The 121,896-nt window shown below is 41.9% G+C and overlaps 5 protein-coding genes across 6 annotated transcripts in view; 3 read left to right on the top strand and 2 right to left on the bottom strand.

Moving 5' to 3' along the window:
- LOC140562389 (delta-type opioid receptor-like) overlaps positions 1–12,512 on the top strand; it is a 17,944-nt gene extending 5,432 nt beyond the window's left edge. The window contains exons 3-4 of the mRNA XM_072688003.1: positions 1,309–1,661; positions 4,992–12,512. Of these exons, the coding sequence (XP_072544104.1) occupies positions 1,309–1,661; positions 4,992–5,524 (886 nt within the window). The 3' untranslated portion in view covers positions 5,525–12,512. The remainder of the gene's footprint in view (positions 1–1,308; positions 1,662–4,991) is intronic.
- Positions 12,513–66,512: 54,000 nt separating this feature from the next.
- On the top strand, positions 66,513–71,509 carry chmp5b (charged multivesicular body protein 5b). The gene is made up of 8 exons (XM_072688015.1): positions 66,513–66,657; positions 67,827–67,931; positions 68,175–68,221; positions 68,438–68,531; positions 68,877–68,948; positions 69,160–69,268; positions 69,460–69,575; positions 69,731–71,509. The coding sequence occupies exons 1-8, from the start codon at positions 66,589–66,591 to the stop codon at positions 69,779–69,781; spliced, it is 663 nt and encodes a 220-aa protein (XP_072544116.1). The 5' UTR covers positions 66,513–66,588; the 3' UTR covers positions 69,782–71,509.
- A 1,851-nt stretch (positions 71,510–73,360) lies between these two features.
- Positions 73,361–79,415, bottom strand: fastkd3 (FAST kinase domains 3). 2 transcript variants are annotated; one of them, XM_072688014.1, is made up of 7 exons: positions 79,321–79,415; positions 76,471–77,900; positions 75,699–75,784; positions 75,424–75,598; positions 74,585–74,651; positions 74,364–74,430; positions 73,361–74,088 (listed from the first exon to the last, which is right to left on the bottom strand). In XM_072688014.1, exons 2-7 carry the CDS (start codon positions 77,873–77,875, stop codon positions 73,933–73,935), a joined length of 1,956 nt encoding a protein of 651 aa, XP_072544115.1. In that variant the 5' UTR covers positions 77,876–77,900; positions 79,321–79,415; the 3' UTR covers positions 73,361–73,932. The 2 variants fall into 2 exon arrangements, with proteins under 2 accessions (XP_072544115.1, XP_072544114.1); XM_072688013.1 differs by having other exon boundaries at positions 74,364–74,478.
- Positions 79,416–81,047: 1,632 nt separating this feature from the next.
- On the bottom strand, positions 81,048–84,962 carry myl12.1 (myosin, light chain 12, genome duplicate 1). The gene is made up of 4 exons (XM_072688016.1): positions 84,879–84,962; positions 82,822–83,027; positions 82,292–82,453; positions 81,048–81,901 (listed from the first exon to the last, which is right to left on the bottom strand). Exons 2-4 carry the CDS (start codon positions 83,003–83,005, stop codon positions 81,729–81,731), a joined length of 519 nt encoding a protein of 172 aa, XP_072544117.1. The 5' UTR covers positions 83,006–83,027; positions 84,879–84,962; the 3' UTR covers positions 81,048–81,728.
- Positions 84,963–89,212: 4,250 nt separating this feature from the next.
- myom1b (myomesin 1b) lies at positions 89,213–121,694 on the top strand. Its single transcript, XM_072686901.1, has 36 exons — positions 89,213–89,391; positions 93,364–93,498; positions 94,334–94,508; positions 95,506–95,663; positions 96,604–96,696; positions 98,133–98,221; positions 99,188–99,232; positions 99,917–100,075; positions 100,654–100,815; positions 102,349–102,490; positions 104,794–104,990; positions 105,179–105,232; positions 106,602–106,726; positions 106,881–107,064; positions 107,198–107,372; positions 107,755–107,876; positions 111,862–112,058; positions 112,905–113,031; positions 113,234–113,418; positions 113,516–113,638; positions 114,464–114,612; positions 114,783–114,889; positions 115,150–115,194; positions 115,517–115,653; positions 116,103–116,247; positions 116,424–116,483; positions 116,587–116,654; positions 117,200–117,313; positions 118,741–118,828; positions 118,926–118,964; positions 119,630–119,735; positions 119,833–119,996; positions 120,089–120,125; positions 120,984–121,006; positions 121,100–121,155; positions 121,434–121,694. The coding sequence occupies exons 1-36, from the start codon at positions 89,243–89,245 to the stop codon at positions 121,692–121,694; spliced, it is 4,395 nt and encodes a 1,464-aa protein (XP_072543002.1). The 5' UTR covers positions 89,213–89,242.
- Positions 121,695–121,896: the final 202 nt, after the last annotated feature.

Here is a 121,896-nt window from a genome sequence, read left to right on the forward strand (position 1 = left end):
AAAAAACATATGGGGGACAATATGAACTATAGGCTGTGCCCCAGAGCTTTACATGCTTGGCCTGTGCCCCTGTAACACTGACCATTTCTCCTTGTAATCAATGCTGCTGAAAGCTACATGGGGGATTGATTTCTGAACTTTTTCACTGGTCATGTGTCATGCCTGATTTATTATGCTGTCCACCAAAACTACAGAACTAAATAAGCATTAGCCCTGGAGTAATATTCTGCCGATTCCAGATTGGGGCTTTAATAGTATGGCCATGATTAGTGATAGGTGATTTGTCTCAGTTAATTAGTCTGTTAGGTATGATTGGTGTTATTTCCTGACCACTTTCAATACGTATGTTTTATGCTTCCATGTTTTTTGTATCGGATGCTGAAGATATTCATTCATTTTATTTTGCTGCTATATTCATTTAAAATATAATAAAAAATATTCAAATCAATCCGAGAATCTAATCTAACTATTAGCGTCTGATATTCGTCAGTTGCAGAAACGAAGTGGTTTTGTTTATCTGCTCATTTAATAACATCAATTTTGTCTAGTCTGCCTTGTTCTCTCCTACGCAATGCTTTCCATTTGCTAGTCTGTCTATTATGTTTACAGTATTTGTTGTCCTGCCTTATCATTACATGTCCATCTACCCATATTAAGTATAAACCCTGTCTGCTTTCCCCCCACAGTTCACTTTTACTTATCACGCATCATTTCAGAACTTAAAGCCATTCTCCGCCTTTGGCAGCAATCTTGAGAGAGTGAGAGGAGGGAGAGAGAAAAAAACGCATGAACAGATGCATCTGTCACTCTGACTTCACTCGAAAAGATCTAATCAAGACCTCTGTCTCTCCCTTTCTTTCCTCTAATCGCTGTGATATATTTATTCACTAGGAGACTTCAAATGAACTGCTGTCATGTTCTGCCACTGGCTCTCTTTTCACAAGGGAATAAACTAAATCATCTGTATGTGAAGACGGTGATGTAGAAATAGATGAAATAAAGGAATATGAAGGCCTGATCTGTTTTTAATGCCACAATGAAAGTACATTTTGCCATCTGACGTAACTAGAGAATTAAGAATAAACATGAGTTGAAAACCTAAAATTAAAGTATTTTTACTTTTCATTTTTACTTTTACAGTCACTAAATTACATCATATTATTGAGTCACCAAAATGCAAGGCCTGGTAGACGTGTTTTGTGTAGCCCCAAAGCATAACACTGTGCTTATTTCCCCTACATAGTTCACAGCAGCAGTAATAAGATGCCTCCAATATGAAATTTCCCCTCCTTTCCCTTCTTTCCACAGATACACCAAAATGAAGACAGCGACCAACATCTACATCTTCAACTTGGCCTTGGCTGATGCTCTGGTTACCACCACAATGCCATTCCAAAGTGCAGACTATCTGCTGAACACCTGGCCATTCGGTGAAATAGTATGCAAAGTCTTCATCTCTATCGACTACTACAACATGTTTACCAGTATTTTTACGCTAACCATGATGAGCGTAGATCGCTACGTGGCCGTGTGCCATCCTGTGAAGGCGCTGGACTTCCGCACTCCACTGATGGCAAAATGCATCAACGTGGGCATCTGGGTGCTCTCTTCAGCCGCAGGAGTGCCAGCCATGGTGCTAGGGGGCACACAGACCAATAATGGTGAGTTGCACTATAGGATCAAAAGACCAGAAGAGGTTATCTGATGTGCTTGCTTATATGATCAGAAACTCCAGTTCTGAGTCATTGTCCAAAATGGGAAGATTGAATGGTGATTTTTTGTTTCTTTCCTGAATGCCACTTGATCCCTTAAAATACAATGTCAGTTAGAATTAGGCAAATATGTCAAATATGAGCAATGAAGCTCTAACTGATACTATAACGACAAAGAGAGATGCATCATTCTATTATTTATAATAGTAATTAGTAATAACAAGTACTCAATCAAGGCCAAGCAATATAAATATGCTTAACTGAACAGTATCACACTATGCAGAGTATTTAAAAGATGACAAAATACTAAATATTTAACATATAAATATATGTTTCTTGTTGTCAGGGAGATCAGTAGTAGAATTTAAGGGTATCTGCAGGTACCAGCAAATTGAAAATGCATTTTAATGGCAAAATGTGACCTGATAAGTAGTCTGTTAGCTCAGTGTCTCTGTGTGTTTTTATTTGTGCCCTGCTAATGAATGCATTCAGCTACATTAAGTTACACCCATTGCAAATGCACACACACACAGCTTGTCTAGTCCATGTAGAGATCTACTGCCAATAGAATAGGACTCATTGGAGCAGATAAACATGAACCTGTTGGCACCATGACTAATGCCAGTCGTGGACTAAATGAGTATAAAGCCCCCCAGAGCTGTGGAGCAGTGGAACTTTGTTCTCTGGAATGATGAAGCCCATCCAGTACATCTGGGATGCGCTGGGGAGTTGGGGAGGCTGTGATCATCCAGCATTCTGACCTCACTAACGCTCTTGTCGCCGAACGCAATCCAATCCTGACAGCAACGCTCCAAAATCTAGTACAAAGCCTCTTCTGGACAGTAGAGACAGTTACTTTAACAAAAGCAGGATAAACTCTTTTTAAAATACCCTTGATTTCAGAAGAAACAGTGAATGAGCAGGTGTCCCAATATTTTTGTCCATAATGTACTATAAACTACATATTTCAATTTAGATGCTGTAAATATGGAAAATAATTTGTAACTACAAGCATACATGCGTTAATGAGATGAGCTGCTGGTGTGGCTTGACCTGAGTGAAAACAGCTCTTGTCGGAAATGTCCAGGCCGCTGAACTGGGTTTTATAATGACCTGCAGAATCTATTTATCTTGGAAATAGTGATATAATCATTGAAATTAAATGGTTCTAATTAGTTATAATGATTGGATTAATTGTGTCAGTCCTAGAATGAAGTAGTAATAAATGTAATATCTATGAATAGTTCACAAGTCGTTAGATCTTGAGGCTAACAGGTTGACCAATCACTTTAAACATCTTGTTGATCCCAGAATATATATCCGACTGTGCATAGTAGACCTTATTATATTCTTTAAATTAACGAAATAATATAATAAGTGAGGCCAGATTTATGAACAGTATTGTATGTAGCTTTGATAATACAGAGCGATGCTAGTAAATTGAGGATGACCATTAGGTCACTTGGAATGTGGTCATGGAATGTGAGTTAAAACTTTCTTGTTATTACCCTGAGCTGTTTGGCCTGTAAAGCTGTGTGGGCAGTAGTTTAAGAAAGATTTGATCTTTCAACTGACTTAACATCTAATAAAGGAAGTGTGTCGGATGACCCTTTCAGGCTGATCGCTATTATACAAAAGAGCAGACTGTGTGTTGACCCTGGCTTACAGCAGACTTTTGAGCTAGCCTGACGTCTTTCATGTAACTCATCTCACATCATATCTGTCCTTCTACGACCTTTTCTTAGCCACACTGGGGAGGAGTGGTGTGGGTGTGGGTGCAGAACGTCCCCGCAGAAAAAGTGCTGAGGAACATATGGCTGCAGTAAGAGCTGCACTGCGTTTATGTATGACATAAATTCATCAGCTCGCCTCAAAAAGCCACTCTCAAGCCCCAAACTCTCAGTGGCTGATGAAATTAGTTGGGTGCGTGGGCATGACAGAACGCACTTTGTATGTGTGACTTTTTTGCATGATGGCGCTGAAATTTAAACACATCTGAAGGTTTATGAGCAGAATTTGATAGCAGTGTGATTCTGAGCATATGTTGTCATATGCTTGCAGCTATATGAGATGTTTAGTGATGTAGCTTGTGTGTTGAATAAGGTAAGGTTTGACGCCCCTGTGCCAGTTCTATTAAGCGAACAAGCAGCGGTTGTAAAATTCTGTTTAATTTTTAATCATGTCTGAGGTAACATTCAGTAACATAACTGAAGTGTCAGCAAAACAGAAACATACAATTAATAATAAGGTAGCCGGAGGCTAACTGATCTGCAATACAATACTATGGAAACATGCTTGAGAGTGGATTCCAGGGTCACTGGCGATGGATTAACATCACAGAGGAGCCGTTACTGCAGCCAGACCGTTGTGCATACATTGCTCTTGCAGCTTAATTTTGAGCCGCTTTCTAATTTCCATGTTGATCACTTCTGAGTCACTTGTGCTTTTGACTAGTTATCTCAGGCTTATTTGCTTGTGGAAGTAAGGCTACATAAAACCTGGATAATCCAGAGCAAGCGTCCAAAGAACTGGCATAGAATTAATGAACTTGTGAGAGATGCCATTTATTTACTGCAAAAATCTCAGCAAGTGAAATCCTCTTAAATCTGGTCTAAATATCCAATGTTTCTTATTTTAGATTGTTGAAAATAATTCTAACTAGTTTTTACTTGTTTTAAGTAACTGCATCTACGGAAAGTGTCATATTCCACTGGCAGATCATTTTGTTTGTTTTAAGCAGTATTTTTTGTGAATTAAGCAAAATTATCTGACAAAGAATAGGAGCATTTTAGTAGTTAAAATAACTTGAAACAAGTAAAAAACGAGTTAGAATTTTTAATTAATTTCATAATATTAATAATATTAATATTTAATACAGATAATTGCTTTAAAAATCCTTGCAAACATGCAGATTGTTCATTCGACTTACATTTTACATCAACATTTGAAGATGTACAGTATTAATGGAACTCCCGAAGAGCAGAACATTTAGTTAATGTTGGCTTATAATGCAGTAAAATATCTGCATTCTATTCATTTTACTCTTTTGTAGCTGTTACATTTTTCTGCAATGCTAATCTAGGTAGAATTAGCCCCAAATTCTACTTTTTATAACTGTTTATGTGACAGCATCAACAGATGTGTACCTGAAAATATCACATGCCAGCACCGGATCACAATTCCCTCATCGGTGCATCCCTTATAATTACAAATGCACGGTTTAATGTGGCATTAATAACTTCTCAGGCCTGCTAAGATTTGTCTTCCATCCTTTTCCAGGCACCACAGAGTGTGCCCTGCAGTTCCCTGACCCGTACGAGTACTGGGATACCCTGATGAAAATCTGCGTCTTCGTCTTCGGCTTCGTCATCCCTGTCCTCATCATCAGCATCTGCTACTCCCTCATGCTCCTGCGCCTCCGCAGCGTCCGCTTACTCTCTGGTTCCCGAGAGAAAGACCGCAACCTTCGCCGCATCACGCGCTTGGTGCTGGTGGTTGTGGCAGCTTTCATCATCTGCTGGACCCCCATTCATATCTTCATTCTGCTCAAAGCCATAGTGGCCATTCCTGAGACCACGGCCGTGATGGCTGCGTACTTCCTCTGTGTTGCTCTTGGATACACCAACAGCAGCCTCAACCCCATTCTCTATGCGTTTCTGGATGAGAATTTTAAGCGGTGCTTTAAGGACTTCTGTCTGCCGGCGAGGGGAAGGGGGGACAGAGTTCTGGGCGGAAGCAGAGGAGGGAGGAGTGCAGGCAGACAGCTCCCACAGGCTGCAGAGAGCCCCCCGAGGACAGCAAAGCCAGCATGACTAGGCGTGGAACTGTCCTCCATTACACAGACTGGGAAGGAGGACTCGAACGCTCTTGGACTGACGCAGGTGTCGTCCACTCTCTGACCACGGTGCAGCCCGCAGCCGATATTGGTGTGACTGACTGGGAAAACCTTCTGTCTCTCACAAGCTTTGTGCGAGACATGTTATATAACATTAGATTCAGACTAGTGTAATGGTGTTGAAGGAAGAGGCAGCCTGTTAAAAATTCTATCTGTGACTGTCTGTATTGGTTTTGCCTTTTTTTTGTAAGCATATTGGATATATATGTATTTTGTCGCTGTCATTTCAAAACTGGAAAACAGCATTTTTTTTTTGCACCAAACACCAGCTTCTTTTTTACATTGTGCGAACATTTCATGATGGTGGACTGCCAGAAAATTTTTGAAAAGTTATGGAGACACAAGGTTGTCCATACAGAATTAGTCCAAATAATTTTTTCCCCCATACTTTCTGATTTTTGAAGTGAAAAGAAGTAAACCCAGCCTCTACAACAAGCTATTATACAGTACCATCCATGGTTTGAACACATCTTCTCATTCAATGTTTTTTCTTGATTTTTCTACATTGTAGATTAATGCTGAAGACTTCAAAACTATGAAGGAAAACACAGAATTCTGTAGTGAACAAAAAAACAGTATGCAAAGCCTTGATGGCAGCTTTGCATACTCTCAATCAGCTTCATGTAATTAACAGCTGTGCCTTGTCAAGACTTTCGTAGAATTGCTTGCCTTCTTCATGTGTTTGAGACTATCCGTTGTGTTGTGGTAGGATAGGTGCACAGTTCTATCCAGTGAATAGTCCTGTTAGACTACTGTTCTAATCCATATTATGGCAAGAACCACTCTAGTAAGTAAAGAGACATAACAGTCCATCATTACTTTAAGACCTGAAGTCAGTCAATCTGGAATATTTGGAAAATAACTTTGACTGTATTCTCAAGTGCAGTCACGAAAACCATCAAACGCTATGATGAAACTCTGTGGCTCTCATGTGAACCGCCCCAGGAAAGGAAGACCAAGAGTTACCTCTGCTGCAGAGGATAGGTTCGTTGGAGTTACCAGCCTCAGAAACCGCATATGAACAGCATCTCAGATCACCTAAGAGTCCGAATAAATGCTTTACAGAGTTTTAGTAGCAGACACACCTTAACAGCAGGCCTTTATGGTTGAATTTCTGCATTACTAATTTATTCAAAATTCAAGGCAACCAGTGAAGGAAAAGCTGTAGCCAACAAACACCTGTGGGAACTACTTCAGAATTATCCAGAAAGACACCTCATGAAGCTGACTGAGAGAATGCCAAGAGTGTACACAGCTTTCACCGAAGCAAAAGGTGGCTACTTTGAAGTATCTTTTGAAGTAAACAATAATACTAAAGAAAAAACACTGAATGAGAAGATGTTTTTCAAGACCAAGGCTTTCTGTTCTTAATTTAGTTAGCAGCCACTTCCTGCAGAATGCTTCTATGTCAGTGATTTTCTTGGCCATCTTGCTGCACAGCAACAAGATCTACCCACAGGTTTAAAATTATGTTCAAGTCATGTTCAAGGGGACTGTGAGGACTAATGACTGTAGAAAACATGGACAGCACATTGACTGTCAAAACTGAAGCAGCCACAGATCTAGCGCCTCCGCTGGCTGGTTGAAGTATGATGTGTAGCTCTGTTCATTCCCCATATGGTTCAGTGACAAAATCCATCTCCATCTAATTTTTCTCCCTCTACACTCTTCATTTCCAGGGTCTAACAATTTTTTTCCCTGTGCTAATATTGGCCCATTTCTAATTTTGGCTTGGCTGGAATATACCGTCTGCAGGACCTGCATCGCATCCTTTCTGTTCATTACATAAAGTAGCTTAGTTGTAGTGGAACTGACATGAACTGCACTTTTACTGTTAATCCCCACTAACTGGGGAAAATCCACTTCGCTTCTGCACTGTAAGCTCAGTGAAGACGGTCTGAGATATGCTTGGTCTGGGGGAAGAAGTGTGGATCTTCTAAATGAGCAGGTGAGTCTGACTCCACCTCTTTTCTCTACTGTGCAGACTCTGGTCAAATTTGACAAATTGCCAGACAGTTTTGGCCTCATTTCTTTAGAAGGGAATTAAACTTCTACAGTCATTGATGAGGAAGCCTCAGCTTGTGTCTCTTTTGGTGGACTTGGATAATAGTGGTTTTGATCACTGTCGTATTATAGAAGAAAGCCTCATTTTAGCTTTATTTTATTTTCTTGACCATAACCGTGCAACGTTTTCCTGGCCATTGGCTGCCACACAACCCTAACACATAATCCATCCAACCCTCCACGCTTAACAGAATCTGCTGCTTGCCATCAGCAGCCGGAGTCCAAGTGAACACAATTGGCCTTGCTCCCTCAGGGGTGGGTTGATGGCACTTCCTCCCCACATTACTCCTGAGTGATGTTGGTCAGCACAGATGTTTGTTGGCTATTGTATTGGAGCTGGGGATCCGGCGCTTACCTACTGATGCTGCATCAGCGGCAGTTCAAAAAAAGGGGCAGTGACTGGCTTTACATGTGTGCTGGTATTCACCCTCTTAGTATTGGGGGCATTGCTAGGGGAATAGTTATAGGATTGATTAAAATAATAGTAATAATTGATTCCAAAATCCATGCAGTTGAATCACCACATTGGAATAGGTTTAAGGCATGAGTTACCTCTGAGAAAAAAGGTCAGTCCGGCCTTTTGACCTCTCATTAATTTCTAATCAGAGACTCACTGAAACTTGCATACATCATTAAGTGATTTATTAATGTGGTTTGGGCAAAAGTTTTGAACACCCCTACATTGTACCCATTACATATTTTCTATTAGATAAGTCTAATAGAGTCTGATATTAGCGTTGTTAGTCTGAAATGTTGAACTGTTGATAATTCTCAGGGATTTTGAGTTGTTTTACTAGTCAACATAAATGCCTCTAAGTGCAGTATTTCTGTTAGTCGGTTTGATTTTCTCCTTTTACTTTTTTTAATTGTAATTATTATTATTATTACGTGTTGCCAACTTGCTTTTAGAATCCTGGTGACCATGTGGATCGAATGTCCTGTCTTCTTTCATTTCTCTGTGAATTTGCTTGTATAGACCTGTTTGTGTATTAGCCTTGTGATCATGTGGTTGAATGGCAGTCCTGCACTGTTTCTGTCTTTCTGTATTATATACAGATATAAGTGCACTTTAAAGGCCAGGATCCGTGACCCCTCCAGCATAGTGTTACCTAGAGGAGCAAGCACAACCACCACTAAAGCACATACTGGACATTTTTCTGTAGCAATGTGATTCACATATTGCATATATATCCTTTTATTCATCACCACATAGCAGTATATTGGCAAACATTGACCTCTGAATTGCCCATCATTTCCCAATACAGGCTATTGCGTGGTTGTGTTGACTGGTTTGTGAGGGCTCAGTTTTGGGATGGTGTATGGAGTAGTATTTGAGCTGTCTAATGTCTAGGGACCTGAATATGTGCAGCCTTGGTCAGTTTATGTCTGCTGGTCAGTATCCTGATGCAAGTGTAAATAATATTTTAAAGGTCCATGTAAAAATGATTTACCAATATAAAGATCCTTGACACATCTCTTTTACAAATATGGATTTTTATAGAACCAAAAATTGTTCAAGAGCTAATAGTTCATTCCCAGGCCATAGAGGCCATTTATGGCCATATATGATGATTTATCAGTGCATTTACATTTATCTACCCATTCAGCATACAGCAGCATATCCTTCCAGCTCACACTGAAGTTATATGGTGCCTTTAAGTCTGGGCTTCTTTCTGGATAGGGCATGATCCAGGGCAGCCAGTTAGACCACAGGTCATTTTTTCTGTATAAACCTTGAATGCACCATAACAGAAACTGCTAAATGATAAAAATGATTTGATGGGTATTAATGACTATCCTAATGACTAAAGCTATACAAGTATTGTACATGGACCTCATTAAGAAAAATGTAAAGCAAGAAAAATGTAGAATATGTGCTCTTTAAACTTCCATACAGTGAAAGCTTGTCTTATCAGTGATGTCATTGCCATAATTATCATCAATTAAAACGTGATCACATGATCCACATCATTATCAGAATTATCTCACACTTAGCTTAAAGCTGTCTTTGGCCTTATGCTGGAGGGTCAGAGTGAGAATGAGTCAGAATGGTTCGTGTGTGGACGCGCCTCTTGTGTTTCAGTGCACACGCGGGTACTGAAGGGACAGGTACACTAGGGAAAGGAGCAAGTCTGCGTCATCTGTGATTGTTTTTGAATATCCTGACCTGAATGTTTTTAAATTTGGCAGAGGGCTTAATCTCGACATGCTGGAAATCTCCAGGTCGAGCAACATTACATAATGTCACTGAAAGTGTGACATCACTGAGATAAATACATTTATGTAAATACAACTGTAGATTTTAAGCTGTGGGTAATCTGACAGAGACTGAGCAGTGTGTTGTTTTGTTGTCGTACTTCAGCAGATTAGATTCAAGAGGTCAAGAGGGGAATTTTATCAAGTTTTCAAAATTCCTGCGTAATTCAGTTGTTGAGATTGTTGTTCAATGTGGTTTGATGGGGCACTGCAGAGAATTTTACTGACTCTGAATGATTTACAAGAATGGTAATAGCAAATAGGATTCATCTTGTAAAATCTTGTATCTTCAAAACTGCAACTTTATAGAAAAAAAGGAAAAAAAAAACAAGTCAATTAAAAAAAATATTCTGATGTAATTTTGGAGCATTTCTTTGGGCCTATTCATCATGAAAAGTAAAATCTATGATAGAAATCTATGAAATCTATGATTTCTATGGACCAGTGGACTAAGGCAGTGTGGTTTGAGTGGTGTCATCAGCAGCTGAAGTCTGAGAGAGCACAATTGGCCTTGCTATATCCTCCAATTGGCACTTCTTCCCCACATCACTCCTAGTGTGATGTTAGCTGCGTCTGTTAGCTGTTATTTCAGAGCTGTGGAGCAGCGCTTTACTCCGAGCACATTGGGTAGTTAGCAATGTTGCTAGTTTTCACCTTCTTAGTGTTGGGGTCATTGCTAGTGATAAGGGGAGTTTACATGATTAGGGATTAAGTAATTGGCATTTTAAATGGTGTACAATTAGACTAAATCAAATTAATTATAAAAATAGTGGAAAAAAATTGGGAACAGAACGTTTTCCTCAAAATCACCCTGAACAACTATGTCCACAGGTTCAGGATTTAGTCATTTTGATAAACATATGGAATTCCTCTTTGAAGAGAAGAATTTTGTTTTAATGTATCTAAACTGAGATTCTACACTGTGTTTCAGAGTCTAAATAATTATCAATACATATTCCACTGTATATTACCATTGTCTGCATTCCTGTGAATATCATATACAGCACAAAAACATGATTTATTGTACTTGTGTGACATGTAAATACTGGTGTATTATCAGTTTTCAGCTGGGCATTATTATTATTATTATTATAGTGTACTTGGTTTTTTTGTTTGTTTATCTTTCTTGTGCTCAGTAAGCATGTGGCTTAGTATGTATTGTGTGACACTGAAGCCCATCTGAGACTGAGACATTACCAGCTGATTTATACTTCAGCTCCTGCTTATACTACAACCTGAATGAGCCCTTGTGCAGTACTAACATGAATGTATTAGCAGCAGGTTGTTTATGTAAGATGGCTGTTTATATTTATTGACATTTATTTTTGTAGGCCGTTTCTATATGGCGAGAATGTGCTGTGAGATCATCACTGTTTTGTAGCTGAAAATGATCATATCAATATTATTTTGTCATGTTTTGAGCTCCTGAAGGCATATTAAGATATTTCTCTTAAATAAAAAGAGTACGGCACATTATATCATGGCTGTCCACTGAAAGACCAAAAGTCCAAAATGTCCTAAATGACTTGCTCTGAACTCTGAATGGAAGCCAATGTAAAATAAGGATTTTTTTTTCTAAAGGAATTTAGAGCATTTCTATTGGTCCATTCATCCAGAATTATTTACCCAGTTTATCGAGCAGCTACAGAGATCAAACTAAATATGGACAAAACGAAGATGAATCTTTGGACAGTAGTGATATAAATACATAAAAAGATCACATGTAAAGTAATTATCTTGTCATCTCTAGCCTTAATGTAAATGTTGCTGTACATAGCTGATTTACTTCCTTCTTTGTTATTGCTTGTCTTTTTTAGGCCTTACATTCCCTTTCTTTCTAATGAGAGAATTTATTTCTGCTATAATTGGAAGCAAAAGGACAAATATAAATATATTTGTCTGAAACATGTAACATATATATTTTTGTTAGGATACATATGTGCATTGTGTAATGTGTAAGACATAGTTGTGTGTGCAAGTGTGTGTGTTCCATGCTAACATACAATGTTAGTGAATCTGTGCTGTAAAAAGATAGGACTTTGTTTCAGTTATTGTCTGCAGTTACTGTCTAAATTTAATTTCTGCTGTTAGAAATGCTGTTGCATGGAATTAAAACTATAAAAAAAATGTCCTTGTGTAAGTAGTTCTACGTAACAGTCTCCTACCTGACAATAAAAGGAAATAACCACAACAAATCCACAACATTAGATGCTTGATGAAACACCACATAAAAAGCACTTCCACACTGCATTAAGTCAGCCACCAAAACCAAGCTACACAAACTGACTTCCAAGACGTTTTTTTTTTTTTTTTTCCTATCCACAAAATGGTTTGGGTTTTTTTTCAATCCACAACATTAAAGATAGCTTAAATAAATATTATCTTTTTTATTGAGACATGGGAACCATATTGACAGTAAAAAGGTAAATGTCATTCTAAAATGGCCACAGTTCTTGACATGGTCAAATTCCTGACCTAGCACACATGCCAATCAATTTGAATTTTTATTTTCTTTGTATTAATTGTATAAAAAGTTTCCCCTATCTATTTTGCATGCCAGGTGGTCGGGTTGAGGTTAACTGACCCTGTGTAACATATATTATCATCTTGTTCAAATTGACATGCTTTCTTTGTGAATTAATTTATTTAAAGATAATTAATTAAAGAAATGTTTTTCAAATATTTTTGACAGTATTTGAAGTTAGGAACAATGGCAGTCATTACACATTTCATCTCCTCACTCCAACGGGAGCACTCGTGCAGTTTAATAAAGTTTTCCCTATCGATTCTGCATGACAAGTTGTTGGGTTGAGGTTAACTGACCCTGTGCAACATGAAAAAAAGAAAAACAACGAATAAGGTGAAAGAATGTCAGGATTTTTTCATTCCAGACTGTTAGTGTGATGGGGTGGTAAGTGGTAACTGATTGATGCACACAAACAGCAAAAAAGCTTAGTATTTTATCATACATACATACAATCCTGAAATAATTAATAAACAAACAAAATTAACAAAAAATAACAAATAACATTTGAAGAAATTTGTCATGTTGGTCTTTACAGACATGTCAAATATGATCATGTACTGGTACTGATATTCATTAAGAAATAGCATGTTCTTATATAACTTATTAACAATGACACTTAATAAACAGCATTAAGCTTTGGAAACAAACATCAGCACATTGTTTTTATGCATCTCATCAAACGCTACAGGTGCAAATAGCACTAGTTTTGCGGAATCACTGTTTGTGAACTGGATGTGTAAATGTTTTATTGGAATGGATAAAGAACTTATCAATACTCTGGATGTTTCTAAAGCCGTAGATTTGTGCTGTTCAGTTTGTGTCAATTTATAGCATTATGAGCTTCACAGTACAGGGGCATTACACATTACACAGGCCGTCATCTTGTGGTCATTATTTCATCATTTATTTGTATTATTAAAGGTGCCATAGAACGCATTTATGAATCATTTTTGTTTACTGATGATTTTAATATTAAATATGCGACTTTGGCTGGGGCACAAAATGCCCCGATGCCATTTATCAAGCCTATTTACAACCCTGTTATTTTACTTTTAGAATGAAACACTGTGAATTCCTTTTTATGGTGAGCTTGTGAAAAAACTGATGAGCCACGCTTGTATTAACTGGTTTACGGCACCGTGACGGATCACGATATCATAGCATGACATTGTTTATAGAACTGTAAAAAAAATGTACAGTGTATTATAAAAATGTCTTTAAGAACTGGATTATGATATGAAAAAATCCCTCTCCATCCCCGATGAGCTGATTCACTGTTTATGGAAAACAGTGGCATACATCTTTACTCTGTTATGAACAGCTACCTCCAGGCTTCCAACAACAACACTGTGATTACTTTTTGTAATTATGTAACAGTTGGTGTAGTAGATAACAACACTGTCTTCGTCTGGTAGAGATTGATTCCCTAGCCAGACAGACACACCACACTATACCAATAATCACCATCATTCTTAATCACATTTTGATCTTGTATGGCTTGACACAACATCTCTCATTTTTTTTTAAATTCAGTTTTGTTTTATTGTTGTGTTATTGCTTGTTATTCCTGTTTTGCTATTTTATTTATTGTGCTTATTGTTAATTATTGTGCTATCCGGTGTCGATCTGAGGATGGGTTCCCCTTTTGAGTCTAGGTTCCTCTCAAGGTTTCTTCCTCTTGAGAGTTTGTCCTTGCCACTGTTGCCACTAGCTTGCTCAAAAGAGGCTTGGACCCGGATCTCTGTAAAGCTGCTTTGTGACAATATTTGTTGTACAAAGCACTATATAAATAAAATTACATTGAATGGAGTTCTTAGGCAAGACTCCAAACACTGTATTTACCTAGATGAGTCAAATGTAAGTTGCTCTGGACTGTCAAACTCAATAAATGGAAATGTGTGTAAGACTGTTTTATCTTGCAGTTTAAGACAAAACTGCACATACAAATGAATGTGAACTTTTTTGTTTTAAATCATATTTAAATTATTGTTGCGTGTGCCGGGGGTCTTGAAGATGCTTCTGGTGGACTATCACAAGATCGTCATCTTGTGCAAATGGACATGCTTTCTTTGTCAATTTTAACTTTCTAAACACTAAAGAGTTTTTTTAATATTCTGAAACTATTTGAAACAGGAACAGTGCCATACCCTACACATTTAATCTCCTCGGCCCAACATAAGCACTCATAAGCACTCAAACCTTTCAGCTGGTTAAACCACCTGCAGACCAAAAGAGATTCAATATGTGCTTTTAGCAGCAGTCTGTGGTTCTGCTCTTTATACAAAGAAAAACACTTTGATGAACATGAAGCTGTACATGGAGTTTGTACATGAGGTTTCTTTCTGGTGCAACATTTTTTTTTGCTGATCCCCAAAAGTCCACCATTTGTCATAAAGAGATTTGGTAACATGCTTTACACTCCTGAGACTTTACCTGAAAAGACAAATGCTTAATGGTGTGAGGATGAGCGAAGAAAATCTTCACTTCCACTTCATCATAAACATTGCTTTAGATCAAACAGCGAACAGGACGGACACAATGGTATTTTCTCATTAAAATAAAAAAGCTTAATCCTACTGAATCCCCTGCAGTGCTTCCAATAGGCAATTATAAAAAGCTCCAATGAGGAGTTGTTCTATCTTCTGTATTTGTTTGTCTTATTAACCCCATTAAAAAGCCTACCTCAATAAACTTCAGCTGGTTCAAAATGCTGCAGCCAGGGTCCTTACTAAAACTAGAAAATTTGACCATATCAGTCCAGTTCTATCAGCACTTCATTAGCTCCCAGTTAAATTCCGTATTGATTACAAAATTCTTCTATTAACAAATGGCCTCGCTCCTGAGTACCTGCGGGATCTTATTACATATTACGAACCATCAAGACTACTTAGATCTCAGGGTGCTGGACTCTTACTTGTTCCCAAAATTCAGAAAACCTCAACTGGGGGAAGAGCCTTTTCTTATAAAGCCCCCCAACTCTGGAATAACCTTCCAGATAATGTTCAGGACTTTAAATCCAAGCCGGAAACTCATCTGTTTAGTTTAACTTTTGGTAATTAATGTTTCCTAGATAAAGATTGCAGGTCCAGGGGTTCGCAGACCCAGGGAATTGTAGTACACTGAGATGCTGGAGCTGCTCACTGCTTACACGTGATCACTCAGGTTTGTTGACAGTGGAGCAGATAGATTCAGGCGTTTTCAGGGTGCTCCCGTGTCTGTGTTACCTTCTGGTTCTCTCCTTTTAATTAGGCTGTTATAGTCAGCCTAACCTGCCGGAGTCATCAGACACACTCTGATACTGCCCAACATTCTCTGCTCTCCATAAAATTCCTCTCAGAACTAACTCTGTCTCTTTACCTTCTCCGAGTAAATGGTCACCCAGCCCGACCTGCTGGAAGATTGCCCGCTGAGGTCCCCTCTACCTGCGTCAAACCAGCTGCCACCTACCGGTCCAACCAGCAGACCCCCCACCCACCACCACCCATAGCAGACCAGCGGCTCACCCGCCTACCACTGCTACCTGTTTAGTGACCATGTTAAAACCATTTTTAACTATCTGTTATACCTGGTTTGGTCATTTTTATCATTAATGTTTAAATAGTTCTGACCAGAGGAGGATGGGTCAGGTCCCCCTTGTGAGTCTTGGTTCCTCCCAAGGTTTCTTCCTCCAGCTCTGAGGGAGTTTTTCCTTGCCACTGTCGCCGTTGGCTTGCTCACTGGGGGTCTTTGATCCATCATGTCTTAGGTTATTTTCTTCTTTCTTCTTTGTCTCTGTCTTTTATTAATTACTATTTATGTAAAGTTGCTTTGTGACGACAACAGTTGTAAAAAGCGCTATACAAATAAATCTGACTTGACTTGACTTGACCTATGGCTCATTTCTATTACCAAAAAATATGCCCACCAGTTTGTACAGTCCCTGTAGTTACTGAGTAATACACCTTAGTGTGTAATAAGCCTTAAAAAGTGTGAAATGCTGCATCCAAGAAAATTGCACAAGCCAAAATGTAACAAAATACAAAACACAGTTGGAAGCATTTCTGTAGTACACCATCGCTGAGCTGAGACAGTGTTTCTGCTGCCTGATATGATGAATGTTCTGTGTTAAGGCTGAGTGTTGGATGGATGGCAGTTCCATTACATTCAAGGTGCCAGATGGCTTAAGCCTGCTGACCTCTGTCATAAGCCATCATGCCTGTGTCAGTCTTCTGGAAACTCAATTCTGATTTCTCAATTTTACATTTCTTTTTCATTTAGATGTCTGCCTCCTCAGACGTCATCTACAATTCAGTCTGTATCTGTTCATCCGTTAATTCTACCTTAGATTTGCATATAGAACCTGTACTAGTAATAAAAGATCTTGTAGTCTGTACTCTACTACAGCACATTGAGTGAGGCATATTAGATTATTCCACCCCAATGAAGTCGTTCCTCATGTAAACACTGTGGTGCAGGAATGTTATCTTATATAACGCAATAAAATGGCATCCTCAGAACTGGCAACTACAACCTGAAGGACAACGCAATCAATATTTTGAGTGTTTGGTAAATAAGAATTGTCCTAAATATTGCATGATGTTGCAACCAGTAGTTTTCCGCAGTAAAACTGTGGTCTTATTAGCAGATTAATGTCTCCCTCTAGAGGTTAAAACCCAGCACCACAGTACAGCTTCATCAAATACATAGTGGATCCACTGGTATATTCTGTAGTGGTGAACAAGGTAAAGACAAGCCTGTGATACACTACCATTCAACATTTGGAATCACTTGTCATATTAATTATTGTTGATGTAATACTAAATTATAACTCCATACACTCTCAATGTCATGATGCAAATACATTGAAACGCAGATGATTGATGTTAATGTAAGTAGCTCAAGTTAAACACTTCTGGCGCTTGCATGCAGTAATCAGAGTTTTATGCCGTTGTTGTCTCTGTAACATGCAACAAAAACAGAATCAGTCTCTCTATTGCTTGCTCACTGAGAAGCATGCATTAACTCAACTCTTCTTTTTTTTGGCCAGTCTTATGACTTTCAGTTTACTGGACAAATCAACTTCAGTATGGACTTACCTCAACGATGTGGGGAGAGGAGTGGAGAGAGTACCTGCAGATGAAGCTCCTCTGGGAGAAGATGTGGCGGAATGTGTGGCGTACATCCAGGTCCTCATGAGGCATGAGCTGAGCCACAGGACGGAGCGATTTAAGGTGAAATGGAGGAAAGAATAGGAGAGAAAGATTAAGTAAGAGCAAGAGAATGAGGCTCTGGAGGCAACACATGCATATGGAAAAGCTAAGGCAACTGGAGAAGCAGAAGGAGAGGTACCAGAGCCTGCTAGAAACAAAAAAAGCAGGAGAGACAGAGACACTGACCTGGCCAAACAGAGGAAAACAATTGCTTTGGATCTGTTAGAGCAGATAAGATGTACCGTAAAGTGAAAACAGAGAGAAGTGGAGAGAAAGATCACTGAGAGAAAGATAAGAAAGATGGATGAATAATCAGATGGAGAATCACCACCATGCTGGTGGTGTAGGAGATTAAGACTGAAGTTCAGGAGGCTCAGGAGGAGGAGATGAAAAAACAAAGGAGGCAGGAAGAGCAGAAGAGTAAATAGATGGGGTGACTGAGAGAGCAGGAGGTGGAACGAGATAGGGATGAAGAGATTCAAACAAAAAAAAAAGTGATGAAAAGACAGAGGGAGGTTGAAGTAGAAAACACAGACACTGGAGAGGTGGCAACAGAGCTAGAAAAGTAAGACACTGTTAATGAAGATGTACAGCTGATTGAGAGAGATGCTGAGAACAAGAAAGGTAAGCTGTAATCTAGGAAGGTGATGTTCAGGGACCCCCTAGTGGCCCAGTGAGAAGCTAAAACTACTACTGAGACAATAGTCTGAAAATGAAGATCATTAGTAGGAGCAAGAAAACAAAGCAGCCAAATCCTTATGAGCAGTTTGAAAAGGAACATAAGGAGCTGCTGAACAGCTGTGAAATCTTAGTCGGATGCACTACTGAGACAGAAGAGACAGGAGAGAGAGAGAGATGGTCATGAAAGAGTGGAGTGGAGGCATTGAGGAAGAGAAGGTGAAGATAAAGGAGGAGTGGAAGGCTGAAGAAAGGGAGAGAAAGATGATGCAGAGAGAGAGAAGCTTGAGAGAAAGACAGAGGAAAAGAAGAGAGATGATGTGGAAATGATGGCAAGAGAGGAAGTCCAGTGGCAGAAGGAGAATGTAGAGAAAAAATGTGGGAGTCTGAAAGAAAGAGAAGGTTCAACCCATGCTGGTAGTGGAGGACAGTGAGTCTAACATTGATGGAGGTAGAGAAGGTAAAGATGCAAGCAACAGATAGACTGGTAGAGACAGAGAAGGAGGAAATGTTTACAGAAAAGAAAACAAAGGCTATAAAATTAAGAACGTGACAGTATTTAACCTTATTTGGCAGTACAGAATGCCAAAAATAAAAACATGGTATTACAATATGTATCAAAGCAAGTAAAAAGAGGTTTTTTTACGGTTAAAACCTTAAATATTGTGCTGTTAAATTAAAAGGGCACTCTGAGGTCACTTTAGGATTTAGATCGGACACAAATGGTCTTGGAATGAGAACAATTAAACCGCATTTTTGTCAGTCCATCCAGCGTTAAAAGAAAGTCTTTGAGCTTGTGGCTGACCAAAAGACATAGAAAGGGATCCATTCACTGCATCACTGCCAGACTAGGTATCCATCTCTCAAGTCCGAGTCTGGTCTTGCAACTCTAAGAGAGCCAAGAAAGCAACTCTGACTGACCCCATCAGCAGCCTATGAACCACTGCATCCACACCATTCAGAGTTGCAGTCTCCAGTAGGAGCACCACGGTAACCATACTTGATTCCTTCAGCCTCCGGGACAGTGTTCAGGGTCAACTCTCCATGACAGCTATTCGAGCTCCATGAGCCACTGGCTCCTGCAGAAACCAATAAATAGAGTAACTAGGGGCCTGCCATGCTCTAAAAAACACGTAAATAAAAAGACAGTTCCATACACTGTATTTCATCAAAACACAATCCTGCGCAAGATGAAACCTGCCAAAAGACATCTCCACAGAGTACCTAGAAACTTAGAAATACATATTCGAAACTAAGTAGATCAAATCTGCTTCACTTGGTTTGGGTGCATGTCGGTACAGCAGCTCAATAAGTATGGAGATCCGCAAGATCATCCACTAGGAGGAGTCGTCCACAAACACTGTGAAATATCAAACATAATGAATATTAGTGAGCTGAGTGTTGGAGTTTAAAAGGTAAACATTATTTCAAAAACTAAATTTAAAAACATATGGAAAATGTAAAAGGTTGTGATGTACGACACATCTCGTAAACTCATGTATCATCTAGAATCCTGAGATTCTCCATTTCTAAATACCACTTCACTGCCTGTTCCAGTGCAATTTACAAGTGTACAAATGCTGTTTCCCAGTTTCAGACCCAGCATTAGCTCGGGCACTGGGGCTTCTGGGAACTGCAGTCTTCTCCAATCTCTATGCCACCATTAATACAGCTAATTAATTTGGTCGCTGAACTTCTGCAGCACCGATATACCCCTATCTTCCTAACTAATAGGCATATCTTCATAGTCTTAATAGCAGAGAATTCATCTTCAGAAAGAAGGGGTTGAGCTTTCCTCCTCTTTCCCAGCTGTAACACTCTCACTCCACACAGAGTGGTTAGCGCTAGCTAGCTCATTCAGAGTTAGCTAGCTAGCATCAGCAGTTTTACCTCAATTCCCTTCAGCAAATCTTCCCATTTGGAGACATATTTACCCAACAGAAAGGTTGTGTTCGTCTTGACTGGCCTGACATGTGTAACTGAAGCAGACTTGAGGCTGTCGTTTGTCGTTTGTTTAATGCCCTTTAGCCGTTAGCTTGGCTAAGTGGCTCCTCTAGCTACTGCATCTCACTGCAATGAGGGGCTTTCCTGTTGCCTTATTGCTGCGTTGCTCTCAAACTTCGTTTTAATTTTAGAACCTTTTAGAACCATTATCACAGTGTTCTAGCTAACTGATGACCGTTGTTTAACATACTGGTTTTAAGAGTAAGTCGGCAGACGTTAGACTGAAGCTGCGAACCGTTAACGCCTCAACCACCACCACGCATGCGCACTCCCACAGCCCAGCCCGACCACACAGTCATAACGTAGAAAGAGCCAGAACTCTAACCCTGCACATTTACAGCCTTTTTGGCTGCTACAGTTGACATGCTCATGTATTACATTTCACTCATAATCGATGTGATCATTTAACACATTGAATTTAAGCAGCAGCATTCATGCAGTAACAGATGACACTTTTATAAACACAGGACACATTTATGTACTGGTATATTATGTATGACACATTGATGTGTAATGGCTCTCGTGTCTGGCAAGCGAACAAATCACATAGTGGTGAGCATATATGAGTGAACACAGTGTGTTTGCAGTATTTAGAAAATAATACTGTAATTATGCTAATGAAGTACTTTCAAAAGTATCAAAATGAAAAATCAGACATATAAACCAATATTCTGAGTGTTTGGGAAATAAACACTGTTGTAAATAGTGCATCATGTTGCAATCAGTAGTTTTCCTCAAGCTGCAGTGAAACTAGGCTAAACTCAGGCTGTCTTGTTAGCAGATTCGTGTCTCCCTCTAGAGGTTCAAACCCAGCACCACAGTCCAGTCCATTCAGCAGCGGTGAACAAGGGAAAGACACGTCCATGATACACTAGCATTCAACATGTGGAATCACTTGTCATATTAATAATCGCTGATATAATATTCAATGATAAATCTTTACATCTAAATACTGTAAAAAGAAATGATATCAGATATTATTTTTAAGGAAAAATCATGAAACAATAAAAACGAATTCAACTAACAACTTTAATTAAACAGAAAATAAATACAATAAAAATGGATATACGATTTAAATGCATAGAAAATGAATAAATAAATAAATAAATTATATAAATGTGACTAAACAGGTGAACAGAAACCGCTCGCGCGCCCGTTTTCTTTATGATTTCTTAATTTTTACATTTTCTTTCTTAAAAATAAAATCGTGACAACCCCAGATCTGGATGTTTCATCTGAATAATGTGTTCACTCTCAACCTCACGACGCAAATCCACCTGAAGTCTGATCATCAGTGTTAATGTCAGTGTTTAATGGAAGGTAAATGTATGAGGTCATTGAAGCTTCAGCATTTCTGGAGCTTCATTGGGATTGTTGGCAATATCGGCCTGAGCTTATCTTGTGTGTTAGCAAGCAAATAAACAGGGAAACGCAGAATGAACTGTAAACAGGTAGGAGAACTGTCTCATCTGGCTGTTCAGTCTCTTTCTATGTAAAGATATATTTATAGATATATAGATATATTTATATATAAATAATGTAAAACGGTTTAGTCCATCTGCAGCTTGTTTGGTGCTCAGAACATGCTCCTACAGTCACCCTTAGGTCGAGCATTTGGGCTGGTGTGGAGTGTGCACTGGCTGAGCGCGTGCTTTAAATGCTCTGTTGTTTTAAATATAATCATTTGTTGTGAGATCTGGTTGACCGGATCCAACAAACTTGCTGAATTGTGTGAATCGGTCAAATATGGCCATCATTTGGTTTTGCGGCTGCATACTGTCGTTATTTTTGCTCTGTTCTGTTCACTTTTCATGAGATGATACTGCTAAATGAGGGAGCCTGTTGTTTGCTTTGCCGACCTTCAAACTGCACGTTTGTCTTTATATATTTAATGTAGTATATAATAATTATGTGTATATACTGGCTCGTTTTTTTATTATTAATTTTTTTAATAAAAATGGTTAATCAGACTTATGACGTTGTTTTATCGCAAACGTGCAAAAAAATAAAAAAATAAAAACAAAAAAAAAATCAGTCTCTCTCTCTCTTGCTCACCCACTCGCTCACGGGCGGCTCTCGCGCTCTCAGTTTAATGAGCATAGGCTGTCAATCATCCTGTTTAGAACGCCGCTCATTGTGACGTCATCGCTCCGTTACAGTGGCGCCTATAAAAGGCCACGCCTTCTCTGACTGGTCCAGTCTGATGACCTGCAGTCTAGCGGACGGACCTCAACGATGCGGGGAGAGGAGTGGAGAGATTACCTGCAGGGGAAGCTCCTCCGGGAGAGGATTTGGCTGGAAGAGCGCATGGAGAACATCCAGGTTCTCATGAGTCGGGAGCTGCGCCACAAGATGGAGCAGTTCAAGGTGGAACGGAGAAAGGCAGAAGAGAAAGGGATGGAGGGATTAGGAAGGAGGGAGGAGGAAGTGAGGGAGAAGGTGACAGCTCTGGAGGTGACCATGAAGGAAGTTGTGGAAAGGCTGAGGCTGCTGGAGAAGCAGAATGAGGGGTACCAGAGCCTTCTGGAGGAACAGAAAAGGGCTGAGATAGAGAGGCAGAGAGCTGAGGCAGAGAAGAGAGAGCTAGAGAGAAAGAGAGTGCGAGCTCTGGAGGTGACCATGGAGGAAACTCTGGAGAAGCTGAGGCAGCTGGAAAAGAAAAACGAGAAGTACCAGACCCTGCTGGAGGAACAGAACAGGGCTGAGATAGAGAGACAGAGAGCCGAGGCAGAAAAGAGAGAGTTAGAGAGAGGGAAAGAAGAGCTGAGGGAGCAGCAGGAACAGCTGGTGGTACAGGAAAGAAATTTCCTCATTGACCTCACCAAGCAATGGAAGACCGTTGCTTTGGATCAACTTGAGCAAATGAGGTGTACCAGAGAGCGAAAACAGAGAGAGCTGGAGAGCTGGAGAGAGATGGAGGAAAAGATACTGGAGGCTAGGAAGGATAACAACTTGGTGCGAGTAAGAACTGAAGAGGAGAGAAGGAAGGCCTTTGCTGAAATCGAACAGCTGAGGGAGAGACAGAAAAAGATGCTGGAGGAAGACAGAAAGATCACAGAGAGAAAGATAAGAAACAAGAAACGGGAGCACGAGATGAAGGTGGTCATGGAGGAGGAGTGGAGGAACATCAAAGAAGAGAAGATAAAGATTAGGGAGGAGAGGAAGGCTGTGGAAAGAGAGAAGATGATGCTACAGAGAGAGATGAGGAAACAGATGAGGAAGCTTGAGATAGAGGAGGAGGAGAGAAAGAAGAAGGAGCAGGAGGAGCTGAGGAGAGACTATGTGGCAGTTGCGACAAAGGCGGTCCAGTGGCCGGAGAACGCAGAGAAAGAGTGTGAGAGTCTAGAGGAGATTAAAACTAAAGCTCAGGGTCAGGAGGAGGAAGAGGAGGAGAGGAGACTGGCCAGACTGAGGAAAGATGAACAAAGGATGAGGAAGCTGAAGAGGAGGCAGGAAGAGCAGAAGAAAGAGAAAAGGGAGAAGAGAAGTGAAGAGATGAGGAGGCTGAGAGAGCAGGAGGTGGAGAGAGAGAGACTGGAAGTTGAAGTGACTGCGAGAGAGATGGAGGCTGAAGTAGAGAACACGGGCACAGCAGAGGTGGCTTCAGAGGTAGAAAAGAAAGACACTGAGGCTAAAGATGTTCAGCTGGTGAAGAGAGAGGCAGAGAAAAAGAAAGAACAGCTGAAATCAAGAAGGGTGACGTTCAGTCATCCTCTAGTGACTCCATGGCCCAGTGAGAAGCCAAAACCTCTGCTGAAACAGACGCCTAAAACCAACAGTCTGAACATCATCAGTAAGAGCAAAGGAATGAAGCAGCCGGATCCTTATGAGCAGTTTGATAAGGAACTTGATGATCTGCTGAACAGCTGTGAAATCTGAGACACAAACAACAGGAGAGAGAGAGAGAGAGAGAGAGAGAGAGAGAGAGAGAGAGGAAGCTGAAGTGATAGGGGGAGAGGAAGAGGAATGGGGAAATGGGGTGAGGAATGGGTTAATGATGGGGCGGGAGAGGAAGCTGCAGTGAAAGGGGAGAGAGAGAGAAAGCTGCAGAGATGGGAGAGCGAAAGAGAAAGCTGGAGTGATGGAGAGAGAGAGAGAGAGAGAGAGAGAGAGAGAGAGAGAGAGAGAGAGAGAGAGAGAGAGAAAGACACAGGAAGGTACAGTACTGAAGAGAAAGAGAGAGACAGGAAGCTGCAGTGATGAGAGAAAGTGAGAGACAGGAAGCTGCAATGATGGAGAGAGAGAAAGAGACAGGAAGCTGAAGTAATGGAGAGAAAGAGAGAGACAGGAAGCTGAAGTGATGGAGAGAAAGAGAGAGAAAGAGAGACAGGAAGCTGCAATGATGAAGAGAGAGAGAAAGAGACAGGAAGCTGGAGTGATGGAGAGAAAGAGAGAGACAGGAAGCTACAGTGATGGAGAGAGAGAGAGAGAGAGAGAGAGAGAGAGAAAGACACAGGAAGATTCATTGATGGAGAGAAAGAGAAACAGGAAGCTTCGGTGATGGAGAGAGAGAGACAGAAACATGCAGTGATGGAGAGAGAGAGAGAGAGAGACAGGAAGATGCAGTGCTTGAAAGAGAGACAGGAAGCTGCGGTGATGGAGAGAAAGAGAGACAGGAAGATGCAGTGATGGAGAGAGAGAGACAGGAAGCTGCGGTGATGGAGAGAAAGAGAGACAGAAACATGCAGTGATGGAGAGAGAGAAACAAGGAGCTGCGGTTATAGGGGAGGGAAAGAGGACACTGCAGTAATGGAGAATAAGAGAGAGACACAGGGAGCTACAGTGATTGAGAGAAAGAGAGAGACAGGAAGCTGCAGTAATGGAGCGAAAGAGAGAGACAGGAAGCTACAGTGATGGAGAGAGATAGAGAGAGAGAAAGAGAAAGACAAAACGCTGCAATGATGGAGAGAGAGAGAGAAAGAGAAGGGAAGCTGCAATGATGGAGAGGGAGAGAGAGAGAGAGAGAGAGAGAGAGAGAGAGAGAGAGAGGGAGAGAGAGATAGAGAGAGAAAGAGACGGGAAGCTGCAATGATAGAGCGAAAGAGAGAGACAGGAAGCTACAGTGATGGAGAGAGAGAGAGGGAGACAAAGAGACAAGAAGATGCAGTGATGGAGAGAAAGAGAGAGAGAGAGAGAGAGGAAGCTGAAGTGATAGGGGGAGAGGAAGAGGAATGGGTAATGGGGCGAGGAATGGGTTAATGATGGGGCGGGAGAGGAAGCTGCAGTGAAAGGGGAGAGAGAGACAGAAAGCTGCAGAGATGAGAGAGCGAAAGAGAAAGCTGGAGTGATGGAGGGAGAGAGAGAGAGAGAGAGAGAAAGACACAGAAAGGTACAGTACTGAAGAGAAAGAGAGAGACAGGAAGCTGCAGTGATGAGAGAAAGTGAGAGACAGGAAGCTGGAGTGACGGAGAGAAAGAGAGAGACAGGAAGCTGGAGTGATGGAGAGAAAGAGAGAGACAGGAAGCTGGAGTGATGGAGAGAAAGTGAGAGACAGGAAGATGCAGTGATGGAGAGAAAGAGAGAGACAGGAAGCTGGAGTGATGGAGAGAAAGTGAGAGACAGGAAGATGCAGTGATGGAAAGAGAGAAAGAGAGACAGGAAGATGCAGTGATGGAGAGAGAGAGACAGAAAGCTGCGGTGATGGAGAGAGAGACAGAAACATGCAGTGATGGAGAGAGAGAAACAAGGAGCTGCGGTTATAGGGGAGGGAAAGAGGACACTGCAGTAATGGAGAATAAGAGAGAGAGACACAGGGAGCTACAGTGATTGAGAGAAAGAGAGAGACAGGAAGCTGCAGTAATGGAGCGAAAGAGAGAGACAGGAAGCTACAGTGATGGAGAGAGAGAGAGAGAGAGAGAGAGAGAGAGAAAGACACAGGAAGATTCATTGATGGAGAGAAAGAGAAACAGGAAGCTTCGGTGATGGAGAGAGAGAGAGAGAGAGAGAGAGACAGGAAGATGCAGTGATGGAGAGAGAGAGACAGGAAGATGCAGTGCTTGAAAGAGAGACAGGAAGCTGCGGTGATGGAGAGAAAGAGAGACAGGAAGATGCAGTGATAGAGAGAGAGAAACAAGGAGCTGCGGTTATAGGGGAGGGAAAGAGGACACTGCAGTAATGGAGAATAAGAGAGAGAGACACAGGGAGCTACAGTGATTGAGAGAAAGAGAGAGACAGGAAGCTGCAGTAATGGAGCGAAAGAGAGAGACAGGAAGCTACAGTGATGGAGAGAGAGAGAGAGAGAGAGAGAGAGAGAGAGAGAGAAAGAGAAAGACAAAACGCTGCAATGATGGAGAGAGAAAGTGAGAGACAAGAAGCTGCAGTGATGGAGAGAAAGAGAAAGACAGGAAGCTGCAATGATGGAGAGAGAGAGAAAGAGAAGGGAAGCTGCAATGATGGAGGGAGAGAGAGAGAGAGAGAGAGAGAGAGAGAGAGGGAGAGAGAGAGATAGAGAGAGAAAGAGACGGGAAGCTGCAATGATAGAGCGAAAGAGAGAGACAGGAAGCTACAGTGATGGAGAGAGAAAGAGGGAGACAAAGAGACAAGAAGATGCAGTGATGGAGAGAAAGAGAGAGAGAGAGAGAGAGAGAGAGAGAGAGAGAGAGAGAGAGGGAGACTTTAACATTACTTTATTTGACCCCTTCAAGGGCGCTACATCATGTAAATGTCACCGCAGGCCATCCCAGCCATCGAGCAGCACATAAACCAACAATCATTTTAAAATGAACAATAAATAAAGAAAATTAAACAAAAGCAATAAATAATGAATTAAACAAGAAGAAACACTGATTTCCATCAATAAAAAACAGGCATAAAACAGAGCTCACCATCCGACACCCAGCACACCGCCTCCCCACAGCACCACACCAGTTTAAAAGTCTCTAAATCAGACACACTTTAATTAAAACCAATCAAAACCCTGGATTTCACCAGTCTAGAGAGGGGTCCGGACAGCGTCACAGTCAGCTGACTGTGCCACACGGTTTTTGCGGCTGATGTACACTGCCTGTTTAGCCTGACCCAGAAGAAAAGATATCAGCTGACACTTGGACCGCTCTCTCCGAACATACCTAAAACCCAGGATAAAAGTCTGAGGTGTAAAAATCACGTTAAAAGACGTAAAAATGGTGCGTAAAACAGCAAACAGGGGACGCAGTCTAAAACATAAAAGCGTGAAACACTGTCTCCCTCTGAGGACAGAAAGGACAGTGCTGCGTGACCTCAGGATTTAAAACACAGATAAAAGAGTTGACGGAGACAATACCGTGTAAAACCCTCCACTGGAGGTCCGCCACTCTCTTAGCTAACGGTGGTTTATACAGCGCTCTCCATTCTGGGTGAACTTCATCACCAAGACCTAGAGCAGCTCCCCACGGCGTATTGGGTCTGCCGTCCAGTCGCTTCTTATTAAATACCTTTACACAAGCCCTGTACAGACGCTGACCCAAGACTGAACTGAGCTTCATACTCAGCTCCTCTGAGCAGTCCAGTAAGGGACCATGACAGTCCTGCAGGCCAGGCATGATAGCCACCCTGGGGAAAGGGTCCTCCTCAACAGGGCTGAGCAACCCAGCACCATAGTCCATTAGCATCACTCTTTCATCCGAGTAGAGCTCTAGCCTCCAGCACTGTACAAGCCGGGCCACGCAGAGAAAGAGTGTGAGAGTCTAGAGGAGATTAAAACTGAAGCTCAGGGTCAGGAGGAGGAAGAGGAGGACAGGAGACTGGCCAAACTGAGGAAAGATGAACAAAGGATGAGGAAGCTGAAGAGGAGGCAGGAAGAGCAGAAGAAAGAGAAAAGGGAGAAGAGAAGTGAAGAGATGAGGAGGCTGAGAGAGCAGGAGGCGGAGAGAGAGAGACTGGAAGTTGAAGTGACTGCGAGAGAGATGGAGGCTGAAGTAGAGAACACGGGCACAGCAGAGGCGGCTTCAGAGGTAGAAAAGAAAGACACTGAGGCTAAAGATGTTCAGCTGGTGAAGAGAGAGGCAGAGAAAAAGAAAGAACAGCTGAAATCAAGTAGGGTGACGTTCCATAGACCAGTGAGAAGCAAAAACCTCTGCTGAAACAGACGCCTAAAACTGATAGTATGAACATCTTTTTTAAGAGCAAAAAAATGAAGCAGCCGGATCCTTATGAGCAGTTTGATAAGGAACTTGATGATCTGCTGAACAGCTGTGAAATCTTAGTTGGATGCACTACTGAGACAGAAGAGACAGGAGAGAGAGAAGATGGTCATGAAAGAGTGGAGTGGAGGCATTGAGGAAGAGAAGGTGAAGATAAAGGAGGAGTGGAAGGCTGAAGAAAGGGAGAGAAAGATGATGCAGAGAGAGAGAAGCTTGAGAGAAAGACGCAGGGAAAAGAAGACTTTATGAGCTGAGGAGAGATGATGTGGAAATGATGGCAAGAGAGAAAGTCCAGTTGTAGAAGGAGAATGTAGAGAAAGAATGTGGGAGTCTGAAAGAAAGAGAAGGTTCAACCCATGCTGGTAGTGGAGGACAGTGAGTCTAACATTGATGGAGGTAGAGAAGTTAAAGATGCAAGCAACAGATAGACTAGTAGAGACAGAGAAGGAGGAAATGTTTACAGAAAAGATACCTCTAAGCTTAGACATTACTAAGCACAAGTTAATTAAGTGACCATAGTACTCTGCTATTCGCCCAAGTATTCTCGGAAGAGGTGGGTCTTAAGTCTGCGTTTGAAGACAGCGAGGGGAAGCTCCTTCCACCATTTCGGTGCCAGGACAGAAAAAAGCCTGGACGCTTGTCTTCCGCGGATTTTGAGGGATGGCTTGAAGCTCGAAGGGCTCTTGGTGCGGATCGGCTTTTGACCATTGCCATCAAGTACAGAGGGGCTTGTCCGTTCTTGTCTTTGTAGGCCAGCGTCAGGGATTTGAATCTGATGCGGGAAGCAGCTACAGGAAGCCAGTGAAGGGAACGCAGCAGTGCAGTGACATGGCTGAATTTAGGAAAATTGAAGACGACCCGTGCCGCTGCATTCTGGATGAGTTGCAGGGGCCTGATGGTGTGCAGAGGGAGAACAGCCAGAAGAGAGCTGCAGTAGTCAAGTCTGGAAGTGACGAGAGACTGAACAAGCACCTGGGCGGCCTCTATAGAGAGGAAGCGTCGAATTCTCCGGATGTTGTACAGAAGAAATCTGCAGGACCGAGTTACGTTTGCGACATGACTTGAGAACGATAACTGATCATCCATGACTACACCAAGGCTTCGAGCTTCTGTAGAAGGAGTGACCAGTGAGTTCTCAAAGGAGATGGCAAGATCGTTTTTAGGTCCAGCAGTTCCCGGGATGTACAGCAGCTCCGTCTTGCTGGGGTTAAGTTTAAGGTGGTGAGCCGCCATCCAAGAAGAGACGTCAGCGAGGAATGCTGAGATGCGGGCAGAAACCTGTGGGTCAGACGGTGGGAAAGAGAGCATGAGTTGAGTACAGAATGCCAAAAATAAAAACATGGTATTACAATATGTATCAAAGCAAGTAAAAAAAGAGGTTAAAACCTTAAATATTGTGCTGTTAAATTAAAAGGGCACTCTGAGGTCACTGTAGGGTTTAAAATGGACACAAATGGTCTTGGAATGAGAACAATCAAACTGCATTTTTGTCAGTCCATCCAGCGTTAAAAGAAGGTCTTTAAGCTTGTGAGTGACCAAAACTAGGTCACTCTAGGTCACTGCCAGACTAGGTATCCATCTCTCAAGTCCGAGTCCGGTATTGCAACTCTAAGAGAGTCAAGAAAGCAACTCTGACTGACCCCATCAGCAGCCTATGAACCACTGCATCCACACCATTCCGAGTTGACCCTGCAGTCTCCACTTGATTCCTTCAGCCTCCAGGACATTGTTTAGGGTAAACTCTCCATGACAGCTATTCGAGCTCCATGAGCCACCGGCTCCTGCAGGAACCAATAAATAGAGTAACTGGGGGCCTGCCATGCTCTAAAAACACGTAAATAAAAAGACAGTTCCATACACTGTATTTCATCAGTCCACAATAAAAACACGACCTCGTCCAGACCCTTTGTCCTGCGCAAGATGAAACCTGCCAAACATCACAGAGTACCTAGAAACTTAGAAATACATATTTGATACTAAAAGCAGATCAAATCTCAGTATAACTGATAGAGATTGGAGCGGCTCCACGATCTAAGCATCTTTATAGATTTGGAGATTTTTCTCATATCTGTGACTGAAAATGCAAAACTCGCTTATGCACAGGTGTAAACGTGACCAGCACAGAATGAGCTGAGCGATAAATTCCTTACTTATGAACAAGTTGTTGTTTTCTTATGTAGGTCAATTTTAGCAAAACATTTTATGCTGCATTTAACAGCAACATTTTTAATTTGACATCATTTAGTTAAATCTGAATGTGGAGAGCAAAATGGAGCAGAAACATATCCGAACTAAACATTAAAAAAATCGATAAACAAGAAACAAAAATGGAGGAAAAATCCTCCTTGGAAAATATCATAACTGGTACAGCGTTGGAAAGGCATTATTTTAGTTTTGTAGACACTGACAGTACTCTAAAAAAGATTTACTTCATTCTTACATAAATTAGACATTAATTCTAGGATTTCTACTGTTAAAACTGTTTAAATGGATCATTTCAGAGGCTGACCTTCTCAACTCTTACAGTATAAGACCAGTGTGATGCCGTTGTAAGATTGAGAAAATGTTAAACCTTTCTTAAAAATAAAAATAAGACAAATAAGATGATTGCTGAAGCTTTTTGGCTGAACTTTTTTCTTACACAAAAGTAATTTAAGACACTTTTGTCATTTAAGGGACATATCACCTCTTATAAATCTGTCAGATTTCAGCTCCGACCTTAGGTCTGCTCTTACCATTTTGTGTATGAAAGAGAAGAAACTCTGTTAAGAGGCTCCGGTGAAGCGGGTGTACCGTGTGTTTGAGAGACTATTAGGTATGACATTGACCTAAGAGCCTTACAAGCACCCAACACGTCCGATTCACCAGAGCTAAGACATTCCTCTGGATGAGGATCTTCTGATGTTGGTTCTCTCCTCCACAAAATGGTAAGAGCAGACATATGAACCTTTGGGTGGATGGTTTCAATTTAGCGCCTTCAACCACAGATGTAAGTCCTCTTCTTAAGAAGGCGACGGATAGTTATATGGTGTCCCGCAGCAATCTGATCTCTTTGTGTTGTGCTCATAACAACCCAGGTGAGAAATGAGCTGAGATGATGCTGTCATCTATCTTCTACACAGAGCTCTTTCTCACCTGGAGAAGCCTGGCAGCACTGTGAGAATCACCTTCTTTGATTTCTCCAGTGCATTTAACACCATACAGCCAGGGCCCCTAAAGGACAAGCTGGGACACTGTGGAGTGGACAGTCACCTGTTGAACTGGATACTGGACTACCTCACCAACCGACCACAGTACGTGAGGGCACGGGACTGTGTCCATGTACAGCTCACCAACCTGTCGGCCTCATAACCAATGAGGAGGACAGCGAGTACAGAAAACTTATTCAGGACTTTGTGGACTGGTGTCTGCAGAACCACCTTCAGATAAACGCAGGAAATACCAAAGAACTGGTGGTGGATTTCCACAGGTGCAGACACCCCCTCCATTAGTCAACATCCAGGGTATGAACATTGAGAGTGTGGACTCTTATAAATACCTGGGTGTTCATCTGAACAACAAACTGGACTGGTCAGTTAACACTACTGCACTCTACAAGAAAGGCCAGAGCAGACTCTACCTGCTGAGGAGATTGAGGTCCTTTGAAATGCAGGGAGCACTCCTGAGGACGTTCTTCGACACAGTGGTGGCATCTGCCATCTTTTATGGAGTGGTCTGCTGGGGCAGTAGCATCTCGACGGCAGACAAAAAGAGACTGAACAAACTAATAAAGAGAGCCGGCTCTGTCCTGGGATGCTTCTTAGACCCGGTGCAGGTGGTGGGAGACAGGAGGATGACAGCCAAGCTGGCATTCTTTCCTGCTGCCGTCAGACTCCACAACCAGCGCTGCTCCCAGTGGACCACATACACACACACTTAACTACACACACATGTTCAGGGAACAGAGGTCCCTCAATGTAAAAATACTATGTGCAATACCCCCCTCCCCCAACACACACACATGTGCAATTAAAAGTCATTTGCAATAACCTGTAAATAATATTGTTGCTTTTTTACTTCTTATTTATATTGTGTAGATAGTGTAATTTATTGATCTATGTTTTTGGAACTGAGTGTCTTGCTATCCCTTTCTGCTGTGACACTTTTTGTGAATTTCCCCCCTGTGGGACTAATTAAGGATTCTCTTATCTTATCTAACGCTGTTGTTCAAATGGAGCAAATTCTTATTACTGCGGCTGGACTCTATATCAAGATAACCACCCCCACTGTTTTATGGTAAAAAATGCTGTGTTCACTTGCTTAACAGAGGGTTTTATTTCACATATGGTTAAGTAGTGAATACAGCTTCACTTGGTTTGGGTGCATGTCGGTACAGCAGCTCAATAAGTATGGAGATCCGCAAGATCATCCACTAGGAGGAGTCGTCCACAAACACTGTGAAATATCAAACATAATGAATATTAGTGAGCTGAGTGTTGGAGTTTAAAAGGTAAACATTATTTCAAAAACTAAATTTAAAAACATATGGGAAATGTAAAAGGTTGTGATGTACGACACATCTCGTAAACTCATGTATCATCTAGAATCCTGAGTTTCTCCATTTCTAAATACCACTTCACTGCCTGTTCCAGTGCAATTTACAAGTGTACAAATGCTGTTTCCCAGTTTCAGACCCAGCATTAGCTCGGGCACTGGGGCTTCTGGGAACTGCAGTCTTCTCCAATCTCTATGCCACCATTAATACAGCTAATTAATTTGGTCGCTGAACTTCAACTGCACCGATATACCCCTATCTTCCTAACTAATAGGCATATCTTCATAGTCTTAATAGCAGAGAATTCATCTTCAGAAAGAAGGGGTTGAGCTTTCCTCCTCTTTCCCAGCTGTAACACTCTCACTCCACACAGAGTGGTTAGCGCTAGCTAGCTCATTCAGAGTTAGCTAGCTAGCATCAGCAGTTTTACCTCAATTCCCTTCAGCAAATCTTCCCATTTGGAGACATATTTACCCAACAGAAAGGTTGTGTTCGTCTTGACTGGCCTGACATGTGTAACTGAAGCAGACTTGAGGCTGTCGTTTGTCGTTTGTTTAATGCCCATTAGCCGTTAGCTTGGCTAAGTGGCTCCTCTAGCTACTGCATCTCACTGCAATGAGGGGCTTTCCTGTTGCCTTATTGCTGCGTTGCTCTCAAACTTCGTTTTAATTTTAGAACCTTTTAGAACCATTATCACAGTGTTCTAGCTAACTGATGGCCGTTGTTTAACATACTGGTTTTAAGAGTAAGTCGGCAGACGTTAGACTGAAGCTGCGAACCGTTAACGCCTCAACCACCACCACGCATGCGCACTCCCACAGCCCAGCCCGACCACACAGTCATAACGTAGAAAGAGCCAGAACTCTAACCCTGCACATTTACAGCCTTTTTGGCTGCTACAGTTGACATGCTCATGTATTACATTTCACTCATAATCGATGTGATCATTTAACACATTGAATTTAAGCAGCAGCATTCATGCAGTAACAGATGACACTTTTATAAACACAGGACACATTTATGTACTGGTATATTATGTATGACACATTGATGTGTAATGGCTCTCGTGTCTAGCAAGCGAACAAATCACATAGTGGTGAGCATATATAAGTGAACACAGTGTGTTTGCAGTATTTAGAAAATAATACTGTAATTATGCTAATGAAATACTTTCAAAAGTATCAAAATGAAAAATCAGACATATAAACCAATATTCTGAGTGTTTGGGAAATAAACACTGTTGTAAATAGTGCATCATGTTGCAATCAGTAGTTTTCCTCAAGCTGCAGTGAAACTAGGCTAAACTCAGGCTGTCTTGTTAGCAGATTCGTGTCTCCCTCTAGAGGTTCAAACCCAGCACCACAGTCCAGTCCATTCAGCAGCGGTGAACAAGGGAAAGACACGTCCATGATACACTAGCCTTCAACATGTGGAATCACTTGTCATATTAATAATCGCTGATATAATATTCAATGATAAATCTTTACATCTAAATACTGTAAAAAGAAATGATATCAGATATTATTTTTAAGGAAAAATCATGAAACAATAAAAACAGAAAATAAATACAATAAAAATGGATATACAATATAAATGCATAGAAAATGAATAAATAAATAAATAAATATATAACTGTGACAAAACAGGTGAACAGAAACCGCTCGCGCGCCCGTTTTCTTTATGATTTCTTAATTTTTACATTTTCTTTCTTAAAAATAAAATCGTGACAACCCCAGATCTGGATGTTTCATCTGAATAATGTGTTCACTCTCAACCTCACGACGCAAATCCACCTGAAGTCTGATCATCAGTGTTAATGTCAGTGTTTAATGGAAGGTAAATGTATGAGGTCATTGAAGCTTCAGCATTTCTGGAGCTTCATTGGGATTGTTGGCAATATCGGCCTGAGCTTATCTTGTGTGTTAGCAAGCAAATAAACAGGGAAACGCAGAATGAACTGTAAACAGGTAGGAGAACTGTCTCATCTGGCTGTTCAGTCTCTTTCTATGTAAAGATATATTTATAGATATATAGATATATTTATATATAAATAATATAAAACGGTTTAGTCCATCTGCAGCTTGTTTGGTGCTCAGAACATGCTCCTACAGTCACCCTTAGGTCGAGCATTTGGGCTGGTGTGGAGTGTGCACTGGCTGAGCGCGTGCTTTAAATGCTCTGTTGTTTTAAATATAATCATTTGTTGAGAGATCTGGTTGACCGGATCCAACAAACTTGCTGAATTGTGCAAATCGGTCAAATATGGCCATCATTTGGTTTTGCGGCTGCATACTGTGGTTATTTTTGCTCTGTTCTGTTCACTTTTCATGAGATGATACTGCTAAATGAGGGAGCCTGTTGTTTGCTTTGCCGACCTTCAAACTGCACGTTTGTCTTTATATATTTAATGTAGTATATAATAATTATGTGTATATACTGGCTCGTTTTTTTATTATTAATTTTTTTTAATAAAAATGGTTAATCAGACTTTTATGACGTTGTTTTATCGCCAACGTGCAAAAAAATAAAAAATAAAAACAAAAAAAAAAATCAGTCTTTCTCTCTCTCTCTTGCTCACCCACTCGCTCACGGGCGGCTCTCGCGCTCTCAGTTTAATGAGCACAGGCTGTCAATCATCCTGTTTAGAACGCCGCTCATTGTGACGTCATCGCTCCATTACAGTGGCGCCTATAAAAGGCCACGCCTTCTCTGACTGGTCCAGTCTGATGACCTGCAGTCTAGCGGACGGACCTCAACGATGCGGGGAGAGGAGTGGAGAGATTACCTGCAGGGGAAGCTCCTCCGGGAGAGGATTTGGCTGGAAGAGCGCATGGAGAACATCCAGGTTCTCATGAGTCGGGAGCTGCGCCACAAGATGGAGCAGTTCAAGGTGGAACGGAGAAAGGCAGAAGAGAAAGGGATGGAGGGATTAGGAAGGAGGGAGGAGGAAGTGAGGAAGAAGGTGACAGCTCTGGAGGTGACCATGAAGGAAGTTGTGGAAAGGCTGAGGCTGCTGGAGAAGCAGAATGAGGGGTACCAGAGCCTTCTGGAGGAACAGAAAAGGGCTGAGATAGAGAGGCAGAGAGCTGAGGCAGAGAAGAGAGAGCTAGAGAGAAAGAGAGTGCGAGCTCTGGAGGTGACCATGGAGGAAACTCTGGAGAAGCTGAGGCAGCTGGAAAAGAAAAACGAGAAGTACCAGACCCTGCTGGAGGAACAGAACAGGGCTGAGATAGAGAGACAGAGAGCCGAGGCAGAAAAGAGAGAGTTAGAGAGAGGGAAAGAAGAGCTGAGGGAGCAGCAGGAACAGCTGGTGGTACAGGAAAGAAATTTCCTCATTGACCTCACCAAGCAATGGAAGACCGTTGCTTTGGATCAGCTTGAGCAAATGAGGTGTACCAGAGAGCGAAAACAGAGAGAGCTGGAGAGCTGGAGAGAGATGGAGGAAAAGATACTGGAGGCTAGGAAGGATAACAACTTGGTGCGAGTGAGAACTGAACAGGAGAGAAGGAAGGCCTTTGCTGAAATCGAACAGCTGAGGGAGAGACAGAAAAAGATGCTGGAGGAAGACAGAAAGATCACAGAGAGAAAGATAAGAAACAAGAAACGGGAGCACGAGATGAAGGTGGTCATAGAGGAGGAGTGGAGGAACATCAAAGAAGAGAAGATAAAGATTGGGGAGGAGAGGAAGGCTGTGGAAAGAGAGAAGATGATGCTACAGAGAGAGATGAGGAAACAGATGAGGAAGCCTGAGACAGAGGAGGAGGAGAGAAAGAAGAATGAGCAGGAGGAGCTGAGGAGAGACTATGTGGCAGTTGCGACAAAGGCGGTCCAGTGGCCGGAGAACGCAGAGAAAGAGTGTGAGAGTCTAGAGGAGATTAAAACTGAAGCTCAGGGTCAGGAGAAGGAAGAGGAGGAGAGGAGACTGGCCAGACTGAGGAAAGATGAACAAAGGATGAGGAAGCTGAAGAGGAGGCAGGAAGAGCAGAAGAAAGAGAAAAGGGAGAAGAGAAGTGAAGAGATGAGGAGGCTGAGAGAGCAGGAGGTGGAGAGAGAGAGACTGGAAGTTGAAGTGACTGCGAGAGAGATGGAGGCTGAAGTAGAGAACACGGGCACAGCAGAGGTGGCTTCAGAGGTAGAAAAGAAAGACACTGAGGCTAAAGATGTTCAGCTGGTGAAGAGAGAGGCAGAGAAAAAGAAAGAACAGCTGAAATCAAGAAGGGTGACGTTCAGTCATCCTCTAGTGACTCCATGGCCCAGTGAGAAGCTAAAACCTCTGCTGAAACAGACGCCTAAAACCGACAGTCTGAACATCATCAGTAAGAGCAAAGGAATGAAGCAGCCGGATCCTTATGAGCAGTTTGATAAGGAACTTGATGATCTGCTAAACAGCTGTGAAATCTGAGACACAAACAACAGGAGAGAGAGAGAGAGAGAGAGAGAGAGGAAGCTGAAGTGATAGGGGGAGAGGAAGAGGAATGGGGAAATGGGGTGAGGAATGGGTTAATGATGGGGCGGGAGAGGAAGCTGCAGTGAAAGGGGAGAGAGAGACAGAAAGCTGCAGAGATGGGAGAGCGAAAGAGAAAGCTGGAGTGATGGAGAGAGAGGGAGAGAGAGAGAGAGAGAGAGAGAGAGAGAGAGACACAGGAAGGTACAGTACTGAAGAGAAAGAGAGAGACAGGAAGCTGCAGTGATGAGAGAAAGTGAGAGACAGGAAGCTGCAATGATGGAGAGAAAGAGAGAGACAGGAAGCTGCAATGATGGAGAGAGAGAGAAAGAGACAGGAAGCTGCAATGATGGAGAGAGAGAGAAAGAGACAGGAAGCTGAAGTAATGGAGAGAAAGAGAGACAGGAAGCTGAAGTAATGGAGAGAAAGAAAGAGACCGGAAGCTGGAGTGATGGAGAGAAAGAGAAAGAGAGGAAGCTGCAGTGATTGAGAGAGAGAGAAGAAGACAGGAAGGTACAGTAATGAAGAGAGAGATAGAGAAAGAGAGACAGGAAGATGCAGTGATGGAAAGAGAGAAAGAGACAGGAAGATGCAGTGATGGAGAGAGAGAAAGAGACAGGAAGATGCAGTGATGGAGAGAGAGAAAGAGACAGGAAGATGCAGTGATGGAGAGAGAGAAAGAGACAGGAAGATGCAGTGATGGAGAGAGAGAAAGAGACATGAAGATTCAGTGATGGAGACAGACAGGAAGATTCAGTGATGGAGGGAAAGAAAGACAGGAAGATGCAGTGATGGAGGGAAAGAAAGACAGGAAGATGCAGTGATGGAGGGAAAGAGAGACAGGAAGATGCAGTGATGGAAAGAGAGAAAGAGACAGGAAGATGCAGTGATGGAGAGAGAGAAAGAGACATGAAGATTCAGTGATAGAGAGAGACAGGAAGCTGCGGTGATGGAGAGAGAGAAACAAGGAGCTGCGGTTATAGGAGAGGGAAAGAGGACGCTGCAGTAATGGAGAATAAGAGAGAGAGACACAGGGAGCTACAGCGATTGAGAGAAAGAGAAACAGGAAGCTTCGGTGATGGAGAGAGAGACAGAAACATGCAGTGATGGAGAGAGAGAGACAGGAAGATGCAGTGATGGAGAGAGAGAGACAGGAAGATGCAGTGATGGAGAGAGAGAGACAGAAAGCTGCGGTGATGGAGAGAGAGAAACAAGGAGCTGCGGTTATAGGGGAGGGAAAAAGGACACTGCAGTAATGGAGAATAAGAGAGAGAGACACAGGGAGCTACAGTGATTGAGAGAAAGAGAGAGACAGGAAGCTGCAGTGATGGAGAGAGAGAGAGAGAGAGAGAGAGAGAGAGAGAGAGATAGAGAGAGAAAGAGACGGGAAGCTGCAATGATAGAGCGAAAGAGAGAGACAGGAAGCTACAGTGATGGAGAGAGAGAGAGGGAGACAAAGAGACAAGAAGATGCAGTGATGGAGAGAAAGAGAGAGAGAGAGAGAGAGAGAGAGAGAGAGAGACTTTAACATTACTTTATTTGACCCCTTCAAGGGCGCTACATCATGTAAATGTCACTGCAGGCCATCCCAGCCATCGAGCAGTACATAAACCAACAATCATTTTAAAATGAACAATAAATATAGAAAATTAAACAAAAGCAATAAATAATGAATTAAACAAGAAGAAACACTGATTTCCATCAATAAAAAACAGGCATAAAACAGAGCTCACCATCCGACACCCAGCACACCGCCTCCCCACAGCACCACACCAGTTTAAAAGTCTCTAAATCAGACACACTTTAATTAAAACCAATCAAAACCCTGGATTTCACCAGTCTAGAGAGGGGTCCAGACAGCGTCACAGTCAGCTGACTGTGCCACACGGTTTTTGCGGCTGATGTACACTGCCTGTTCAGCCTGACCCAGAAGAAAAGATATCAGCTGACACTTGGACCGCTCTCTCCGAACATACCTAAAACCCAGGATAAAAGTCTGAGGTGTAAAAATCACGTTAAGAGACGTAAAAATGGTGCGTAAAACAGCAAACAGGGGACGCAGCCTAAAACATAAAAGCGTGAAACACTGTCTCCCTCTGAGGACAGAAAGGACAGTGCTGCGTGACCTCAGGATTTAAAACACAGATAAAAGAGTTGACGGAGACAATACCGTGTAAAACCCTCCACTGGAGGTCCGCCACTCTCTTAGCTAACGGTGGTTTATACAGCGCTCTCCATTCCGGGTGAACTTCATCACCAAGACCTAGAGCAGCTCCCCACGGCGTATTGGGTCTGCTGTCCAGTCGCTTCTTATTAAATACCTTTACACAAGCCCTGTACAGACGCTGACCCAAGACTGAACTGAGCTTCATACTCAGCTCCTCTGAGCAGTCCAGTAAGGGACCATGACAGTCCTGCAGGCCAGGCATGATAGCCACCCTGGGGAAAGGGTCCTCCTCAACAGGGCTGAGCAACCCAGCACCATAGTCCATTAGCATCACTCTTTCATCCGAGTAGAGCTCTAGCCTCCAGCACTGTACAAGCCGGGCCACGCAGAGAAAGAGTGTGAGAGTCTAGAGGAGATTAAAACTGAAGCTCAGGGTCAGGAGGAGGAAGAGGAGGAGAGGAGACTGGCCAGACTGAGGAAAGAAGAACAAAGGATGAGGAAGCTGAAGAGGAGGCAGGAAGAGCAGAAGAAAGAGAAAAGGGAGAAGAGAAGTGAAGAGATGAGAAGGCTGAGAGAGCAGGAGGCGGAGAGAGAGAGACTGGAAGTTGAAGTGACTGCGAGAGAGATGGAGGCTGAAGTAGAGAACACGGGCACAGCAGAGGCGGCTTCAGAGGTAGAAAAGAAAGACACTGAGGCTAAAGATGTTCAGCTGGTGAAGAGAGAGGCAGAGAAAAAGAAAGAACAGCTGAAATCAAGTAGGGTGACGTTCCATAGACCAGTGAGAAGCAAAAACCTCTGCTGAAACAGACGCCTAAAACTGATAGTATGAACATCTTTTTTAAGAGCAAAAAAATGAAGCAGCCGGATCCTTATGAGCAGTTTGATAAGGAACTTGATGATCTGCTGAACAGCTGTGAAATCTTAGTTGGATGCACTACTGAGACAGAAGAGACAGGAGAGAGAGAAGATGGTCATGAAAGAGTGGAGTGGAGGCATTGAGGAAGAGAAGGTGAAGATAAAGGAGGAGTGGAAGGCTGAAGAAAGGGAGAGAAAGATGATGCAGAGAGAGAGAAGCTTGAGAGAAAGACGGAGGAAAAGAAGACTTTATGAGCTGAGGAGAGATGATGTGGAAATGATGGCAAGAGAGGAAGTCCAGTGGCAGAAGGAGAATGTAGACAAAGAATGTGGGAGTCTGAAAAAAAGAGAAGGTTCAACCCATGCTGGTAGTGGAGGACAGTGAGTCTAACATTGATGGAGGTAGAGAAGGTAAAGATGCAAGCAACAGATAGACTGGTAGAGACAGAGAAGGAGGAAATGTTTACAGAAAAGATACCTCTAAGCTTAGACATTACTAAGCACAAGTTAATTAAGTGACCATAGTACTCTGCTATTCGCCCAAGTATTCTCGGAAGAGGTGGGTCTTAAGTCTGCGTTTGAAGACAGCGAGGGGAAGCTCCTTCCACCATTTCGGTGCCAGGACAGAAAAAAGCCTGGACGCTTGTCTTCCGCGAATTTTGAGGGATGGCGGGTCGAGCCGAGCCATAATTGAAGCTCGAAGGGCTCTTGGTGCGGATCGGCTTTTGACCATTGCCATCAAGTATGGAGGGGCTGGTCCGTTCTTGTCTTTGTAGGCCAGCGTCAGGGATTTGAATCTGATGCGGGAAGCAGCTACAGGAAGCCAGTGAAGGGAACGCAGCAGTGCAGTGACATGGCTGAATTTAGGGACATTGAAGACGACCCGTGCTGCTGCATTCTGGATGAGTTGCAGGGGCCTGATGGTGCGCAGAGGGAGACCAGCCAGAAGAGAGTTGCAGTAGTCAAGTCTGGAAGTGACGAGAGACTGAGCGAGCACCTGGGCGGCCTCTCTAGAGAGGAAGGGTCGAATTCTCCGGATGTTGTACAGAAGAAATCTGCAGGACCGAGTTACGTTTGCAACATGACTTGAGAACGATAACTGATCATCCATGACTACACCAAGGCTTCGAGCTTCTGTAGAAGGAGTGACCAGTGAGTTCTCAAAGGAGATGGCAAGATCGTTTTTAGGTCCAGCAGTTCCCGGGATGTACAGCAGCTCCGTCTTGCTGGGGTTAAGTTTGAGGTGATGAGCCGCCATCCAAGAAGAGACGTCAGCGAGGAATGCTGAGATGCGGGCAGAAACCTGTGGATCAGACGGTGGGAAAGAGAGCATGAGTTGAGTACAGAATGCCAAAAATAAAAACATGGTATTACAATATGTATCAAAGCAAGTAAAAAGAGAGGTTAAAACCTTAAATACTGTGCTGTTAAATTAAAAGGGCACTCTGAGGTCACTGTAGGGTTTAAAATGGACACAAATGGTCTTGGAATGAGAACAATCAAACTGCGTTAAAAGAAGGTCTTTAAGCTTGTGGCTGACCAAAACTAGGTCACTGCCAGACTAGGGATCCATCTCTCAAGTCCGAGTCCGGTATTGCAACTCTAAGAGAGTCAAGAAAGCAACTCTGACTGACCCCATCAGCAGCCTATGAACCACTGCATCCACACCATTCAGAGTTGACCCTGCAGTCTCCAATAGGAGCACCACCACTTGATTCCTTCAGTGTTTAGGGTCAACTCTCCATGACAGCTATTCGAGCTCCATGAGCCACCGGCTCCTGCAGGAACCAATAAATAGAGTAACTGGGGGCCTGCCATGCTCTAAAAACACGTAAATAAAAAGACAGTTCCATACACTGTATTTCATCAAAACACAATCTTGTCCAGACCCTCTGCCCTGTGCAAGCTGAAACCTGCCAAAAGACATCTCCACAGAGTACCTACAAACTTAGAAATACATATTTGATACTAAAAGCAGATCAAATCTCAGTATAACTGATAGAAATTGGAGTGGCTCCACGACTTAAGCATCTCTGTAGATTTGGAGATTTTTCTCATATCTGTGACTGAAAATGCAAAACTCACAGGTGTAAACGTGACCAGCACAGAATGAGCTGAGCAAAAAATTCCTTACTTATGAACAAGTTGTTGTTTTCTTATGTAGGTCAATTTTAGCAAAACATTTTAAGCTGCATTTAACAGCAACATTTTTAATTTGACATCATTCAGTTAAATCTGAATGTGGAGAGCAAAATGGAGGAGAAACATAACCGAACTAAACATTAAAAAAATCGATAAACAAGAAACAAAAATGGAGGAAACATAGGGGGAAAAATCCTCCTTGGAAAATATTATAACTGGTACAGCGTTGGAAAGGCATTATTTTAATTTTGTAGACACTGACAGTACTCTAAAAAAGATTTACTTCATTCTTACATAAATTAGACATTAATTCTAGGATTTCTACTGTTAAAACTGTTTAAATGGATCATTTTAGAGGCTGACCTTCTCAACTCTTACAGTATAAGACCAGTGTGATGCCGTTGTAAGATTGAGAAAATGTTAAACCTTTCTTAAAAATAAAAAATAAGACAAATAAGATGATTGCTAAAGCTTTTTGGCTGAACTTTTATCTTACACAAAAGTAATTTAAGACACTTTTGTCATTTAAGGGACATATCACCTCTTATAAATCTGTCAGATTTCAGCTCCGACCTTAGGTCTGCTCTTACCATTTTGTGAATGAAAGAAAAAAAAACTGTGTTAAGAGGCTCCGGTGAAGCGGGTGTACCGTGTGTTTGAGAGACTATTAGGTATGACATTGACCTAAGAGCCTTACAAGCACCCAACACGTCCGATTCACCAGAGCTAAGACATTCCTCTGGATGAGGATCTTCTGGTGTTGGTTCTCTCCTCCACAAAATGGTAAGAGCAGACGTATGAACCTTTGGGTGGATGGTTTCAATTTAGCGCCTTCAACCACAGATGTAAGTCCTCTTCTTAAGAAGGCGTCGGATAGTTATATGGTGTCCCGCAGCAATCTGATCTCTTTGTGTTGTGCTCATAACAACCCAGGTGAGAAATGAGCTGAGATGATGCTGTCATCTATCCTCTACACAGAGCTCTTTCTCACCTGGAGAAGCCTGGCAGCACTGTGAGAATCACCTTCTTTGATTTCTCCAGTGCATTTAACACCATACAGCCAGGGCCCCTAAAGGACAAGCTGGGACACTGTGGAGTGGACAGTCACCTGTTGAACTGGATACTGGACTACTTCACCAACCGACCACAGTACGTAAGGGCACGGGACTGTGTCCATGTACAGCTCACCAACCTGTCACCTCCAGAACCTGTCGGCCTCATAACCAATGAGGAGGACAGCGAGTACAGAAAACTTATTCAGGACTTTGTGGACTGGTGTCTGCAGAACCACCTTCAGATAAACACAGGAAATACCAAAGAACTGGTGGTGGATTTCCACAGGTGCAGACACCCCCTCCATTAGTCAACATCCAGGGTATGAACATCGAGAGTGTGGACTCTTATAAATACCTGGGTGTTCATCTGAACAACAAACTGGACTGGTCAGTTAACACTACTGCACTCTACAAGAAAGGCCAGAGCAGACTCTACCTGCTGAGGAGATTGAGGTCCTTTGGAGTGCAGGGAGCACTCCTGAGGACTTTCTTCGACACAGTGGTGGCATTTGCCATCTTTTATGGAGTGGTCTGCTGGGGCAGTAGCATCTCGACGGCAGACAAAAAGAGACTGAACAAACTAATAAAGAGAGCCGGCTCTGTCCTGGGGTGCTTCTTAGACCCGGTGCAGGTGGTGGGAGACAGGAGGATGACAGCCAAGCTGGCATTCATGCTGGAGAACAGCTCCCACCCCATGCACGAGACTCTGGCAGCACTGGGCAGCTCCTTTAGTGACCGTCTGCTTCACCCCAAGTGTGGGAGGGAGCGGTATTGCAGGTCCTTCTTTCCTGCTGCCGTCAGACTCCACAACCAGCGCTGCTCCCAGTGGACCACATACACACACACTTAACTACACACACATGTTCAGGGAACAGAGGTCCCTCAATGTAAAAATACTATGTGCAATACCCCCCTCCCCCAACACACACACATGTGCAATTAAAAGTCATTTGCAATAACCTGTAAATAATATTGTTGCTTTTTTACTTCTTATTTATATTGTGTAGATAGTGTAATTTATTGATCTATGTTTTTGTAACTGAGTGTCTTGCTATCCCTTTCTGCTGTGACACTTTTTGTGAATTTCCCCACTGTGGGACTAATTAAGGATTCTCTTATCTTATCTAACGCTGTTGTTCAAATGGAGCAAATTCTTATTACTGCGGCTGGACTCTATATCAAGATAACCACCCCCACTGTTTCATGGTAAAAAATGCTGTGTTCACTTGCTTAACGGAGGGTTTTATTTCACATATGGTTAAGTAGTGAATACAGCTTCACTTGGTTTGGGTGCATGTCGGTACAGCAGCTCAATAAGTATGGAGATCCGCAAGATCATCCACTAGGAGGAGTCGTCCACAAACACTGTGAAATATCAAACATAATGAATATTAGTGAGCTGAGTGTTGGAGTTTAAAAGGTAAACATTATTCCAAAAACTAAATTTAAAAACATATGGAAAATGTAAAAGGTTGTGATGTACGACACATCTCGTAAACTCATGTATCATCTAGAATCCTGAGTTTCTCCATTTCTAAATACCACTTCACTGCCTGTTCCAGTGCAATTTACAAGTGTACAAATGCTGTTTCCCAGTTTCAGACCCAGCATTAGCTCGGGCACTGGGGCTTCTGGGAACTGCAGTCTTCTCCAATCTCTATGCCACCATTAATACAGCTAATTAATTTGGTCGCTGAACTTCAACTGCACCGATATACCCCTATCTTCCTAACTAATAGGCATATCTTCATAGTCTTAATAGCAGAGAATTCATCTTCAGAAAGAAGGGGTTGAGCTTTCCTCCTCTTTCCCAGCTGTAACACTCTCACTCCACACAGAGTGGTTAGCGCTAGCTAGCTCATTCAGAGTTAGCTAGCTAGCATCAGCAGTTTTACCTCAATTCCCTTCAGCAAATCTTCCCATTTTGGAGACATATTTACCCAACAGAAAGGTTGTGTTCGTCTTGACTGGCCTGACATGTGTAACTGAAGCAGACTTGAGGCTGTCGTTTGTCGTTTGTTTAATGCCCATTAGCCGTTAGCTTGGCTAAGTGGCTCCTCTAGCTACTGCATCTCACTGCAATGAGGGGCTTTCCTGTTGCCTTATTGCTGCGTTGCTCTCAAACTTCGTTTTAATTTTAGAACCTTTTAGAACCATTATCACAGTGTTCTAGCTAACTGATGACCGTTTTTTTTAACATACTGGTTTTAAGAGTAAGTCGGCAGACGTTAGACTGAAGCTGCGAACCGTTAACGCCTCAACCACCACCACGCATGCGCACTCCCACAGCCCAGCCCGACCACACAGTCATAACGTAGAAAGAGCCAGAACTCTAACCCTGCACATTTACAGCCTTTTTGGCTGCTACAGTTGACATGCTCATGTATTACATTTCACTCATAATCGATGTGATCATTTAACACATTGAATTTAAGCAGCAGCATTCATGCAGTAACAGATGACACTTTTATAAACACAGGACACATTTATGTACTGGTATATTATGTATGACACATTGATGTGTAATGGCTCTCGTGTCTAGCAAGCGAACAAATCACATAGTGGTGAGCATATATGAGTGAACACAGTGTGTTTGCAGTATTTAGAAAATAATACTGTAATTATGCTAATGAAGTACTTTCAAAAGTATCAACATGAAAAATCAGACATATAAACCAATATTCTGAGTGTTTGGGAAATAAACACTGTTGTAAATAGTGCATCATGTTGCAATCAGTAGTTTTCCTCAAGCTGCAGTGAAACTAGGCTAAACTCAGGCTGTCTTGTTAGCAGATTCGTGTCTCCCTCTAGAGGTTCAAACCCAGCACCACAGTCCAGTCCATTCAGCAGCGGTGAACAAGGGAAAGACACGTCCATGATACACTAGCCTTCAACATGTGGAATCACTTGTCATATTAATAATCGCTGATATAATATTCAATGATAAATATTTACATCTAAATACTGTAAAAAGAAATGATATCAGATATTATTTTTAAGGAAAAATCATGAAACAATAAAAACGAATTCAACTAACAACTTTAATTAAACAGAAAATAAATACAATAAAAATGGATATACGATTTAAATGCATAGAAAATGAATAAATAAATAAATATATAAATGTGACTAAACAGGTGAACAGAAACCGCTCGCGCGCCCGTTTTCTTTATGATTTCTTAATTTTTACATTTTCTTTCTTAAAAATAAAATCGTGACAACCCCAGATCTGGATGTTTCATCTGAATAATGTGTTCACTCTCAACCTCACGACGCAAATCCACCTGAAGTCTGATCATCAGTGTTAATGTCAGTGTTTAATGGAAGGTAAATGTATGAGGTCATTGAAGCTTCAGCATTTCTGGAGCTTCATTGGGATTGTTGGCAATATCGGCCTGAGCTTATCTTGTGTGTTAGCAAGCAAATAAACAGGGAAACGCAGAATGAACTGTAAACAGGTAGGAGAACTGTCTCATCTGGCTGTTCAGTCTCTTTCTATGTAAAGATATATTTATAGATATATAGATATATTTATATATAAATAATGTAAAACGGTTTAGTCCATCTGCAGCTTGTTTGGTGCTCAGAACATGCTCCTACAGTCACCCTTAGGTCGAGCATTTAGGCTGGTGTGGAGTGTGCACTGGCTGAGCGCGTGCTTTAAATGCTCTGTTGTTTTAAATATAATCATTTGTTGTGAGATCTGGTTGACCGGATCCAACAAACTTGCTGAATTGTGCAAATCGGTCAAATATGGCCATCATTTGGTTTTGCGGCTGCATACTGTGGTTATTTTTGCTCTGTTCTGTTCACTTTTCATGAGATGATACTGCTAAATGAGGGAGTCTGTTGTTTGCTTTGCCGACCTTCAAACTGCACGTTTGTCTTTATATATTTAATGTAGTATATAATAATTATGTGTATATACTGGCTCGTTTTTTTATTATTAATTTTTTTTAATAAAAATGGTTAATCAGACTTTTATGACGTTGTTTTATCGCCAACGTGCAAAAAATAAAAAATAAAAACAAAAAAAAAATCAGTCTCTCTCTCTCTCTCTTGCTCACCCACTCGCTCACGGGCGGCTCTCGCGCTCTCAGTTTAATGAGCACAGGCTGTCAATCATCCTGTTTAGAACGCCGCTCATTGTGACGTCATCGCTCCATTACAGTGGCGCCTATAAAAGGCCACGCCTTCTCTGACTGGTCCAGTCTGATGACCTGCAGTCTAGCGGACGGACCTCAACGATGCAGGGAGAGGAGTGGAGAGATTACCTGCAGGGGAAGCTCCTCCGGGAGAGGATTTGGCTGGAAGAGCGCATGGAGAACATCCAGGTTCTCATGAGTCGGGAGCTGCGCCACAAGATGGAGCAGTTCAAGGTGGAACGGAGAAAGGCAGAAGAGAAAGGGATGGAGGGATTAGGAAGGAGGGAGGAGGAAGTGAGGGAGAAGGTGACAGCTCTGGAGGTGACCATGAAGGAAGTTGTGGAAAGGCTGAGGCTGCTGGAGAAGCAGAATGAGGGGTACCAGAGCCTTCTGGAGGAACAGAAAAGGGCTGAGATAGAGAGGCAGAGAGCTGAGGCAGAGAAGAGAGAGCTAGAGAGAAAGAGAGTGCGAGCTCTGGAGGTGACCATGGAGGAAACTCTGGAGAAGCTGAGGCAGCTGGAAAAGAAAAATGACAAGTACCAGACCCTGCTGGAGGAACAGAACAGGGCTGAGATAGAGAGACAGAGAGCCGAGGCAGAAAAGAGAGAGTTAGAGAGAGGGAAAGAAGAGCTGAGGGAGCAGCAGGAACAGCTGGTGGTACAGGAAAGAAATTTCCTCATTGACCTCACCAAGCAATGGAAGACCGTTGCTTTGGATCAGCTTGAGCAAATGAGGTGTACCAGAGAGCGAAAACAGAGAGAGCTGGAGAGCTGGAGAGAGATGGAGGAAAAGATACTGGAGGCTAGGAAGGATAAGAACTTGGTGCGAGTGAGAACTGAAGAGGAGAGAAGGAAGGCCTTTGCTGAAATCGAACAGCTGAGGGAGAGACAGAAAAAGATGCTGGAGGAAGACAGAAAGATCACAGAGAGAAAGATAAGAAACAAGAAACGGGAGCACGAGATGAAGGTGGTCATGGAGGAGGAGTGGAGGAACATCAAAGAAGAGAAGATAAAGATTAGGGAGGAGAGGAAGGCTGTGGAAAGAGAGAAGATGATGCTACAGAGAGAGATGAGGAAACAGATGAGGAAGCTTGAGATAGAGGAGGAGGAGAGAAAGAAGAAGGAGCAGGAGGAGCTGAGGAGAGACTATGTGGCAGTTGCGACAAAGGCGGTCCAGTGGCCGGAGAACGCAGAGAAAGAGTGTGAGAGTCTAGAGGAGATTAAAACTGAAGCTCAGGGTCAGGAGGAGGAAGAGGAGGAGAGGAGACTGGCCAGACTGAGGAAAGAAGAACAAAGGATGAGGAAGCTGAAGAGGAGGCAGGAAGAGCAGAAGAAAGAGAAAAGGGAGAAGAGAAGTGAAGAGATGAGGAGGCTGAGAGAGCAGGAGGTGGAGAGAGAGAGACTGGAAGTTGAAGTGACTGCGAGAGAGATGGAGGCTGAAGTAGAGAACACGGGCACAGCAGAGGTGGCTTCAGAGGTAGAAAAGAAAGACACTGAGGCTAAAGATGTTCAGCTGGTGAAGAGAGAGGCAGAGAAAAAGAAAGAACAGCTGAAATCAAGAAGGGTGACGTTCAGTCATCCTCTAGTGACTCCATGGCCCAGTGAGAAGCCAAAACCTCTGCTGAAACAGACGCCTAAAACCAACAGTCTGAACATCATCAGTAAGAGCAAAGGAATGAAGCAGCCGGATCCTTATGAGCAGTTTGATAAGGAACTTGATGATCTGCTGAACAGCTGTGAAATCTGAGACACAAAACACAGGAGAGAGAGAGAGAGAGAGAGAGAGAGAGAGAGAGAGAGAGAGAGAGGAAGCTGAAGTGATAGGGGGAGAGGAAGAGGAATGGGGAAATGGGGTGAGGAATGGGTTAATGATGGGGCGGGAGAGGAAGCTGCAGTGAAAGGGGAGAGAGAGAGAAAGCTGCAGAGATGGGAGAGCGAAAGAGAAAGCTGGAGTGATGGAGAGAGAGAGAGAGAGAGAGAGAGAGAGAGAGAGAGAGAGAAAGACACAGGAAGGTACAGTACTGAAGAGAAAGAGAGAGACAGGAAGCTGCAGTGATGAGAGAAAGTGAGAGACAGGAAGCTGCAATGATGGAGAGAGAGAAAGAGACAGGAAGCTGAAGTAATGGAGAGAAAGAGAGAGACAGGAAGCTGAAGTGATGGAGAGAAAGAGAGAGAGAGACAGGAAGCTGCAATGATGAAGAGAGAGAGAAAGAGACAGGAAGCTGGAGTGATGGAGAGAAAGAGAGAGACAGGAAGCTACAGTGATGGAGAGAGAGAGAGAGAGAGAGAGAGAAAGACACAGGAAGATTCATTGATGGAGAGAAAGAGAGAGACAGGAAGCTACAGTGATGGAGAGAGAGAGAGAGAGAAAGACACAGGAAGATTCATTGATGGAGAGAAAGAGAAACAGGAAGCTTCGGTGATGGAGAGAGAGAGACAGAAACATGCAGTGATGGAGAGAGAGAGAGAGAGACAGGAAGATGCAGTGCTTGAAAGAGAGACAGGAAGCTGCGGTGATGGAGAGAAAGAGAGACAGGAAGATGCAGTGATGGAGAGAGAGAGACAGGAAGCTGCGGTGATGGAGAGAAAGAGAGACAGAAACATGCAGTGATGGAGAGAGAGAAACAAAGAGCTGCGGTTATAGGGGAGGGAAAGAGGACACTGCAGTAATGGAGAATAAGAGAGAGACACAGGGAGCTACAGTGATTGAGAGAAAGAGAGAGACAGGAAGCTGCAGTAATGGAGCGAAAGAGAGAGACAGGAAGCTACAGTGATGGAGAGAGATAGAGAGAGAGAAAGAGAAAGACAAAACGCTGCAATGATGGAGAGAGAGAGAGAAAGAGAAGGGAAGCTGCAATGATGGAGAGAGAGAGAGAGAGAGAGAGAGAGAGAGGGAGAGAGAGATAGAGAGAGAAAGAGACGGGAAGCTGCAATGATAGAGCGAAAGAGAGAGACAGGAAGCTACAGTGATGGAGAGAGAGAGAGGGAGACAAAGAGACAAGAAGATGCAGTGATGGAGAGAAAGAGAGAGAGAGAGAGAGAGAGAGAGAGAGAGAGAGAGAGAGAGAGAGAGAGGGAGACTTTAACATTACTTTATTTGACCCCTTCAAGGGCGCTACATCATGTAAATGTCACTGCAGGCCATCCCAGCCATCGAGCAGCACATAAACCAACAATCATTTTAAAATGAACAATAAATATAGAAAATTAAACAAAAGCAATAAATAATGAATTAAACAAGAAGAAACACTGATTTCCATCAATAAAAAACAGGCATAAAACAGAGCTCACCATCCGACACCCAGCACACCGCCTCCCCACAGCACCACACCAGTTTAAAAGTCTCTAAATCAGACACACTTTAATTAAAACCAATCAAAACTCTGGATTTCACCAGTCTAGAGAGGGGTCCAGACAGCGTCACAGTCAGCTGACTGTGCCACACGTTTTTTGCGGCTGATGTACACTGCCAGTTTAGCTTGACCCAGAAGAAAAGATATCAGCTGACACTCGGACCGCTCTCTCCTAACATACCTAAAACCCAGGATAAAAGTCTGAGGTGTAAAAATCACGTTAAAAGACGTAAAAATGGTGCGTAAAACAGCAAACAGGGGACGCAGCCTAAAACATAAAAGCGTGAAACACTGTCTCCCTCTGAGGACAGAAAGGACAGTGCTGCGTGACCTCAGGATTTAAAACACAGATAAAAGAGTTGACGGAGACAATACCGTGTAAAACCCTCCACTGGAGGTCCGCCACTCTCTTAGCTAACGGTGGTTTATACAGCGCTCTCCATTCCGGGTGAACTTCATCACCAAGACCTAGAGCAGCTCCCCACGGCGTATTGGGTCTGCCGTCCAGTCGCTTCTTATTAAATACCTTTACACAAGCCCTGTACAGACGCTGACCCAAGACTGAACTGAGCTTCATACTCAGCTCCTCTGAGCAGTCCAGTAAGGGACCATGACAGTCCTGCAGGCCAGGCATGATAGCCACCCTGGGGAAAGGGTCCTCCTCAACAGGGCTGAGCAACCCAGCACCATAGTCCATTAGCATCACTCTTTCATCCGAGTAGAGCTCTAGCCTCCAGCACTGTACAAGCCGGGCCACGCAGAGAAAGAGTGTGAGAGTCTAGAGGAGATTAAAACTGAAACTCAGGGTCAGGAGGAGGAAGAGGAGGACAGGAGACTGGCCAAACTGAGGAAAGATGAACAAAGGATGAGGAAGCTGAAGAGGAGGCAGAAAGAGCAGAAAAATGAGGAAATGGAGAAGAGAAGTGAAGAGATGAGGAGGCTGAGAGAGCAGGAGGCGGAGAGAGAGAGACTGGAAGTTGAAGTGACTGCGAGAGAGATGGAGGCTGAAGTAGAGAACACGGGCACAGCAGAGGCGGCTTCAGAGGTAGAAAAGAAAGACACTGAGGCTAAAGATGTTCAGCTGGTGAAGAGAGAGGCAGAGAAAAAGAAAGAACAGCTGAAATCAAGTAGGGTGACGTTCCATGGACCAGTGAGAAGCAAAAACCTCTGCTGAAACAGACGCCTAAAACTGATAGTATGAACATCATTAGTAAGAGCAAAAAAATGAAGCAGCCGGATCCTTATGAGCAGTTTGATAAGGAACTTGATGATCTGCTGAACAGCTGTGAAATCTTAGTTGGATGCACTACTGAGACAGAAGAGACAGGAGAGAGAGAAGATGGTCATGAAAGAGCGGAGTGGAGGCATTGAGGAAGAGAAGGTGAAGATAAAGGAGGAGTGGAAGGCTGAAGAAAGGGAGAGAAAGAGGATGCAGAGAGAGAGAAGCTTGAGAGAAAGACGGAGGAAAAGAAGACTTTATGAGCTGAGGAGAGATGATGTGGAAATGATGGCAAGAGAGGAAGTCCAGTGGCAGAAGGACAATGTAGAGAAAGAATGTGGGAGTCTGAAAGAAAGAGAAGGTTCAACCCATGCTGGTAGTGGAGGACAGTGAGTCTAACATTGATGGAGGTAGAGAAGGTAAAGATGCAAGCAACAGATAGACTGGTAGAGACAGAGAAGGAGGAAATGTTTACAGAAAAGATACCTCTAAGCTTAGACATTACTAAGCACAAGTTAATTAAGTGACCATAGTACTCTGCTATTCGCCCAAGTATTCTCTGAAGAGGTGGGTCTTAAGTCTGCGTTTGAAGACAGCGAGGGGAAGCTCCTTCCACCATTTCGGTGCCAGGACAGAAAAAAGCCTGGACGCTTGTCTTCCGCAGATTTTGAGGGATGGCGGGTCGAGCCGAGCCGTAATTGAAGTTCGAAGGGCTCTTGGTGCGGATCGGCTTTTGACCATTGCCATCAAGTATGGAGGGGCTGGTCCGTTCTTGTCTTTGTAGGCCAGCGAGACGTCAGCGAGGAATGCTGAGATGCGGGCAGAAACCTGTGGATCAGACGGTGGGAAAGAGAGCATGAGTTGAGTACAGAATGCCAAAAATAAAAACATGGTATTACAATATGTATCAAAGCAAGTAAAAAGAGAGGTTAAAACCTTAAATACTGTGCTGTTAAATTAAAAGGGCACTCTGAGGTCACTGTAGGGTTTAAAATGGACACAAATGGTCTTGGAATGAGAACAATCAAACTGCATTTTTGTCAGTCCATCCAGCATTAAAAGAAGGTCTTTAAGCTTGTGGCTGACCAAAACTAGGTCACTCTAGGTCACTGCCAGACTAGGTATCCATCTCTCAAGTCCGAGTCCGGTATTGCAACTCTAAGAGAGTCAAGAAAGCAACTCTGACTGACCCCATCAGCAGCCTATGAACCACTGCATCCACACCATTCAGAGTTGACCCTGCAGTCTCCAATAAGAGCACCACCACTTGATTCCTTCAGCCTCCGGGACAGTGTTTAGGGTCAACTCTCCATGACAGCTATTCGAGCTCCATGAGCCACCGGCTCCTGCAGGAACCAATAAATAGAGTAACTGGGGGCCTGCCATGCTCTAAAAACACGTAAATAAAAAGACAGTTCCATACACTGTATTTCATCAGTCCACAATAAAAACACGACCTCGTCAAGACCCTCTGCCCTGCGCAAGATGAAACCTGCCAAACATCACAGAGTACCTACAGCCAGCCAAAATTCTCAGCACCTTCTACAGGAGTATGATTGAGAGTGTTCTTACCAGCTCCATCATCGTCTGGTATGGAAACTCTACTGCCCAGGACAGAAAGGCTCTCCAGCGTGTGATCAAAACCGCACAGTCCATCTCAGGAGCAGCCTTCCCCTCACTGCAGAACATCTACCATAACAGAGTCACCAGGAGAGCCCACAACATAATCAGGGACAGTACACACCCCCAGCACACACTCTTCACACTTTTACCTTCAGGCAGACGCTACAGGAGTGTGAAGTCCAGGACCACAAGACTCACAAACAGTTTCTACTCACAGGCCATCAGGCTTGTGAACACCTCACGCACTACCTCTCCAACCCTTCCTATCTGAACTGGTTTTAAACTCTAATCTGATTTTAACTGCACCTTACACTCACTGTACTGCTGCTGTCAGAACACTGTTTACATTCGCTACTTGCACACTATTGTTTACATTTCTTACTTGCAACCTGCACTTTATAGCTGCTGCTCTTCATACTTGCACATAAAAGCACATGTAACTTTTATTTTAATTTTTTAATTGTAAAAAAGGAAAAAGTTTACTTTAATTTTATTTACTTCAACTTATATTATTATACTTTATTTATTTTGTATATATTTTTTATTATTATTTATTAATTTCTTTTTTGTTATCTTTATTGGTGAATGGAGGGACAGCAAAGTAAGAATTTCACTGTACAGCGTAACTGTCTGTTTCTGCTGTGCATATGACAATAAAACTCTTGAATCTTGAAACTTAGAAATACATATTTGATACTAAAAGCAGATCAAATCTCAGTATAACTGATAGAAATTGGAGTGGCTCCACGACCTAAGCATCTCTGTAGATTTGGAGATTTTTCTCATATCTGTGACTGAAAATGCAAAACTCACAGGTGTAAACGTGACCAGCACAGAATGAGCTGAGCGATAAATTCCTTACTTATGAACAAGTTGTTGTTTTCTTATGTAGGTTAATTTTAGCAAAACATTTTAAGCTGCATTTAACAGCAACATTTTTAATTTGACATCATTTAGTTAAATCTGAATGTGGAGAGCAAAATGGAGGAGAAACATAACCGAACTAAACATTAAAAAATCGATAAACAAGAAACAAAAATGGAAGAAACATTGGGGGAAAAATCCTCCTTGGAAAATATTATAACTGGTACAGCGTTGGAAAGGCATTATTTTAATTTTGTAGACACTGATAGTACTCTAAAAAAGATTTACTTCATTCTTACATAAATTAGACATTAATTCTAGGATTTCTACTGTTAAAACTGTTTAAATGGATCATTTTAGAGGCTGACCTTCTCAACTCTTACAGTATAAGACCAGTGTGATGCCGTTGTAAGATTGAGAAAATGTTAAACCTTTCTTAAAAATAAAAAATAAGACAAATAAGATGATTGCTGAAGCTTTTTGGCTGAACTTTTATCTTACACAAAAGTAATTTAAGACACTTTTGTCATTTAAGGGACATATCACCTCTTATAAATCTGTCAGATTTCAGCTCCGACCTTAGGTCTGCTCTTACCATTTTGTGTATGAAAGAAAAAAAAACTCTGTTAAGAGGCTCCGGTGAAGCGGGTGTACCGTGTGTTTGAGAGACTATTAGGTATGACATTGACCTAAGAGCCTTACAAGCACCCAACACGTCCGATTCACCAGAGCTAAGACATTCCTCTGGATGAGGATCTTCTGGTGTTGGTTCTCTCCTCCACAAAATGGTAAGAGCAGACATATGAACCTTTGGGTGGATGGTTTCAATTTAGCGCCTTCAACCACAGATGTAAGTCCTCTTCTTAAGAAGGCGACGGATAGTTATATGGTGTCCCGCAGCAATCTGATCTCTTTGTGTTGTGCTCATAACAACCCAGGTGAGAAATGAGCTGAGATGATGCTGTCATCTATCTTCTACACAGAGCTCTTTCTCACCTGGAGAAGCCTGGCAGCACTGTGAGAATCACCTTCTTTGATTTCTCCAGTGCATTTAACACCATACAGCCAGGGCCCCTAGAGGACAAGCTGGGACACTGTGGAGTGGACAGTCACCTGTTGAACTGGATACTGGACTACCTCACCAACCGACCACAGTACGTGAGGGCACGGGACTGTGTCCATGTACAGCTCACCAACCTGTCACCTGCAGAACCTGTCGGCCTCATAACCAATGAGGAGGACAGCGAGTACAGAAAACTTATTCAGGACTTTGTGGACTGGTGTCTGCAGAACCACCTTCAGATAAACGCAGGAAATACCAAAGAACTGGTGGTGGATTTCCACAGGTGCAGACACCCCCTCCATTAGTCAACATCCAGGGTATGAACATTGAGAGTGTGGACTCTTATAAATACCTGGGTGTTCATATGAACAACAAACTGGACTGGTCAGTTAACACTACTGCACTCTACAAGAAAGGCCAGAGCAGACTCTACCTGCTGAGGAGATTGAGGTCCTTTGAAATGCAGGGAGCGCTCCTGAGGACGTTCTTCGACACAGTGGTGGCATTTGCCATCTTTTATGGAGTGGTCTGCTGGGGCAGTAGCATCTCGACGGCAGACAAAAAGAGACTGAACAAACTAATAAAGAGAGCCGGCTCTGTCCTGGGGTGCTTCTTAGACCCGGTGCAGGTGGTGGGAGACAGGAGGATGACAGCCAAGCTGGCATTCTTTCCTGCTGCCGTCAGACTCCACAACCAGCACTGCTCCCAGCGGACCACATACACACACACTTAACTACACACACATGTTCAGGGAACAGAGGTCCCTCAATGTAAAAATACTATGTGCAATACCCCCCTCCCCCAACACACACACACATGTGCAATTAAAAGTCATTTGCAATAACCTGTAAATAATATTGTTATTGCTTTTTTACTTCTTATTTATATTGTGTAGATAGTGTAATTTATTTATCTATGTTTTTGTAACTGAGTGTCTTGCTATCCCTTTCTGCTGTGACACTTTTTGTGAATTTCCCCACTGTGGGACTAATTAAGGATTCTCTTATCTTATCTTATCTAACACTGTTGTTCAAATGGAGCAAATTCTTATTACTGCGGCTGGACTCTATATCAAGATAACCACCCCCACTGTTTTATGTTTTATGTGTTCACTTGCTTAACGGAGGGTTTTATTTCACATATGGTTAAGTAGTGAATACAGCTTCACTTGGTTTGGGTGCATGTCGGTACAGCAGCTCAATAAGTATGGAGATCCGCAAGATCATCCACTAGGAGGAGTCGTCCACAAACACTGTGAAATATCAAACATAATGAATATTAGTGAGCTGAGTGTTGGAGTTTAAAAGGTAAACATTATTTCAAAAACTAAATTTAAAAACATATGGAAAATGTAAAAGGTTGTGATGTACGACACATCTCGTAAACTCATGTATCATCTAGAATCCTGAGTTTCTCCATTTCTAAATACCACTTCACTGCCTGTTCCAGTGCAATTTACAAGTGTACAAATGCTGTTTCCCAGTTTCAGACCCAGCATTAGCTCGGGCACTGGGGCTTCTGGGAACTGCAGTCTTCTCCAATCTCTATGCCACCATTAATACAGCTAATTAATTTGGTCGCTGAACTTCAACTGCACCGATATACCCCTATCTTCCTAACTAATAGGCATATCTTCATAGTCTTAATAGCAGAGAATTCATCTTCAGAAAGAAGGGGTTGAGCTTTCCTCCTCTTTCCCAGCTGTAACACTCTCACTCCACACAGAGTGGTTAGCGCTAGCTAGCTCATTCAGCGTTAGCTAGCTAGCATCAGCAGTTTTACCTCAATTCCCTTCAGCAAATCTTCCCATTTTGGAGACATATTTACCCAACAGAAAGGTTGTGTTCGTCTTGACTGGCCTGACATGTGTAACTGAAGCAGACTTGAGGCTGTCGTTTGTCGTTTGTTTAATGCCCATTAGCCGTTAGCTTGGCTAAGTGGCTCCTCTAGCTACTGCATCTCACTGCAATGAGGGGCTTTCCTGTTGCCTTATTGCTGCGTTGCTCTCAAACTTCGTTTTAATTTTAGAACCTTTTAGAACCATTATCACAGTGTTCTAGCTAACTGATGGCCGTTGTTTAACATACTGGTTTTAAGAGTAAGTCGGCAGACGTTAGACTGAAGCTGCGAACCGTTAACGCCTCAACCACCACCACGCATGCGCACTCCCACAGCCCAGCCCGACCACACAGTCATAACGTAGAAAGAGCCAGAACTCTAACCCTGCACATTTACAGCCTTTTTGGCTGCTACAGTTGACATGCTCATGTATTACATTTCACTCATAATCGATGTGATCATTTAACACATTGAATTTAAGCAGCAGCATTCATGCAGTAACAGATGACACTTTTATAAACACAGGACACATTTATGTACTGGTATATTATGTATGACACATTGATGTGTAATGGCTCTCGTGTCTAGCAAGCGAACAAATCACATAGTGGTGAGCATATATGAGTGAACACAGTGTGTTTGCAGTATTTAGAAAATAATACTGTAATTATGCTAATGAAATACTTTCAAAAGTATCAAAATGAAAAATCAGACATATAAACCAATATTTTGAGTGTTTGGGAAATAAACACTGTTGTAAATAGTGCATCATGTTGCAATCAGTAGTTTTCCTCAAGCTGCAGTGAAACTAGGCTAAACTCAGGCTGTCTTGTTAGCAGATTCGTGTCTCCCTCTAGAGGTTCAAACCCAGCACCACAGTCCAGTCCATTCAGCAGCGGTGAACAAGGGAAAGACACGTCCATGATACACTAGCATTCAACATGTGGAATCACTTGTCATATTAATAATCGCTGATATAATATTCAATGATAAATCTTTACATCTAAATACTGTAAAAAGAAATGATATCAGATATTATTTTTAAGGAAAAATCATGAAACAATAAAAACGAATTCAACTAACAACTTTAATTAAACAGAAAATAAATACAATAAAAATGGATATACGATTTAAATGCATAGAAAATGAATAAATAAATAAATAAATTATATAAATGTGACTAAACAGGTGAACAGAAACCGCTCGCGCGCCCGTTTTCTTTATGATTTCTTAATTTTTACATTTTCTTTCTTAAAAATAAAATCGTGACAACCCCAGATCTGGATGTTTCATCTGAATAATGTGTTCACTCTCAACCTCACGACGCAAATCCACCTGAAGTCTGATCATCAGTGTTAATGTCAGTGTTTAATGGAAGGTAAATGTATGAGGTCATTGAAGCTTCAGCATTTCTGGAGCTTCATTGGGATTGTTGGCAATATCGGCCTGAGCTTATCTTGTGTGTTAGCAAGCAAATAAACAGGGAAACGCAGAATGAACTGTAAACAGGTAGGAGAACTGTCTCATCTGGCTGTTCAGTCTCTTTCTATGTAAAGATATATTTATAGATATATAGATATATTTATATATAAATAATATAAAACGGTTTAGTCCATCTGCAGCTTGTTTGGTGCTCAGAACATGCTCCTACAGTCACCCTTAGGTCGAGCATTTGGGCTGGTGTGGAGTGTGCACTGGCTGAGCGCGTGCTTTAAATGCTCTGTTGTTTTAAATATAATCATTTGTTGTGAGATCTGGTTGACCGGATCCAACAAACTTGCTGAATTGTGCAAATCGGTCAAATATGGCCATCATTTGGTTTTGCGGCTGCATACTGTCGTTATTTTTGCTCTGTTCTGTTCACTTTTCATGAGATGATACTGCTAAATGAGGGAGCCTGTTGTTTGCTTTGCCGACCTTCAAACTGCACGTTTGTCTTTATATATTTAATGTAGTATATAATAATTATGTGTATATACTGGCTCGTTTTTTTATTATTATTTTTTTTTTAATAAAAATGGTTAATCAGACTTTTATGACGTTGTTTTATCGCCAACGTGCAAAAAATAAAAAATAAAAACAAAAAAAATCAGTCTCTCTCTCTCTCTCTCTTGCTCACCCACTCGCTCACGGGCGGCTCTCGCGCTCTCAGTTTAATGAGCACAGGCTGTCAATCATCCTGTTTAGAACGCCGCTCATTGTGACGTCATCGCTCCATTACAGTGGCGCCTATAAAAGGCCACGCCTTCTCTGACTGCTCCAGTCTGATGACCTGCAGTCTAGCGGACGGACCTCAACGATGCGGGGAGAGGAGTGGAGAGATTACCTGCAGGGGAAGCTCCTCCGGGAGAGGATTTGGCTGGAAGAGCGCATGGAGAACATCCAGGTTCTCATGAGTCGGGAGCTGCGCCACAAGATGGAGCAGTTCAAGGTGGAACGGAGAAAGGCAGAAGAGAAAGGGATGGAGGGATTAGGAAGGAGGGAGGAGGAAGTGAGGAAGAAGGTGACAGCTCTGGAGGTGACCATGAAGGAAGTTGTGGAAAGGCTGAGGCTGCTGGAGAAGCAGAATGAGGGGTACCAGAGCCTTCTGGAGGAACAGAAAAGGGCTGAGATAGAGAGGCAGAGAGCTGAGGCAGAGAAGAGAGAGCTAGAGAGAAAGAGAGTGCGAGCTCTGGAGGTGACCATGGAGGAAACTCTGGAGAAGCTGAGGCAGCTGGAAAAGAAAAATGAGAAGTACCAGACCCTGCTGGAGGAACAGAACAGGGCTGAGATAGAGAGACAGAGAGCCGAGGCAGAAAAGAGAGAGTTAGAGAGAGGGAAAGAAGAGCTGAGGGAGCAGCAGGAACAGCTGGTGGTACAGGAAAGAAATTTCCTCATTGACCTCACCAAGCAATGGAAGACAGTTGCTTTGGATCAGCTTGAGCAAATGAGGTGTACCAGAGAGCGAAAACAGAGAGAGCTGGAGAGCTGGAGAGAGATGGAGGAAAAGATACTGGAGGCTAGGAAGGATAAGAACTTGGTGCGAGTGAGAACTGAAGAGGAGAGAAGGAAGGCCTTTGCTGAAATCGAACAGCTGAGGGAGAGACAGAAAAAGATGCTGGAGGAAGACAGAAAGATCACAGAGAGAAAGATAAGAAACAAGAAACGGGAGCACGAGATGAAGGTGGTCATGGAGGAGGAGTGGAGGAACATTAAAGAAGAGAAGATAAAGATTAGGGAGGAGAGGAAGGCTGTGGAAAGAGAGAAGATGATGCTACAGAGAGAGATGAGGAAACAGATGAGGAAGCTTGAGACAGAGGAGGAGGAGAGAAAGAAGAAGGAGCAGGAGGAGCTGAGGAGAGACAATGTGGCAGTTGCAACAAAGGCGGTCCAGTGGCCGGAGAACGTAGAGAAAGAGTGTGAGAGTCTAGAGGAGATTAAAACTGAAGCTCAGGGTCAGGAGGAGGAAGAGGAGGAGAGGAGACTGGCCAGACTGAGGAAAGATGAACAAAAGATGAGGAAGCTGAAGAGGAGGCAGGAAGAGCAGAAGAAAGAGAAAAGGGAGAAGAGAAGTGAAGAGATGAGGAGGCTGAGAGAGCAGGAGGTGGAGAGAGAGAGACTGGAAATTGAAGTGACTGCGAGAGAGATGGAGGCTGAAGTAGAGAACACAGGCACAGCAGAGGTGGCTTCAGAGGTAGAAAAGAAAGACACTGAGGCTAAAGATGTTCAGCTGGTGAAGAGAGAGGCAGAGAAAAAGAAAGAACAGCTGAAATCAAGAAGGGTGACGTTCAGTCATCCTCTAGTGACTCCATGGCCCAGTGAGAAGCTAAAACCTCTGCTGAAACAGACGCCTAAAACCGACAGTCTGAACATCATCAGTAAGAGCAAAAAAATTAAGCAGCTGGATCCTTATGAGCAGTTTGATAAGGAACTTGATGATCTGCTAAACAGCTGTGAAATCTGAGACACAAACAATGAGAGAGAGAGAGAGAGAGAGAGAGAGAGGGGAAGCTGAAGTGATAGGGGGAGAGGAAGAGGAATGGGGAAATGGGGAAATGGGGTGAGGAATGGGGCAGTGATGGAGAGAAAAGGAGAGAGACAGGAAGCTGCAGTGCTGGAGAGAAAGAGAGAGACAGGAAGCCGCAGTAATGGAGAGAGAAAGACAGGAAGCTACAGTAATGGAGAGAAAGAGAGACAGGAAGCTTCAGTGATGGAGAGACAGACAGAAACATGCAGTGATGGAGGGAAAGAGAGACAGGAATATGCAGTGATGGAGAGAGAGAGACAGGAAGATGCAGTGCTGGGGAGAGAGACAGGAAGCTGCGGTGATGGAGAGAAAGAGAGACAGAAAGATGCAGTGATGGAGAGACAGAGAGACAGGAAGATGCAGTGATGGAGAGAAAGAGAGACAGGAAGCTGCGGTGATGGAGAGAGAGAGAGACAGGAAGATGCAGTGATGGAGAGAGAGAGAGACAGGAAGCTGCGGTGATGGAGAGAAAGAGAGACAGGAAAATGCAGTGATAGAGAGAGAGAGACAGGAAGCTGCGGTGATGGAGAAAGAGAGAGAGAGAGACAGCAAGCTGCAGTGATGGAGAGAGAGAGAGAGAAAGAGACAGGAAGATTCAGTGATGGAGAGAGAGAGTGACAGGAAGATGCAGTGATGAGAGAGAGACAGGAAGCTGTGGTGATGGAGAGAAAGAGAGACAGGAAGATGCAGTGATGGAGAGAGAGAGAGAGAGACAGGAAGCTGCAGTGATGGAGAGAGAGAGAGAAAGAGACAGGAAGATTCAGTGATGAGAGAGAGAGAGAGACAGGAAGATGCAGTGATGGAGAAAGAGAGACAGGAAGATGCAGTGATGGAGAGAGAAAGAGACAGGAAGCTACAGTGATGCAGAAAGAGAGAAAGAGACAGGAAGCTGCAATAATGGAGAGAGAGAGAAAGAGACAGGAAGATTCAGTGATGGAGAGGAGAGAGAGACAGAAAGCTACAGTAATGGAGAGAAAGAGAAAGACAGGAAGATTCAGTGATGGAGATAGAGAGAGAGACAGGAAGATTCAGTGATGGAGAGAGAGAGAAACAGGAAGCTGCAGTGATGGAGAGAAAGAGAGAGAGAGACATGAAGCTGCAGTGATGGAGAGAAAGAGAGAGAGACATGAAGCTGCAGTGATGGAGAGAGAGAGAAAGAGACAGGAAGATTCATTGATGGAGAGAGAGAGAGAGAGAGAGAGAGAGACAGGAAGCTTCGGTTATGGAGAGAGAGAGACAGAAACATGCAGTGTTGGAGAGAGAGAGAGACAGGAAGATGCAGTGATGGAGAGAGAGAGACAGAAAGACAGGAAGGTACAGTAATGGAGAGAAAGAGAAAGACAGGAAGATTCAGTGATGGAGAGAGAGAGAGAGACAGAAACATGCAGTGATGGAGAGAAAGAGAGACAGGAAGCTGCGGTGATGGAGAGACAGAAACATGCAGTGCTGGAGAGAGAGAGATAGGAAGCTGCAGTGATGGAGAGAAAGAGAGAGACAGGAAGCTGTGGTGATGAAGAGAAAGAGAGAGACAGGAAGCTGCAGTGATGGAGAGAAAGAGAGAGAGAGACATGAAGCTGCAGTGATGGAGAGAAAGAGAGAGAGAGACATGAAGCTGCAGTGATGGAGAGAAAGAGAGAGAGAGACATGAAGCTGCAGTGATGGAGAGAAAGAGAGAGAGAGACATGAAGCTGCAGTGATGGAGAGAGAGAGAAAGAGACAGGAAGATTCATTGATGGAGAGAGAGAAAGAGACAGGAAGATGCAGTGCTTGAAAGAGAGACAGGAAGCTGCAGTGCTGGAGAGAGAGAGAGACAGGAAGATGCAGTGATGGAGAGAAAGAGAGAGACAGGAAGCTGCGGTGATGAAGAGAAAGAGAGAGAGAGACATGAAGCTGCAGTGATGGAGAGAAAGAGAGAGAGAGACATGAAGCTGCAGTGATGGAGAGAAAGAGAGAGAGAGACATGAAGCTGCAGTGATGGAGAGAAAGAGAGAGAGAGACATGAAGCTGCAGTGATGGAGAGAGAGACAGGAAGATTCATTGATGGAGAGAGAGAGAGAGAGACAGGAAGATGCAGTGCTTGAAAGAGAGACAGGAAGCTGCAGTGATGGAGGGAAAGAGAGACAGGAAGCTGCAGTGATAGAGGGAAAGAGAGACAGAAACATGCAGTGATGGAGAGAGAGAAACAGAGAGCTGCGGTTATAGGGGAGGGAAAGAGGACACTGCAGTAATGGAGAATAAGAGAGAGAGACACAGGGAGCTGTATTTATGGAGGTAAATGTGTTTATGTGTAAATAAACATTTTATTTAAATTAAAATTGATTATTTGGGTTTGCATCATTTCATTTACAGAACATGCCTATTTTGAACATTTGATTTGTTTTGCACAGTGTGTATAATTAATTATCCCCCTAAAGTCAGTACTTTGTAAAGCCACGTTTTGCAAGCTGCTCCAGCTCCATCAAGTTAGATGGTTTATACTGGTGAACAGCAATCTTCAAGACTGACCACAGATTCTCAGCTGGAAAGGTCTGGACTTTGACTTGGCCATTGCAATACATGTACATGTTTGTGTAACAATGTAACAAAATAGGTCAAAATCCAGGGGAATCCAGGAATACTTTTGCAAGGTAACAAAACACTGTCATTGCTAACATTACCTAAAAGCACTGTATGTGCATTTGTGTAGGTAGCCAAGCAAGAACGTACACTGTGAGATTGTCCATTTGAAGCAGATATGTAGAAGTGTCAGTCAACTGAGAGAGAAAACAGGTGCTAGCCCTAGCATACTAACATAGCTAAAGCACACTGATGAAGAAGTGGTGAAGGCGATTTAGAAGGCCTTAGATCATAGTAGGCCACTTTAGAATAGTCCAATGTTTTCCTCTTAGCCCTCCTTTTTATGTTTTTCAGTGGTGGCTCAGCGTCGATTCCCAGGCTCGGAAAGCTGCCACTGTTGGGCTCTTGAGCAAGGCCCTTTACCCTCTCTGCTCCCCGGGCGCTGGAGTTGGCTTCCCCTAGTTCACTTGTGTGTGTGTTCACTACCACAGATGGGTTAAATGCGGAGGAAGCATTTCGCTGTACAGTGACAAATACATGCACCTTTACCTTTAAAGGTAAAAATATGGTTAAAATAATGATTCAATGAAAGATTATTAATTGTAAAACTACTGTTAACCTCTTATGTTGAAGTCGTTATTACTTAGTCAAAGAATAATCTCAGAACAAAGGTTACATTTTACAGGTTATTTCTGCTGATCAGCTACAAGATTAAAACCAATGGCATAAAGTAAATGGAATAACATTGATGATGCAGTGAGGGTTAGACACATCCACAACTTTATAGCTAGTTGTTAAAAATTACTTTTTTTAATTAGTTTTTATGAATAAGTATCACTGGCCTACTACAAGTCTAAATACTAATACTATACAAAAGCATATTTACCTGCTGTCAATAATATTTAGGTACCTCAGAGGCAGAAAGGTTGCTCTGCTGTTTCTAGAGCTGCGAGGTAATGCCACTTTATTCAGCATTCTCGTGTTCAGAAGTATACAAAATAATTAACAGCACACTAAATATGCACTTACATTTAAAATGCACATTTGTACATAAATGACAAAAGGTTATGACTTACTACAGCTAATACACACTATTCAATAATAATATATTTATAGCATATTCCAAATAGCTGTGATAATACACATATCTGCACAGGAGGAGAATGGACAGACCTCAGTGAATACAGAGGAGAGGAGACAGGAGAGGAGAGGGGAGGAGTAAAGAAAGAAGAGGAGAGGAGACAGGAGAGGAGAGGAGAGGAGAGGGGAGGAGTGAAGAAAGAAGAGGAGAGGAGACAGGAGAGGAGAGGAGAGGAGAGGGGAGGAGTGAAGAAAGAAGAGGAGAGGAGACAGGAGAGGAGAGGGGAGGAGTGAAGAAAGAAGAGGAGAGGAGACAGGAGAGGAGAGGAGAGGAGAGGGGAGGAGTGAAGAAAGAAGAGGAGAGGAGACAGGAGAGGAGAGGAGACAGGAGAGGAGAGGGGAGAAGTGGAGTGAAGAAAGAAGAGGAGAGGAGACAGGAGAGGAGAGGAGACAGGAGAGGGGAGAAGTGGAGTGAAGAAAGAAGGGGAGAGGAGACAGGAGAGGAGAGGAGACAGGAGAGGGGAGAAGTGGAGTGAAGAAAGAAGAAGAGAGGAGACAGGAGAGGGGAGGAGTGGAGACAAGAGAGGGGAGGAGTGGAGACAGGAGACGAGAGGAGAGGGGAGGAGTGGAGAAATGAGAGGAGAGGAGACAGGAGAGGAGAGGAAACCGGAGAGGAGAGGGGGATGAGTGAGGAAAGGAGAGGAGACAGACAGGAGAGGGGAGGAGTGGAGAAAAAAGAGGAGAGAGGAGGGGCGGAGTGGAGACAGGACAGGAGAGGAGAGGAGAAAGAAGAGGAGAGGAGAAAGGAGATGAGACAGGAGAGGAGAGGAGAGGGGCGGAGTGGAGACAGGAGAGGAGAGGAGAAAGGAGATGAGACAGGAGAGGAGAGGAGAAAGAAGAGGAGATGAGATGAGACAGGAGAGGGGAGGACAGGAGAGGGGAGGGGAAAAAAGGAGAGGAGAAAGTAGAGGGGAGGAGAGAAAAGAGGAGACAGGAGAGGAGAGGAGAAAGTAGAGGAGAGGAGATAGGACAGGACAGGAGAGGAGAGGAGAGGAGAGAAAAGAGGAGACAGGAGGGCTGTCTGTGTGACTCACTGTAACATGTGATGAAGGCGTGACGTCAGGGTGAGGCTGCTTCCGGGAGTTTTATGTAGTGGCTCTGCTGCAGTTTCTGTTGTTTTGAAGTAAAACAGTCTCAAAATGAACCGCATTTTCGGCAGAGGAAAACCCAAAGCTCCACCACCCAACCTCACGGACTGTATAGGAACTGTAAGTGGCGGTTTTGTGAACTTTTACAGAGCTGTCTAGCCTAAGAAACAAAGAAAATCTGACTGATCGAGTCATGCTCGCTGTCCCACACAATAGACTCGGCCAGCGGGGGACTGTCAACATGGCTTTTATCGTCCTAGCTAACTTTATTAAAACCTAGCTAACTGTTTTAAGGCTATTGTTAGATATCTGTGTTAATAATAGCTACCTCACGTGTCTAGTAGTGTAACGTTAGCTTGCTTAGCTAGCTAACTAGCTATCTAGTAAACAGACTGGCTTTGTTTTTTAGCCGGTTAGCATTGACGTGATATTACTGACCAGTCTGATCAAGAGATTTGACAAACTGAACTTGTTGCTGTGGCACTATATTGCTTAATAAAGAGAGTGAGCTGACTCACCAAAGACGAATATTTACTTTGGGAATGGAGAAGAAAGCAGTTAAGGGATGACATTTCTGTAGCTAGCTAACCAGTATCACGTCAGTGGCTTGAACTGGTGTAGACACTCTTTGCCAGTTCAGTTCGGTGATCAGTATTTAATATTACAATGCCTTGATTATACAGAGCTCTGATTTCATGCTATACAGTCTGGTTTGCCTTAGAAAATTATACATTTGAATTCAAAGCAGTACAAAATGGCTCATCCTTTACATTAACAGTGATCTCGTGAAATGACTGAGCAGTAAACAATGTGGAAACCTTCATTTCCAACCCCTTTAAGATCCTAACAAGCCTGAACAAATAGTTTACAAGTTTGTACAAGTTGTATAAAGTTTTTCAAGAGTTGACATTGTTGACCTGCTGGTGACCCCCCCCCCCCCCCCTTTACTCAACCCAGTCCCATTCCACATTTAGGATCCCAGATCCCAACACACTAGGTTAGAGCAAGACTGTGGAACTGTCTAATGGACCACAAGGTTTGAGAAACACACAAAAACAATGTAAATATAGTTGTAAAGCACAGACACTGTCTCAGCCATTGGTCAGTTGTCAGTCTTAAATGGTGGCAGTGTGTGTGAAGGTGGCTCGACAGGGAGACAGGGCGTGTGACTAAACCGGTCACACACGTTCTGAGCATACGCTACGGATACACTACGACGTTTCATTTGCCGTGTCATTGCTGTGTATAGGCCCTGTTTAAACTTCTGCCCCCTCTCTATCTTTCTCTAGGTTGATTCGCGAGCTGAGTCCATTGATAAGAAAATATCCAGACTTGATGCAGAGCTGGTGAAATACAAAGAGCAGATGAAAAAAATGAGGGACGGACCATCAAAGGTAAAGCACAGTCCAACAGAAAACATGGTGTTATTGCTCAATGAGTCCACATAGCTTAAGTTATCATGTACTTGTCTACATGCCAGCTTGTATGAACTTCTTTAAGGCCCTAAAATGAAGATGTGCATTTCCATCGTGGATTCTAGAGTGTGGGAAATCCTTAATGATCATCATTTTCCTAGATCATTCCTGAGTAACAGTCCTAGCAGTACTGATGATCTGTTTTCGTGTCATTTCTTTCAGAATATGGTGAAGCAGAAAGCCATGCGAGTTCTTAAACAGAAGAGAATGTGAGTACCCTGAATGATTCACTGAAAACACACATTGCTAGCACTGGGAGCCTTATTGCTTAAATGGTCAGCTGTGCTATGTATGCAGTGCATGCCATTCTCCTCCAGTTAAAAGGCGAATGATTGCAGTGGATAGCAGTTTATGAAATCTTATATAGAATAGAATAGAAATACTGTAAAGGCATGTGTTTATTGCTGATACGTTTGTATCTGCAGGTATGAAGGGCAGCGAGATCAACTGATGCAACAGTCCTTTAACATGGAGCAAGCCAACTACACCATTCAGACCCTTAAAGATACTAAAACAACTGTAAGGGGCTACATTTTCATCTCTTAATAATAAGAATAACAGTACAGTTAGTACAAACAGTACTCATTCAGTATTCAGTAGGGAAATGATACAGTGCTTCCATCTAATGCATTGCTGTAATCTGTATAGAGTGAACAGTTAACCCAACATGAGAAAACAGTTATGTGATGCTGTAACATGCTGTACTAGCTTTAAAGAAACAAGTATAATGTTTTATATAATGTTTTGCATATATGTTATATATAATGTTATGCATTGTGTTATAGCCCATTAACTGTCAAATGGCTGTAACATATTTATTTACACCAAAGCACTGTGCTCACATAAAGGTCTTGTGTTTGACAGGTGGATGCAATGAAGATTGGAGCCAAAGAAATGAAGAAGGCGTACAAGAATGTGAAGATAGATCAGATTGAGGTAAATGCTAAACTTTTGCCATAATAGGGTTTTTTTTGGGGGTTTTTTTTGACATTTTTAGTCTTTTACCATGTACTGATGTATCATTCAAGAATAGAAATGTGAGAATGTGTGATCTCATGTAGTGCATGTATTAGGAAAAGCCTTTATAAATAACGTACTGGGCTTGCAGAAAGTAAAGCTAATGCAAGACAGGTTGTGTGCATTGTAGGATCTGCAAGACCAGCTGGAGGACATGATGGAGGATGCAAGTGAGATCCAGGAGGCTCTGAGCCGCAGCTACGGAACACCAGACATCGACGAGGACGACCTGGAAGCAGGTTAGTACAACATAAAAGGTACAGGATGCTGAACGTCAACCTGTACATGGCTCATCGCTAACAGTGCTATTATTGGTAGTAGTAATTGTCCGCGTATGTCCGTGTATGCTTGCATTTCAGAACTTATGCTATCACAATTTACAAATTTAAATATAGTTTGAACTAAGAATGACGGGGTCTGTGTTTGTTAGAATTGGATGCACTTGGCGATGAGCTCCTTCTGGACGAAGACACCTCTTACCTAGATGAGGCATCCACTGCTCCATCTATACCGGAAGGAGTGCCAGGAGAGAAGAACACTAATCGGGTAAAGACAGGCATCAGTAACAGCAATACTAGAACATCACTGTGTTGCTTTTTCTGGATTTTTTCAGTTTTCTTTTTGGTCTCTTATCCTCTTCTTCTCTTCTTCACCTCTTATTAGCCAACTAATTAACAGCATGGTTTTGTTTTCTTACACAGGACGGAGTGCTGGTGGATGAATTTGGCCTTCCTCAGATTCCAGCCACATAAGAAGAGAGAATTTTGACAGCACACACACATGCCTCATAGCATCTGCTATACAAAAAACAACAGCTGGGACATTTTGCATTTACACTTGTACCTTATTATGAAACAGGATCACCTACCTTAAATGCTCTGGGGAAAAGATAAATACCTGTAAGCACAGCCAGTTTCTTGGTCTTGATCTAATCCCAGATTATTATCTCTTTCTGCTTTGTAAGGAATGTATCTACCAATAATCATCAGGAACTGTTAAGCTCTGTAGTTATGATTGTTAATTTTGATTTCATTTTGACCAGGTGAACAATTTCTTTATTTTGTTTTCTAAAGGATCTACCTGGTTGACTTTGTACCGCAACACTGTGTTGCCAACTACCAACAAATAAATTATTCTATATTTGACAACATGGTTACAGGGCCTTGCTGCAAAAATATGTATCTCCTTAGTTTTTCTTCGTTTTAAGGCACAATTGGCTATAAACTGAGTAAGTGGACCCTTAATTATGCAATTTTAGTCCTTCCATTTTAACAGGCAAAGGTAATTGGACAAACTATCCTGTTAAATATAAGGTCTGTTTTTAATTCTTAGATGCAAATCCTTTGCAGTAAAAGACTGCCTGAGCTCTTGAGTTGTCTTCAGCTGCTGCTAGCTCATGGATCTCTCTGTCTTCAGTTAGTGAAAAACATGCTCAATTAGTCTGAGGTCTGTTTACTGACTCACCGATTTGACTGACTGAATTTAAGCATCTGGTATAGCTTTATACACTTTTTAAAAAAATCATCCTGCTACTTTCAGCAGCAGGCACTTTATAAACACAATAAACACAAGTAACTCAAATCCATTGGCAGCCATACATGCTCATGCCAAAACAGTGCCTTTCATTCTCCAAAATCAAGGACATCTTGGTTTCACCTGTCCTTAGGATCTTGTTCCAGAAGTATGCAGATTTTTTTTTGTTTAAAGATGTTTATAGTAGGGTTCACCTTGAAGTAAACCCTCTGTATTGTAATTCATTGGGTCTTTTGATTACAGGCTTTTGCTATTTATGATATTCTTGCTCTCTCAGAAGTGTTCTGTGCTTTTCCAGACCTTTTGGTTTTGCTGAGCTCGCTGGCACATTCCTTCTTTTCAAGAATTGGGTATTTAGCTGGGGTGACAATATTTTAGTCTTTAAAAAAAAAAAAAAAAAAAGATGACACTGGGGACAAAATACAACTACATTTGTACATCTACTCATTTATCAGGTTTGGAATATTTGACTCACTTGCTTTATGACTTTATGATTTGTGTGTTTTGTTCTTAAACCTTGAATTTATATGTTGGTGTTTAAGCTTTTTTTTTAAGTCTCTTTTTAAGAGACTTAAAAAGAAGTGAAAGATAAAGTATTTGAAGTGCTGTAAAAATCTACACTGAACCTAAGACAATTAGAAGCTAGAAGCTAACAATGAACGTAAAATCAGAGAGAATTCCTGGCTGGACGCCTTTTTTTGGTTTCCAAAAAGTCCCAAAAATATCTATTATATATAAGAGAATATCTGGTAACCTTAGATTTAGACACTTTTATTGTTTCTGCTGTCCCTCTGATATGTTTTTTTTTTCTCCCAGTCTAATGGTGGCCTTCTTTATTTGCATTGTCGCCTCTTTGAACCAAGCAATAAGAATTCTTAAGCACACCTGCTAAGTTCAGCTCTTGGAATCAACTCCAATAAAGTGCTTCGTCATCATTTTTCCAATTACTTTTGAGCCTGTGAAAATGGAGGCATATGGACTTAATTCCTCTGGTTAATGCAATATTTTGTTAAACCCTGATAACGCCCTGATTTAAAGCTCAAAGGTGGCATTTTGGACCTGACTGATTCTCATATAGACTGCCGATTTACCCAGCCCTTAAAAAACAAAATGAGGCTGTTGTGGGAGAAGATTATTCCACATGAATGTGGGATGAACCTCAATTCTTAAAAAGTTGGGAGGCTGGGTCAATAAATATATGTAAAAAAATAAATAAACAGAATGCAATGATTTGACAGATCTGCATTTTATTACATAGAACACACATCCAATGTAGAAAGTGAGATGTTTTTATCATCTCATTAAAATATGAACTCAACTAGAACTTAATGGCAATAAAGCATCTCAAAGAAGTTGGGACAGGGCCATGTCCACCACTGTGTAGCATCCTCTCTTTTAACAACATTCTGTAAATATGAGGGAAGTTAGGAGACAAATTGCTGGAGTTTTGGGAGAGGAATGTTGTCCCAATTCTTGTCAGATGTAGGATTCTAGTTGCTCAGCAGTCCTGGGTCTTCTTTGCCAGATTTTTCTTTGCATTATGTTTTCCACTGGTAACAGGATATTGTCTTGATGGGAACATATGTTGTTCTTAGAGAGGCAGGCTTCTAAACTGTAAACTGATAAGTTGGATGGTCTCTCTCCTCGAGTCCGTGTTTTCCAAAAAGAATTAAAAATTTTGAATGATCTGAACCACAGAACAGTTTTCCATTTTAATTCAGTCCATTAACTTGCATTTGTGGATTGCATGTTCACAGACAGTGATTTCTGGAAAAGTGCAGTGACCTCCAGTACAGAATCAGGGCCTGAAGGTCACGGACATCCAATATTGACTGCTGGCATTTTCCCTTGTGGCGCAGAGATTTCTACAGATTCTCTGAATCTTTTGATGATATTAATTACTGTTGCTGGTGGGATATCCAAAGTCTTTTCAATTTTATGTTGAGGAACGTTGTTCTAAAAATTCCACAATTTTTAGACACAGGTTTTCAGATTGGTGAATATTGGCTGCCCATCTTGGCTTTACCTCGCTGACATGCTTTTTTAATACCCAGTCATGTAAGTTACGTTTGCTCCTTCAGCTTTTTTTAAAAAAAAAATTTTTTATTTTTATTAGTACCACTTACTTTTCCCAGCCTTTTGTTGCGCCTGTCCCAACATTTTTGAGATGCATTACTGCCATCAAGTTCTAAATGAGTTCATGAGGAAATACCTTTTCATTAAATGGTAAAATGGCTGATGCAAGTTCTATGATCTGTTGTAAATAAAATACGAGTCTATGACATTTGCAATTCATTGCATTATGGTTTTATTTACATTTTACACAGCATCCCAACTTTTGGGAAGATCACAGGGTGTACAAACGCATCAAGCATTTGATCAAAAGGAGGCGAATCAGCTGCATCAATTTTGTAAAATGAGCCAAGACATATACAGACAAGACAAGACAACCATATTCACCACAGATGGAACTTGCCTTCTGCCTTTAACCCATCTGTGCAGTGAACGAACACACACACACACACACACACACACAGGTGGGGCAGAGACAGTTAAGGGCCTCGCTCAAGGGCCCATCAGTGGCAGCATGCTGAGCCAGGGTATCAAACCCCCAACCCTGTCAGCTTCTGAGCCACCACTGCCCCTATAATCAATTGTAATATAAAAAAAAGTGTAAAATCAATTGTTTATAAAACATATTGAACAGTCAAATCATGTTCATTCAAAACAAATGAGACTTCACAGTCCACTGAATAATTTCCTCAATAATCACTGTTAAATAAATTATGGCACAGGAGTTTTTTAAAAGACCATTTTCCTTTAATGTCAAAAATAATTTACACATTTGCGTCAACGCATAAGAGCCCATTGTGACAAACGTATCACAGACTCAACATCCTGGATGCGTCAAAAGATGTGTGTGAATGTGTGCACGTGACCTCATTTACAAAAGACCAGTGTGCTTGGTTAGTGCTTGAGAAAAAAACAGCTCATTTTCAAAAGTCAATTTTTTGCTTCTAAAGACAACTTACACACATCTGACACTTAAAACTATGTAATAAATGTCATATAATCAGTTCCCTCAGTCCCCATTTCTAGAAGGATGAAATCCAAGTCATGGAATCATTGTTGTGACATATGTTAAATTGTATACAGAAGCAGTCATATGACTTCTTTATATATAAGAAGAAAAACAAACAAACAAACAAAAAAAACACTAATGAAATGCTTGATTAATTGAACTGGGTCTGGGCTCTTATGGGTCAAGTTTATATTGTATAAAAAAATACATTATATCTTCATATGAACAGCAGCAGTACTAGATCACTGACCTTTTTTATATTATTATTATTATTATTATTATTAACATTCAAAAATGTCTATGGTCATAACAGCCTGCCTCTGCTTGTGTCTGTCTGTGAGGTGAATCAGTGATCACCAGCTCAGTCTGTCGGAAGATCTTCTTGTGCAGGTACTTCACTATCTCTGCTTTGTTCTCCAGCTTTTTAAACTCATAATAGGGAATCTAGAGAGAGTGAAAGAATTGAATTATGTGGTGTTAAAACTTGTAAGATCTCGGTTCTGAATCGGATTTGACTTCAGAATACATACAGATGATAATACAGAGGTGCAGTATGGGTTACAGGCAGGGATATTGGTTAATGGCATGGAAAGATGCAAAGAATCCTTACCATAATCAATCCAGAACAGGTCAACAGGTACTCAAGCAACCTACTGAGCATCAATCTTGGGTATCTAGGCATAAAACTACAAGAGGGTGCACAGATCACGAGCACTCACCTGAACAACTTCATATCCCAGGAGCTTCAGGTGCCGCTGCTTCATCGCTTCCTTCCCCAGAAGCTGTCTGGCATTGTAAGCAAAGCGATTGGGCCCGTCAATGCACAGAGCAATCCTGAGCACAAAGAATGTACACACACAAACACATAAAAGTATTAAAAAGAGGATAAATAAGCTCTTGCATTTTGTTTTTTAACAAAACACATATGAAGGCATATTACCTTTTTGACACATTGGCATTACCGACAGGTACGACATAGCCTTCTGCGTCTAGTTTTATCTCCACATCTGAAAAAGGAAATTGGTGAACAATAGGACATGTTTGGCATGTGTGTATGGCTTAATATTGTAGCACACTGGGTTTGAGTATTTCGATCTACAGCAGGGGTACACAACTCCCCGAGTCCCCGAATGCCGGTCTCCTGAAAAGTCTGATAGTTGCCACACTTAAACTAAGTAATTAGCTGATGAGGTGAATCAGGTGTTTGAGTAGGGCCTTTGCCAAAATTAGCTGGAGATCAGCCCTCCAAGTAAACTATATCTACAGTGAGTAAACTATAGCAAAATTATGGCCTGTAAAAACACTGTCCAGTTTGCTACATGCTTGCAAATCCTGCAAATATTCCTTTGGCAACAGAGGCCAATTCACTGTACTCAGTCTGGGAGAATATCTAAATAGTGGTTTATTAGAATCTGTCCCTACTGATGTTGTGATTTCTGTGATTGTGTATCGCGAAGAAGTCTTTAAATATCGTGCCATAGTACGTTTACCATATCACCCAGCCCTATCCTCTAATTTATATATCCCAAACGTGAACCACTGTTACAAGAATATCAACATTATTTGCATCATCAAAGAGTGGTCATCATGTTTTGGCTCACCAGAGTATGCTAACCAACATTACTATAAAAACAAATATTCTGGCCTTAAAACTCACAAACACTGCCAAAAGTGGGCCGTACATGCAGTACCCAAAGCGTGTACTTAAACGCAGCTTTAGGTGTGTCTGTACACGTTGTATTATTTATTATTGTTGTTGTGTTGTCTGTACTATGTTACCAATGTTGTAGAAGTTCGGTGTGACGACTCTGAAAACAAAGTAAGCTCGAGTCCCCAGCAGTTTCATCAGGCCAACCTTCACGCCGTGATACAGTTGGGGTTCCACTCTGGTCTCCAATGAAGATTTTGCAAACTGGAACGACTTCACACACAGCTTGGGTAAAAGCAAATGACCCTGCCGTTGTGCACATGTTTAAGTTAACAAGACATCCGATTAACAGTAATTTCCATTTCTTTTGTTTAAATATAGTAATATAGGAACTGGGAATACCAACATTATAAAATGGACATTCCAGCTTCACAGCCATGTAAAGCTGAGTAAGCTGGGCCAGCACGGCATGATCAATCATACTATTCTCCTCTGTAAAACAAAACAAACAAACAAAGATGAGTGATATTACACTGTTAGCATAGAAAGCATCTCAATACACACTGGAAGTAATCATACCCTCAGGCCACCCTTAGATATTCTCAAAAAGGCTTGTACAAATCTGACTAAAGAAATTGGTACCATTAGATATGAGAGTTAGCTATGTATATTGAAACTGGTATAACATCAGTATTGGAAGGTAATAATGCACTGCCACTATGGCCCGAGGGTCATGAGTACGAATCCTGAGCCATGCTGTTTTGCCATCAGCAGCCGAAATTCGAGAGAACACAATATACGTGCTCTCTGCAGGAGGGTAGATGCCTCCTCTCTCTCTCCTCTCGTCACTCTGCGCCTGTTAGCTGGTGCTTTGGAGCTGGAGGACTCAAAAAGAGGAGGTGGCTTGCTTCGCATGTGCCGGAGGAGACGTGTTAAGACCCTAGTCTCCTAGTGTTGGGAGCATTGTTAGTGCTAGCGGGAGTTAAGAACGGGTGGGTAAACTGGCAGACATATGGCAGGCATATTTACAAATGTTTATGTATCAACACTGGCAGAAATAAATAATTATTACATATTTTGGTAATTATGAAGTGCTGCAGTTCTATGGGAACTCTGGGCTGCTCCTGAAGCTTTGCCACACCCCTTACATAAACCGGTGTATACTTTGGGGGTCTTACTTTGAAGTTCCTGCAGAAAGAACGGGTTGAAGACTTTGGAGACGAAGTTGAGTGGGTATCTCTGCAGCAGGGCGCAGGCGTACAACAGCTTCACCAGGTTTTCGGGTTGAAATTGTGTAAACCGGGCATTCAAGACAGATTCTACCTTCCGGAAGAATCGCCCCGCCTCCTGAGGCACATATCCAACCACTCCCAGCGCCTCTATCTGATGGGATATTTGCGTAGTACTGTACTCATCTGCTCTGTACACAAAGCTTTCAGCAACCGCGTCGAAGACCGGTGGCGAGATGATACAGCAATGCCCAAGATATTGCATGACCCTAGTTATCGTCTCGGGTTCAGCGTTAAAGACTGTATTAGGCACGTGGCGTTCCAGCGCTTCGACAAGAAGGGAATCGCGGTGTTTATAGTGCATGAGTGCCGACAGCACCACAGCTAATTCTGCATCAGTGAAGTTCGGGAGGTGGCATACAGCCTGTTTGCAGAGTGCCTCTAGGAGTTTTAAAACCCGAGCTTGTCTGAGAGTAACTAGCACATCTAGCGTTTTACTAACCATTCCAGGGTCCATCCTTGGGGTTAGACTAACTGCCTGGCGGTTAATTTTATTGAGCAAGTTCTGGTAGCGTCCACTTTCAGCCACTCCGGCAGCTAGCATTCCATAGACAACTGTCAGCTCATCTGTATTCAATTCAAACAAATCTTTATTCTTGAGCTGTTCCATGACCTGTGCTAGCAGAACGCAGTCTGGCCCTTTCAGTGCAAAAAGAGCACTTGCTAACCCACACAGTGCACTAATGCTTAGGCACCCTCTGTCCAGCCTCACCTGGCTCTCAGACACCAGCCTGAGTACCAAACGGCTCTGTGGATCCAAGTAGAGACGGGTGCAGCCTACTAGAGCTTGTATCACCACCTCATCTTCCAGCTCAGCAGAGTCTTTTTGCAGTTTCAAGCATAGCTCGACCAAAGCTGTATCAGACAGCAATGCAGCAGGGTCCCGAAGGCCCCCAGCTCCGTCCTGCTCCAGATCAGCCAGCCGTTGGAGAACAGAGGCAGCAGAAGCACCCGAAAGTTGTGAAGAGGAGCGCACGAGGCGCAAGACCTGCTCAGAAGTAGTGCAGGAAGAGAGGCCATCTTTAAAGACGTGATCCTCTTCAGGGCTCAAGCGGTGCAGCGAAGACGTGTGATGTCCCTCCACGGAGGTGTAGCGGGAAAGCTGGACGGATCCAGACACAAGAAACGCAGGCTCCTGACTTGTGATGCATAGCCATCTCCGTCCCGGTTCGACAGCAGAACAGCCGCTAAGCAGCTGGCGGCAAGCCGAGGAGGTCCAGATGGATGGCGAGAAGAAAAGGGGAACCACGGCATTCCTCAACACGTGCAGCTTCTGCAGCACCATCAGAGCCATGAAGGAGTGCTATAACATCCTTTACCTGGAGACACAGCAAGAAGGAAACGGAGAGATGGCTCAGATGAAAAAAATTATGGTTTTAAAAGAAAACAACAACCTACTAGTACTCATTTACATATATCCACCTATTCAACACAGCAGTTTAAAACTGACAGTGGCAAGGGGCCGTCTAAAAAGTGCAGACATTGTTTCAAAAAGTAGAACAATTACAGACATAAAAGGTAAAGGTGCACATATTTGTCACTGTACAGCAAAAAGTGTCCTCTGCATTTTACCCATCTGTGGTAGTTAACACACACACACACATACACACACACAGGTGAACTAGGGGCAGTGAGCGCACACACACCTAGAGCGGTGGGCAGCAACTCAGGGAGCAGAGAGGGTAAAGGGCCTTCCTCAAGGGCCCAACAGTGGCAGCTTGCCCAGCCTGGGTATCGAACCCACAACCCTGTCACCAATAGCCTGGAGCTCTAACCGATGAGCGACCACAGAAATCCTAACTGCAAGACATAAGGAGCTGGTTGGGTTTTAATTATGGAGACTTGAAGCCTACTGAACAACGGAGAGGACATAAAAAATAAATCTTAATACATTTTGACAGATGGATTTTTTTTTCACTTCAGACATTTGAAAAACAAATTAATACTCCTACTTATTATTTTTTTATTATTTATTTATTTTTCTTGCAATTTTGCACTGCCACTTAACCCACCGCTTGCACTAGCAATGCCCCCGACAATAGGAGGGTAAGGACTTAGCACGTCTCCACTGACACATGTGAAGACAGCTGCATTACCGGGCAGCCGACCTGCTTGGAGGAAAGCGCCAGGTCCCCAGCTCCACCTCACCATACAACAGACACCTGTGCTGGCCAACCCCACATTAAGAATAATGAGGGGAGAGAGCATGGGCAGTTGTGCTCTCTCGTACTCTGGCCGCTGATGGCAAAGCGGTACACAGGCTCCCATCTTCATCCTGTTAGGTGTGATTAAACGTATACCATGCCCTCTATAAGGTTTGGAACAAAGACACACTTTTCCTTGATATGTCCCTCTGCTCCACAGCTCAACATGTCTAATCAAACCAGATCAGATGTGATTAAAGCACACATCACACGTTTTACATCACCGTCAGCTACCACAGATAAACACCGCCTGAAACTGTCTGTAAAGATGTCCAGTATCTATAAAGTATATAAGGTGTCATAATAATGACGCAGACCAACGGGACTAGCTGTATTCCTAACAGCACGTTGTCCAGACGTATTTCCTCTGCCCTTGTGTAACTGAACTTGAACGTACCACTGAGCTCCATGCTGTCCGCTGCCCATACTACTGCAACTGTGATGAGCACAAAAGCGCACTGGCCACACACACACACACACACACACACACACACACACACACACACACACACTGAATATAATCTACAAACTTTACCAGATCACACAGAGTCACTGATTTTCTGCTGTGTTGGAGTGACTCGGCGTGCTACTCCATGTTCTGTAAACACCGCGCATGTCTGTTGAGAACTGAGGGCGGATTGGTTTAGCTGTGCTTCGGTGGGTGGAGCGCGCACTGAAATGTGCAGTGTTCCCATTGGCGTGCTCGCATTCTGTACTGTGTACTCTAGCTAGTCAACTATAGGAAGACCTTCTAATATGTAGTTCGCTAGGCCCTGTATACTTAACACGCGTGAATATCCTTCCTTTTGGGCCACTGGGAGTAATTTCTGAGGATTCAAATCCCAACTAGATGCCCTACAAATTCACTAGTCCTCAAGTACACGAGCACGATGCGCTAGCGGCCTGCAGCGCACAAGCTAAGCGACCTAGTTAGAATGCAATGTCGCGTATTGGAGCGCAGCCATGCAGTGTTCAAGGGATGCCTGGCTCAGTGCTGTTTTTAAAGTTCAATGGCTCTCATTCACAAATTACTGTCAGTAAACCTTGGAGGAAATTATGATATGCGCTGATAACTAAAATTAAAAAAAACATAATTTCCTCCAAGGTTTACTGTTTCCAACCAATGCACTTTAACACAAGTCACGTCGTACATACGGGTACCAAATGTGTAAGTAGGAACTTCCGAGGTGCACTTGAAGGCAGCATTATCAGCTTCACTGAGTGCTTGAACTTCACTAAGTTCACTAAGCAGCGTTTCAGTAAGGCATCAATAAGGTATATAATAAAGTACAGGACTCCAAGCACTAAACTAAAATGTATATGGGAGGTTATAGTCAGTCATTATGGTGAATAATGAACACTAAATGACTAGGATTTCATGTAAGGGCTAGCTGGTAGAGGTCGACCGATATTTTTTATTTTAGCGGCATCGACCGATTTCCGTGTTTAGTTAGCAGCGCCGATTTAAAGCCAGGCACGTCCGCGGGCAGCCCCGTGTTATTGGTGAAAGATAGGTAAAGTGAGGAAGACTCAGCGAATGCAAATGAGTTTATTATTAAGGCAAATTATTGTTTTTGCACTAAAAAGATTTTTGATGATGCTAAGTCAAGTGCAAAAAAAAGTTTTTATTCACAGTTGGTTACTGTGGACTTTGTTTCATATAAAAATACATAAAGTTTTTAAAGTTGCACTATTATGTATGTATATATATATATATATATATATATATATATGTGTGTGTGTATGTGTGTTTCATTATTTTTTTATTTATAAAGTTGGTTCACGTCAGTGTTCAATAAAGTTCAGAAATGTTGTGCATCCATGTATTATTAGTGACATCTTAGCACGCAAATAAAGCGGAACTCTCAAGCATATCAACGATCAGCAGACCCTGACCTCTAAACATCAGCATCAGTTATAGAAAAAAAAAAACCCAGATCAGTCGATCTCTACTAGCCTGTCCATACACTATACTCCTACACCACAGCAGTAGGTGTGTGATCTCACGGCAGCCTGTTAGTACCTGTCAGGAATGAGCAAACATACCTAGATATAATCTTACTGTGCCATTCCAAATAATGGTACTGGGTTAAGCGCATGTTTAAATGCTTGGATTTAGATTTGACAAAGACCTAGAATTAAGGCTGGTTTTCCAGCAGTGGATTAAACATAGTCCTAAACTAAGTCCAAACCTCTTCAGCAAACTTCAACGCTGCTTAATGAACAACTTGATTAAAACACTAGACAAAAGACCACAACAGATTGTACAAGGATGAGTAATTTATTCAAAAAAAAAAAAAAAAAAAATCATATTTATTATAAAATGTAAAAATACCGCTAGATCAGACCATAACAGCAAAGGTGCCTGCAGCATCTCACCCACTGCTTCACATTTGAACAGTTTTAAAGCACTGAGAAACTGGACCTTTTAGAGGTCTGAAACTGGTAAGTGCATGTGTGTCTGCTGGGTCAAATTAAAGATATACCGGATGGGGGTTCGAAATCTAAAAGACGTCATCAAAACATAATCCATAACTCTTGATTAATCATGCATAAAAAAAAAAACCTTCACCATTACCCCAGGCAAAACCTAGCCAATTACCAATGTGAGTTCAGAGTGAATGGGGTTGAAGCCAACCACACACACATATACACACACACCACCAGCAGCACAAAACCGTGCACGATCCCTCACTTGACCTGTTCAGTACGATACAGTTCAAACAAAAAGACATCCTTTACCCCGACACGTTCAGTGATCTGTGAAAATACTAGTCCGCTTTTCCTACCGAGTATATCTTTAACTTAACCACACACAAACACACAGCAGAGTCGTTGGCAGCGTTTCAGAAGGGCTCCAGAGCATTACACAAGGCTCCTCTAGTGGAGAAATGGGGGGGATTAAAAGAGGATGGGTTGACAATGCGTGGAGGTTTTCTGGGTTTAATCGTCCTTGTCTTTGGCTCCGTGTTTGAGGATACGTGTGAACTCCACATAGTTGAAGTTGCTCTTTTTGTCAATGGGCGCCTCCCTGAAGAGCTCGTCCACCTCCTCGTCTGTGAATCGGTCACCCATCGTGGTCAGAAGCTCCCGCAGGTAGTCTTCCTGAATGAAACCTGAGATGACAGGAGGAAAATGAATAGGATTTTAAAAACACATTGATTTTACTGAAGTTTCGGCTGCTTTTCCTGGATTACTTTCACAGTTAGAAATACCAGAGCTTACAAAAACCCATGTAGTACCAAGTAAAGCTGATTAATAAACAAACTCAAACATGGAATTACCATTCAATGTTCTCAAAAGTATAGATTAAAAAAAGTATATTAATATTAAATTACAATGCTTTTCCCAAACATACTTTTAATAGTGTCTGCTAAAAACCTACTAAGACTGACCTCGTCCAAAGTCACACTAATTAAAGACTTGCGCAACATCTACAATCACTCCAGCAAAGTCCTACAGCTAAATTACTTGTTCTTGAGATTCTGCAGGTTAAAGAGGCTTACCAGTTCCTTCCTCATCAAAGCAGGCAAAGGCGTTGCGGATGACATCCTCTGGGTCAGTGCCGTTCAGCTTCTCTCCAAACATGGTGAGGAACATTGTGAAGTTAATGGGCCCAGGAGCTTCAGTCATCATCGCCTCCAAATAATCATCTGTCGGATTCTTGCCTGAACAGGATATAAAGAGGTAAATCTGTAAAAGCTGACTAGTATGTTCATCAATTAATAGTAAACACAATACACAAAATAATATATAAGGGACATTTGGTAAAAGGGTTTGAATTGATCCTTTTTAGCTTCTCAGCTCTTGCATCTTCACCTCTCAAGAATGTAACAATGTTCATTTGCATAATGCAAAGCAATAGGGAGATAATATTCTGCATAGCTCACCTGTAAGCCATTTAACAGCTATTGTTAATGGCACTACAGACATACATTTTTATCATACTGTGTCCACATACAGTTTGCATGCTGGAGTGAAAAGGCCCATGATGTTGCTCAGTGTCTTCACAGACTTGCATTCAGTTGAGCCTTACCCAGAGACGCCAACATGTCATGCAGATCTTCCTTGTCCACAAATCCATCACGATTCTGATCAATCATGTTAAAGGCCTCCTTAAACTCCTGGATCTGTGACTGGTCAAACATGGCAAAGACATTGGAAGTTGCGCGCTGAGGGCGCTTCTTGGTGGTCTTTCCCTTTGCCCGTTTGCTTGACATGTTGCCTCTGTTGTGTTTCTTCCTAAAAGGACAATCAAAGTACTTCAAAGTAAGCAGTACGAATCAACACGGTGAGCCCTCATTACAGCATTAATAATAATAATAAAATTATAATAAATTCACAATTTTAACAACTTTGTTCTGCAGCTGTTTATCTCACTGATGCTCATACTACTAAAAGCCATGAAGAGCCATTTTAAAAATAGGTAGAGTGGATCATGTAATTACCTAAATAGGATTTGAGCAGTCATGCCTGGCAAAGCAAGTCCAGGACAAATCTAACAATGTAATGCTGATGGCCAAACATCCTGTGCTTCCTCTATAAAAGGAAATGTGCTAAATGGTTCATAATCATTGTCTTTAGTTTTTTATTTATTTATTTACTTTACACAATGAGACAAGATCGAGTGACTCATATGAGAGCAGAGACTTTTTAAAATACCATTATAACCAAGTTAACGTACAACAATCAGATTAGAAGTGCCTTTTACCTTTTTTACCTTAGGATAACTAATCATCAATCACCCTATACAAGACCCAACAGATGAGTTGGCATTAAGGCTTTCTTAAAATGCTCATGGCTGATGAAACGCAGTAGTTCAACTTGGGCGGATGCCAGACCATTATACCAGTAAATAGCTTGCTAGGGTTGTTTAGGGCAGCTAATCACTCAGCAGGCAGGAATTCGCCCAGTGTCTGTGTTCAGCCAAATTATCTGCCATGTCAGTCAGCCTCTCCTTAGTAAGAGAAGGTGATCACTGAAGTCTACAGACAGTATGATGAGCATTCATAAATCATAAGGCACTCAATTAGCAGGTCAACTGTGACTAGAAAGCTGTGCTGAAACTGTCCTATATTTCCACCCAGGAGACTGCTATACATAGAGCTACCAGTACAAGTTAACCCAGTTAATGAGGCAGAGTCTTGCATTAAAATAAATAAATAAATAATCAGAAAATAAATAAAATACTGTAAATATGCCAAGCAACATAGATCAGGGATTATCAACCCACTGGAAAAGGACATAAGACACTATGATGAAAATAAAACAATAATAACTGAAACTGAGTAATCTCTGCTACCATTACTAAACCGAGGAGTTTACTCTTTTTAATGCTTCATCGTGTTGATTTTCTTTCCCAGCTTAAACGAATGGGTCAAAATGTATAGTGCTAGCTACCATACCCCAAGTTTAAGATCAAATGAAGATATGAGAGGTGAATTTTGGCACTGGCATTGCTAACAAGTTTAGACAGCTCTTTTAGAGAGGAACCGTCCCACATCAAATACGACTCGATCGACTAAGCTACCCACATAAGAGAACTGCGGGCTGGACAACATCCCCGTTTATAGATAGCACTATGTCCACTGATCAATCTCTATAGGACAATCAATCAAATTTCTGCTATGTTTCATACCACAGTGTATCGAGCTGCACTCGCGTTAGCAGCTAAAATAACAGACCCGGGCGGTGAGGAAAAGCCCGGACACATAGATAACAGCTCGTAACCAGCTGCGACCAACTGCGCGCAGCCGTGAAATGCACATGAGCATTCGTGCTAAGCCACCCATTACATTTGCATGTGTAATATGTTCCTGTTATTCTAATAAACCACTCTCCAGCTTTCTAAAAACAGTGTATTTATCTCCGCGCTCAGCAAAAGCCCTCGCTGCGGCTACCTGTCTGTTAGCACACCGCTAACGTTAGCTAGCTAGCCTTACATCCGGCTTCAGTTGCTAGAGGTAGCTAACTATGCGGGTTTTGGTCAATGTAAAGCATTCAACACTTCATATTCCGCGACAGATTAAACGAAAATGAGAGTAAATAAAAGAAACGTCGACAATTTAGCTGAAACGAAGCCCAAAATCTCACCTGAAACCCGACGGATAAACGGCCTGAACAGCTCAGTTCAACCACCGCCCAAACTTCCTCATAACCTCAATGGTGGGTTCCGCTCAGGCTGTCCAGACCCGACCAAGTACGGACATAGGGGTGTACCGACAAAACACGTTAAGAAAATCACACAGAAACGAAAGAAATCAATGTGAAAATATTAAACAGCTGAATCACACGTCCATTTATTATGTAATATTTGTGACCTGCTTCCACAGTGTTAGTGTTAATTTTGCTAGAGTCAAATCGCTTGCATTCACAGCACCCCCGTGGTATGGCTTGGTTCGTTCAAACACACCCTGGGTCTTGTCTGCGCAGACGTTCCCAAACATGTCCATATAGGGGGTTAGAAAATTTCGTTTGAGGAAAGACTTCCTAGATTTTCCCACTGAGGATGACCTCTCTTTTTTTGGTTTGTTTAGAAAGCAAGATGTCATTCATTAATGAACAGGGCCTGTGTGAACAGGGCCTCTGCAGTTTGGAGGAAAATAGGAATTGTGTTTACACTGGACAATTAAATGTACTTGAACTTATAATTTGTGATGGATTATTAATATTCTTATTTTTTTAAACATTGTAGACATCCAAAAAATAATTTTTTTAGTACAATCAATCTTGTCTTTAAACTCTGCAAGATGACAGGGCTAGTCTTACCTTTTCACTATTCTGTTTTGTTTGGCGACAAAAGCACTATAGCCTCCATTGCCTGTTTTCTTTCTTTTTTTTTTTTTTTTAAGACAACCATGGAATGGAATGTGTGGAATTTGGCCTCCGCCTTTAACCCATCCTGCAGTGAACACACCCACATACACACATCAGTGATCAAACACACACAGTGACAGTGAGCACACGTGGCCGGAGTGGTGGGCAGTCATCGCTGCGGTGCCAAGGGAGCAGAGAAGGTGAAGGGCCTTGCTCAGCTTGCTGAGCATCAAACCCACAACCATGTCATCAAGTGAACCCTGTCATCAATAGCCCAGTGCTCTAACCGCCGAGCCACCACTGCCCCATGGCAGCCAAGCAAGCTATTGTTTAGGAATTCACTGGTAGAACTGGTAGATACTTTCGACCATGTGAATTCAGCACAACAAATAAAGACAACAACAAACGAAGAATAAGATAATAAGATTCGGGCCCCTAGAGGTGAGACTAGATTAGAGGATCTAGGAGGCCTGGAGGTAGAATGAAGACAAGTTAGGGCCGAAGTATATGTTAAGCTATGAAGCACTTTATAAAAAAGTGTTATCCTTAATCTTTAATTTAACTGATAACCAGTGACGATTAATCTATTATTTATTATTATCTTCAAGACATGAAGGAGAAAGTATATTGCCTGAGTCCTGGGGAGTGTCGTTCCACTCACAATGCCAGGAGATGGTATCTGGCTGTTCTTTAAACCCGGGCGACGGGACGTTCTAAAATTAAAAGCAAAACATGGTCTACAGTGCATCTGTCTTGGATTAAGTCAGTTGGTTGACTGAGTGTACTCTTCTCTACAGTGATCAGGGACAATGTGGACGGGTCAGGATATTCTTCAAGTAAGGGGCTTCACTCCTCCAGCTGCAGCTGTACTGCCAAGAGTTTGTCTCAAAAGGAACAAAATAAAGGGTTTTGAGTGGCCTGCTGAAAGTCCAGACTTAAAACCCATTGAGATGCTGTGGGAGGTCCTGAAAAAGACTGGCGGAAGCATTTGGATGCTACTGTTGCTGCTAAAAGTAAGAAATCATTGAGTTTACTGGTCGATTACTTTTCACATTTGTTTTCCTTTTATTTATTTTTTATTTTCAATTTTTTCGGGACTGTACAGAAGGTGCAGGAGGGCTGTGTGAGCAAGCACACTTTCATGCTGTCCATGCTTATCCTTATTGTAAGCCCTTCTGAGCCATATACACACTTGCTAACCCTTAGCTTGTAGGCCCCATTGGGCTGCTGACACACAGTTTGGATTAGCTCTCCTAAGAATGGTCAGTTTCTGATCACTCTCATATCATCTCTCATATCTTCTTAACAGTATAGTTCTGAACAAGTAATGAACAAAATATAGTGTGTATGTATGAACCATATGCACAATTCGACTTTTCCATGTGGTTCACATGTCAGATTTCCAAACAAGCCCCAATAGTCGTCAACATTCAAACACAGGTATGACCCAAGACCAACCGGACGTTTGTGTTGGTGTACGTGTCTGTCTGGTTGGCGTACTCTGGCCTTTAGGATCGGAGCCCCTGTGAGCGTTTATTTTTATTTATTGAAAATAGACTCGTGTTAACAGACAAGGCACAATTAATGTTCGCACATCAGAAAAGCCTGAAAGGGCCTCACGTGGTGTGGCCCCGTCCAGGTCCAGGGGAAATGTAAGACGGGTGCCAAATTACCATGAAATAGACAATAAAACTTGACATCCTAAACCCTCAGCTCCCCCGGCACACTTTAAGGTGGCATGAGTGGTACGTAAGGGAGGTAACAATAGCATGGGCTATTGTTAGTGTGGAAGACAGCTGTGTGGAGCTTTACAGCCATAGAGGCTCCACTGGTCAATAGATCCAGACACCAGTAAGTTATGTTATGGTTTATGTGGAAAAGCAGTTGCATGGGTTTTCTTAGAGAGCTTGGCTTTCCAGGAATGGAAGAAAAAGGTAAAGGTAAAAAAGGTGCACGTATTTGTCACTGTACAGCGAAATGTGTCCTCCGCATTTAACCCATCTGGTAGTGAACACACACTCACACACACACACACACACACACACACACGTTAGGGGCAGTGAGTACACACACACACCCAGAGCAGTGGGCAGCCAACTCCAGCACCCGGGGAGCAGAGAGAGTAAAGGGCCTTGCTCAAGGGCCCAACAGTGGCAGCTTGCCGAGCCCGGGAATCGAACCCACGACCCTGTTATTGACAGCCCGGAGCTCTAACCGCTGAGCCACCACTGCCCCAGAAAAAGAGAGAGAGAGAGAGAGACTTCTCTACACTGGACAAACCTGGAAACTGATGTAGTATATTGTATTCATGTGTAAATGATGGTCACCTCAGAGTCAGGCCAGGCTGATGGTTCACAGTATGCTGTTCTTTCAGTCAAATGTCACGTGATTCATACACTTTATCCATTCTTCTTAAACGACCACCCCGCTGTTCAACGACACACGGAGCCAAAGCAGCAGTGATTAACTTATCACGACGTAACCTATCTGGACAAACCCACCGGTGAACGGCAGAGTCCCGGCTGTTAGCTGCTATATTTATCAGCCTCCGTGGCCATAAAAGGTCCTGAGAGGTGCTTCGACATTCCGCCTCGGGGCTGCATTATTTTTGTTGGGTGGACGGGCAGCAGTCCCTGTCCACAGCGCAGCGTCCACTCGCCCCTCCGCTCGGATTTGTTGACCGTACCTCTCGGACTTGCGAGCTTTCAGGCAGCAGCTGTTTGGAGAAGGTGAGCGCGCCTGGGGGCCCGGTGTGTTGCGTGACCCTGCCCTGGGTTTGCTAGCGAGGACGGGTTAAAGTGGGTTGTGTTGTGACTAACCTTAAAGTGAGAAACCAAACCAGACCATGTTCTGGTGGCTCCAAGGACCCATGACATGTATGATGGTGCATGACATTGCCAAGACGTTAGCTGGATTTTCTGACTCTGGTGGAGGCTGTGAAGGCTACAGTGCATGGTGTGAAATGGAGTGTCTGGGCTTGTTGCTCTTTGGGAGTTGTCTCTACACCAAAGGTTTGGGAAATGAAAAGCCAGCTTAATTTATGTTAATGGATTTCACCCTCCCCAAAATCATTTTCATTTTTATTGATGCTGCTGTACATAACAGCATAATTATTGTGCTGTCTACAGTTGGGATGGCTGAAGGCCTCACTCAAGCCCAGACCAGATATTAAAACAGTTAAAAACAGATGTGTGCAAAATAAACGGTGACATTTTAATAGCTAATAGATAACAAGACTAAAATCGAGAAGTCGTGTGAATTTGACACAGTGGATTAGCATTTAAGGTGTGCAGTTAATAGTATGAAGTTTATTACTGCTAAACTGTTCAAAACTAATCATTTGTAGACCAACCAGGGAGTTAACATCTGAGAAATGAAATATTATTATTCATAAATGGATAAAAGTATATATGACCTACCTTACACTTCTGATTAGATGCTAACCGCATTGCATTAGATTGTATGTGTACTTTCTCAATCCACCTGAATTAAAAGTGATGTAACTGAGATGCAGTATAATCATACATAAATGGAATTAACTTCATTGACATTCTTTAACATGTTGTGTAGACATTTGTAATACTCCAGAGTAAGAGGTCGTCTAGCAGAGGCTATAAGCACTGAGCTTATAGGGGAACAGCATGTCTGGATCAATGCCGTTCTACCAGAAGCACCACCGTCACTATGACCGTGACTATCGTAGCCGGGAGACAGAGTCTGCCATCAGCCAATACCAGCAGAGTTCCGGCAGATACTCCGCCCGCAGCAGCAGCAGCAGCACCACCCAGGGGTAAGAGGGTGTGACCAAGGAGGGAAGGGAAGTGAGCCAGCTTAACCCATCAACCTATAACATCACCTCGCATCTCCTGAACACCCTCTGTTAACTTTTCCTTTGGTCCAGAACACCATTGAACCTACCTGATTTTCACCAAAGCACCCATTCCTTCCTTCATTCCTTGCCTCCATGTTTTATCTAAACGAAAGCCAAGCAGCTTGCATGTGAATCCTGCATGCTCTGCAGATTCCTGTTGTGTCTTTGCTTGTGCCTGCTGAGAGTTGAAGAATCCACATAATTGAGATGCAGTTTATGTAATCATATCAATTCCGGATATAGAAGTTTACAGATTCCGTTTAAGCTCAGATAAGCATATGGATCATTTTTAGTCTGGCCTACATTGTTTACAGTGTTCAGGTAGCTTTGAGTGAGCCAGGCCTAAGGGTGGTTTAGGTTTAGTCTAATTTTGAATTTGTTTATGCTTAGCGGTTTCTGTTTGTGCTGTGGACATTTGGGTTTAAGCTTCTTTTTTTATTAGTATTGAGAAATTGTTTAGTCTGGCTTTAATTTTTTGAGCGAGTTTAGAGTGCTCCACTAGATTTGGGTTAGCCTGCTTTACCTAATGTTTTTTTAGGCCGAATGTTAAGTCTAATTGTTAGTTCAGGTTTAGAAATGTCTGTATAAGTCATTTAAGTGTAGGGCTATTGTTCAGACAAGCTGCGACTTAACTCAGAACCCATGCTAAGATTAATGTTAATCCACCTGGATTGGTGGTTTGGATTTAGTGTGGGTTAAGGTGAGCTCTCCGTTTTAGAACCAGGGCTTTAGTGAAGTTCAGGTCTAGACAGAAAGTTGTTGCACACATTGTTCTGATTTCCGTGCACTGTAAGGCTTAAATACCATGTATCAGCCCCAAAATGGAAATCAGCTCGAGTGGAATGTGGAAGTTATGTAATAGCTTGTTATGGTATGGTGTGTATGCCTGAAACTGGAAATTAGAAACCCCCAAATGTCCACCCCAAGTCCCCTGGCATTTTAAAGAGCAGGTTTCTTGGAATACATTTGTCCTTTGCATGTTCTTGCTATGACAGAAACACACGAAATGTTCCCAGCATTGCACCAGGCGCTCTATAAAGTACATACAGACACAAGCACGTATGTTGGTGTAGTCCACAGGGCTCACCCTCAGTGTTTTTATAGATGCCAGACTTTGGAAGGACTTTCAACATTTGTCACTTTAAAAGTTGGACAGTGTTACAGTTTGTCAAGGATTCTATTGAAGCTCTCTTCTCCTCGACTAGTCAAAATGGCAACAGTAAACACCTAAGGTGCTGAAATCATTAGATCATCCCCAGAAGACAGTATTTATATCTCGCTCCATAGGGATTTGTGTATGGATCATATATTAGCAGTTAAATTTAGGTTCTCAGTTGGAGTCTAGAGTTCATGTTCCGCAGTCTTGTATATCCAATGACGTGAATAAGACAACATGCCTAGCAATCAAGGGCCTTATTTTGGCTGTAGGATTTTGGTTTTGAATACAAATCAACAATTTGTTACAGTGAAACAAATGAATCATATGTGGACATTTAATAACATTTAAAGCGACATTATGTAGAATTTCTACCTTAAAATAACAGCTTATAATAGAGAGAGAATAGTGTCTCTTCATATAACTTCATGTAACTGATGAGAGCAGGCTGGACAACGCTTCCAAAAACTGCCTTACGCAGCACAACCCGCTCATATGCATGTAAAATCTTGCCATATTACTCCACACGCTTCTTTCACTTTCAGATGGTGGTTCTATATTTCTCAGTTTGTTCAGAAAAGCATGTGTACAGTGTGTCCTTTAGTGTAGGGTAAACCAAGGAGTTCTTGCATATTGCTGCTTTAATATTTGGAATGTCATGGAAGGACTTAAACCAGTGACCTTTTGGTGATGGTTTTAAAACAGCTTTCAGTGGGGGAGCTGCCATGTAACATGCTATAGAAAAATACAGAACAACGCATAGAACTGTTGTCACTGTTCTTGTTGTATCGGTTTGGCTTTTTAGACAAGACCTAGAAGGATCTATTCAAGCAAACCCTAACACAAACCCACAGAACCCAACTTTTCTGACATTTTCTAACATTTCAACAAAATTCAGTGCTAGTTTCCATCTGTGTGTTTCTTTTAGTAAAATGGCTTATTGCAGATTATTGATTGAAATCCTTATTTCTAGCTGCTGTATGCCATACAAAAAACTAATTAAAAAAATATTTGTTCCTAATAAGGGTAGCTAAACAGCTAATTTTGTCTGCTTTAGGCTTTTGCAGTCCACACAATCCACTAGACTCTTTTGCTTACCCACAGACATACATTATTGCACTTAACTAAATTAAAAGCAGATTGTGTAGGCATCTGTACTGAGTTAGTGTACTACACACTGTGGGATAGTGAGCTTTCACCCACGACCTATGGATTCGATGACACTCCATCCAAAAATAACCCGTCTCATAACGCACTGCATTCAGTCTGATACCTAACGTTGCACTGCCGTGGGTGTCATGGGAGTGAGTGGCACGGGGTGAGTTACTGCACTCACAAAGTGCAAATTCAGTATGCACATTCTGCACAACCTGCTCCCAACACCCAAATAATGTTCTGTGTTGCACAAGTATCATGTCCAGTGGACATTATGAGCTTTTACTCAAAGCCAGTTACATTCAAGCTGCATTTTGACAGGGCACTTTGTGAGCTATGCTCTGTCGGTATCAGCTGTGTTTTTTGTAGAGGTGATGGCTCTGAGTGTCAGCTAGCAAAGAAGCTAACTGATATGACTCCAAATATTTCATACTGACTCGTCTATGATAAAGAAATAAAGATGTGTGTTGTAAAAGAAATTGGTACAAAGCCTTGAGACCTCCCTTTGCCCACTGTCACAGTCATATGTTGGAATGAATTCAGCCCAGGATGTCACAGATGCCGCGGAAATGCCGAGGGTTTGCTGTTTGATATAAATAAGTGAGAAACCAGTCAGTTGTACACAGTTTGGCTGACGTCACACACACACACACACACATATATATATATATATATATATTTACAGCTAACATTGCAAATTTTTACATTTTTGAACCTTCCAGGCTGCCAGTAAAATCTTTTTTTTTACTTTGACAAGTTAAGTGGCGCCTTTATTCATAGAGATCTATCAGCATTGTTGGATATGGAAAGATGTATAGAGGCATAGACGGGTATAGAGGCACAGGGATCAGCTGACATGAGACCTTTCTGAATGGAATGCACACACTATACTCTGTTAGAATTGCAGACTGCATTGATCAACTACACTGTAAATATTTTTGTAACAGCATTATCTCTCTTTCTCGCTATCTCTCTCTCTCTGTCTCTCTCTCTTTCTTATTCTCTCTACCTTCCTCCTTACACATTAAAAATACACATACTTGTGAGAGAAATAGCCCTGAGCAGCTTCTGAGCCACAAGTCAGGGTCGCAGTGTACTGTCAGCTATGTCAGTTATGCAAAGTGTCTGTATGTGTGTGTGTATGTGTGTGCGTGTGTTTGTTTGTTTGTTAGGGCTGCAGAATATTTATAAGTGGTGTTGGTAGCACAGTATTACCCAGTGTACTTTTATTAACAGTAAGGCGGAGCAGCCTTTCCTGTGTTGCTGTAATTCATATAAGACATATCATAATCTTATGATATATGGTAATATGATATTTTTGTTAATATAGTGCAGGCTTTGTGTGTGCATACTCTCAATCCAGCATGATGTAGATGAGAACCACCCAGTATTTTCCCTACTCTGCCTTATCCTTTCCATTTTCAGTGCTTGGGCCCCTTAGAGAAATCCTTATTAAACTCCCACAATAATGCTAGACTTCCTTCCCCATCTCACTCAGCTAATCTCTAATTCTGCCCTCCATCCCCTCATGTGTTAAATGTTCACTCATATGTGTAATATCTTTGTTGCGGTAAATTTAGCATCAGAGCCGCCACCTTCACTTCTCTGGACGACGCGAGGCTGAGTCCTCTGTCAAAGAGAGGCAAGCCCACCTACCTGGCCATGGACAAAGAAAACCAGATTATAGGCTATGTGGTGCCCATCTTCAGGGGCAGGTATGATCCATGGACAGTCTGATAATGATGGGAGAAATATATGGCCCTCTCTTATAGCACATGGAATGAAACCATTAGCTAGCTAAGTTACATTGGGGATTCTTTGCTGTCAACTGACAGTTTTCCTCATTTTTACTGTAAACGAGCCAATAGATGTTTGGTGTCTGAAATTAGCGTTGCGTAAAAATGTCACAGACTTGCCTCAAAGTGCAAGTCATCTCAAATATACCTACTTATATGATTCTTACACAGTAAAACGGACAAAATAAAACATAAAATACAATACTATTTCACAATATTTAAAGACATTTTCACAATATTTATCAAAGGCTAAATACATCAGTAGCAACAGACTCTTTATTTAGAACTGACAATATCCTCTATATGTTTAGAAAAGCATATTGTGTATCACAATAGCAAAGTTTATTACGATACAATAAAATGAAAGTTACTGCTTAGCTAACTGATGTAGCTAGCTTATCTATTTATGTAGCACTAGCTTTTATTTTATTGATAACACTGTTTAGCTATTAGTGGTTATAAGCCTCTATTACTTGCCAGCCACCTAGCTGAACTGCAAAAAGTCAAAGAACAAAAATCAGACACAAATCATGTCTTGGCTTATGGCACAAGGAGAATTTTTTACATTGTATTTCTTTATTTCTATATTGACAATAATCTACACCACGGAAAATCTGATCTTGAATTTGAAATGTTTCGTCTCCTGTAAATACACTGTGTATATGTATGAAAGTGTGTGTAGGTGTCTGTGTGAGTGTTTGAGAGTTTATTTCTACCTTAATATTGATACCCCACCCTACCACCTCCACCCCAGTAAGGAGTTTGCGAGTGGTCTGTCGGACACTGAGGACATACGGGCTAAAGAGACCGCTGGCTATCTGGCCCGCAGAGACCTCTTCACCAGCGGGGTGGAGATGGAGCGCGTGGAGCAGAAATCTCGCAGAACTGTCATGAGGGAGTCAGCAGAGCGCATTTCCCTCACCAAGAGGGTCAGTGCAGATCATCAAAGTCATCAAAGTTTCCAAAGTATCACAGCACTCATTATCACGAAAATGTTATATTATGGTGCAAATATCTGAGCCCACCTGAGCCCAATCCGGCTGGCCGAAAGTGTTATTGCACAAAGAATAGCCCCATCAGTTTGTACAGAAGTCCCTGCAGTTACTGAATAATACGCCTTAGTGTGTAATAAGCCTTGTGTTAAGTGTTAAGAGGTTACAGCTACATTTAAGAATTATCATAATTAATATCATCACATAAAGCTCGGTGGAACCATTGGTGTTTTTGGACTTGAATACCTCAGCAGGTTTGTGTTCGCAATCTAATTGCTGAATAATATCTACAGCAATGTGTTCTAAATGATCTTGCGCTACCTAAGGTTAATAATTTCATCACTTGCAGCAGGAATACAAAAAATCTACTGCGTCTCCACACACAGAATGCTTTTTACTCAGCCCGTTAAAAGGCACCCTACTATGAGACAGAGAGAGTGAAAGAGGGCGTGAGTATTTAAGACAACCCATTTAGACTACTAGTGCCAACAAGCCATGCAGCCCTCCTGCCAGATTCCTGAGGTCACTCCCGTTTCTTAAGACACCGTGTTCTGGTGTCTCTGGAGTGTGCGTTAATGGTGTGCGAGTGATGTTGTCAGCAAATGTTAATAGCTGAGGGAAGCCCAATGGAGGATCTGGTTTCTGCCATCCTACCACACAAACAAAACCAAATGTCACACACACACACACAAAGGAAGCTGCCCTGAGAAACAGTCAAAGCTTAGTCATGGTAGAAACTCCCCGTAAACACATGAGCATGAGGACTGAGTACCAAGAACATGAATGGTGCATCTTGAATGTGTTAGAAAGCACTGGTTGCTTGTTATGCAGGTTATGCACAAGCATGTTGTAAGCCTTGTGGAAGAAAAGGTTAAGCATTTATAAGTGCTCTTTTAGTTGTGTGTGAAGCTTGCGTGTGACTGCATGTGTCCAGATCCATGAAAACGAAGAGTACCACAAGCGTCTGAACGAGGATAGCCTGATGCACCCACCGGAGTTCGTGATCAAGCCCCGCTCACACACTGTGTGGGAGAAACAGTGTGTGCGGCTGCACTGCACCATCTCAGGATGGCCCGAGCCTCGAGTGGTGTGGTGAGTATGCACGCACACACACACACCCACACCAACACACACACATTTCACTTTTTTTGTATAACTTTCTTTACATCATCTTCAGATTTTCACTTTATTGCGCTAACAAACTACCTGTTGAAACTCAGCAGTGTTAAGTATACAGTTAAGTTTAGAATTAGGTTTAGGTTTAGGATAAGGGTTAGGATTTCGATGAGGTCTCCCAATTAGCTAGGACTTCCCCAATAACATGAATCACATGTTACACTCATAGAAGAACCACTTTTGGATCCATATAAAAACCTTTTGAAAGGTTTTGTTTCTAACTCTCTGTTACAAACATGGTTCTTTGAGGAACCAAAAGTGCTTCTTCTATGGCATGGCTCAAAGAACCATTTGAAGCACCTTTATTTTTAAGGGTGAGCACATGATGCTTCCTCTGAGACATATGCCAGCCATGGCATTTCTTTTCTAACTGCCGCTAGGTTGTCAGCTAATGGAATGGCTAGCATCGTGCTGAGTGATGGCAGAGAGGGAGGTCGATCGCGCCCACCCATCGTGCCACCCGCCATGGATGGCTGTGGCATCACTGGGGATTGAGCTTGCAATCTTTAGATGATAGGACCAATTATTTAGACAATTACTTATGTACTTTCTGAAATTAATATTTAATGACTGACATACTCTATTACACATAAAAGGATAGCCTACCTGAATACTGTTAGCTACATTAGCCTTGCAACTTTTAATGTCCTAAATTGTGTACATTTCTTGTGTCATTGAACTATTCAAGCTGCTTTCCTTATTATATCAATCATATTTCATATTTATAATATTTATAACCTGGTGTGCTGCGTTGATCTGGCCTTCATCCTTCCCTCACTCTCTATCTGTTGTCTTCTTTATTTCTTTTTCCTGCTTTTCTTCATACATCTCTTTTTTCATCTTTGGACACCTTCAGGTACAAGAACAATGTTAGCATTGACCCAATGTCTGACCCAGGGAAGTACAAGATTGAGAGCAGCTACAGCGTCCACTCTCTGGAGATCAACAGGTATCGTACATTTGATTCTAGGCAGTTCAGAGTGTCTGCATAATAATAAAACAATGTACAGAACATATAAAGCATCTTAAACATATGCATTTCTCAGTAGAGTACAGTGCCCCATAACTCCTTATACAGTCATGTGAAATAATGAGGATGCCTCATGAAACAGTTTCTCTTTGTAACGTATTTAAAAATAGGGATAAAATAACTAAACACATACAACTAAGGAAATGTCAAATTGTTCAAATGAATGAGAGGAAAAGGTAGGACATCTCCAGGTTTATTACTCATTAAAATGTCTAGAGCTGCAGACGACTAGGACATGGTTAGGAGGGGGTTTTGGAGGAGTCTGTCTTATTTAAACCTATATAGATATTTAGTTTGCTTTTCCCTTGATTGTTGAGGAGAGTGGTTTCACCATAGCAAAATCCTGAGAGCTCTCAGTGACCTTCAGAAAGAAGGTTGTCAATGTGCAAACGTCTGGGAGGGGATATAAAAAACACCTCAGAACAATTCAAAATCAGCTCGTACACTTTCCACAAAATAATTTAGAAGTGAACCAGCTGCCAACATGGCCAGTTCAGGCCGTCCTAGCAAGTTCAGCCTACGAGCAGATCACAGGATGCGTGAGGAAGACTCTATCAATCTATTAATCAAGTATGAGCAACAATGAGGAAACCCTTGCTGTCAAAAAAATAACAACAACAACATCAGGACAAGTCACAAGATGCACATTTCTCCACATGTCTTGATCTCTGTCTAGCTGTTCTCAGGCAGTCTTTAGCCTTGCCCTAATGTTTTGTTTTTTTGACAGCAAGGGTTTCCTCTTCTTTGTATATGCAAGAGGAATACCACAAAACTGCACTTCCTTCACACTAAATCCGGGCAGTGTCCTTGCTGTTACATTGTCGTTACAACTATAACCGCAGAACTACATAGCTCACACTGTTTAGCCTAAATACTGACACTTGATCCAGGCCTTTCTTGGCCAGCCACACCATAACAAAGGGGGCATCTAAAAAAAGCCATGCATCACTGACATTCCTTCCCTTTTAACCTTTGTATCTCTCAATGTCTGACCACACACACAGTTTAAAAATACACGAAGGATTATCTCTTATTAAGGACTTACTTAAAGGTAACAAAGCCCCCCTCATACTGCCGCTAAACGTTCAGCACTAATGAAATAAGATTCTGAGTAAATTACAGTTTTACCATGAAGTATATTAGGTTTCATGATGAATGGCAGTGCTGGCAGGACTGTCTGCTCCTAACGCTGATGATATCACTGCCTGGAGTCTATTTGTGTCACAGTTATTTCAATTTTGGAACCCCAGAACTCGCGCACAGTTCCTAATGATTTACAGCGCATGCATGACACTGCGTGTGTATGAGCCCCATGTGAGAGAGGACGTGGTCACATGTTCCCTCTGCCATTTTAGGTGTGACTTTGATGACACGGCCCAGTATCGTGTGTCAGCAATGAACAGCAAAGGGGAGCTTTCTGCTTTTGCCTCTGTCGTTGTCAAAAGTAAGTGAAACAGAACCCCTTTTTCCCAAAAACTTATTCCTCTCAAGTCCTGAGAGTGTGAGAATTCAAACACTGCAAAAATGATGGATTGGCAAATGAAAGAATCTTAAGTGTAGGCAACATGTCTAACATTTTCACATTTATGACGCTTGGCCATACGTAGAGCCAACATAGAGCCAAGGCTGAATTATGCTTCTGCATCTACGTATCTATATTTGAATGTACCATGAATGTGTACACTAGGGGCCAGATGCCAAATCGGAAGGTGTACAAAATGAATGAGTATTAATTTCCAAGAATTTTTTATTCCACTGGTTCTGCGCTGTTTTGCAGATTGAACTTATGTCTGTAATACCTCACCACTTCTGCCAATCCATCCTTGAGGTTCACTGTATGAGTTTCTGTATTCTATGGGTATAATTGTCCAAGTGGGGAGTCAAACTGTAAACTTGCATGGAGGACAGTGGTGTTATCCTCTACAGAGGTCAACTTCATCTGAAAATCCAGTTTCCAGCAACCACCATTTTAATACATTGTCTGTTACTTAGGTTTCTTCAAGCAAAAAAGTACATCTAAGAATCTTTTTGGTATGAGAAATATTTAGTATATTGCCTATATTTAAGATGCATTCATCTACCAAGGGGTCATTTTATATTGAATAAAATGAACTCTGAGTAAAGAAAGACAAAAATAAGACATTCCTCTAAACCAGTAGTTTTCAACCCTGTTCCTGGGGAGCTACTTTCCCACAGACTTTGAATAGAACCTGATCCAACATATTACTGCCTTTAGAATATCTTGTTTGGCCCAAATCAAGTGTAGGTTCGATTTAGGTTGGAGTTTGCCATGCGGGTTGAAGACTAAGCAGGTCTTATCCTTAGCAGTAGAGAGACTTTCCCAAAGTTTTAGCTATACACTAGATTTTGTAATAAACGAACCTGACTCGCTATAATTGTTTTTATTTAGGATTCAAAGGTGAAGTAGAAGAATCTCTCCCAGCTCCCAGACCCCGTAAGTTTCTAAAAGTAGTTTTATTTCTGTTCAGACTTACTCTTTGTGTATTCATTTGTACATGTACGTGCTTTGCTTCTGTGTGGGGGGCGGTAGGGCTGTGAGTGCTACGCGAGTGTGACTAATGCTAGCTTGCTAATGGCTGTTTTGTCTCTCATACGCTGGATGCAGAAAGGAACACGTCTGGCTTTAAAGGTAACCCGGCTGAAGGTTTTTCAAGTTCTTTTTTGGGTGGAATTCTCACAGTACATGTCGCTCATGTGTTTTTTTATGTATCTGGTGCTGACGCAAAGTAATAATGAGGCAGTGTCTGAATTCATTTGTGTTCCTAGCACTATTTAGTAAACTAACTAGTATAGCACACTACTAATCAGGGAGTGGGGAACCATTTCAGTCACAGCCTGTCTCTGCACTTTCTGAGGGTTCTTCAGGTTTCAATGCTTTCCTGCACTCTGTCTTTTAAAAACATGCTTATTCTTTTAATCTATATTCTATATTATTCTCATTAATCTATAATTTATGTCCATTTAAAGATGACATATATGTTTATTCATACTGCAGTAGCACTTGTCCAGCATGTCCAGTGATCTTGTGATTGTCCATTTTGGTCTGCTGCTGTTTTCTGTTATGGACCTCAGTGCAGCATTGACTGATCAGTGAGTGTGAATTTTGTATGCGTCTCAGACCCCTGCCTTGAGTATGGCGTGACCTTCGAGACACACATTGTGGAGAAGTTTGGTGTGTCCTTCGGGCGTGAGGGAGAGACCATGAGCCTGGGCTGCTCCGTTATCATCTACCCTTCACTGCAGCGCTTCCAGCCTGAGATTGAGTGGTACAGAGATGGTGAGTAAACTAGAGATGCATTGATTGCATTCAATGACAAGAGCGGTAGTGAGGTCCGGATGTTGGATGATCACCACCCCATCTGCTCCCTAATTCCCTAAAGTATCCCAAAAGTATTGGATGGAGCACCATCATTTCAGAGAGCATAGTTCCACAGCTCCACTGCTCTACTAGTCCTATTTTATTGACAATACTTATTCTACAGGGATTAGACAAGCTCAGTGTGTGCATTTGCACATCTGTCTCAGCAATTGCTGCAATGTACAGGAGCTGAATGCATTAATTAGAAGAGGTGTCTATAAACATTTGGACATATAGTGTAAATATATGCTCTGTATAAATGTGTATACATACATCAGTATTTTAAAGCCAGATATTGTAATAACAACTGTTTTTGTGCAACCGTGCATTGCATGCCTGTTTTCCATTTCAGGTTTCAGAACTTTCTTGAGCGTTTCACATACATACATTTATGATTGATGGGAAATCTCACTATTCCTGCTAAAAAGATTAAAAATGCAATACTGATATATGCATAGGCCTCAAATTGTGTATGTATTTGTGTGTGTGTGTGCCAGATAAGTTGCTGGTCCCATCTAAGTGGGTTCAAACGCACTGGAGCGGAGACAGAGCCACGCTTACACTCACACACCTCAACAAAGAGGACGAGGGGCTCTACACACTTCGCGTCATCACCAAGTCCGGCTACGAGACGCACTCCGCCTACGTCTTTGTCCAAGGTAAGGTCAGGCCTAAAACTGAAGGACGTTGACACACAGTTAAAGCAAAATATTATGTGTATTTTTTTAAATAACAGCTTTAATATTTATGTAATTTATATTATGTTTATGTACTGACCTGTAATAAGGAGAATAGTGTCTTTATCTTTACCTGGCTCAGCACGGTGCCAACTGCAGTGGGCAGGACAGCGCAACCCGAGTCATATTTGTTTAAAATCCTGTAATGGCTCAGTCTACATGCTTCTTCTCTAACTGTCAGTGACAGTTCAGCTTGTCCAGAAATGCATGTGGAAAGTATGTTTTTTAGGAGTTGCTCAAAGCGTGAATTATACTTACTGATTATAGGGGGAGCCCAGATCTAGTATGCCAAATCTAGCATAATGCTGCTTTAAATCCCATTTCTTCCAGTAATTCTACTGCCTCAGTAGCCAAATCAACAGTATAGAAAACATTTTTACATTTATTTATGTCAATTGTTTTGTTATTTCTATTTCTATTATTTAATATGACCTCTGTAGCATATCTTGCAAAAATCTTGTATCTCCATTTTTGCATTTTGTACTTTTGAATGTGAATCTGCTATTTATATTGTATCATAATCTCTTGATGAATGGACCTATAAAAACGCTTCAGAATTTTCCGTTTTGGAAATACAAGGTGTTTCATGACAGCAACAATTTTTACGTCCATAGCAAATTTATGTGTGTGTGTTATTTATATGTAATGACTGTGTGTTTGTTTGTTTGAGTCTTTGGCTCCTTTGGTGGCATGTTAATGAAGGTCAAACAGGTTTTTGACCTGACTGTGTGTGACCTATTGCAGCTGGCAGGTCAAGGCAACTGGCCACTTCCCTTACAATAGGCATCTCAAATTTAGACCACACAGATAACACACACACGTACAGCTCATGCTCAGGCAGCTGTGGAAAAACTGATAGCAGGTCTTTTGTTGTTGTCTGACTTCAACTTAGCTGGATGACCTTATGCTGGTCCAGCGTTCCAGATTAAAAACTGTGTTTGTTGCTGTTGCTGTAGCTGTCCAGATCGTTTCATTCATTTCCATGTAAGCGTGAATGGTTAATTTGGGTAAGGTGCTAATATGTTAGTGCGTGTTGTAATATTGCATCAGGAAAAGCAGTGAATAGCAGAGTGTGGACTGTTGGACATTATGTGTATGTGTGTGTGTATCTTTGAGGGTCTCCTTTGGACTCGTGTTTCATTCTAATTCTGTCCCTATCTCTGCTGGCTGTGTGTCTGGAAAAGCTCAAGTTAAGTAGCAGCAAGGGCCCCCTAGAGAAATGCTCCTTAAAATCCGTCTTAATCCTACACACTTCACAATACACCGAACTCAGAAGTCGACACAGTGAACTAACACACTTTACATTCAAATCTGCTGCAAAATCTACATGTTAAACAAAGGAAGAAACAAATTTTGTACTTTTTGTGTACTGTTGACATGAAGATAACATGAACATTAGACTTATGTGCAACCAGCACCTCAAACTGCTAAACTTTGCCGTTTCGTGTGTTTCAGATGCTGATGCAGAGGTGGCAGGAGCTCCTGGTGCACCTCTAGATGTGTGCTGTCAGGAGGCCAATAAGGACTATGTCATCGTTACCTGGAAACAGCCTGCTGTGGATGGAGGGAACTCCATTCTGGGCTACTTTGTGGACAGGTACATACAGGCACAGAGCTAGTAACCTCCTTATACAATCCCCATCAATATACATTTACATCCATAATGAGATGTTTATTTAGGACTTTTAGATAGTACTGTAATTGGAACTTAAACAGAGTTTCAAGCACAAACATGTAAATAATAAACAACAATATTATACGTAACACTTTCTTTAATAACATCCAAAATGGCAACTTTAAAAGAGAAGGTAAAAACCTTCTTAACTTTTAAAGGAAGTCAATGTAAAAACATTTGTAAGTAATTTTGGAGGTGGTTGGTCCATTTGTCATGCAATCTCGACAATACAAAGGACATTAAATTATGTCAAAAAGTAAAAAACTGAGAAATATTAAAAATACACCAACTTAACATGAACAAAATAAATGATAACATGGCTTTAACTAAGTTTACAAAACATCAGTATCATTGAAAGACTAAATTTAGACAGATGGAATGTATATGCACAGACGCACAGACATTGAGACTGATGACTGAACAGGATTACACATGGCCCTCAAGTGTGCATGATGAAACAGAGGCTGCAGAGACAAAACAGAAGTGCGAATGGAACAGAGCCAAGACTGGGCGTAACTGTGACACTTCATAGACACCTCATATGATCTCTCACTTACAATGCAAATATTGTGCACGTGGTAAGAGACACTTCATGACAGATGGCATTGGCTTTTGACTAAGCCATAACAAAGCATACTCAAAATTACACCAGCAGAGAGCACCAGTACTTCCTGATTGAATGTACCGGATGTCCTTTATGTTATTTCTTATATTTTAATTTGATGGAAAATGATGTAGCAGCTTCAGAATCATTTTGATGTTCCACTGACTTGTACAAATGAGAATAGCATCTTAATTTTGGTGAAGCATATACTGTAAAATACAATTCTGTAAAATTCATGGTAAAGTACTGGCAGCTGTGGTTGCCATCATTTCATCGTACAATATATGGTCGCAATGTGTAACACATCACTTTTATATTTGCTTTTTATCATACATTACTGTGAGGAAAACACTAAAAAAATCTTCACCAGATAAAAAATTCCTAGTGGCATTAGTTTTATTCTTTTGTTCCTTAATTGACTAATATTAGTTTGCCAAAATTTAATCTCAGCAGCTTGGAAAATTAAAACCTTATCTTATAACCAGCCTTCAACACGCAGGCCAGGCAGTTAAGCATTAAATAAAATATTAACCCAATATAATGTAGCCTTTGGGGAATGACTGCACACTGGCGGTGGATGAAGGGGTGGGGACACGCACAATATGCAAATAGATGAAACCAGGCACCAGTTGAAAAGGAGTTTTACTTCAAAATGTTGCACACCTAAACCCACTGTATATTATTAAAACAGTACAGCTGACTCAGTTCTAAAACTCAACAGCAGGGCATTTTTTTCTATGTGTGTAATGTATTTTTCACAAAAATTATTAAAGTTATTTAAATTATTAAGTTAAAATTACTAAACTAAAAATATTACTGAATATTTCCATTAAAAATATGAGTATTGAACACTGGAATATTGTATTTCTTCCAGAAACGAGATGTACAAATGAGTGTTTTGCTGATGTATGTTTCTACAGTTTTTCATTGTAGAATTTATGCAAATCTTTCACACTGAAGAACTGTGTAAATTGTAACCCATAATAAAGCATATTTCTGTAGAATGCTGTAATAATTCTATACACCTCCGTCCAACTGTATTACACTCCAGACCTGTAGAGGGAGCCCCGGAGCACTTGTAATAGTGCTGCTTTGAGGGCTTGTGCCCTAAATGGCTGAAATCAAAAATGTTTCTAAGACAAATAAAAGTGATAAAGTTGATGTCAGATGAATTTATTCCATAGTAAGTATAGCACATAGTTATTCTAACATCTCCCTCCAAGCAGTTGTCAGCAGCCAGTAAGTGCAAGTTTTTCAAGGCTGGGGCAAGGCAAGCCTGATAAAGCTGCTTGTACAAAAAATTGCATCAAGGGCGAAAGAGGGGGCTTTGAAGAATCTGAAATATAAGCTATAATGTAAAGTTTGAAATAAGTTGGTTATGGCATAATAATATATAATATATGTGTGACATATCTACCCCTCTACTTAAGTATTATGTCTTAAGTGTGTCTTAAGTATTAAAATGGTATATGAAGAATAGGTGTATCCAAACTTTCGACTGAGATTGTATTTGATTTAATTTCCGAATGCAGATTCCATCCTAGCAAATTCTCAAAAAACCACTTTGTACCCTCCCTTGTCTCTTTCCTTTTCCATTCTGTCTTTGTCTGGCTCTGTCTAGGTGTGAAGTTGGTACCACCCACTGGTCTCAGTGTAATGACGCTCCCGTAAAGTTCGCCCGGTTCCCTGTTACTGGTCTGGTGGAAGGCCGCAGCTACGTTTTCCGTGTGCGCGCTGTAAATAAGAGTGGCATGAGTCACCCTTCTCGTGTGTCCGAACCCGCGGTTGCCATGGACCCTGCCGACCGTGGTCGCAAAGGTGTGAAATGCAGCCATGAATAACATTAATAAAATTAACAACACTTTTTATTTGTGTATCACCTCTCGTAAATCACAGTGCAGCTTAAGCAGCTTTACCATTTATGTGCAGTTCATTTCACTCTCTGTCTTACACTGCCTCTCTAATTTTTTGCCCTCTCTTTCTGCTCTGTACGTTACTTATGACAGGAGCCTCTGCGCCATGGACTGGCCAGATCATTGTGACAGAAGAGGAACCTGTTGGTGAGAGGAACTTTTTAATGCGGGGAGTTGGTGAACACATTAGTGTTCAGAGGAGGGCATTTGATAGAGTTTGACATTTTGTACTGCAAAGAGTGCAAAACTGAAGGAGCAGTTGACAAAAGGACCAGCATGGGAAAAATTCCATAGCTCATGATGCGAGCACTTAAAATTGACATAATACTACTGGGCAACAACATAAAAAATGAGGAAATCTTATGAACACTTTTGTCTTTTTTTTTTAAAAATATATCTAAACATATGGACAATTGATTTTTATCAAAAAGCCATTCAAAGAAATACAAGTTAAACTATAAATGATAATAAATAAGAAAAACTAATATTAAACACATTTACTACTTAAAATTAGAGTCAGGGGCACCACACTAGCTGCAGATGATTAGAACATGGTTTTAAAGGAATTTGGAGGAGCTTGTCTTATCTTATTTAAACCTCAGACATTTAATTTGGTTTGATCTTGATTGTTGCTCTTGATTCTCTCCACTGGGAAGGGATTTATAAAGATCTCAGAACAATTAGAAATCAGCTGTTCCACTGTCCACAAATTAATTTACAAGTGAACCAACTGCTAACATGGCAAGCTCAGGCCATCCTAGCAAGTTCAAACCAAGAGCAGGCTACAAGATGCTTAAAGACGTCTGCAACAGTCCTAAAATATCATAACAGGACCTGTACCAAGTACAGAATTTTGTACTTTTTGTGTACTGTTGACATGAATATAACATGAACATGAGACAGCATCTACTAGCAAAAAGAGACCACACAAGATTGATTTCCACTGGAGGTAAGACTCGAGATTCATCTGTTCATAGCACATTGTTCCAGAAGTCCTGCTCTTTGTCTAGGTGTTGGCTAGCAAACATTAGTCTTTCCCTGATGTTTTTGTGACAGCAAAAATTTTCCCCTTACACACCTCTCATGAAAATCAAACTTGTGAAGTCTCATATTGATGATAGAAGCATGTACATCAGCTGTGGCAAGAGCTACCTGGCCATGTCTTTAAATATGAATGCCCTCTGAAAACATGTTGCAGCATAGTAATTTTTTGAATAAGTTGAATATGTCCGCATACTTTCTGAATTTGATCACATACAATATAATGGAATTATGACCATGCACCATTGTTCCACTGTTTCACATTTTCTGCTGTCGAGGCTGCACCCACATAGCCAGCAGCTCCACCTGCATCCATTCCAGAAGGTGGGGTCAGGACTTGTAGGCTTCCTCTAGTTTGGGTCATAAGTGGTCCAACATAGCGGTGACTACAAAACCAGCTCACCCGCACTCTGACCCTGTGGCAAGAGCTACCTGCCCACATCTTTAAACCTGAATGTATCTGTGACATCTCCAGAGGGTGTCGTTCCTGGCAAACCACGTGACCTGATGGTTACTGAGGCGACCAAGACCTACGTAGTGCTGAGCTGGAAGCCTCCAAGTGAGAAAGGACACGAGGGGGTCATGTACTACATTGAGAAGGTTAGAAACACCTGTAACGTCCTATTTACAATACGCATGCACTGTAGCGGACCACCTACAGGCCCCACCATACCCCCCCTTTTGTGTTTGATATCTAGTCAGCAGAATGCTTGAAGTGACTGAAAGTGTGAATATGTGCTTGTGTGTGCTACAGTGTGTATCTGGCACCGACAGCTGGCAGCGCGTGAACACTGAGATTCCAGTGAAGTCTCCACGCTTTGCACTATTTGACTTGGCTGAGGGGAAGTCCTACTGTTTCCGTGTCCGCTGCTGTAACTCTGCTGGTGTAGGTGAACCCTCAGAAGCCACTGAGGCCACTGTAGTGGGAGACAAACTGGGTGAGAAGAGCTCTCTCTCTCTCTTTACATTCTCCACAACATAAGATGTAGCATCTAGCACCATTCTACAGTAGCAGGTGTATCCAGGTGTGATTGACTTCAGTTTAACAGTTTAATATGCTTCACCTTGCAGATATCCCATCAGCCCCAGGCCGCGTGATACCCACCCGTAACACAGACACCTCAGTAGTGGTGGCATGGGAGGCGTCACGCGAAGCTAAAGAACTGGTGGGCTACTACATTGAGAACAGTGTTGCTGGTAGCAATGTTTGGGGGCCCTGCAACAACAAACCTGTCAAGGCCACAAGGTGCATTCTCTTGACACACACATACATGCACATACAACACCAAAAGATTACTGGGCGTAGAAAGGGGGAGAGGGACAGTAGAGATGGTGAGTGAGTATACCAGTAGGATTCTGTTAGCTTGTAGCTTTGGTCTGGAAACAAGCCGTTAGCAAGCCAAGCCAAGGTCCGATCACACAATTGCCTCTACCTTCTAAAATGTCCTCGGTCAACTAGGTGACAAGCCCTGTGTGCTGTAGCATGCATGCTATAGAAGCTATTGAATATGTGAGTGAGTATACCATTAAATTGCTCTTATAAAACTGATCTATAACATCAAGAACAAGGAAACAAATAATACCTAACAAACGGTGACACACGCTTTCTATTTTGTCTTTATATATAGGTTCATATGCCATGGCTTGACAACAGGTGAGAAGTATGTTTTCCGCGTAAGGGCGGTTAACGCTGCTGGAATCAGTGAGTTCTCACAGGAGTCTGAAGCCATTGAAGTTAAAGCTGCTATTGGTGAGTCAACATTCTTAAAACACATGTTGCAGCATATGAATTTCTTTACATCATAAGGCCAACAGCTGAGAATGTCCACACACTTTCTGAATATGACCACATACTATACAATAGCATTATGACCAATGTTGTGCCGCAGCATTTTTGGTTGCTGCCCCATGTGTTTTCTTCAACTCTGTTTTGCTCTTTGAAGACATGTTTTCAGCTCCGTACACCATCAGCATTCCGACTCCCTCCGTTTTCCGCACCATTGTTCCACTGTTTCACTTTTCACATTTTCTGCTGCCGAGGCTGCACCCACATACCCAGCAGCTCCACCTGTGTCCCTTCCAGAAGGCGGGGTCAGGACTTGTAGGCTTCCTCTAGTTTGGGTCACAAGTGGTCCAACATAGCGGTGACTACAAAACCAGCTCACCCGCACTCTCACTCCCCTCCCCATGCCCTGTCCTTCCACGCCTCAGTGTCCTCAACCATTGCCCCATTATAGCACTTCTCTGCATCTCTGTCTCTCCTTCTTTACCAGTAATGCCCTTCTCAGATACGCCACGTACTTTGATGCTTTGTGCTGAGCTGCATGCTTGGTGTTCCCTTATGAAAAAAAACAACAACAAAAAAAAACCACTAGGGCAACAAGACCCATGATTTCTTGTCAGAGGTAGCCTACATCTACATCCTATTCTCATGCTTTAGAATGATTTTTATTTGATGGCAGACATGTGAACAAAAAGACCAACCAGTTTATGGGACTGTGGCGGCTCACAGGAACTGTACCGCATAACATAGTGAATGGTCTTGCTGTCCTCTTGGTGTCCAGCCTGTTAGCTAGCTTAAGATATTGTAGTAGGATCTGGCAGTGTTAGCTTTTAGCCTAGCACCAGCTTGCTACACTCTATTCCCCCGGCCATCCGGCCTTCCCCTGGTCGGCCCTTCTCCAAGCTGTGCTTTACCTGATCGCTTGCTTTGACTTTTAGCCTTTTAAGCTCCTGATGTAGATGTTGGATTTTGCTATAGAGGTCTGGGTGTATTTAAGTTCTGGGGTTTTACAGTTCCGTTTTACTTACATGGGAAGGAGGGAGATTCACAGTATGTCACAGTGGCAATCTCTCATTATTCAACTATTTCAGATTAAACAAATTGTAGGGCACCTTTCTGCTAATATAATATAACACTTTCTATTGCATCATAAACTTTTCACATGAAATTCAGCTACATTGACAGTTTCTTTACTTTCATTAGCCGTTTCACAGTCCCCTCGTTTAAACTGTAATCATCCACACAGGGTGAGAATGGAATTGTACAGCAGACCTATGTCTTTTTACCACAAGCAAATGTGACTTCTGTGTAAGATGCACTCCTCTGAAACTATTTAAGGAATTAATACGTCCTAAAAATAGATGGATTTCGATTGATCTCCAGGTCAGGGACTAAAGGTCAGAGAAACTGAAAAGACATCATTTTTTAATGCTATTTACTTTCCATGTATTTGCCAGAACATTAGGAACAACTTCGGCAATATGTAATTCCTAGTGGAAATCATTGGGTCTTGTTTTTCTGATTGCTGTGTTTTTTTATTTTTTATTTTTCATCAAGGGTTGGCGCAAAGCCATGTTGCATCACTGTGTCATCCACACTCGCATGAATACATTTTATTTTCCTCCTTTTTCTTGTTTACATATCTACCATATCTAAAATCTTACACTATTTCTCCCCTTTTAATTCCCTTCGCTTTCTCTGTTAGTCTGCTGCTCTTTTGGCATGCCACCTTTCAGATGCCTCTGTTCAGCCATCTTGTCTTCATTTTTCACCTGCTGTCAGATGAAGACTTCCCTCCCTTTTCTCATTTGTACCTTAGCACAGACTGCTAGTGCATAGCCTGTACCTGCATGCTGCTGCTGAAAACTGAGAGCATATCTAAGTGAAAAGGCGACTGTTACATGTTAACTAGTGTGTGACGTGTAGAAGTAATGTAGTTGTGTGGGCAGAATTGTTCGTAGATGTTTTCTGGGTTACCTGTGTGACGTCCACTGACTTTTACTGTTTTGTTTTTTTCTTGCTGTTCCCTGCTAACTCCTATAGGGGGCGGTATACCTCATGGTGTGTTTCTGGAGTCGGGGGGTAACACGGTTGGACTAACCCAGCACAGTCCGTGCGGGGAGGGCAGGCATGTGCCCCCTCGCCCCCCTGCTACCACGCCGCTAACTCCTCTAGCTAATGTTAGCAAGGGGGCCGGGGGAGGGTCCGATAGCGCAGTTGCCCAGGGGCCTATGAGTGCACTCAGTAAATGCAGAGGGGGGAAAAGAGGCAGTGTAACTTGGGCACCTGAACCCAGCTGTGAACCGGCCACTAAATCTGGCACCAGTTCCAACACCAAAACAGGCAGTGAACCTGGTGCTGGGCCGGTGGCCGAGCAGGTCTGTGACACCTCCACTGAAAGGGTAAAGGAATCCGTGACCAAACCGGCCACAGCAGTGCCGGCAAAACGTAAGTCCTCACTAGACTCTTCTCCGGAGCCCGGGAGAGAGCAAGAAAGAGAAACAGGCCGCGCAGGCTCAGGTGAGGATGTGAAATCGGAGTGACTTTTTTTGCAACTCTCTGGAGCTCCGCTCATCTTCATGCTTCCTCAGAGTTGGACTCTTTTTCTTTCCTCTTCTTCTTCCATCTTTTTTACTCTTCCTCTTCTTCTTTTGTTTGGTTTTGAACATTTTTTCTCATTCGAGCAAGCTTGACTGGCGTGAATTTCATCACACTTTATCAGATTTACTCACTATGGCCAATCTCTCTTCTGTTAAGTTGCTGCATGGAGTGCTGTTAGTTCACTGCCTTATCTCAGCAGGTTAGAACTCTAGTTAATCAGTGGATATTTGCATTTGCATTATATTCTTCATGGGTAAGTTTTTAAGACCTGTTTGCAACACCTCTCTCACAAACACACCCAGAGCTTGTTTACACCCTGCATCAACATGTGCTTTTATGTCCAGATCTTATCTAGGAATACTTTGGCCAGATTCCACTCACACGTCTCACTTTTCCCTGTCGTGTGTAAAAAGCACATCAGCCTATACATTATGTTAACTTAAACCCATCAGCCATAACACTTTTACACAATATTATGTAGAAAGCTCTGAACTTTTGATGCATGGACTCCACAAGACCTCTGGAAGTGTCCTGTGGTATCTGGCACCAAGAGGTTAGCAGCAGATCCTTTAAGTAGCCCAGTAAGTTGTAAGGTGGGGCTTTCATGGATCACATTACACATTACATGCATCAACAGTTGTCCTTCTTTAGGCAACTTTCAGTAGGTACTGACTACATACTGCTTACCAGGAACACCCCACAAGACCTGCCTGACGTTTAGATGATGCACCTGTGTTTTCCGTTGCCAAGATAGCAATACGCAAGAAATTGACCTGAACACACCTCATTTTACCTGACCACCACACCCATCTGCTTATATATATATATATATATATATATATATATATATATATATATATATATATATATATAAGTCAGTGGTTTTAATGTTATGGCTGATTTGTGTACTTTAACTTTTTTACTTGGATATTTTAGATATTTTAGTTGAAACACAAACGATGCGAGGTGTAAAGAGCTTTACAGTGTTTTTTTACACTGTCTTTGCACCTGTTCTCCACCAAATGCAGCTGCCACTCCATTGAGCACACTTTCTTTTTCAGTCACTTTGATTTTATCACTTTGCACACCACGGTATTATTACCTCAGTAGATGTAGCAAATTACTAATCTGAGTGAGTCATGACCTGAGTGAGTCCATTATCGCTCTTTAGGAGTTACTATAGGTCTTATTACTGACAATATTGTTTATAGATTATATTTTATTGTATATGAATGATATAAAGTCTGGTCTAAAGATATACGAGATTGAAGACTGAGGCTTCATGCTCTCTGTTGCTATTTCAATCACATCCATTCTCTCACATGCTAACTGGAGTCCTCCACTATCCTAGCCTCTCCTGCTCCACCTTATGGCATCACTGTGCTGGAAAGTGTGCGGGACTCTATGGTGCTTGGATGGAAGCAGCCTACCTTCATTGGTGGCGCCGACATCATTGGATACTTTGTGGATTATCGGGAGGTCGTCGATGGAGTTCCTGGAAAGTGGCATGAGGCTAACATCAAGGCAGTCAGTGAGCGAGCATACAGGGTAAGTTCTCCAGTGCCTGACTCTGGTATCCCTCTTTAAACATTTTAGGACCTGTGAATGAGCCCCCACTTTACTTCCCTACTTTTAGAGCTACTTACATATTAGGTTCGTAGTAGGTTCCAAGTTCCTTCCAAGTACATAAGTTATTCATTCTACATTTTTCTTCCATTGTATTTCCTCATTTTCTTGGCAGTTTGGTTTGTTTCTGATCCTTAGGAACTGGGAAAATGAAGGGTTAAAGCCAGCCCACCTCATCTTTTTAAGCTACCAGTGTAATTTGAATCATTTTCAATTAAAATACAGGTCCTTTGTTACGTAAGCTAACATACACCCACAGTGGTTAGCACTGCACTGAATGATGGGGAGAAAGAGTCATTCTATCCACCCAGAGAGAGTGAGGCCAATTATATTCTTGGATTCCCTGCCATGGATGGCTGTGGCTTCACCAGGGATCAAGTCTGCAAACTCCCAGTGATAGAGCCAAAACTTAGAAAGCAATGCCACCCGAAGGCCAACACATTGGATTTTACATGACCATTTTACAGCCTTTTTTTATTCTGTTAGCTTTTTGTTAGGTTTGCTAAACATGTGTGTAAATGCATTGGTTTTTGTACCTAATTCCATTAATTAATTAAATGGGCTTTTTTGCAAAGTTCTATGGCCGATATAAGGAGGAATTGTATGTTTTAATACCTTTGAAAGGTAAAGGTGGAAAAGGTGGAGAAATGGGTTCTTTAATGTAAATATTAGAATAATAAGACAATAAGACAAGGGGGTACGACTCACTAGATCTTAAAAACAAAATTTAGGTTTTGGTTCTAAGCTTGAATAATTGCTTCTGTGTAGGTTTCAGAGCTGAAGGAGAATAGGCTGTATCAGTTCCAGGTTCGTGCTGCAAACATGGCTGGGGTGGGCATACCATCTCTGCCCAGCAATACCTTTAAATGTGAAGAGTGGACCATTGCTGTGCCAGGTTAGTGAGTATGTGTATGGGTTTGAGAGATGAAGGAGAGAGAGAGAGAGAGAGAGAGAGAGAGAGAGAGAGAGAGAGATAGTTAACTCTTAAATGCATACCTTGGGTCACTTGCAAGCCACAAATTCATGTTTCATTCATATTTTCCCAGATAATATATTTTGTCATTCACAACAGAGCTAATTTTAGTCTTCAATTTCAGGACCCCCGTATGATCTCCAGGTGCTGGAGGTGCGTAAGGACTCTTTGGTGTTGCTATGGAAAGCACCAGTGTACCAGGGACGTGACCCGGTCAACGGCTACTACGTTGACATCAAAGAGGCTGAAGCTGACTTTGAGACTTGGAAAGGAGTCAATGAGAAAGCTACAAGCAAGAAATACATGAAGGTCTGTTTGTTTGTGCATATGTGTGTGTTTGTGAGTGAATGTATCAATCTTATGTATTAAGATGAATTGACTGATGTTTTATCTTCATGGTTTTTAGATTAAGGATCTAAAAGATGGCGTGTCGTACGTTTTCCGTGTCCGTGCTCAGAACAAAGCTGGGGTGGGCAAAGCTTCTGAGCCAACAGAGCCGGTGCTGGCTGAGACTAAACCAGGTAACAAGGTCTTATCTGGATTGTCCTTGTTCTGGCCATGAGACTCCCAAAATGAGACTCTAGAAACCCAGTAAAGATTGAAGACAATAACTACACTAATAGCTAGTAAAGAAGCATCCCTGAAAGTATTATTTTTAGTCGATTAGATTAGTATCCTGTACATTATCTACAACTGTTTAAGGTGTTAGTAAACTATCTGTTAAAACACTACTTAACAGGGTTGCAAGGGTTAGGGTTAGGACCAGGGCTAGTTTTGGGACCGGGGTAAGGGGTACATTAAGCTAAAATTGGGCTTAGGTCATGCCCAGGTTTAAGGTTTGAAAAAATAAAAAAATATTTAGTTAAATATAGTTAAAAATAAATAAAAGCAGTATTTTCAGAATATTGGCATTTCTTGCTCATATGCTGCCCCTACAGTCAAGAAGTGGACACCTTGCCCTTTAAGGCTTTCCTTAAGAAGAACACTTACATGCCTTTTTGGACAAGCTGAGAGACACAGAACTGTCAAAAGAATGTGAACTGTGGCGGTTGAGTAATTGTACTGGATTTTGCATGAATGTGAGTTAGCAGCTTGTTAAGCCTACAGTCAGTTGAGCATCAACATGATTCTAAAGCTGCTATTTTAAGGTAAAAATACCACATAATGCTGCTTTAAGTATCCACAAAGCATCTAAAGTCTTATCCAAAAGACTTTTGTCCAGAAAATATTATATTTATTGTATTTAATATATAATATTTGTTATTTAAGAAAGCTGCATTTTCCAGATAAAGGTTATATGAGATGAAAAGCACAAAAATCAAACATCAAACCTTTCTCATTTTCAGACACCAAGGAGCTCGTTGTGGTAGTTGATGATGATGGCGTGATTTCACTGAACTTTGAATGTGAAAACCTCAGTGCTGAGTCCAAGTTTGTCTGGTCCAAAAACTATGAGGAAATCACAGACTGTACACGCCTTACCATGGAGACCAAGGGCAACAAGTAAGTGAGCTTCATTTTTTTTATTATTATTTTATTATTAGCCAAATCTGACAGATTCCTAAAACCGGCTAACTTCTTTAAAATCAGTAAAAATCAGAGCCACATGGCTCTGCGATGTGGGGCAGGTGTGGTTTGTATGGTCACTCAGTTGAGTCATTTTTCTCTATCAGGTCCAAAGCCATCTTTAACGCTCCTTCTGAGGATGACCTGGGCATCTACTCCTGTGTCGTCACACATACTGATGGTGCCTCTGCTAGCTACAACCTGACTGAGGAGGGTAAATTCACCTACCCTTTTTATTTGCATAGGACAGATTTGACAGATTTTACTTCAGCAGAACTGCAGAGTTTAGACTTCTAGCTTGTGTAAGAAATCTAAATTTACAGCCAATTAACAAAGCCTGGAAGCCGTTCAAAAAATGTTTATGTCGCCACACCTGTTAACCTGTGTGTTAGCCTATTATTTTATTAAACGTTCTTCTCGGGATATGAGGGTTGAACCAGAACTGATGTTGTCCTTTTTGTATTTTTATGACAGGTCTGAAAGAGTTGTTGAAGATCAGCCATGACCACAAATTCCCTAGTAAGTACTGGACTGCATTGCTCTGAATCCCCATAACTGCATTACCACAAATAACAGACATACTGCTTGCAGTATAGAAGAGGTTCCATTAGCCAGTAACTTCCTTTACATGTTAACCTTTCCATCATGATAAAACTATGGATTCAGTCCGTCATTGTTCATTGCATGTAGTACCTATATATAACAGTAACAGTAAATTTACGTTAGTCAGTGTTCTTCCCACATATGTTTACATACGCATATCATCAGTAAGACCCTATTACACCATGCTGCTGTTATTTTCCACCAAATGACAGTGTTCCCTAAATGCTTTTGTCTACAGTTATTCCTCTCAAGTCGGAGCTGGCTGTTGAGCTGTTGGAGAAGGGCAGGGTTCGCTTCTGGCTACAAGCTGAGAAGATATCTGCCAATGGCAAAGTTGAATATGTCTTTAATGACAACATGATCCACCAGGGAGAGGTGAGCAGAGCCCACCAATATGGATTTGAACTTCCCACCAATATGGAACACTGATTTTATAGGTGTTTTTTAAATACTTTTAAATACTATAAACAGAATGAAAAAGTGCAAAAAAGGTTCTCCCATCCCCCATAACATCAAAATGGGGGTGTTTGTCTTTAAAGCATATGACGTTATATATCAAAAACTGCAACTTAAAAAAAATCCCCCTTAACTTTTAATAGAAGTCACAGAAGTAGTAATAGAAGTTTTAGAGTGTTTTATTGGTTCATTCATCATGAAATTATAACACACTGTAAAAAACAAACAACTACCAGATTCACCCAATGCCAAAAAGTAAAAAACTGCAAAATTGTTATTTGTGTAACAGCGACAATATTAGATATTGATGTTATATAGAAGTATATCTGTTGTGTTGGTTTTAATGAAGGTTTGTTTGTGTTTCTCAGAAATATAAGATGAACTTTGATAAGAATACTGGCATCATTGAGATGTTCATGGAGTCGCTAGAGAAGCAGGATGAAGGAACATTTACTTTCCAGCTCCAGGATGGCAAAGCCACCAACCAGTCCAGCCTGGTGCTAATAGGAGATGGTACACACACCGTAAACCCATTTTCTTTAGCATAGGTACTGTGTGCAGCGGGTTTGCTGACAAGTGTTTCTGTACACACACACATGCATTGTTAAAATAGGTAAGAAATAAAAGTATGCATGTGGTAGTATCTGTTTAGCGTTATGTAATTGTAATTCTGTCTCTGTTTTGTTTAGTTTTCAAGCAGCTGCAGAAAGAATCTGAGTTCCAGAGGAAAGAATGGCACCGGAAACAAGGTAAGAATTTGAATTAAACAGTCTTGGTTTGTGTGTGTGTGTGTGTGTGTGTTTTTTGTGCATGTGTGTGTGTGTTTTAATCTCTCGAGTGTATTCCTCATAGGTCCTCACTTTGTGGAGTATCTCAGTTATGAAGTCACTTCTGAGTGCATTGTGAGACTGAAGTGCAAGGTGAGTTTTACTACCTTGTAGCTACACTGCTGACACTTTTATCAGAAACACCTTTCTTTAGGGTACATTTTGTAGTAGAGCCTCAGCAATTTAAAGAAATGCTTTATTAACAGCTTTATTAACGATTAGTATTATTATTTCTCTATTGTTCAATGTTCTAAAGCAAAGCACTGGGTGCGGAGTTGCCCATAATTCTGTGATTATTTTGATTTCTGTTTATAATATTTGTTTTGTACATTATTTTCATGAAATAAGCTATTGTTAAGGTTAGTTTGGGGTACATTTTAGTTATATTTACAATAAGTTTGAGGGAAGTTTTGTGGTAAAATTCATCAATTCAGCCTCCATTGCTGTCAGATAGTGTGTCTTTTCAAGCTATTTTTACCAATGCTGAGAAAAATGCAGGTTGTCAGTATTGCACTTCTTATTACCCCCCCCCTTCTGTCAGTGGAAAGAGACCACTATAGTAGCACTACTGACCAAATTTGAGTGATGGGCCCAGATTTATATTGATTCTGTATGTGTGTGGTTCTCTGGGTCTATAGGTTGGCAACATTAAGAAAGAAACAGTGGCACTGTGGTATAAGGATGGAAGAGAGATTAAGGCCAATGAGAAACTTGACTTCTCTGAGGGAGTGTTGACTCTGGAAATCGCCCAGGTGAGAAACATCTAGCAAATGTTTGGCTTATGTTTATGTATATGTATGTATAATTGTGAATTGTGATGCATTGAATTGAATTGATTCACATGGTCATACAGTTATCGCGAGAAGTAAGTCAACCGAAAGACACAATTGTCACAATGTAGATGTAAAATATTACAAATGAATGCAGTGCATCACATTTCAGTGTCTTTTTTGTAATCATTCTTTAAATTATTTAATGTTTTCCGTATTCCATATTTCACAGAAACAATGGAGCAGGTCTTCAGATTGGGCCGAGATCTCCTTCTAATGCCATTTGTTCTTTAACACACTGAACCTTCGGTGTATTATTCAGTTATCAGTCCTAATTAGCAAACTATTTAGTGACCATGTAGTTTAGCATTTTGTGGAGTCCCACAGGGTTCTGTTTTAGGGTTTCTGAAATTGATGGTAATTGTGGCCATGTGTAGTAATGAGAGTGAAGAACTAAAGTGTGGGCCCACATACAGGCTTTAAAAGATGAAATGGACTAAAGTTGGGCATCTTTTTTTAACTGCAGTTCCTCTCCCTCCCAAAATCGAGCCCATTGCACCCCCGTTTTACTAAGAGCGACGTATTGAGTTTCTACGTAGCCAGTATATGTTCTGTAAATTTTTAAAGTCACATTAATACGGCTGTATTTGTAAATCTTTTTACAAATACAAATGCTGCATTGACTGAAACACGATCCACTTGTTTCAAGTGACAGGTGTGAGGTCTAAATGTTAATTCAGCTTTACAGCTTGTGTACGTACTGTACATTGCAGTGTGGTCTCAGTCTGCAGCACACAGTGTGCAAAAGTGTGTGACATCATGTTCAGATTTTACGGTATGAAAGAGTGTGTCAATGTGATTAAGTATTGCTGGCAGGCTTTCAATGTGTTCACACTGTGTATCTGATTCACAGCAAAACGGCACAGAAGTGAAAGATGACACAGTCTGGAAGAAGCTCAAAGTCTGGATCAATAATCAAACTGAGTCTTATACATGTGGCCAGTCACTTTGCCTGAGAATGTCCTTGCTCGCTCGCCGTCATTCTTCCTCATTTTTTTGACTGTATCAAATGGCGATCATTTGATTGTACTGTATGTGTTTTGTCGTCCGTATCTATTTCTGTTTCGTAGTTCCACCGATTCTTCCATGAGCGATTCTGTTCGATTGTCCCTTTCATCACATCTCTTTATCTGTCTTTTTCATTCTTTTAGTGGCATCATCGCCATTCTGTTTAGACATGTGTGTCTTTGTAAATCTTGTTATTCTTTTTGTGGCTTTTTGCTTTTCGTGTTTATTAGAGTGTCCTGCTGCATCCCATGCAGGGAGAAAAGCCTGGCTTTACTGGTCTGTGTTTCTTTGTTAGAGTAAGCATGACTGAATCTAACTTTGTACTCGTGTGTGTTTGCTAGATCTCAAAGAAGGATGCAGGTGTGTATCAGGTGATCGTGAAGGATGACCGAGGGACAGATAAATCTACGCTCAACTTGACTGACCAAGGTGACTCACTTATTTTCTTCTTCTCCCTGTGGCTGTCTGTCATTCTGATATCAGCATACAAACATAACCGGCTTCTTTCTCTGCTCCTACCTTGTAGGATTCAAAGATCTGATGAACCAGGTCTTCAGTGTTATCGGTAAGAGCATTCATTCCTTACAAATGGAGCTTCATGTTAAATATCGAGTCTGGTAATAGTTGATGATAGATGTGAGTAGAAGATGGCCTGGTCTCAAAAATACATAAAAAAATAACATTAAAGATGAATGGTATATGATGTTTGGTTTGTACAAGTTTAGAGTGAAAGGAAAGGATCTAACTTTTTACCACGGTCTCGGACTTTAATTAGCTGGTTAATGTTATGGCTTTTTCACAGTGATGCTAATTTATAAGATTTACAAAGACTCCTTGTTACAAAAATCAGCAGTCACTGGCTCTTCTAAGAAACTGCCTACATTCTGAAAATTGCCCACAAAGCAAGAGGAAAGCTATACGGACATAGCTAAATCAGTTTCAGCCAAGAATGATGGAGGTCAGGTTGAGGTTTCGGAGACCACGAAAACTTACAGAGAGAACCAGTCGTAAGTTTACTAGAAAGGCCAATCAAAACCCTTTTTTACTACAGAAGTATATAAATATAAATATATAAAAAAAGGCAAAGGTTTTCATGGGGTGTCCTTATCTTTTCACATGACTTAAAGTGGCTTAAACTAGTTAGTACTAGTTAAAAGTGAGTAATACTCACTATACACACCATACTACTCTTATAATGAACTACACTCACAATGGCATGTCTTTCTACAGCAAACTCCTCCACTCCCCTAAAGATCCAAAGCACAGAGCAGGGCATCCGCCTGTATACCTTCGTCAACTATTACAATGATGAACTGCACGTCACCTGGCACCACAAGTATGTGTGTGTATATATGTGTGTGTATTTATAAAGGAAATAGTCTGTAGATGCTTAGTAATAAGGTTTACAGTGTCTAACCCACTGTCTCTCTCAGGGATTCTGCTATTGCTTTTACTGATCGCATTACGAGTGGTGTGGTGGGAGAGCAGCTGTGGTTGCAGATTTCTGAACCCACAGAGAAAGACAAAGGCAAATACGCCATTGAGTTCTTTGATGGAAAAGGAGGACTGAGGAGAACTGTAGAGCTGTCTGGACAAGGTAACACATATACACAGTTTCATTGGTAAATTGGCTAATCACCCAAGTTACTAAAAAGTACTGAAATGCATCTTTTCTTTCATCTTTTTTAGCATATGATGACGCCTTTGCAGAATTTCAGAGACTTAAGTAAGTCCATATTTATTTTGACCATAAAGTTGAACATCAAATATACTTGATGTTAAATTGTACTGTACATAATTCTGGTCAATCTGTGCAAAAAAGGGAATTTTATTAATTTATACAGGGGATATGGACTTCTCCCATTACTCCTCTTTGGAGGCTTAGTTGCTACAATGCATAACAGCTAACTGTTATCATAACAGCTAACTAGCAATAATGCATACAGCCCCCTCTCAAGGTGCGGGGGCTGTACTTTAGCCTGGCTACACTCTTGGGTTGAGTTGGGTAGTTGGGGATGAGATGGAATGCTCCGGACACTAGTGAGGGTGGACCAACACCAACACAAAGTCCCCTCCGACACGTGTGCAGTCAAGACTCTCATTTTTCAAACTGCTGCTGATGCATCTGGGGTGAAGCAATATATACTCGGAGTAGAAGCAGCACCCTGCAGACTCCAGTGACAGCCAGCACCTTAGCAAAGCAATGTCTGGAGAAAGCAAGACCAATTGTGCTCTCTCTGGACCTCGGCTGCCAATGGCTAGCAGCATGACCAGGATTCGAACCAGCGATCCTCGTATAGATTATAGTGACAGGGCTTTAGTCCGCTGGACCACTCAAGGCATAAACTTTTTTTTCTGTAGCCACCAGAAGGTAGAGTCAAATATATTGGTGTAAATTCTGAAAAAAAAAAAAAACTTTAGTGAAAACGTTGTTACAAAATCTACCTCTTACATTTGACCACTTGCTGTACCCTGCTCTCCCCTACCGTTCATTTCCAGTAAAGGTGTGGATGCTTAAACATCTGATGCTAATATTTCCTTTCTTCATTCTTTGCTTTCTTCAATTTTGTTTTCTGTCTTTCAGAGCTGCAGCCGTTGCAGAAAGAAGTGAGTCTACACATACATGCAAATGCACCCACCTAAACACACACGCACAGCTCCACTGAAGCTCATATCTAATATGTTCCTCTGCTTCTGCAGACCGTGCTCGTGTGGCAGGAGGTCTGCCTGATGTGGTTACCATCCAGGAGGGCAAGGTACCAACTACATCTTACTACATCTAGTCTTACTACATCTAATCTTACTACATCTGAAAGATCTAGTCAGTGGTTATGGATATGATTAGGGGCTATGAGGTTGGATGGAGAAGGGCAGAGTGTGGTTGAATTTGCAGGTGTAGCACAGTGGGAGATATAGTGGCACTGAACAGGCTTTACGGATGTGTAGTGTGCACGGTGGTTGTAGTGCATGCAGTGATACCAGCTATATCTAAGCTTTACATATTTAATCCCTCGTCTCACCTGCTCTGTTCCAGGCCCTGAACCTGACATGTAATATCTCGGGTGACCCAGTGCCAGAGGTGACCTGGCTGAAAAACGAGAGGGAGATGGTGTCGGATGATCACTACATCCTCAAGTTTGAGTCTGGCAAGTTCGCCAGCTTCACCATCACCACAGTCAACACCAGCGATTCGGGCAAGTACAGCATCCTGGTCAAGAACAAGTACGGCACAGAGAGCGGCGACTTCACCGTAAGTGTCTTCATCCCTGACGAGGAGCACGGCAAGAAAAAGTAGAAAAAAGATGACAAGTGCAATCAGGATCACCAAAAAACGAAGAAATATAAGTAAATATGTACAAAGATCAAAACTAGCAGAACCCGGTGGTTTTTCAAGACAATAACCCTGCATTAAAATAGGATCGTCAGGTGTTTGGGGGTATTTTCACTTTATGGGTAGAGAGATGAAGTTACAGAATGGCAGCATGGTGCTAAAAGAG

The sequence above is a fragment of the Salminus brasiliensis genome, chromosome 9 (genome assembly GCF_030463535.1).
Source record: "Salminus brasiliensis chromosome 9, fSalBra1.hap2, whole genome shotgun sequence".
NCBI classification, from domain to species: Eukaryota; Metazoa; Chordata; class Actinopteri; order Characiformes; family Bryconidae; genus Salminus; species Salminus brasiliensis.

Bases quoted from the DNA above. Each gene is read 5' to 3' on its own strand.
- fastkd3 (XM_072688013.1), bottom strand. From the start codon at position 77,875: ATGGCTCTGATGGTGCTGCAGAAGCTGCACGTGTTGAGGAATGCCGTG. The intron at 75,785-76,470 runs GTAAGACCCCCA...TTTGTTTTACAG, and splicing joins CTTTCTGCAGGAACTTCAAA to AGGAGAATAGTATGATTGAT. The intron at 74,089-74,363 runs GTGAGTGCTCGT...CACTCTCTCTAG, and splicing joins TGGGATATGAAGTTGTTCAG to ATTCCCTATTATGAGTTTAA.
- chmp5b (XM_072688015.1), top strand. From the start codon at position 66,589: ATGAACCGCATTTTCGGCAGAGGAAAACCCAAAGCTCCACCACCCAAC. The intron at 68,532-68,876 runs GTAAGGGGCTAC...TGTGTTTGACAG, and splicing joins TTAAAGATACTAAAACAACT to GTGGATGCAATGAAGATTGG. The intron at 68,949-69,159 runs GTAAATGCTAAA...TGTGCATTGTAG, and splicing joins TGAAGATAGATCAGATTGAG to GATCTGCAAGACCAGCTGGA.
- myom1b (XM_072686901.1), top strand. From the start codon at position 89,243: ATGTCTGGATCAATGCCGTTCTACCAGAAGCACCACCGTCACTATGAC. The intron at 107,373-107,754 runs GTGCATTCTCTT...CTTTATATATAG, and splicing joins AAACCTGTCAAGGCCACAAG to GTTCATATGCCATGGCTTGA. The intron at 121,007-121,099 runs GTGAGTCTACAC...CTGCTTCTGCAG, and splicing joins TGCAGCCGTTGCAGAAAGAA to ACCGTGCTCGTGTGGCAGGA.
- myl12.1 (XM_072688016.1), bottom strand. From the start codon at position 83,005: ATGTCAAGCAAACGGGCAAAGGGAAAGACCACCAAGAAGCGCCCTCAG. The intron at 82,454-82,821 runs GTAAGGCTCAAC...TATCCTGTTCAG, and splicing joins TGACATGTTGGCGTCTCTGG to GCAAGAATCCGACAGATGAT. The intron at 81,902-82,291 runs GTAAGCCTCTTT...CTGTCATCTCAG, and splicing joins CTTTGATGAGGAAGGAACTG to GTTTCATTCAGGAAGACTAC.